This window comes from Xenopus laevis, chromosome 1L, assembly GCF_017654675.1.
Source record: "Xenopus laevis strain J_2021 chromosome 1L, Xenopus_laevis_v10.1, whole genome shotgun sequence".
In the NCBI taxonomy this organism is placed as follows: domain Eukaryota; kingdom Metazoa; phylum Chordata; class Amphibia; order Anura; family Pipidae; genus Xenopus; species Xenopus laevis.
Window position 1 is genome coordinate 75,636,580 of NC_054371.1, and position 135,674 is coordinate 75,772,253.

The 135,674-nt window shown below is 37.7% G+C and overlaps 2 protein-coding genes and 1 long non-coding RNA gene across 3 annotated transcripts in view; 1 reads left to right on the plus strand and 2 right to left on the minus strand.

Moving 5' to 3' along the window:
- Positions 1 to 7,747, minus strand: part of ndnf.L (neuron-derived neurotrophic factor L homeolog) — a 27,114-nt gene extending 19,367 nt beyond the window's left edge. The window contains 1 exon segment of the mRNA NM_001092432.1: positions 7,515 to 7,747. The gene's annotated coding sequence lies outside the window, so the exon portion shown is untranslated.
- Positions 7,748 to 19,481: 11,734 nt separating this feature from the next.
- Positions 19,482 to 20,796, plus strand: LOC121403065. The gene is made up of 2 exons (XR_005967021.1): positions 19,482 to 20,265; positions 20,463 to 20,796. It is a non-coding gene; the product is annotated as an uncharacterized LOC121403065 (long non-coding RNA).
- A 13,624-nt stretch (positions 20,797 to 34,420) lies between these two features.
- tnip3.L (TNFAIP3 interacting protein 3 L homeolog) lies at positions 34,421 to 85,240 on the minus strand. The gene is made up of 13 exons (XM_018251713.2): positions 85,214 to 85,240; positions 77,402 to 77,472; positions 74,889 to 75,021; positions 59,750 to 59,800; positions 56,598 to 56,681; positions 51,047 to 51,112; positions 49,102 to 49,197; positions 46,886 to 47,014; positions 44,176 to 44,292; positions 43,570 to 43,695; positions 40,680 to 40,850; positions 38,065 to 38,125; positions 34,421 to 34,898 (listed from the first exon to the last, which is right to left on the minus strand). The coding sequence occupies exons 1-13, from the start codon at positions 85,238 to 85,240 to the stop codon at positions 34,882 to 34,884; spliced, it is 1,149 nt and encodes a 382-aa protein (XP_018107202.2). The 3' UTR covers positions 34,421 to 34,881.
- Positions 85,241 to 135,674: the final 50,434 nt, after the last annotated feature.

Genomic DNA, 135,674 nt, shown 5'->3' on the forward strand with positions numbered 1-135,674 from the left:
CACTAAATGCAAGCTAACATGATAAATTACATTACTGTTGTTTTGTAATATTGTAGCACCTGCGCAGGGATCATTAGTTTTGTTGTATTAACTTAAAACACGCTGATTATACAGAATATAGAACTATGTCTGTGCTCCGATGCTTTCAGCAAAGATGAAGGAATGTGATCATACTTCATTTAATCTGTTCTTTTTGTTAAATAATCCTCTTCAAAAAAAAACCATCAATCCCTGACCCAATCGATGTTGGCATTCCTGGCATGCACTGAGCACCAGAAGCCAAGCCATGTATGCAATACACATGAATAAAGCAGATGAACCATAACGCAACCTACAACTTCTCCGCTAGCTCTTTTACTTCTACACCCAAGCACAGGAGGGACTGAAAAATGGAAAGAAAGAAAAAAAGAAATAGCTGTGAAAATAACTTGAATGTTGTTTTAAAAGCAATTTTGCACCTGTCCTGTTTCCCCTAAAGATACGTGTTTGTTGTGTAATTCCTTGGAATGCAAATGAATTTACTCATTATGTCTTCTGCTGCTGATAATAAATTATCCCTAATAAAAGCATTTTTAAGGTGCTGGAATTTGCAAATATAAAGAAAACAGGGACCATTCTATACACAATATTTGTGTCTATGTGTGGCTCTCTTGTTATAGTACAATTCTCAGCCCAGATGTACAGAGCAACACTTCCATCTCCTTATACGTACAATTAGCGATCCTTATCTGCAACTCAAAAGAGGGTTTTGTACAGAAAGAAACTTTCAAGTTTAAAGAATATTATTGAACTGGGTCATTATTTGCACTACAAGAAAAGCACGCATGCACACTTGCAAAAAATAATCCTGAAGCTCTTTAGTAGTTTTTCTGACACATCTTCAATAGACAGATCACATTGTTCTAAAAAAGCATGTCACAGCCTGATATTTTTTTTTTGCCTGAAATAAATGTGCATCAAAGTAGGTACAACCTTAGGTGGAAAAAAATGAAATATTACATTTTTTTAAATTAATACCATTGTTAACATCTTATGTTATTCAGGCTAAAATGGTACTGAACTAGTAATCTGGTTATTCTAGATTTTGTTATGAAACTCATAGTTACACATGCTAATTTTCTATCCATAACATAATCATCATCTTAAGGCTTTGTAGAATAGGTATGGGATCTGTTATCCAGAATGTTGGGGACCTGGTGTTTTCCAGATAAGAATTGTTTTACCCCCCAATGAGGATTCATTATATTTTAAATTGGATCAAGTACATGATACTGTTTTATTATTACAGAGAAACAAAAAATGTATATAACAAATTGTTTATTGGATTTAAATGAGAGTCTAGGTTGCCTTCCCGTAATTCAGATAAGGGAACTAGTTCCGGATAACTAGTTCCCAAGCATAGATATGAGGTTAGGTGGTTTAAGAGACATTAAAGTGAAACAACAAAAGCCTATTGTTATGAATGAAATCTACATTATTTCTACATATATTAACAATAATATATGATTCCATATGCTCTAGTGCAGTGATCCCCAACCAGTAGCTAGTGAGTAACATGTTGTTCTCCAACCCCTTGGATGTTGTTCCCAGCGTCCTCAAAGCAGGTGCTTATTTTTGAATTCCAGGCTTGGAGGCAAGTTTTAATTGCATAAAAACTAAGTCTAGTGGCCAAGTAGAGCCTCCTGTAGGCTGCCATTCCACATAGGGGCTACCACATAGTCAATCACAGCTCTTTTTTGGCACCCTAAGAACTTTCTTCATGCTTGTGTTGCTCCCCAACTCTTTTTATATTTGAAGGTGGCTCATGGGTAAAAAAAAGGTTGGGGACCCCTGCTCTAGTGAGGGTGTAGTTTAAAAAGTACTAATATCTGTTCTTCCATGTATTTTTCATTAAAGTCAGAAGGAGTCAGGTGGTGGCCACTGGCACTGGCTGATAAACACTACATGTGCCATCTGAGAATCTATTAAGAGAGTCATTTAAATTGCTATTCTTGCTATATGTCTATGTGCCCCTACTGCTTTTTCGTCATCCCCACCATCATGCTCCCCACAGGCAACAACTCCCTCAAAATTACCTTACCACAATAAAGCACCCCAGGTGTTTTAACTTTGCTTTCGTATTCTGCATTGTTTTGTTTGAACTACTGTTCATATAATAAACTTTATCTCCTCCAATAAGCATCGTATAAGTTACAAAAAGGCAGAGATGGGCATGGCTAATAGCAAAGGCCTAATTTTTCCTAAATCTCTTTTAATTTGAGCAAAAACAACCCATTTAACTTAGTCTACAGCACTGCCATAGAATATATCATTCATATTCCTTGTGCTGAGCATGTGTCCCTTTATATGCAGAGCTACGGCATGGACTTGCCGCAATGCACATGAAAATTATATAGTTAGTTATATATATTCCCAGGTTTTGGGTTTTGTCATTATATACAGAATGTGGCTTGGGGTCCAACCAGGTCAGTTGCTAAAAATGGAAGAATATACGAAGGAGGCAATTGTGGAATAATGCAGGTCAGTAGAAGAGATGATACAGTATAAGATGGCTAGACAAAAATAATGGTGTTTGTGTTGGTTAATGGTGCAAGTCAGAAGGATAAACTGAAACAGAGACACTTTGTTGGTGGGGATACACAATGCTATAGGGCAGGCAGACTAAAATGTGGGAGCAATGTAATATCAAACACAACAAAAGCAACCAATAAGATGTTTGTTTTTAAAGAGTTGAACAGTAACTGCTACCTGCCTATTGGCCTGTAAGGTTACTAGAAGGGGAGCACTTTCCTGAGTGGGTGGGAATGTGGGAGTTAGCTGGTAAAATGCAGATGGAGGTACTTTGAGTATATGGGCTAAATAGGACAAGGATGGAGAGGTAGCAGATGGGAGAATTAGTCCTCAGAGTATAGCAATGTATAGCATATGTAGAAGGAATGTTGCAAAATGGAAACCTTATATAGATACATAAAAAAGTGTAGCTCTGCATTTAAAAGAGAGATATACAGTACAGCACAGGTATGGAATGTGTATTATCTGGAATGCTTGTGACCAGGGGTTTTCGGGATACAGGATCCTTGAGTAATTTGGATCACCATACCTTATGATAAAAATCTTTTAAACATTAATTTAACCCAATAGGATTGTTTTGCCATCAATATGGAGTCATGCATCTTAGCTACCATAAAGCACAAGGTACTGTGTTGTTATTATTAAAGAGAAATGGAAAATCATTTCTAATAATTAAAATGATTTGCTTAAAATTGACTCTATGGAGATGACCTTCAGGTAATTCTGAGCTTTCAGGATACATAAAATGCATAGGAGGAATGTTGCAGTTCAACAGGAGATGCACCGAGATTGAGGGATAGAGCTTGAGAGTCAGGTAGGTTATATGGAAGTTTGTGAGCTTCATAATGCCTATGTACATGGTTTCCTTAGCTAATAACAATCTTAAAGATAGTGGAAACTTTTAGCGTACGATGAGTAATTTAGCCATAGTTGCAAGAATATCTATGAGAGCAAATAACATTTCGCCCCCAAATCTCACCCTAAATGACCTTCAAGCCTAGGCAGACCCTTAGGAAGAGTGCATTTATCAAGAACAGTAATACCACTTACTAACATTCTAAACCGTTCCCACTACAAGAGTAGCTTTCTTCAGGAATTTAATGTGTTCATTTCTAAAGGGCATGTCATCTTTCTTCATTCCTTCTAGTGTCCCTTGGATAAACAAGCTCTAGGGGAGGCTTAAAAGAAACATTTTTGCGTGCAGATCATCTCTAAACATTTTGAAAGGGAACACATATGACGCCGTTATCATGCAGAATGCCTTCTATTTGAGGATCACTGTGACATCATATTTTACGTCTGTCTAGTGGGCGCAATTTAAAAAATGCACCCAATGAACAATAAAACCTGAAATAAAACAAATACAAGAGACATCAGTCAAGCTTCTGCAAAAATTTAAGATTGCAGGAATGTAAGCTGTCTGGCTCTCTTACGCCAGTAATGTTTTCTCCTACATAGTTATATCTTTATTATGATATAATTAAGGATAATTCGATTTCTATTTTTTTTGTGATGGATGGCCGACAATAATGAATATCAGTATAGCCCTGAATGCCCCATGTGAAATTTGAATTTTGATTATCTCATTTATTACAGCCTAGACCCCCCCCCCCCCAAAAAAAGGCAAAACATTTGCAGAAAACAACATTCTACACCAATGGGAACAGCTATTATGGACTGACTTAGAACCATACGTCTAAAGAATTGGGGTTCTATGGAATATTGGGGAATAGGCGTTCAGTTTTAATAGTTAATGTCACACGGTGGGTAAACAAACATTCAGTGTAAAAGCTAGGCAGATAGAAAAAGTGGGATAGAAAGGAAAATACAGTCAGCAAAAAAATAAGCAAATTCAAAGTATTCTGCTTACTTTCCCTTTGTGATATGAGAATAAAAGTTATTTTTATCTACAGAAGTTAATTATACTTAAGCATATGGTTGCCATTTAATAAGTAAACACTCAATGTGTTTTACAGGATAAGCATTTGGGGGGAATCTCACTTTACAAAATGATACATTTGTTACTTTGTTCCAAAAAAATTTATGTAAAAATCAGTCAGTCTTTGAAGAATAAAAATTTGCTCCATGGTTTCCTCCTTTTAGAGAGTGTAAATTGGTGAATAACAGATGACTGCGCTGCAAAAAGCTTGGGGAAATAATTGAAGTTCTTCATAAAAACGCCACAAAACAGTTCAGGGTGATCCAAATAGGGATCCTCTATTTATAGCCATATAATTAACTCTAATGGGTTAAAAAAAGGGCAGAAGAATCATTTTCAATTACAATACATTGCAGTACTGCGTGGCAGTTTAACTGTTACTAAAAATAAACTGCATTCTTGTATGGATTAACTTTTTCCCCCCCAAAAAAAGTAGTTTGCAGAATCCTTTTCGGCATTCTTGTGGTTAAGTGATAATTATGGCCATTTGTTTTTGTATACAAAACTTGAGTGCAGCTCAGACCACATTATATCGGATAATCTGTTAAGCCTCGTATTAGAAGAAAAAAAAGATTCTACATATTGGTTAGATACAGTATTTTTTTTTTCTGTTGATCAATATAAAAATTCCTTATTTAGCTTTGTTTTCGTTTTACTAAACACTTTTAAACTGGATTAACATGTTAACTCTACCCTGCTCCTTTGCTTTCTCTGAGCCAGACCCTGAGATTGCAGGCATTTAGAAGAATGGTTTCCAAATGTTTCCCTAGAGTGACCCACAGTGGTAGCGCTCAACACAGCAGCCCCTGTATGGCACTACCAAAGGATTGATATGAATTCATCTATTAACTGGATTTCAGCATTACCTACAAGCTTGATTTAGGCTGTTTCAGTCACATACGGTACGGAGAGTACCCACCTTTTCTAAACAAGGCACAAGCCAACAATGACACCTAGATGCATGCAGTTATAATCACAAGAGATTGCAATATGCCCTGAAAAAACAATTACAGTGACTTGTGTATAATAACAGGCATCACAGCAGCCAACTTTAACCCTGTGTGCAACAATGCTTTTATACATTAAGCCTTAAATCCATTATCTGAAACAATATTTTCTGGTGCTTACCTTCATTGGCTTGCTCATATAAATTCCAATTTAACAATACTGTAGTGTATGATACGCAACATGTAATATATTGTACCGCTACTCAACATTTAATGTCTCAAAGAGATTTACTTATGCATAGTGAAGCAAATAAAATGTAACTGTGTGCAAGTGTATGCACGCATTTTATATGTAGATAGAACTTTCAGTATATTGAATTCCTACAAGCAAATTAATAAGACAATTATGGCTTATTAGCATTCATTTAAATGGCTGTTCACATTTAATCTTTAAAGGAATTGCCATGTCGAGTGCTTTTTTGTTTCCCAAATTTCCTAAAGTAAATTACAGACAATTTACCCTAATGGCTCAGGACTATTAGACACATATTACAAGGACATGGTGAATTTAATTGTGGCCCCGCTGCTATATAACTGTTTAGCAAGCAGGAGAGCAACGGAGGCAAGTCAGAAATTCTAAGGCAGTCATTAGAGTCCTGACTTTGTTTTTGTTTATTTAACTAACTTTGTTTATCTACAAAAGGCTCTTCCTCTCCCTAATTACCATTGCTAGGATATGATAAAAGAATTCCCCACCTGGAACCCTTGCATTATTTACCCATTCCTAAAAGCTGCAGAACACTGAAAAAAAAGTGTAAAACAAGGGAACTCGGTACAAAAAAGAAATGAGCTGCATCGAGCACAAGCATGGGTTAATTATCCAGATAAACTTTTGATGTCTGGAAGAATCTCCTTAATTCGGGAAAGCATGGGAAATGCTGTAGCAAACCAAATCTCCACGAGACATACGTTAGTTTTCTTGCTAGGGGCAAAGTCTGCTACATTGTGTCCTATAAGCGCCTCTGGCTCTTACACATATAGGACATTCAGCAGCTCCTACTGTACAAAAAAATTAATGAAAACACAATTTCGTATTGACAATGGAGAATGAGTATTTTCCTGTCTGTTTTGGGTTGATCTTTTTTTTTACTGCACCCTCATCTACATGGACAGTAGATAATAAAGTGTGACACAAGGCGAAACCCAACACAAAGGGGAAATCGGCACATTTAGGAGAGGTCACTGGATGGATTTTGTTCTGTTGAAGAGAGCAACTCCCTCTCTAAATACATAAGTGCCCCGCTGGAGGTTGTGTGCATTCCAAGCAGCCCCCCATCACCCCATGGAGCTAGATACTGATACATGTAATTCTAACCTGATTATGTTTCCTTATCATTTTACCAGTCAATGTTCTGAGTGTATTGATTGACCCTGGGGTTCCCACTGTGCCAGTGCATGAGCTCATACTTTTATGTAAGGGATCTGCCATATATACAGTCTGCTTCTCCAGATCCTGGGCATGATGGGAGAGCAGGGAGATTATTACAAGATTAACCCATCTCCTAGGATGGTGCCCTGACTTGTGCAACCAACGGATTCATCCTCACCAATAAATCTTCTTAGGCTGGTTTAGGCTCAGTGTTAAGCTGAGTTATTAAAGGAAACAAGTGCCCTAACTTACTATTAAAATGATGGACTATCCCTTTCTGCCAGTTCTGCAGAAATATCAGGCAGTTGGGGAAATGTTACCCCATGCAAAACAGTAAGATTCCTTCTCCAATTGCAAGTGTTGCCATAAAAGCCCCTGCGATTGTGCCTTGGCAGCGATATCAAAGCTGCGATTTCCTGGCTCTGCCCTGCTAGGAACTTTTATGTTATTTAAAGCCCTCTTGGAAGAGAGAGAAACCAATTAAGTCATTGAGCCGATTGCCAGACGCTCATTCCTGCTCTCACATCATCATTTCTCTACTCTCTGACTTTTGCCTGCGATTTGCAGCAAGATGAAATCGCAGGAGTGTTTCCCCCCATTCAGTTCCTATTATCCGGCACAGGCTTACCTTACAGCTGATTTCCCCCCTTCTATGCACTCTATGTAACCGATTTCCAGACTATGTTAATAGCCTTTCCTGCGAGAGAACGTTGGGTCGCTGATAGTCGCAGTCGGTAGAAGTTTGGGAGGAAGTTGCAAAAGTTGTCAAGTGATAAAAGCAAAAATCTTTCTGCGCCCGTGTTATCCAATATTCAGGCGATCGCTCGTAGAATGGATGCGCTGCTGCCGGGTATCCCGTGTCTCCGCTCCCTCAGTCTCTCACTGTGACACCGCGCAGAATTGGTGCTGAATGTCAATAGCAGAGCGCGCCGCTTCCCCTCCCCTGTGCATAAAGCCCTGACAGTGAACCCTCCAACCAGCGGCATAGGGCACCGACGCCTCAGCCAATCAGCGCCCACATTTTCTCGCACACTTTCTGAATGGTACCAAGCCCCGCCCACCTTCACTATAAAAACAATGGCAGTGGCACAGACAGCCACTACAGCCTGGGAGTGACAAAGGGGAATAAAAGTGATAGAGAGGGAACACAGGCAACAGGAAGTCAGGGGCCTGGAATAGATTAACAGTGTGCACCCTGCAAGCCTTATTTGTTTTGAAACCCTTTGCCATGAGGTCAATATTAATTCACCTGACAACAGGCAACTGCAATAAGAACATGGTTAGAATGTTATGTAACTCTGAGGGCAAAGCACTGTACAGCAAAACAATAAATCAGTAGTAACAAACAAGGGGTCACTGCATTAATAAGTAACAATAAGTGCATTATTAGACATACAATTCACACGCATACAGTAGAACCCCCATTTATACGTTTTTCAGGGGACCAGAAAAAAAAAAAACAATTAAAAATACAGGAAAATGTAAGATCAGGGAAATGTATTATGCATAATATATAGGTGGGACCACAGAACAACAATGTAAAACGAGGGGAAACTTAAAATCAGGGAAGGTATAAAATACAATTACAATACAGATTAAAGGAACAGTACCATCATAAAATTAAAGTGTTTGAGAGAAATAAAAATATAATGCAGTGTTGCCCTGCACTGGTAAGGGCAGAGACACATGCTCAGATTTGGGGAGATTAGTCAGGAGATAAATCGACTCTTCTTCGGGGCGACTAATCTCCCAGAACTTCCTCTCGCCGGCTAGAATGTTAACCGATGGCGGGATGGCAATCATTGTGCATTGTTTTTCCTCTCCTGAGGAAACTTTGGGCGACTTCAGAAAACGAAGTGCTCCGAGTGCCATCCCGCCGGCGATTTAGATTCTAGCCGGCAGGGGGCAGTTCAGGTAGATTAGTCGCCCCGACTTCCCAAACACTACTATTGTTTATATAAACATGCTGTGTGTAGCAATGGGGGCAGCCATTCAAGGGAGAAAAGTCTCAGGTTACACAGCAGATAGAAGATAAGCTCTGTAGAACATAATGGTGGTACCTGTTATCTACTATTTAACCTGTGCCATATAGCCTTTTTTGTTACACAGCAGCTTGTTTATATGAACTATAGTAGTTCAGTTTCTAATGTTCTAGTTCTGGTTTCTAAAGCAAACAGAACAGTTTTACCAGTGCAGGGCCAGTACATGACATTTTCATTACTTTAAAATACTTTCATTTTTTGGTGGTACTTTTCCTTTAAGTGCTCAGCAAAAGGATGGAGGACCCTACCCCGAAGAGCTTACAGACTAAGCCTTACCTCCAGCTTACCTACAGCTCCCAGCATCCCCTAATAGCTTCTATTGGGTGTGGGTTTTTTTACAAAAAAATAGGAGGTCAGCAGGGTGGGCTTAGTATAATATATCCTGATATAATACACAAAAGCCATGAAAATCTTGTAAATTATATCCTTATAAACAGTGAGTTCTGATGTCATCAGTTATAAACAGTGAGGTTTGATGTCATTTCTGTCACATGACTCACTGAAGTTTGTGTATTATAATAAATTAAGTACCCCCAGTTGTAAAATATGAGGATATTAGAAGTTACCTTGGAGTTCCATGACCTTTGGCCTCGTGTTTTTATATGGTCATGAAACTCCTCGGTAACTTATAATATCCTTATATTTAAAAGAGGGGATACTTTATTCACTATATAAAACTACAGCTCCCAACATCCCCTAATAACGTCTAGTGGGTGAGTTTTTCTTTTTTACAAAAAATGGTTGGAGGGCAGCAGGGTGGGCTTAGTATAATATATCCTGATAAAAAAAACTAGAGCTCCCAGCATCCCCTAATAGCTTCTAGTGGGTGTGTTTTTTTTTACAAAAACAATAGTTGGAAGGCTGCAGGGTGGGCCTAGTATAATGTATCCTACCTCTCACTCTTTAATAAAGGTCATATACTGTATGTAGTGTAATTCTTAGAATGGGGATGAAGTTATTCTTTCTGCTGTTTCAGCTGAACTTGCCCATCAGATGTAGATGAGAGAAGCCAGTGTATCCTCTCTGCAGTTTCATGATCCTAAATGTAGCTTTTTGTGAAAACAAGAGAGGGAGAGAGAGAGAAGTCACCGCAAACAGGGAGAGGAAAAGAAAACAAGTTTGTTATTTGAATAAACAGAGTGGTGAAATTTCCATCCAGCAGCCCAAATGCAAAAAAAAAAAAGCATTTCACAGATCGTCTGCAAGCGCCAACTCTGTGGTCACCATGTATTTACAAAAATATGCAGGCATGTCTAAAATGCACGCGGAAAATAATTCGACCAAAATCAAAAAAAGGATTTATCCCCAGCTTTATCTGGGATCATCTGGCTTTAGACTGTAAATTACAAGCATGTCTCCAGTGTCCCTCTGTGTGGTTGCCCGTGGCTGGCTTTTCTCTTGGTGCACAAGAGTTGTTGCTTCTCACTCAAACGCAAATTGCCAAGCTTGTTTTAACAGTGTAATTTATGGACTCCAGCGAGAGAACCTTAAGAAGGCTGACATTTTTCTTGATTTGAAATCATAAATTTTAAGCCACCCGCAATAGATTGTTTCAATTTGCCAAATCCGATTATGTTTATATAAAAGCAGATCAAAGGTATCTTGCTTTACTGTAAGGACTCCCCCAACCTTGCAAGCTGCATGTGCAGGATAATCAGAAACAGAATCACATTCAGAAAGGCTGCTCGCACAGGGCTGATCAATCACAAGCATCTCCAGGATTTTCACCCCCATGTAATGACTTACTGCCTAATAAACGCTGCTACCGACTTAGGGGCACATTTATTAAGGTTTATAAATAAAAAAAAAAAGCATTGACATACACCAAACATTATTGCCATGTAAAATTCTGCATATTTATAAAGCCGTGTACTCATTTCAACTGTACGGCCCAGGTTTAGCACTTAGAATTGTGAGTTATTTTGTCTGCAATAACCCACAATTCACTGAACTTTCTGTTGTTAAGGGTGGGGGAAGTTACCTCTAAAAATTCTAGCATCACTTTATTCACAAATCTTGAAATAACTGTGTTTTTTCAGTTGATATTAATTTAAAAAAATAACACCTGGTCAGACCTGGTATTACCCAGAAAATATTAGTTTTATTAAAAAGGGACCAAGTTATCACTGCGCCCACTTACATGCAATAGATATACATTTGTGTCTGTGCAATGGTGGGTTAGTATAATTAGCCCCTTTGTAATAAAACAATTTTTTCCATTCTAACTTTCAGTAATCATATCACCAAGCATTCCAGCAACTTTCATTTTTATTTCCAGTGATAATATTTATTTTATGATTAATAAGTGCTTGTCCAATATGAGCCAGCTTATATCACTGATACTACCATTACACTACTTCTTTACTGTATGTTTATCAGATCAAAGAGAGCTGGGAGAATAGAAAAGTGCAGATGAAAAATCATAAAAAAACATTCCATATGGAGCCCAGATTCATCTGTATCAAGTAAGGTTAATACAAGGCATAACATGGCTATTGTTATATGATAATAAAGTGCAATTAATAAACATAAAGTTATATACACTAGATGGCCAAATGTATTATTAGCAAAAAGTATCTCTTTACAATGACCTCTTCATTTGGAACTTTGCTGAATTCCAAACTATCAATGGAAGAAACTACTTATAGTGAGTGTGAGGTTAATATGAGTGATCACCATGTGCAAAGCTGAACTTCAGCAGAAGTGGTGTAAAGGTCATCACCATTGGACCCTAAAGTGATAACTACATTTCATCATCTCTTTGTCTGATGGAAAAGTCTGCAGGGTTGATTTAAGAATGCTCAAGCCTTCTGCATACCCTCACTAATGTTCTTGTGTTTCAATGGAAGCAAATACCACCAACAATGTTCCAGACCTAATGTCAAGCTTTCTTAGAAGAGTAGAGGTGATTGATTATACACTGTAGCAGCAATGCGAGGACCATCAAAGGAAGGAATAACTTCATATTAATATTCTTGGTTCTGTAACAAGATTTTGAACTGGCAGGTGACCACATACTTTTGGCCACATAGCATGTGGGTGAGCTCCAAAAGGCAATATCCAAAGCAACCCTTTAAATAGCAAATATACAGGGCCGATACCATACCATGTCATTTTTTTTTATATATTTGTAGATACTGTTAACTAGAGCTATGCTGTTTAAAAGGACCAGATGCCAAAATTTTCAGTTATCAGAATGTTTAATTGAAGCTAGGCAGATCTGTAATGTTATTATGGGATAGATCTACATAGGGCCCTGCTTCATATGATAGCTGGATTATGTACAGAGTAAGGCTAGCAGATCATATGTACATTTTCTAGAATATGTAGAAATTCCAGCTACAAGGGCTGCTCTGACTGTATTAGACTGAAACACAATCAGCATCTAATCAGTGCAGAACATTTGCATGTATTTGAAGTTAATTCCCCCAATTTAAAAGTGGTCTGAGCAGTAAGCATCCTACCTGTATATCTAGGGGGAGATTTACCTAGGGTCGAATATTGAGGGTTAATTAACCCTCGATATTCGACTGCCGAATTGAAATCCTTCGACTTCGGATATCGAAGTCGAAGGATTTAGCGCTATTCCTACGATCAAAGGAATAATCGTTCGATCGAATGATTAAATCCTTCGAATCGAACGATTCGAAGGATTGTAATCCATTGATCGAAGGATTTTCCTTCATTCAGAAAATTGTTAGGTAGCCTATGGGGACCTTCCCCATAGGCTAACATTGGCCTCGGTAGGTTTTAGCTGGTGAACTAGGGGGTCGAAGTATTTTTTAAAGAGACAGTACTTTGAATGGTCGAATAGTCGAACGATTTTTACTTCGAATCATTCGATTCGAAGTTGAAGTCGTAGTCGAAGGTCGAAGTAGCCTATTCGATGGTCGAAGTAGCCATATTTGACCATTCGAAATTCGAAGTATTGTTTCTTCTAATCCTTCACTTGAGCTAAGTAAATGGGCCCCCTAGTGTGTGTATCTCATTTAATAAATTGTATTGCAGTGTATGATGTGTGCCTACCATCTAGGGGGTCTACAACCCCATTGCAGGAGTGTGGATTGTAGGTTGCACAGTTGCATATACTCGGGTTGTCACTTCTGGCTCACCAATGCCTGTAGTGTCTATTATCTGATAGACTTGTCTCAAGTCTTTAGCAGCTATTGTCGCAAGCCTCTACTTGAGCTCTGAAACCACCGCCACATCAAAACTGGGGTGATTCCAGGGTTCCCTTGTGTCAATACGTGCACATGTGTGTCTATTGCTACTAGCTGAAAGTTGTATGTATAGCAAGATCCTTTGTGAATGGAGTTGAATTTGCTTTTTTTTTAGTTCTTTGTGCTAGGTGCTTCTTTCGCAAAATATCTTTGTAATTGTGATATTTTATCAGATTCTGACTGATAGCAACCAGCAGCCTAAAAGACACAGCCTGGTTTGGGCGCATGGGTTACCCAAGAGAAAGGTCAGTTCCTTAATTTGTTGGTATAATCTAATTTGTGGCAGTCTTCTGTGTGTAATTTTACTATATCAATTACTATATTTCTCTTACAGCAAATTCTGGGGGACCCCTAGCAATTTGTCACTTATAGCTGGACAAAATTATCATAATTACCCTTTATTTACTTAAATGGCGATTGCCTTGTTGCAGAAATTACCAACTGCCCTGGAAACAGGCAATTGCCATTCAAGAAAATGGAGGGGTGTTCCCTACAGTTTTGACCAGCTACATAACTCTTTAGGGACGAAACGCTCAGAATAACCCAGTCCAAAATTGCCCTTATACTGCCAGTGCTTGTGTTTAAGAGAGATGAATTAAGGTCAAGTGATTAATGATTTCCTTGACTAACTAAACAATTTGTAGGGAACCTAAACAAATAAACAGGGCTAAACACATTCTATTGTTATTATATGGTGACAACAGTTTCACAAACCACTTCTACTCTGGAGATGACAGATCCCATCCAGGGCATAACATAAAGCTTAGCAAACTGCTACACGCAGCAATCTATGTTTATTTTCATGTTCTGTTTATGTATGTTTAGCAGGAGATAAGGAACACTGCATTTATAATAACAACCTTCTTCTATTTATAAAATCTGCCCCACATGAAACAAATGACTATTCAGATTTCTATTAATTTGCTGGCAGGGGCATGCTGGTAGCTGCTGTTCTGTATTAGCTGGAGCGCTGCTGGTTTCCTTTCTCTCTATGACTTGAAGGAAAGGGTTAAAATACGAGTATATTTTATAGTGGTGAATCTGTCCTAGTATTCTGTTTTGAAAGCACTGAAGTAACAGTCATCCAAGAATATCTTTAATATTGCACCAGTAAACAAGACCTCAACCTGCTGAAAAACGATAACAGGAAAGAGGTGGAACAACAGCAAATATACTGTATGTTCAGCAGAGACATCAGCAGGCCACAAGCTTATATGTGCCAGGCTTATAGGATTGTCTGGAGCCTTCATTAACTCTACCATCCCTGGAAAGGATTTTGCGGAAAGCAGTTAAGAGGTTTATTGTCAGGGCTGTTTAAAGAATAATATAAATGCTAAATCATTAATGGATTTGGCACAAGTACTAGATGGAGTATCTAGAAGGTTATATATGTTTTACTATTTGTTAAAATTATGCAGATACCTTCCTGTTAAAATCTCATTCTGAAACACAGGGATTTAATAGTTGGTCCTTCCTTTGTTGTTACCAACAGATTGGTTGAGATTGAGATTTGTTCCAGATCAGCCCCAAGAGCATAAGTTAGGTCGACACTGATGTTGGGGATCAGGCCTACCTTGCACTCTGTTTTCCAATTCATCCCACAGGTGTTCAGTTAGGTTGATTTCTTTCACTCTAATCTCAGAAAAGCACGTAACCCCAGTGCTAGTTCTTGACAAATAATATTTTAGTAATATGAGTCTGTTTGACATGCTGGCTAGTTCTTTTACGCAAGGCACATGATTTCAAGGCAATGTATTTAAGGAAAAAACCTTTAGCCTGCAGCCCTCTAGTTTCAAGTAAACTGTAATTCCTTGCATGATCTTCTGATACAATTCCGTTGTCAAATGATACTAGGAGCTGCCGGTTACACAATACCATCTATAACCTTATACATTTTTGTTGCACAACTGCAAATTAGTATTATCTTCACGTAGATGAGAGCCACAAATAACTTATGAAATGGTGGTTATGGATGTTATCACTTGTACTTTTTTATGTCACATAATTCACAGAAACCTGTGTTTTACAATAAAAATTGTATTCTGTCTAACATAAAATATACTACTGGCGCAGGGTCACAAAAGCCCTAAAGTAGTGTGTTTGTTTCTTCCTGGATTTTACATTTTCCTGAATTTTATGTTGGTTCCTTGGAAAATTTAAAAAGCAGGGTTCTACTGTATTCAAACAACTTCCATTACTTCTACCCTCCAACCACATTACAAAACCAAAGAAATACAGAGGGTTGATTAATAGGATGCCGCTCATTCATTAAACATTATATAATATACAACAGCCATGAATATCCTGTAAATTATATCCTTATAAATTGTGTTTAGTGATGTCATTGGTTATAATATCTTTACTGATGTCATTTCTGTCACATGACTCACTGAAACTTGTGTATTATCATAAATAAAGTACCCCTGTTGCAAAATACGAAGATATGAGAAGTCACCTTGGAGTTCCATGACCTGTATAAAAGCACAAGGCCAATATAACTCCTCGGTCATGGAACTCCGCAATGTAATATCATTATATTTTAAATAGGGGATATTTTATTCACTATATTACAGTGGGCAGAGAAGGAATATAGTGTGTATGCCAAGGCCGGGGCTGGTATTACAAATTTACCGGCAATAAAGTTGCTGGTAAATTTGTAATACCCTTAACAAAACCCCTTGGCATGCCCCCAATCCACTGGAAACGTAACTGTTCTCCTCCTTGTGGGCATCGCCTTTACAAAACAACCTGCCCCTTTTTCATCACGGCCCACCCCTTTTGTTCCCACCCCCATCACCGGGCGGTAGAATTTTTTTGAAAAGGTTGCAACCCTACGCACACGTGGTACATGGGACCCAAATGTGTGTTTCTTGGGTGGCCAAGAAGTTAGGTTATGGAGCTGCCATGGTACTTAGAAACCTTATGACCATTTTTTTATTACAACCATCTATCAGAATGCTATTATTACCCATTTCCCAGCAATTATGCCTCATAACTGCTATGATATATATATATATATATATATATATATATATATATATATATATATATATATATATATACCTACCTACTGTACTTTAATGATGCTTTCCAAAATAAGTTAAAACCAGAACTGAAGTGGACAGTGCGCTGCTTGATCCATTATACAAAGAAGAATACCAGGTAACTATAAGCCCTAAAGGGGCCCAGTCAATTCTGACACACCAACCACCCTTACCCATTTACAATGCTTATTTGGCACCCCCTGTTACCAGTCAAACACTTTCTCTTCAATCTCATTGTTTTTAAGATATCAGGAGTCACTATGGAGTTCCATGACCTGTGTAATTCAGCTGGTCATGGCCATGAAACTCTCCAGTGACTTGCCATATGTGTATACGCTATCATTTCTTATATTGTTTTCTGCTGTGCTCTGTAGGCCAAATAAAAAAAAATATGAGGTTAAATAAATGCAAATGGTTCACCCACCCCTCTCTCTCTCTAGCTGAGAATCCATGGCTTATTATTGCACATCCCAGTCAGCTCTTTCCAGGACCCACACAGGAGCTGAGCTTGGTACAGTTACAAGTCGAAGTGCCACCCAGGTTGCAGGCAGATTAGAGCCTGTCTCATGTGGTTTCTAAAGCTCTCCCCTGGCTCTGTAGGTGTATAACCCTCTGTGTGTTTGATGTCTCTGATCAGAGCTGTGCTTCTCCAAACACTTGGTCATATTCCCCTCTGAGTTGATGTCAGTCAGTAAATAGAGGCAGTTCCCAAATGATGTGCTGGGACATGAGCTGCTAAAGATGGGAGCAGTCCTATGGAGGCTGACAGACCCTGCACAGCAGACACTAGCACCTAATCTCTGTTTTCTTTGCCACACGTGATGATTTTATGAGTTCTCCTGTAGGATACAGAAGGTTTCGTTTGTCACTATCTGTACTCCCTCTCTCTTTGAGACATTAACCTATTCCCCAGACGTTTTCCTTTTCTTTCTCATGGAGCTCAACACAGTGGCTTCTCAGTAACCGAGCAGATGACAGCTTGAAAACGTAGACAGGAGCTGTGAATGTTTAGAAGATAAAAGAAGAGCATTACCACTCCATCTAACGACATAAAAATAGCAGGGTAAATATTTATGTTATAAGCTCCTTTTCCTGGCTGCACTGATTGTTAATGCTGTATGGAAAAATATTGCCGGAGGGAGTTTCCATAGCTGGAAGTTTGTTCAGCACACACGTTTAGTTGGTGAAGCACCGTCACCACCTACTGGTTAAATAGAGAATGACAGAATTCACATGCTAAAATGTAAGGCTGGACATGGGTGCCTGCAATGTTCATTTATAACCCCCCGAACAATGTAGGTCTGTTCAAAAATATAATGAATTGTGGCTTAAAATGGCATATTTTATATAATGACCTTATTGCATGAGTTTAAAATGTCAGCTTCTCAATAGCTGCAATGGTCCAGGACTTCAAACTTCTCACATGGATTCATCATCTTGGAAAGTGTCTGCGACACTCACATGCTCAAGTGGGCTCTGAGCAGCTGTTGAGATACTGAACTTTGGGGCCGTCGCAAATTATCAAGCAGAAAATGAGGTCGGCCTGTAATATACACTGATGCTACAAGGCTGATTATTCTTGTTTTTTAGAGCAGCGCAACAATACACAGGACGAGGACCGGAAAAAGAGCCGCAACAAAGACAATACGGGGAGAACACAGTACCCAAAGAGGAATCGCAAGTAGAGCAGGTAAAGAACCTTGTGATTAATATTTCCTCTTTGGAACTGTCTAATGCAGAACTGAGCGTGCTGAATAAGGGTTTAAATTTTATCCCCTCCTATATCTCAGACTATACTGATTGGGAAATCCAGTTTCAAAGATTTTTGAGAGACTTAAAATTGAAAGCTTATTTTTCAACTAAAGCACCAAGTGAAAGCTTGAATATAGCTGCGCCCATGGACATATTTAAGAAACATAGTACTTTTGTACCTGACCTTGATAATGTCTCTCTCAATACATTTGAAAACGTAGTTTTACATGAAGTTCAAAAAGTCTGGGAGTCTTCTAAATATAAACGACCACAGGCAAACCTTTCATATATAGAGCGCAAGGCCTTAACTGCTTTAAAAAATAATAACACCATTGTTATACGTAAAGCTGATAAAGGGGGGGCTACAGTAGTGATGGATAAAAAAAGCTATATAACTGAAGCTTTTAACCAGCTAACTACCCCTGGCCACTATGAAAAAATAGCCTGTGACCCTACTGCCCAGATTAAGAAAGATATTGACCTAATGATAAATGAGGCATGGGTTAGTAACATAATATCCACAAATGTTAAAGAGTATTTAACTACTGAATTTCCAAGAATACCAGTACTATATTTACTCCCAAAAATTCACAAAAGTCTAACAAACCCCCCAGGTAGACCAATAGTATCAGGGCTGGGCTCAGTCTTGGAACCATTATCTAAGTTTGTAGATTCTTATTTGCAACCGTTGGTAAAGGGGATACCGGTTTGCCTTAAAGACACCACAGAATTACTTGTAAAAATGAATGAAATACAGAATCTACCATTGGATGTCCAGCTTGTAAGCATAGACATACAGAGCCTGTATACATCTATACCACAGAATGAGGGGTTAAGGGTGGTGGAAGAAGCCCTTTTAGAAACTAATCTCTCTCCACACCTCATATACTTTATACTTGATTCCCTTACAATGGTACTACAAAGAAATTACTTCAGGTTTGCTGGAGAGTTTTACTGGCAACGCCAGGGCACGTCCACGGGTGCTGCGGTAGCACCCTCTTTTGCCAATTTGTTTGTGTACCATTTAGAGAAAACATTATTCTTAGAAAGTCGCTTTAAGCGGTACATATACCAATATTATAGATATGTCGATGATGTCTTGATTCTGTGGAAAGGCCCCCTAGATATCTTCCATGAAATGGTAAATGAAGCAAACAAGGCACATAACACCATTAAATTTACATTGGAAGTAGGAGGTAAAACGCTGAATTTTTTGGATGTACACCTTGAAATTGTGGAGGGCCAAGTATGCACCAGCCTGTATCGTAAGGAGACTGACAGGAACAATGTCTTACATGCTAACAGCTTTCACGCACCAAATATAATTAAGGCTATCCCTAGAGGGCAGTTCCTACGGGCTCGTAGGATATCCTCAAACACAGGGAGCCTGATTAGTGCCACGGAAACACTGAGAGGAAGGTTTCTAGATAGAGGCTATAATCGCAAGCAAATACATAATTGTATACAAGAGACTAACAAAGTCGATAGAAAAGACCTTTTAATGTATAAAACCAAAAAAGAAGAGAAAACAAAAAGAAGAGAAAAAGAGTTTACCATTTGTTTCTACATATGGGTCACATAGTAAAGCCATAGAAAAAATTGTGTTAAAATATTGGCCCATTATCCAGCAGGATAGAACAATAGGGAAGTGTTACCCTAATAATCCTATGTTTAGCTATAAAAGGGGCGAGTGCATACGGGACATATTATGCCCATCTGAAATTGACCCCCCAAAGAGCAGCACACAAAGATTTTTGGGAAAACCTAAAAAGGGAACATTTGCTTGCCTTAATTGTGTGTGTTGCGCATCTATTATCAAGGGAGATAGGGTTAATCACCCCTTATATGGCACCCCCTTGTTTTTAAAAAATTATGCAACATGCGACACATGCAACGTAGTCTACCTACTTAAATGCCCGTGTGGAATGGCATACGTAGGGCAAACTGCTAGGCAAATAAAAATACGGATTAAGGAACATCGAGGGTATATCCGAAATTATAAAAAAGACACCTACACAGATACAGCAGTTGCGAGGCACTTCGCAGAAATGAAACACAATGTCAATCAGTTGAAATGGCTTGTACTAGAAGTAGTGCAAAACCCTCCTAGGGGAGGGGATGTGAAAACCAAATTGTTACAACGGGAAATGTACTGGATTAAGAAACTAAACACTATGAATCCAAAAGGCTTGAATGAGTCTTGGAGCGTAAAAAGTTTCTTATAAAAAGTTCTTTATAAACGGTCCTAATATGTGCATTACTCTTCTCTTCCAGATATTGATCAGTATTAATAGCCAAGATATGTTTGAAAACTTCTAATGGTAACGTATGGGCTCAATAAATTTGTTAAACATATATATAATAAACCAATGGCATTTAAGGCCTAGTAATTTCGTACTAATGGAACTCTGTTGTTAAGAATTTGTGATGAAAAGAGGGCTTGGTAGGCTTTTTTAGGCAGTACTAAACCTGGATAATAAATTGTTTTTTATTCCCTATGATATTTTTATCTTCACAGTCACTGTTTTTCCTACTTCCACCTTAAAGACTTATCGCAAAAAGTAAAGACACACAACAGACACCATTGAAACGCTTCAAAAGACTTTATTTGTACCAAACAAAAATCTGTATTGGACATTGTCACGCTTCAGTATGTTTTTCTAAATAATTTTTTCACTAATCTTTTAGGCAAGGGTTAATAATTGGAAAGTTCGTTTCCATTATATTGTGTCACTTCCTGTCTAACACCTTTTAAGTAATGATGCACTGATTGTCTCCACACTTGACAAAGAGCCTTCTATGGTTCGAAACATGTAGTGTTGGCAAATAAACACTGATGATTTAGCAGTTAATCCTGCCTCAGCGCCTATCTTCTTGTGTTCTATTTTTTGGTGGATTACTTATTTGCACCTACGGCGGAGGTGCCTCACAAGAAGACTGGGCAATACTATTTAAAGACTTTTCGGTATCCAGTCAACCTTGATTGCTGCAAGGCTGATTATTAAATTATGGTGCTAGTTGTACTTGTTTATGTGCTCCCAGGTAGTAATTATCTGTATTAATTACTAATCAGCCTTATACTGTGACATTTATATTCTATGTATAATGTATATACTGTGAGTGGGTCCCTAAGCTCAGTAAGTGACAGCAGCACAGAGCATGAAAAGATGGGGAGCTACTGGTGCACCTTTGGAGACACAGATCTTTACTGCTAAAGGGATGTAGTTGTTTTGGGCTGGTACAGAAGCTCAAAACATAATGTACTGTACAGCATTTCTAGCTACTTCTTTAGTTAAGCTTTACTTCTCCTTTAATGAATAGCAGCAATAAAAACATTGTTTGCATCCATTTAAGTGTTACTGCACTTGCATCTGCATTTGTTAATAACTCTTAAGCAGGGCCGGATTTATGCGAGCGGCGCCCCGAGGCCAGCACCGGATCCTTTGCGTACCCAAAGTAAGCCCCTCCTGTACGCAAACGCACTTTTGATTACAGGAGCACCCAGTGCCCCCCAGGACGCTGCAGGGCGGCTTGCGCCCCTAAAATTTTGCCGCCCTAGGCCCGGGCCTTTGTGGCCTTGATACAAATCCAGGCGTGCCCTTAATGCTGGAACTACATGGTGCGCGTCCTTCTGATCCGACGCGATGAGAGGAAGCACAGGCATCATGTTGGATGTGCTGAATCTAATGTAAGTAATACAAATGGCACATCTACAAACTGATTGCATCTGACATGACACTGCTGAAGACGCAACATGCAGCGTTCGCATCTGACAGTCGTGTCTTATGCAATCAGTTTGTAGATGCGACATTTGTATTACATTCGATTCGTCATCCAACTGTGCTTCCTCTCATTGCGTCGGATCGGAAGGATGCAAGCCTTATAGGTTTAATATACAAATCAGCATTATTACACAGTTTAAAATATTTTATTTGATTTTTCACAATAAGCCATAAAGACAATATGACAACAAGTAGAATGCAGAAAAAGAAAATGTGCTGAAATTAGTATAATGACACAATATTTAGAACTTACAATGAAGTAAAATATAAAAGAAATTAACAAGAACTAACTAAAACAAATTATACCAGTGGATGCAAAGACAATCATAAAAGAAAAGAAAGAAAAAAGTCCATTTCCTCGGAAGTGTCAACTATCCAAACTTGCAATCTATTTACAATTGAAGGAACTGAGATATTTGACTTCTAGTGCTGGAGTCACAGATCCCAAAGTAAGGAGACCATATAAGTCTAAAAGACTCTTTGGAATTATTTCCTTTTTTTTACTAATAAAGCGTCCTGCCAACAAAGCTGGTTCATATAAGAAATTATGTCTGACAATAAGGGGGGCTCCTTTTGTAGCCAGAAATTAAATAATGCCTTCCTGGAGGCTGCTAAAAATAAATTTATCAATATTTTATTCTCTTGTGACATAAATTCTATATTAAAAATTGAAGAAAGCCTATTTTCATCTAGATGCAACAAAGCAAAAACTGGAGAAAATTTTATTTTTATTTTCAGACTTATGTTCAGAAAACTGGTGACTTCCCTCCAAAACATTCTAATCTTTGGACAAGTGGAAAAGGGACACATTGGTCTCATCACACTTGGGACAATATGATACAGACTAGAAGAGGTAGTTTAAGTAACGGGTGTGGGTCTGACCCATAATCGTTCCAAAATTTTTTAGATAAAGAGTTAATAGAAATTGAAGAAGGAATCTGCAAATACTCTCCCAAAACTTCAGCTAGCCTGTGGTCAGACAAAACAAAGTTTCTATTATTATGTAACAGAGAAAGGCCACATTGACAAGCTAGGTAATAATATCAGATTCAGGAAGCCTGTGCTCTTTTTGAGTCTTGACCAAGATAACAGAGCCCTATTGAGTGGATCTAATAAATCTTTTACTAAGACTAGTAATTTTCTCTTACAATAAAATAAAAACGTTTGAAAATCTGGGGGTTTGAGTAAGAACTTAGCCGGTATAAAAGGAGTTTGTGTATAACTATAGTTTTGTCGAGAGAATAAATGTTTCCACACAAAAATAGAGTCTCGGAAAAGAGGATTCTTCTTAAAATCACTAGGAATACGACTCCATGTACTATGTAGAACAGATACAATATCAAAGTAAGGTTCTTGGAAAACTTCAATCTCAGGATTTGTAAATGTATTACTGTACCTTGAGAGATCCACTCAATGAGCTATCTGGTAAGGGCTGATAGATTGAAAGCTCTGAAATTGGGGAGATTTAAGCCTCCTAGTTTAACTGGAGCTCGTAATTTATGGAGAGCAATCTTTGCTTTTTTCCCATTCCATATAAACTTGATTAGAGCTGAATCAAGTTTCTTGATATCAGAATGTTTTATAAGCTAAGGGAGATTAAATAATGGGTATATCAGCATGGGAAATATCAAAGATTTAAAAAATTATCACTCATCCCTGAAGAAGCATTAGTACACAAATGCTGAGTGGTTTTAGAATTGGCTGAGTAGAGTTTGCAAAGGTATTGTCTACTTTTATATATTAATGAAAAACGAGACAGCAAATCCTATTTCCCTCAGAATTTCCTCCATAAATGCTGCTTGGCAACTTCATTAGTAGCAATTTGGTTCTGATGTGAATACTCCCCTCACTGAGGGCTTCTGGGTTCAATCATTAAATAGGCATGTCGTTTTTGGAAAAATATGGAAAATCAAAACCTTAACATTACCACACAACTATCCTGCATTTTACAGGTATGGAGTCTGTTATCCGTAAAAACCATTTTCCAGAAAGATCCAAATTAAAGGAAGGTCACAGACTCATTTTAATTAAATAATTCCCATTTTTAAAAATGATTTCCTTTTTCTCAGTAATGATAAAACAATACCTTGTACTTGATCACAACTAAGATATAACGAATCCTTATTTGAGGCAAAATAATCCTATTGGGTTTATTTATGTTTTAAATTATTTTTAGTAGACTTAAGGTATGGAGATCTAAATTATGGTAAGATCACTTATCTGGAAAAACTCCAGGTCCTGAACAGTCAGGTGCCATACCTGTTCATTGTCATTTATACAATACTAAATCCATTCAAATATCAGAGACAGAAGCAATTTTCATTAATTCCTGCAAAAGTTTACTTCTACTCCTCAATCAGTCTGTGATACTGGAGAGAGGCAATAGAAAAGCAATACAAACCACAACAAATAAAAAGAAGACCAACTGCAAATTATCAGCTTAGTAAAAATACCATTTTATTTGCTTCAAGATTTCCTGTAGGAGTCAGTCATATATAGCAATCTATTAATGACCACTAGGTGGACAGATGTGTGTGTACAATCTCAAGTCAAATCAAACAGGTCATTTTATTTTGTTTTAAAAGAACAGGGAAGTATGAAGGCGTATGGGTCTGTGTAATTAAGTGTAGTTCTTGTAACCCATAGCAACCTATCAACAAAGTAACACAACTGCTGAGCGAGGTCAATAGAAACCATTTATTTAAATATTTAATGGCAAACTAAATGGTTATGGTATATACATAATATTGTGTATGCAATAGGATTTAAGTCCAGAATTAAAGCCAAGCAAGTCAGATGTTTGCTTTATTTTGGTACATTTTATCAGGCTGACATAAAATGATATACAATGTTTGTTGTACACAAACTATCTAGACCACACAAGTCCGCGTTTCAGTTCTTCACATGATTGCCAGTGCTTGGCCCTTTGGTTTACAAAAGCAGAGGAAGGTAATAAATCTGCTAATAAGATGACAATGTTACTATGCGTCAATAAATCTTCCCTTTAAAACAAAAAACAAACTTGTAAAGGAATTCTGTAAATTCTCTGGAACTCTGATTATAATGCTCAATAAAATGACAAGTTACTTACACTTCTCGTGCCCAAAAAGTAATAAAATTGACAAACTTTGCACATTCGTTTGCAAGCCCCCCACTTCAAACGATGATTTTTGCACTTAGCTGGCCTTCGATAACAGTAAATCTGAGACTGAGATTAGAATAGGGAATAAGAATGGGAACTGGGGTCGATGTGAAAGGGCAGAAAAGGAACTGCTAATCACTGTCTGGAACATAAAAATATATGGGACGTATATAAAGAATTATTCTCTTTTATGTACAGTGTAGTATTTTAATGACTATGATGGATGGAAATGGCTTTAAATAAGGATACATTTTACTTCTGCTGGTTTTCAAATTACACAGCACTTGTTTGAAGTAATTAAGGAGCAATATGTTTGCATTCAGGTTGTAGATTTCAGCACTGCCTCCACAAGTATATTATATGTGGAATGTATAAATCTGTCCTGCTGACATACACAAGTAAATAGTGCAGAGCTGAAATCCAAAAAAAGCAGGGGACTGGCTTATTCATTTCGATTTATTCAAATCTTCCACAGTTTATTATTTAATAACATTTTCTGGGTATGAGATAGGAGGCTGACATTTTTTTTTTTGTGGAATGGTGGAATAGTGAACATTACTTTTGGCCATAAGTCCAGAAATGAACTGTTATAGAATTTCAAAACTATAAAGGGGGCCTGTCACCTTAAGAAATATTTCCAAGGGGCAAATTCACTAAAGTGCGAATGGCCGGCAGCGAATGCTTCGACACACTTCACGCCACTTCGCCAGGCGCAAATTCGTTACCACTACGCTAATTGACTAGAATGCAAAGTCTTTTCGGTAGCGTTATATTGGCAGTGCGAGCATTTTATAGCGATTTCGCCAGCGTTCGTTTCTGCCTAGCGAAACTTTGCTAGTCCTCTTATGCTTAGGTATAATTTGAATAGTGCAGGTACATTAAAGTTGTATGGTCGTCTTTATTAGTGATGTTGCTGAAAATTCTTAAAGTGGCCACTTTTTATTACTTATGTCCAAGGAACCAGAATAAAGACAAAAAAGATCCTCTAATGCCCTACACATGAGCCCACCCTAAAACAAATGTGGCATGCCCCTCAAATGTCTGGGGGAAATGTTAACACAAAAAACTTTAATAATTAGGACCATTGAAGGCAATCCCACTTTAAAAAAGTAAAAGTCGCCATAGTTTTTTTAGAACTTTAATTCATTTCCGGCATGCAGGATATGATGTCACTGATATAAGACTGAGGAAGTTGTAGCTTCTTTTTAGCAGTTTGCCTGGTCTAAGGTGGACAAGTAAACATTGGCTATGTACCCGTGGATGGGATTTCTGGGGAATGGATGCTAGCCTTGGCCAGTTAGCCCTTTAGTGAATCTGCCCCCAAATCCTTTTCTATGGTGTTAGTTAAACCAAGTAAACTTTAATGACACTAGGGGGCAAATTCACTAACCTGCGGAAATTCGCCAGCGACAGCTCCGCTCACATCGCCATACTTAGCCAGGCGAAAATCTGCCAGGACAACGTTAATTCACTAAAATGTGAAGTTGCATCTAGGGCGCCGAATGATGGCGAAGTTTCGCTATCGTTAATTCGGCAAGCAAACCGAAATTTCAATGGAAGTATATGTCGCTACTGAATTTACACCAGCGCCCGTTAGTAAATCTGAAAAGTCGCAAAATGACGTCACGCTGGCGAATTTTCGCCAGCGTGACGTCATTTTGCCCTTTAGGAAATTTGCCCCTATATAAATATTTAATATTGTTTCCTTCAGTTTTGGAATTCACAGTCACATAGCGTTGCCACCTTTCCCAGCGTATAAGTCTGGGCGGGGGCAGGATGATGATGTCACGGGATGGGGTGCTGACGTCTAGGTGATGTTGCAGAGGCAGAGTAATGATGTCATTGGGCAGAGCTATGACATGGCATCTGCAATTGGCCAATCTAAGGGAGTCCCGCCTGGTTTTCCTAATTTGGAAAGTTTTGACCCGGGCAGCCCTTTTGAAAACCAGGCTGTCCAAAACTGGACAGGTGGCAACCCTACAGTCTCAGCAAGCAGGCAGCTACCATTTTGTGGGCACTGCTATTAAATCAAACTTTCAATCTTCCCAAAATCTTGTGTATGTGCTAGAATGGGTGTCGTCATGCTCTTCTCTGGAAAGGCCACTGATTTATTTGTGCAATAATTACTGCAGTCAGTTAATTTATTTACTTTATTATTATTATTATTAGAGTTTGAGTGTAACAGCATACAAATGTTTCAAGGGTTCTGACATTCTTTCTTATTGCACTGCCCTACAGTTTGCACATAAACTGGGGGCAGTGCAATAAATGTATTTCGTAATGTTTTGTTATTAGTAAAGCTGAACATGATTTAGGACCGGGAGAAGTAGAAGTCACTCATTAAAACGTATGTACCTGCAGTCTGCATTTGCCATTGCATTTTAATAGCGCCTGCTAAGCTTCACTTCGGTGCCTACAGAGCTGCCCTTTAGAGCCACAGTTTGCACATTCCTGCACATATGGAAATCATGATCTGGTGGTGACAGACGTGTGCTTGGGCTGAAGGAAAGCAGAAATATTCCTGATCATAGTAGGTACAGCCTTTTTTCACATTCTGGCCTGACTTATGTAATAGCTGTATGAAATGTTTGCAGTATGCATACAAACAACACTGTTAAGACAATGTATGACTGCTTTATTATTTCACTACATTAATCAGCTATGTCACTGTCAGCTTTGCTTCTGAAACATGGGATTCCAACATCTGCCCAAGCTCGGATCAGAAGAAAGCAAGAAGCATCCCGACCTCCATTCCTAAGTCCTTTTCAACCAGTAAGCGCCTATACCAGGGCTGCTCTCTGAAATCTTATGTATGGCAGAATCTTTTATGGAAGTTTAGTATTCAGTTGAATCCAATATGATGTGTTGGGTGTAACCCTAATACATGTAGTACAAGGGTGTATTTCTTCTAAATTAAAAGCCACATATACTTACAAATAATTTCTGTAAAATTTACATAAATGTACATATAAGGGGATCTGTGCTTTACACATGTCTCGCCACTTCATCAGAAGCATAGTTCCCCTTGTCATATACGTACATTTTGGAACGTTTTTAAATGGACTATTAAAAGTGATATTTTACCACCAATTCCTGATGCTCCGTGTTTTACACATTTTATGCTATTTACCAAAATATTGTAGGACCTGTAGAAAGTGTTTCACTTCTGGGAATTCAGCTCCAACTACCAAATGAAAGGGGTTGTAAACCCAACTGTAATGCTGTCCAACAGCAGACTCTGGTTTTGAGTAGAAGTTGCTGAAAAACGTAATTATAGATTCAAGAAAATTTACCAACAAGAATTTGAATGATCAAAACTTCACTATCAATGCAAAAGAATTGACTAACGAGAATGCTGATTCCCAGCACTAGGTCAGGCATCTTGATGTTATCTTACATGTAGAAACTATTTTTGTCTTCATTATAAGACACTGGAATCAGACATGGGGATAGATTTGTTTAACGCTGGAAAAAGATTTGGGGAAAAGTTTTGGAAAGGTTTTAATGTGTAATATTGCTTTAAGAATACAACCCTGATGTTGCTGGACTACAGTTCCCAGCATACCTCAACCATCACTATATCTTACATTATTCTGGGATTTGTAGTCCAGCAACTACTGAGTAAAGTTTGGTTGAGCAGTGCAGTGAACCCGGGTTTACTACCCCTTTAAGCTATACCAGTATCAGACAGGTCTAAGAACCTGAGATTGATGGCTCACTCTCACAACAATGAAATGTAGACAGCGCTAAATTTAATTGATGGCTTGTAGACTTATGGTGGGAGTAGGAAAGGGCTGCTGGGAATTGTCTTTAGCTGGAGGACACTAGGGCTGGGGCTGATCATATCGTACTTTAACAAGTCAGTTCAAATATAATTGCTACCACTGACAAACAAAAAGTGAACCTTCCACCAAGTAACTCTACTAGCATATTGTTTTGATACTAATGGCAATTATGGAGGTGGTGAAGTGGCATTAGGCTTGTTAGTGGTGCCATCAGTGAGTGAATATGGGGTAGGGGACCACTCTCTACTCATTTTACTTATTCAGCACATTTGTTTCCATTTCTGAATATTGGAACAGCTGCACAAACTTACCTTCAAATCTTACATTAAAATATCTGAATGCCCTTTATACCAGAAAATAAGTTTAAAGTGTTAATTTCCATTTAATTGACGTTGCTTTCACTTCTTTTATCATATATCGTCTCTAAATAATACATTTATGGGACCTGTTACCCAGAATGCTAAGGGGGTTTTCCAGATATGGGTATTTCTGTAACTGGGAACATCTGCTAAAATTAATTTAAACATTAAGGCGGTTGTTTACTAAAATCCAAATGTATCTCTCAAAACCAGACATTTTTCCACAAATTGATTGAATTATTGGAGTTTTTGCTGAAACCCCAGAAAAAGTTGGATTTTCAATCTAAACCCAGAGCAGACCATGACAACATGAAATTGAGATTCAGTAATAGCCTCTCCCGTTGTCTTATACAGGACCTCGACAGGTCTGATATGGCGTATTTTTCGATTCAAGCTTTTTGCAGCATTGGGGTATAATAACTTTAGGAAAATTTAAATTTTTTGACATTTTAACATTCGGATTTTAATAAATAGAATTGTTTTTCCACCAACAAGGATTAATTATATTATATATACTAATATCCAAATTTATCTCATATTTTATAAAAAAAAACCATGACCAAACTCCCATGCCTGATTTTTGTTAATAAAAAAACACTTTTTAATCAGATCATGGAAAAATTTTATAAAAACGAGAGAAAAACTGAATCACTAATTTTACAGGCTTTTTCTCTGAATTACCCCTGAAAAAGTTGGATTTCCAGGCTAAATCCAGTGCAGACCACAAAAACTTCAAATTAAGATCCTACTTATACATGACCTCAACAGGTCTAAGATGGCAGATTTTTGGATTTGGGCTTTTTGCAGCATTGAGTATAATAAATCTCGAAAAATTCATGTTTTTTTCCCCTCTGAAAATTCAAGCTTTCCAGTGAGAAAAAAAAATCAAATTTTTCGTGATTTTAACATTCAGATTTTAATAAATAACCCCTTTAATATAGATTCATTACATTTTATTATTACAGAAGAAAAGAAAATACATTTTAAAATTTTGAATTACTAATTAAAATGGAGTCTATGGAAAACAACCTTCCTGTAATTCAGAGCTTACTGGATCATTGGTTTCCAAACAATGGATCCTATACCTGTAGCGTTTCAGTTGGCAGAGTCACTGCAATATAAAAATGACCAGTTTCCTTTCAAATGTAAGATGCAAAGGTTTAGAAAAAGCAGCAATCTGTAGCCATAGACAGAATTCAGTCCGTGTGACAACTATATAAAAAGTTGTTAGAGCTGAACTTGTCAACAATGTGTTCAAAGACATAAGAATTCTGTGTGAAACTCTAATGGGAAGTTATAATAATTCACCATCTGCAATTTAGGTAATTCTTTCCTTTCAGTGTGATATATATTTTTATATTCTCCCACCCTTCCCCCTTTCTCTCTAATTTCCAAGCTCTTCTGTGGATCGCAAAAACTGTGAACTTTGTAAAGAAATAGGATCTTTTTTTACAGAGTCTAGACAGAAGGGATGTGCAATTAGGATACACCCTTTCTCAGTAGGTGTGGCAAGAAAAATATCGGGTAATCACTGAACTTGTCACAAAAGCTTTTGAAAAGGCCCGCAAAGTGTTCTCACTACGGCTAGTTACATTGCATATATTATTGATTTAAAAGCAAGAACTGTGTTACTCTTTATTCTATGACTCAAAGGAAATTATGAATTATTACCCAACTAGTAAAGTTTGTCCTATAGTTACCAGGGCTTATTAAGGGGCCTATTTATCAAGCAGTGTAATATTATTTGTGCAGGAAAAATTACGAAGAAAGTAATTGAAAATAAACTGCAAATTTATAAAGGTGTGTGTTTTCCTTTATGATCCATGTATTTAATTTTGTAATATTACACCTTTATTTTTACATTATTTTATAGTTTTGTGCCAGTCTACCACTGAAATCTACATGTCTAACATTGCCTCCCCAAGCTGAAGGTCTGGGACTTGAGCCACTGGACCCCCTGTTAGTATTGGTAAGTTTACCTTACTACCTATATTTTTTTGTTACATTGTATCTTCCCTCTTTTTTTTTCTCCCGCTTACTATCCCTGTAAATGAGGTGCAGTAATTACTAGCCTAAGAATTCAGGTTTTGACATAAAAAGTAATTTGGCTAGTAATTACTGCACCGCTTTTTATGCCAAACCCTGAATTCTTAGGCTAGTAATTACTGCACCGCTTGATAAATATTCAATGTTTTACATGTTTATGCCTGGTGATCTGGTAGGGATGTTTTTTGCATTGGATTGCTGTTTTTTTTAGATTATTGTAACCTGTCTGTTGTGAAGCTCAGCAATGAAACAGTTACAGTGAGGGACTACCTGAGCGTTGTAAATAATGCATATCTTGTGGGGAGCAGCAGGAGCCTGGACAAAATAGTGTTACACTCTTCAAAGTCCCAGTGTCTCATCATTACAAATTTAATGCAGCTAATTATATATTTTTTCTTAGAAGTCAGAGAAGCAGCCCAGACCTTCACAACTACCGCTTTATACCGATAGCAATGTGCGTATATTGTCTCTAAATAGAAGCATTAGCTGTGATAGTGATATCAAGAAGCCTCGGCCTATGATCTGGGATGTGAGAATAAACGCGGCTATGGAAGCATTAGCTCTGCTGGCAGTTGTGCACATTCTGTTTCTCAGACGTTGCTTGATGCTGTTATTATTGAAGGTTGCCATAGCACAGAAGAGATACAAGAACCTGCGAGATTATTGCCGTTATCCTCCTGAGCTTTCCCAGGCTCCTCTGTTGATGCGCTGACATTACAGATGCTTCCTCTCATGGGAATTCTGGGGGAGCATGTTACATCAGTAAATTTGCACTGCCACACCAAATAACTGTCTGTATTCAATATTTGGATGAAAGTATGAGATGTGTGTCTTTATGTGCACTAATAAATATATCTGTTTATGTTTAATACTGTTCAATGAATACTTTCTTCCTAAAAAAAAAAAAAAAAACACTATTGCGTTGGAAAACAATGTTCAAATAAATGATTATTATGGTGCTGCTGGATGTAGTTTCTTTTTTTTTTATGGCTATTATTACTAATTTACCTGCCTACTTTGACATCTGTGGAATTTCCCCAACAGCTTTCATAATTTTGCTAATATAATACTTCCTGTAGAGTAACATTATGCTAATGATTTATGGATTCTGGGGTAACAATAGAGGTACTAGACCCAGCGATCAGGGGGGTCCAGGGTACAGTAGTGTCTGCTTCTTCTATAGCTGTAAGAAATCTCCCCTCACTCACTGCAATCTTACCTACCCAATGTGAGCGATCGGGGAGCAATAGACACAAACGGCTGATCAGGAGGGCGGATGCGGATGAAGTTTGGAACGAGTAGGTTCACATCCTGTAACACATATGGTGTCCCATCCTGTAACATATATCGAGGAATGTGGGAGTAGGGAGGGGGAAACCCTTGTGTGTAGGCCTACTTCCTTTTTATTTGTAACCCTATGTAAAATGATAATTCTATATGGCATTCAATTATGTTTGTTGATATGTTTTAGCTGGTGCAAATAAAGACATTATAAAAAAAAGAAGAGACTTTCGGTGTCTAGCTTGGAAAGGCTATTGTTCAGTTATGTTGTAACAGCTAAACTCCTTTAGAAAAATCCTTGACAAAAGCAATATTCTGCATGATATTGGCTCAACACATTATACAGTATCAGCATAGACCTTCTGATAAGTAAATGCAGCAAGACCATAAGTGCTCCATGGAGCATGAAGGCTAATAGTGTGTTTATTGAGAATGAGAAGGAACTATCAATTAGGAATATGGTATTTTGGGTGAATCTGAGGTATTAAGCCTGTTGTGTGATTGGCACCAAAATTCCTTTAAAATTAACCCAAGTCACCCCTGCCTCCTTGTGTCAAACAAATATACTTCAAAGTGACCTCTGCACTGACTCCACTATTTGGGATTCTGACAATTTCCCGAAACCTTTGTGAAAGATTTGCCTGAATACCGAACTGACTTCTAATTTGCATGTGCAAATTTCTTCCTTGTTTTGTGATGAAACGTCACATGATTTCCCTTCCCGACCCTAATTTGCATATGCAAATTAGGATTCGGTTCGGCCAGGCACAAGGATTTGGCTGAATCCTGCTGAAAAAGGCCAAATCCCGAAGTGAATCCTGGATTTGGTTCATCCCTAGTTATTACCTGTGCTGCCATTCAATTTCTTTCCCATGATCTATTGTCATGACAGGGTATTCATTTGGCACATTTCTTTGTCTTTTGGTCCATTGTTTATTCTTTTTATGAACATAAGACCTTAAAGAACCATATCCAATTGCTAATAATGCCATTTTCATCTGCCAAGGAGTGTGTGTGGGGTATGCTCCCTAGTAGGAAACACTGCCCATGATAGAGGTGTGGGCCAGCCAGTATGTAGGACAGCAGTGCAAGAGTCTCAGGTGGCAGAATAACTAAACTCTGAAAGAGAACAGACAGTCTGTGTACTTTCACAAATTGAATGCTCAGAGATTTGAAGCTCCAAAATAACATTGCTTCATACTAAAAATACAGTGTGTTTTCTTCCATCTGGGATTTTGTTTTTCAGACGCCCCAGATATATTTTCTTTACCCTTTGGCTATTTTGAGATTACGAGAACTAATGCTTATTTATTTATTGAAAACAATTGTCTAAGTGGGACAGCTTGCTCTGCTTGTTATTAAATCTCAATACTGTTTCAATACCATTAAATAAGTTGTATATGAGTTTGTCTAAAAATGTATTTGATTACTTTAGAAAAGATTCAAAATGCATTATAAGCATGAAGAATATACACTCTGTATAAATAATTCCACCATGCAGAAACCAACTTCAGCAATTACATAATGGTTGAAATGCAAAAAAAACATAATATGGATAATAAGAGGCAATTAGCTTATTTTCTCCCAAAATATAGATATAGATGTTTTCATTTAACATCAGTCGGAAAATGCGCTTTACAACAGTGGCATATTGAGTTAAAAGGATCTGAGCTGCAGGATTCAGCAGATGGTGATCTGCATGGGGCGAGTGTGATGTAAGGACTAAGTCTTGGAAAGGAATATAGACTATATCTCCTACATGTAACTGTGCTTGAATAAACTAGTCTTGAGCAAAAGTGCAATTCACATAAACCATTTGTTTGAATTGGCAACAGTTAAGTCTTTGAACTTTACAAATAATATACTGTCTCACTCTGTACAAACGGTCAATAGGAATATACAATATATTGCTTGTTGCACATATTGGGGCAGATTTATTAAGCTTCGAGTTGAGTTTTCCATGAAAATTTAGGTTTTCGAGTATTTTTTTTTTTTTTGGGTCAAAACTCACATTTTTGGGTTTGAGATTTATTATACCACAAACTTGGAAATAGCTCAAATCTGAAAATACACCATCTAAAACCTGTCGAAGTCATGTAGGATTCAATGGCAGAGGACCCTTGAACCATTTGAAGATGTTAAAGGCCTTCATGATGTTCGAGTTTTTTTTCTGAGGGCTTAGCCCGAAAACTGCAATGATTCAAGAGATTCAAGTTTTTTCCCACCGAAAACTTGATCAATTCGAGTTTTCAGGTTGTTCACCCTGAACTCGCTGAATTGAGTTTTTCCCATGTGAGTTTTTTCTTAAATTAGAATCCATTCGAGTTGTGAGTGCATTTGAGTTAATTCGAAGTATAAAAAAACCTCTAAAATTCAACCTCTGATAAATAACCCCCATATCACTGGTACTGAGGTAACAAATTATATCAAAGGCAATCTCAGCAGAGCCAACAAGGTCCCACCAATCTCAAATGCTTTTTTTTACTTCCACGTATGGTATGATTAAAGGCAAGGGCGTTCCAAAGCAAGGTCTTCAATTATTTCAGTAGAGTTTCGCTTCTGAAAGGAATAAAACAAAAACCACATTTCTTTATCATATTTAACATTTTATAGAAAATGGAACATTTTTCTTATAAATTGATGATTGATTTGTTTGTTTTCATGCTATAATAGTTCAAGGTTCCTTATACTTCAGCTTGCAGATTACATAAATACGAGGAGAGTGTCCTAGAGCAGATCTTTGCAAAATATATGGGTTGAGATAAACGTGTCCCTTACACATGTAACAGTAATGAATTAATGATGAGGGATTTGTACAACAGGACATTAGGATCTTATTATTTTAAGCCATGTTTTTGGGTTAGTTTGTCATATTTTACTTTTCCAAGTTTATCCTAAATCCCATGCAAAATACCCAAATCAAGGAAGTTAAAGGGGCAGTAAATAGGCAATTTCTTCCCCATTCTTTCTATCACTCTAACCTCTTTTATGTTCTGCTGACCTTGCCCCTTCCCTCTCTTTTGTTACTATGATATGTGCTGCCTTCCACTTTTGGCTTAATGGGCAGTTAGAGGCGACTGAAATGCTGCATTTGCAATAGCCTTAAACAGGGCTTACTTAGAGCTCTATCATGCTATACATATGTTTTACTATACAACTGAAGTGCATAGCTTTTGCATACAAACAGCATTTCCTTCTCTAATATTTCTATTTCTTCCAAATGCTCCAGTGCTGTCTTGTAATAGTTTCTTAGAAAGTTGATTTTGGTGAACAAAAACAGCAAAATAGCTGTGTTTTATTACCATTTGGGTCAGTGATGGAGAATCTTTCGATAGAGTTAAGCAACACGGCAGCTTTTACTCAGGTCTATTAATGCAAATAAATTATGCTAAACAGAATCATGAGAAAATGGTAAGCTATGCCTCCATGCCTTTACCCACTGTCTATATTTAATGCATTATTCCAATGCTTATCTTTCAAGATCATCAGTGCTGTGCTGCATACATAAGTGGCACTATAAAATAAAAATATACAGGTATGGGATCCGTTATCTGGAAACCCGTTATCCAGAAAGCTCTGAATTACTGAAAGGCCATCTCCCATCTCCATTATAATAAAATAATCAAACTTTTTAACAAGTGATTTCCGTTTTCTCTGTAATAATAAAACAGTACCTTGTTTTGATCCCAACTAAGATATAATTAATCCTTATTGGAAGTAAAACCAGCCTATTGGGTTTATTTAATGTTTACATGATTTTCTAGTAGACTTAAGGTATGAAGATACAAATTACGGAAAGATCCATTATCCGGAAAACCCGAGCATTCTGGATAACAGGTCCCATACCTATACATACAGGTACATAACAAGGAAAGTGGTCAATACGACTGTTGCCCTGCACCAGTAACCCATAGCAAACAATGGGGAATATTCACTAAAGGGCGAAGTGGCTAACGCTAGCGACTTTTTGCCAGCATTAGCATCCGCAAGGACATCAACGATTCACTAACAGGTGCAGGTACCAATTCGCTAGCGTAAGAGACTGTCGCTAGCTTTCGTTTGCACTCTATGGGCAGGCAACTTTTCGCTCGGGCAAAAGGTCCTTACTCCGCAAATTCAGTAAAGTGCGGATTTTACTGAACGTTACCTTTTTCACTAGAGTTGACTTCGCCACCTCAGACCAGGGGAAGTGCTAAAAAGAAGCTAGATCTTCCTCAATCTTCTGTCACTTACATCATATCTTGTGTGCTAAATGCATTAAAGTTCCAAAAACGCTGGCGACTTTTCCTTTTTTGAAGCATCCTAACTTTTTTTGGGTAACTGGTATTCTACAGATATTTCATAACATATGGAACATTCATTTTACAGTGGGCTCATGTGTAGGGCATTATATTAACTCTCTTGTCTTTATTAAGGTTCCCTGGACATTTGTTATAAAAAGTGGTAACTTCAAGCATTTGCACCAATATTTATAATAAAGACCTTTATACAACTTTAAATTACCCATTTTATGCAATTGACCTAAGTGCAAGATCACTGGCGAATTTTCGCTAGACACAAAGGAAATGCTAGCCAATCTTCGCTTTGAAATGCTCGCACTTCCAAAGTAACACAAGCGAAAAGTTACCAGCGTTTGGGGCCTAGGACGTAAATCAGCGTAGTCATAGCGAATTTGCATCTGGCCAAGTGGTGCGAGGTGTGCAAAGCTGACACTGCCAAAAATTCACATGTTAGTGAATCTGCCCAATGTACGTAATGCTTGCTTTCATTACACTAACTCGAGTAGGGGCAATCCATGTCAGCTGTCGTTGCAATATGCCATTGCTATTATATAATTGTTTTGTACTTTAAAGTGGACCCGTCACCCAAAAAAATTATTCAAAATCCTATTTTATCACATTAGTCAAGCAAAATGAACTTTATTTACACTATATAAATTATTTGAAACTTGTTTCCTTCAGTCTGGGAATTCATAATTATAACAAGCAGGCAGGAGCCATTTTGTGGACACTGTTATTAAGGCAAACCTTGCATCATCTCAAAATCTTGTTTGTGCACCAGAATAGGGGACCTGATGTCCATCCCCATGCCCTGGTTACACAATTAAACGGTGAAGAGAACGGGAGAATGTGGGGAGAGCAGTGACATCTAGGAAGTGCTGAATGGAAAGTGAAAGCAATTGTCTGCCCCGCCTCTATGCCTAGGCATAGAGGCGGGGCAGACAATATTTGATTGACAGCTGAGATTTTTAAATGAGTTTACAACAGTTATGAATGCTTTAATAAAAAGTTGAAATTGGATTTCATGTTTAATTTGAAAAGGACTTTTATTATACAGATTTTTGTGTCTGGGTGACGGGTCCACTTTAAGCAATACTTGTTTGATTGCACTTGTAAGAATTAAAGAGAAAGAACCGTGAACTTTTAAATTCCAAGAATGTAATATAACCAAAATTATATCGACGTTATAAGCTCCTGGCCTCTAATTCTTAAATTAGAATGCATAGGAAACGTTTGAAGCAATTTAATAGGAGTTGCAAATGTGTCTATTCTGTGACAATCAAGCTCAAAGACAATGCAATGCATATGGCTCACGTCAACACAACAAAACAACAACAATATAATCCTAGTGCAGTTTGTGGCTTACTATATGAATCTTCCTAAAAAAAAGTCTTTATCAAAGCATGCAAAGTTGAAAAGGGTGTCTAGCACAGCTGCTTTCTTACCATTCTCCTTCTGCTGCACATCTGGAGGAAGCTGGTCTGGAACATACCACTGGTAATCTGGCTACACAAAATAATAAAACCTTATTACAACAATATGGACTTCATGAACACTTCAAACACAAACTCAGCAGCAAGCTTAAAATATAAACATACTAAGAGGCTTTTTTTTTTTTTTGCCGTACAGAAGTAATTTAGCTCAATCCTTCTTGGCTTGGTTTATCCACTGTTATAGCTCCTTGGGCCGTTTCCTTATTTTCCCATGGGACGTGCCTTGGCTGTGTGTACCCATCATAAACATTTTATATATACCACAAGTTACTATCCACAACACACATATTGGAACAATTAATTAACATTGTGGGAGTCACAGGAACAGTGAGAATGAGATGGACTTTCAAACAAAACACAGACATAGGAATGGAGGAGAAAAAACATAGAAAAAGGATAATGGCAATAATGTTAATGGCACTAAAAAGATCATACTACAGATTAAATATATACTGTACATGTCTCTATGTTTATGTGGATACATGATGGTAGCACCAAAATGTGCCTAAGCTCTGTTCATAAACTGCCTGACAAAACCGGTTGCCTGACACCTCTAAAATAACCAGGCTTTATAGCCTAGATATCCGTGACTTCCTTCTTTATAATAAAACTCACTTGATTAATAAATTCTCCAAAGCCCCCGATTTTTTTTCGACCAATTGAATACCATAAATCAATTTGTAATAAAACTGTTGAGGACGTTCTGAGATCAACTATAATCCTTACCAATACTATTTTGCTTTCAGTAAGCAATATTATTTTATGACTGAGCTAACACAATTATTCAATATTTTTACTGTGTCACCCGGCATGAATGTTTGTAATGGATGAAAGGTAATCCTTTGTAATAACAGCAGTTTTGTCGCTTTGGCAGCATGACAGGAATGGTTAGAGCAGCCAGGCTGTAGAAAGTATGACCCCTTTAGTCTGTCGGGAGCTTAACAGCAATGAAGGCTTTTAGTTCCTTCCTATCTGAATATAGTTATACAATTGATTTTCTGTTGGTTTCAGCTGTGAAGGGATTCTGGGAGCTCCTGGGAATTGGTGATCAACAACAGCTGGGGGACAGTAGGTTGAAGATCCCTGCAATGACTCTCAGTAGGCTGAAAGGCTGAAACTATGGTAAATATTCCAGATATTAAAGTGTTCTAAGTATACGTTATTTATATAATAAATAGCCATGCTTGTGTCATTTCAAGTTTTAATAACTTAAAGGGCACCCGTCAACCAAAAAAATCATTCCAAATCCTATTTTATCATGTCAGTCAAGCAAAATTAACTTTAATTACTTATTTGAATTTTGTTTTCTTCCGTCTTGTAATTCATAATTCTAGCAAGCAGGCAGGAGCCATTTTGTGGACACTGTTATTAAGGCAAGCCTTGTATCATCTCAGAATCTTGTTTGTGCACCAGAATAGGGGACTCAATGTCCATCCCCATGCACTGGCTACACAATTAAATGATGAAGAAAACATGGGGAATGTGGCGAGAGCAGTGACTTCTAGTAAGTGCTGAATGGAAAGTGAAAGTAATTGTCTGCCCCGCCCTTATGCATAAGCCATAGAGGAGGGGCAGGCAATATTTGATTGACAGCTGAGATTTTTAAATGAGTTTACAACGGCTATGAATGCTTAAATAAAAAAAAAAATAATTTGGGTTTCCTGTTTAATTTGAAAAGGACACTTATATAGCTTTTTATGTCTGGATGACAGGTCCACTTTAAAAAACACATTCAAAATGGACCTGTTATAAAAAGGGCAACATGCAAAGGGCAAATGTCGCACTGCCAGGAGATTGTACAGACTGTATCATCAGGGCTGGCATTAGGCCCAATAAATCTATTTGACCCAGTGAAATGAGGCCCAAGCCTATGTGTAAGTGCCCACCTAGGCACAAAATGCATGACCTAATAAATTACTTGGGCTATTGCTTCACTAGTAGTGGGTCTCTTCCCAATTTGAAATTTTCTTATACTTCTTTAAATGATTGGGAACCCTTGGACTGGGGATGAGACCACTGTATAACTTTCATCTGTAAATTTGACCCATGATTTTTGCTTAAAGATCAGAGCCACACACTTGTTTAATTATTTAATTACCTGCACCAAGATTGCCACCCCTATTTTTCAACAAACAAGGAACACCCTGCAGAAAAGAATGGGGTAGGGGTAAAGAAAAAAAATCGATATATCCAGAAACAGAAGTTCAGTGCTTTCCTATCTGCCACCATCAGCACTGTAGAAAAAGATCACTTTTGGTCATCGGGTTGATAGCGTCAGAGCTTGGTGGATCCAAATCCTTTTAACTCATAAACATAGCAAAAGGTCAGGAATCCTTCTCGAAATATTCCATAATGGGTTTCCTTGCTTAGGAATGCCCTGAACTGAACCCACATTTATACTAAGAAAAGTGGGTTACAATATGGAACCATTATTACTGATAATACATGGGCTGTTGGCTGTTTGGAAGGCGTGGGGAAAAGGGATGTTGGTCTGTTTGAAACTGAGCAGGGAAAACATAGACATATTTCAGATGTACCTATCCTTTAGAGAAAACAAGTCTACTTACAACATGTGTTTTGTGGTGAAGGTTATTCCTTTTGTGGGGCTCATGGTAAGGTCTGTTTACACAGTCTTTATTCTGTGCCAAGTGCTCAAGGTTTCCATATTTCCCAGTTGGTGAACAACATAACTGAGACTGGGCATGCTGTCTTTGGTTATTATGTGTCATTTCTTTTTTCTGGAAAGAGAGGAGAAATTTAACCATGTCAAATATTTTACAATGTCACATACATTAATCATAGTGTTCTGACTAAATATATACATGTTCTTCATTTTAATAAGTCCAAATTATAGCTGGGTTTTAGTGTTGAAGGGTATGATGTCACTGATGTTTCTGTAGCAACAAAATTATATGAACAATTTACTGTATATGTATTTATTTTCTATAATACTTCTGCACTCAAATGAAACTGCAGAAATGCTTCCTAAATTTTATGTAACAGTGAATACTGTTTTTCTGTAACATATAACAGTATAAGGCACATTAACCAAATCGGTTAAAAAAATAAAGAAATAAGTTAAGAAAAAAAACCAATTGCCATACAAGTGAATAGGGGTTGTTTTGCATTGACCAAAGGTTTGACCTCTATAGGGAGCTTGCACTGAGAAAATCCAACAAGCATTGTGCTAAGGACTTATGAAGAGTTATTAGTCCTCATATAGATTGCTTCACCACCCAGACATCAAATTAAAATGTAAGCTCTTGAGATCAAAGACTCATTTTGTCTCTAAACAATGTACAGTATGTTGTATGATAATCAGCATTTTATAAGCAAAGTAGATATGATATATTGTTCAGTAAATATTATATAATAAAAAATACACATATACATATATATATAAACAGTATACTGTATATTGAAAGAGAGAAACAGGATGCTTTGGAAACTCTCTGCTTGGCCTGCCCAAATAAATTGAATAATGTGGTGATTTATTATCATTCCAATCAGTTGAAGGTAAAGGTCCTCATTAAATGTCAAAGAGTTGTGTGTGCATATGAAAGAAATCAGTTCGGTAACAAGCTCAGCCCTATTTTTATCATCCTGGGAAGCTGTAAGGAATGTTTGGCATGCGTTCATCCCATCATTGTAAGGGATGCTGTTGTATAGTCCATTGTGAATTGCGGTGCATTGGGTGGAAGTTGTTCAGTGTTGGTGAGTTTATTTAGGAAGTCATTTCTCACAGGCCCGTTACTCCATAAAGAACCTTGCTATAATGATTCTCAAAGGGAATTTTTAAAGCAGCCAGGAAAGGAAGCCATTGGAATTCAAGACAATAATGCTAATGAACACAAAAGACCAAGGACTTAATGTGGATCTTGGAATTGTGAATTGCTGCCAGAAATTTCTATAAGCAGAGATTTATTTTACAGTCTGGATTATTGTGTCTTAATTACAACCCACCATTCCATATTTATTGCTATTTTTTAAAGCCTGAGTCTGTTTATTGACCACTATGCCCACCCAACTGCTCCCCCTCCACACACTCACAAACGCACATTTACTCACAACACATGCATATTACTGATTGTATCTCAGGTCTAAACTGGATTAAAGTCCAAAAGCTACAATGGTTTTAGGCCTTCTACTTCACAAGAAGTACTATTATTTATTTTATTTGTTAGTTCATTACGTGTACAATAGATTGACAAACAATAACATATAGTGTCTTAGATGCATTTATAATACTGGGGGTTATGTAAAAACACATTTTCTCTAGTCCAGTAACAATTGGGGGCAGAGTCCCTAAAGGGGGCGAAGTGGCTAACGCTAGAGTCAATTCACTAGCGTTACCGCCCGCAGGGACTTTGCCGATTTCCTTAACGGCGCAGGAGTCGCTTTGCTAGCGAAGGAGATAGACGTTAGCATTACTTCGCACTCTAACGCCAGGCGAAATTTCGATCTGGCGAATGGAGTAACTCCACAAATTCACTAAGATGCGGATTTTATTGAACGTTACCTCATTCGCCAGACTTACCTTCGCCAGCGCAGACCAGACTAAGTGCATTGGAGTGCATAGACTTCATCAATTTTTAGTGCAAAAATTATCTAAGTCCCAAAAAATGCTGGCGTCTTTTCCTCTTCTCAGAGTTATAGCCTGTTAAGGTCGGTAAAATTTTATTTCGGTAACTGGGTTCCCCCCTCCATTTTCTAACATATGGAACATAAACCATACAGTGGGCTCATGTGTAGGGCATTATAACAACTCTATTTTATTTATTAAGGTTCCCAGGACTTGTGTAATGTAAAGTATTTGCTGCAAGATATACGTCCATGTAACTTTATAATTTCCCGCAGTATGCAAATTAGGCAACGCTATCGTATTCGCTGTGATTGTCGAAGTGACAGTAGCGAAAATTCACCAGCGTTCGGCGCCCTAGACGCAACTTCGCACTTTAGTGAATTAGTGTTTTCCTAGCGAATTTACGCCCGGCTGCAAAGCCATCGATGGTGAATTTTCCCCGGTTAGGGAATTTACCCCATAGTGAGCAGTCATTGTTTATCTTATGGTTTAATTCAGACAAGCTGGGCACAAAGAGGCAGATTCCTTAGAATTCTGTGCTAAAGCTGGCCATACACATGTAGTCCACATGTTTGCTGAAGTCTCCAAACGAGCAGATCTTTCACCAGTATGGCCACCTTGAAGTGGACAATATTGGACTGATCTGATCGTTTGGCCCTCTGTGGTCTTTAATCTGCTTTAATCTGCCTGATTTATGACCAGATATCAGACATTCAGGCCCATCTGGTGGCTCCATACCTTGGCCAATAAACGACTGACTCTGTCCACCAACTTCTATCACCTTAAGTCTGGCTTCATGCTTGGATGGCCATATTGCTCTGTTCTATTATTGTCTGCTGCGGTATATGCTCTGGCTGGTTTTTTTTTCTCCATACCTCAGTGCTTATCTTGCTGAATTGGGACAGTAACTGCTGATTTAGTTGCTGTAGTTCCCCTTTCTCTTCACTTATTCTTTCTCTGTCAGCTCTTTCTCGTTTAAAGTCTTCTTCATATATTTTAATCTAGAAAAGATAAAAAGTAGGCCACATGTTGAATGTATTTCAAGGGCTATACCTAATCTGTAATTTTACAGTAAAGGCACACATGAATTCCCATACATCAAACTAAACATCAGTAGTACTGAATCTTTTACAACTTGAAAACCGAAACACCAACTAGGATCTATTGTACAGTGCTGGGGAATATGTCTGTGCTTATAAATGCATGTTATTTATAATAATAGTAATAATACCACTAAATGATATTCATTGTTAAAATGATTTATGCCATGAATATACTGCTCTCTGGAACATTTTTCAAACTGATGTGTGCCAGATAAGGTCAAATGGAACTGAATCACATATGTTGGAGGGGGGCACTTAACCTCCTCTACTGATACATTTTTTTGCATGGAAAACAAGACAAGAAAAAATGCCATCAGGGGGATATAGTTACTTACTCATTATCTTATTTTATATTTTATTTATTTGATATTATTTTACCTGCTCCTTGAGAATCTCATTCTGAGTCAATAGTTCTTCATAATCTATGTTGACGTTTGTTGGCTCTAAACATGCCTGGCACCTTTGTAAACTGCCTTTCTGTGTAGCTTCAAGAACCTGAATCATGATATATGCAGAAAATGTTATTTTAAAATGGTAAAATATGATTATATAGACAAAGGTTTTATACATTTTTTTGTGTACTTCAACTATGGAATAGCTGAATATATATATATATATATATATATATATATATATATATATATATATATATATATATATATATGTTTGAATAGTCAAATTTGACAATTAGAATTTTGAAATTTATCATGTACTGTCTCTTTAAAAATTTCACTTCTAAAAACTTCTAAAGGGCATGTAAAGTCTAAAATAAAACAAGTCTGGAAATGCTGTATTTTGTAAACTAAATATAAACATAAACTTACTGCACCACAAGCCTAATCAAACAAATAATTTATGCTTTCAAAGTTGGCTACAGGGGGTCACCATCTTGTAACTTTGTTAAACATCTTTGCAAGACTAAGACTGTGCACATGCTCAGTGTGGTCTGGGCTGCTTAGGGATCGTCATAAACAAAGCTGCTTGAGTTCTGCATGGCTGGGAAGTCGGGGGCTCCCTCTGCTGTTCATAAGTATGATTGTTTCCCTGCTCAGCAGTTAGGGACCATCTGAAAATTCCTATCCACAGCAGTAAATGAAGGGAGAATTTCACTGCATACAGTCAGGTTTCTTATAAAAACGGTACACATTTTTTTGTTAAAGTATATTGATAGGTTTCTTTTTCATTAAAGAAAGTAAAAATGGGATTTTATTTTTTTGCCTTTACATGCCCTTTAAAGCAGAGATCTGCGAGCTATAGAAAGACGCCATAGCCAGAATCCCCCAGATCCCAAACATTCCAAATATATTTCTATAGACAGACACATTCAATTATAAACAGAGACAGCCTGGGAATTCATGCCAGTAATAAGTGACTGCCGCCTAAACCTCACCAACAGGGTTTTACACGGAAAAATCAAAACAACAATGAAATAAATGTATTATGCAATAAAAAATGTTTTTTTCAGTATGTAAAATAGTGTGAGTGTGGTTTCCCTTTTGTTTTTCAAAGATGACATGAAGGGAAGACTAAATGTTTCCATTTCTTCTGATTATATGTCATTTTAGACTGGGTATGGATTGTTGCCTAGTGCAAGAGCAACGTGTTTCCTGAGGAAGTCTTTGTGGTTTACTGATACATTTTGCTTGGCAGCACATTCAGCGACTTCTCTGTAACTTCACATAAATTGCATGTGCGTTTGTCAAATGATCTGTTGTGCACTAAATAAATACATTCACAGAAATTCATTGGTGTGAACTACGTATTTTTAGTTTATAAGCATCTATAAAGAGCTTGAAAAGTTACATGTTTTAATTCTCTAGGAGCTACGGAACTAGCCTTGAACACTAGGTGCATCATTGGACTCAATTAATTAAAAACAATATTGCATCTGTCTCTTCTTCCTGCTCCATAACAGGGTAAAAGGACACCAAAACAACTCTTTTGCATTTATATTTGTAATCTTTTCTTGTAATAGACACATTTTTTATATTCCTGTCACAGAGCTATCCGCAACTTTATTTTAGGAGATAATTATATTGATTAAGGGTATATTCTTTCTTGTTTACCAGGATCATCATTATCAATACTGCCATATTAGTCACCTTGAACTAGCCCCACATCATTATGTACATGAGCATAAATAGTAAATATAAACAAAAGTTGTAGGGCCAATAAATCCCAAGGTACTTGGATCAACCAGGTGGTAGTTCCAGGGTTCCCACAGAAGGCTACATCAGAGGGGTAACTACAGAGGGAGCAGACCCTGCAGCTGCAGGGGGGGCAGGAGATAAAGGGGGCCCCATGTCATGAGCCCAAATAAAGAGCAATTTCAACATATATTGGAAAACAGGACAACCTCTGAATATGTTGGGAGCCCTAAAATGAATTTGCTGTGGGGCCCAGTAACTTCTAGGGTGTTATTTACTAAATTCCGAATGCAAAAATCACAAGAAATTCAGGATTTAGAAAAAAATCACGAATTTTTCGGGATTTATTAAACCCCAAGCATAAAAAAGTCCAAATCTGAAAATCTCATACCTGTCAAGGTTGCATATAAGTCAATGGGAGTAGTCCCAATGATTTTTTGATGTGAGCTGGGTTTCGTGCAATACCCCAAAGTTTTCTGAGTTTTTGGGTGAAAATTCCAAAAAATCTTGAAAATCGGATGGAAAAAACCCGAAAATTTTTTGAAAATCTGACTTTTTCCGGCAAAGCAAATTTTCGGGAAAATGTAATAATAAATAAGCATAAAAGACCCGAGCGGATTTGATCTGTTTGTAGCAGAAAATATTGAGATAAATTCAGACTTTGATAAATAACCCCCCTAGTTACTCCACTGGGCTGGATCAATCACTGCAGGGCAGTTGCACTGAAACTGTCACATCACTTTTACCCTAATGTGACACCAACAAGACTAAAACCGGACAAAGTGCAAGCACAACTGCGTCCGCTGCAATTGCATGCGGCGCAACTCCCTCCCAGGCAATGGAATTGTTTATGTTTTAGTGTATAATGCTACAGTATCACTAGTATCACCGATACCCTCTTAACACAGTTTTGTGCTGCTATCTAAGAAGTTATTAGTCACCTGATTAAGGCGATGAATTTCATGCTTATATTGCTCCCTTTTCCTGCTGTACAAAGCATTTTGTTTCCTCAGCCGCTGATTTTCTTCTTTCATTTTAAGCAGCTCCGCATTATGAGTATCTTGTATTTTCTATAAGAAAAGTACATTTATTAAATAATAAATCTGCATATATTTAAGTGTAAAAGTAAGCTTTAGGACTATACAGTTGGTAATGTTTCACGGTAAGGTTCTCCAATATAACATTATAGAATTACATGTACTGAAGTTGAAAGTATCGATATACTAACTAACTATGCTGTCAAAGATCAATCTGGGGATAAGTACTGGGGACCCTTTGTGTCTAACAACCCTGTTTCCTGTGCCTTAAATGACAGGGACAATTGAACTGTTTGCGCTCTATTCTTTCAGTTTATGGACAATTAAGGTTTTCACTTTTTCTGAAAATAAAAAATCTGACTTCTGACTTGTGTAATTTTTCTCCATATTCAGGTGTGGGATCCGTTATTTGGAAACCCGTTATTCAGAAAGCTCTAAATTACAGAAAGGCCATCTCCCATAGACTCCATTTTATCCAAATAATCCAATTTGTTTTAAATGATGTTCTTTTTCTCTGTAATTAAACAGTACCTTGTACGTGATGCCAATTAAGATATAATTAATCCTTATTGGAGGCAAATGTTTACATGATTTTCTTGTAGACTTAAGGTATGAAGATCCAAATTACAGAAAGATCTGTTATCTGGCATATATATATAGGCATAAATCCTACAGAGGCAATAGGCATAAATCCTACAGGGGGAATGTACAAAAAACACATCTTATATTGTATATATATGGTATTTTAAAAAGGGCATAGAAAAAAATATTGGGAAATTACAGCACTTTTCCTCCAATCATATAAGTGACCAGACAAAAAATAATGAAGCAACTCATCAGATAAAAAAGTTCCCCCTTTCTTAAGTGTCCTTACAATACCCTTCCAAACAACACTGTGTAAAAACCAAACTAGCAGCCATTATCAAGTAGTAATTCTGAGTGAATTTAGAAAGGGTGATCCATATCTGTATTACCTAAATGTAATTTGGTTTTGGTGCCAAGTCAAGCGTATATTCTGTGGTTCTGTTTTTCTGCAGAAATTCCCATGAGTCAAGATTCACTTCAATACAAATGTTGTTTCAGTAGATATTTTAGCAATTCACTTACCGCATATTTATACTGTATATGTATTTGTTGCTCCCTATAATTTGCCTAACCATCCATTGGTTTTGCATTCTACGGCAGGGCACAGGAGAGCCAAATAAATTGTATGCACAGATGATTGCTAGCTCTGCTGCCTGAAGAGACTTTTCATACAGTTTAAAGATTTGCTGACTCAGGTACAGGCTCTATATTTACCTGTTAGTTGGTGTACACTAAAGTTCTGAAGACTGACTGCATTGCAACCTACCCATCTACATGGGGCAGATTTATCAAGGGTCGAATTTATAGTTCATAAACTCCCATGAATCTCGAAATTCGAGTTAAAAACGACCAATCAAAATTTATCAAAAAAGTAGAATTTTTTAAACTCAGGTGAATGGGATTGACCCGCAAACATGAATCAAATTCAATTCAAGTTTTTTCTGCGAAAAAAAACAAGATTTTCAGGAAGGCTGCAAACAACTCCAGGACGTCCCCCATAGGCTAAAACAGCAATTTGGCAGGTTTAAGGTGGCGAATAGTTGAATTTGAATTCTTAAAAAAGCGATTTTACTTCAATGTGTAAAGACTTAGAAAATGGTCTAGAAGGTCCCCATAGGCTAACATAGCACTTCGGCAGGTTTAATTTGGCGAACTATTGAAGTCAACGTTTTTTTAAAGCGACAGTACTTCGATTATCGAATATTCAAATATTCGAACTATTTTACTTCAAATCTAATTCGAAGTAAATATGAAGTCGTAGTATCCTATTTGATGGTTGAATTAAAAATTACTTCGAATTTAAAAATTTTTACTTCGAAAATTCCCTCGAATTCACTTCGACCGTTGATAAATCTGCCCTTGAGTGTATTCATAGGATCTTTATAGGCAATTAAACAACATACATAGCTTAACCCGTTTATCACTCATTTTGATGAATAATACAACTTTATATTTACTAGAATTGTTAGAAATAGAAAGTGTTATAAATAAGTTGAAATCAGATCCATACATAAAGGATAAATAAATTGACTTACCAACTGTGGAATAAGTTTGTCTTTCTCTAATGGCGTGCCTTCTTTAAATAGGTCTTGTTCTTGACATGAAGATAATTTGATTTGCAGTTCTGAGACCTGAGTATAATTGTATTTGAGTAAAGAGGTAAACGCAAAATGTAATTTATTTCAGACTCTACTGCCATTGCCAATAATATAAAGGATCCAAACTAGCAACAAATCAGTCCAAGCCATGGTTTATTTATTTAAAATATCTTCCTGACCTGCGGCTGTCAGCACTTGTGTAGTCCCTGCCCTGGCAATAGAGTGGCATTTTTTTTTGTGAAATGAAATAAACTGTAATTCTAAGAACCTTTGTTATATACATGAATTAAAAATGTTCAGTAGTATTAAGGTTTTGTGTAAATGTAATTGCTATTGAAAGCTGTTTCTGTCTTGCTACAGTATGTACAGTATACTCTCTGAACTAGTTCTGACTCCTGAAACAGACTCCCTATGTGCCATAGCGTTTACAGCCTTTAATTATTTAGCACATCTTTACTGTTTGTAAAATGTACGATATATATGTATTATCTGTAGATCCATTGAACACAATAGACCAGGTGGGGCTTTCTTTAGACAAGAGATAAAAGATGGTTGAACACAGCAGATCTGATAACAAACATGCTGCCTTTGATCCATTTTCTTCTTCTAATCTTGTTTTTCATATGGCCCCTTCCTGTGTTTCTTCCTTTTAAATTATCTTCTATCCATCTGAAACCTTCTGTCTCCTTACCCAATCTCTCTTGCTCTTCTATATATCTGTCTCTATCATCCATTCTTTTTTTTGCCTTTCATGCAGTAATTCTGTACTCCCTCCAACTGTGCAAACACAATTATTTCCTATACACAATTTTCTTTATTATTCCCTTTCCCCTTCCTATTTTCTATTAATGTTAGTTAGTTTGAATTTGCAGCAAGTTTCTGTCTCATATTTTGATTCTGAATCTGTCTTGATTAGATGTTTATCAATGACCATGCTCAGGGAGAAACTACAGGGGAAGCAGACCGTGAGGCTGCAGGAGGTCCAGGAGGTATAGGGGGACCCTGGTTGCCCAAATAATTAGCCATTTCAACTTTTATTGGTAAAACAAGGCACTCTCTGGATATGTGGGTGTAGGGTTGCCACTTGGCCAGTTTTACACCAGATTGGCCGGTAAAAATGATGCTTGATGCCAGGCCCGGACTGGCAATCTGTGGGTTCTGGCAAATGCCAGAGGGGCTGCTATAAGATGCCATAGAAAGTCAGTATTTAGTGGGCTGGTGGAGGCTGTTTGGGCCTATATGTGAGCTGATTGGGCCTCTGTGTACCTGAAATGCCAGGGCCTATTCTAATTCTCAGTCCGGACCTGCTTGATGCCAATGCAGATTTTTTTTTCCAGAAAAGATGGCAACCCTAGTGGGGATTCGGTTCGGAATTCGGCCAGGATTCAGCCTTTTTCAACAGGATTCGAATTCGGCCGAATCCTTCTGCCCGGCCGAATCCGAATCCTAACTTGCATATGCAAATTAGGGGTGGGGAGGGAAATTTAGTAACTTTTTGTCACAAAACAAGGAAGTAAAAGATGTTTTCCCCTTCCCACCCCTAATTTGCATATGCAAATTAGGATTCAGATTCGGTTCGGTATTCGGCCGAATCCAAATTAGTGGATTCGGTGCATCCCTACCTAAAATGAATTTGCTGTGGGGCCCAGTAACATCTACTTAAACCACTGACCATGCTGTTTAAAAATGCTACTTCAGTATGAAACAGACAGGGAATGGTAAATTTTCCATGGGGGTGCGAATGTTACTAAAAGCTGCAGAAGGAGAAAAATGGTGGCATAATACAGTGCCTGAAAAAAGCAGCTTAGGGTACTGAATTCACATTTTCTTGCCCTTTAACAATGAAATTTAACACTAAAGGGAAAGACAAAGAAGTGATTACCGTTGTTTCATAAAACAGTTTCATTTTTCGAAATTGTTGATCCCACTGCTTGTTCACCTGCAGCAACTGCAATAATAATAATGCAATATTTTCATTTTTATAATACAATATGTTATAGGCGTTTTATATGATTATTTACATGAATAACACCTAAATAATAATTTAATATACTTTAATTCCTTAACTATAAAATACCTGCATTTGACTGTAACTCCTAAACCTGCTCTGCTTTTTAGGTTCATTGATTACAGCCAATACAGTATAAAAAGCAAGATTGCTATTGCTTTCCAAAGGGAACAAGGTATAAGTCACAATGTTGAAATTGTTTTTTTGTCCTGTTTAATCTAGGACTTTTTTTTTTCTCTTGGAGGAAAAGAAGTGATAATATCCGATCAGATGAGCTGGGAAGATCCCTTTAGTATACATGAATGCTCACAAATGGCTTTACTGTCCCTCTTTACTTCCTGGTACCACTTTAAAAGGGGTTTACCATATCAATGTAAGTGCATCATTAAAAATATTGTGGCTTGCAAAATTTTCCGATATTACCAAAATTGTACACCTCGTATCTGCGATCATTGACCTGACGAATGACCCAATTTTGCTAAAGCTGTTTAGCACTCTGAAACTGGTTCTGTTTTAAAATATACTTAGAGGTCTATTTATCATACTGTGTAAAAAGTGTGAAACATTACCGGTGATGTTGCTCATAGCAACCAATCAGAACTTTGCTTTTGTTTTCTAACTGATGAAATCTAATTGCTGATTGGTTGCTGTGGGCAACATCATCAGTAATGCTTCACTCCACTTTTGACCAGTATACAAAAACGTGAGCACAACACTGGTTTTTAAGGATGACTGGAGTTTGTTACAATAAATATGTGCGGCCCAGTTACAAAGCAGAAGAAAGGTTTATGGTGAGACACCAAGATAGAGCTTCTTTACCAGAGCTCAAATCAGTAAAATCATAAATCTATGGCACAAATATAAAACCCCATACCATTTAAAACACCATAACACTGTACAGTGAAGTATGGCAGTGGTAAGATCATACTGAGGGGCTGATTTCATTCCAAATCCAACCCATTCTCCACAAAAACTATGGCTACCTTTGGTAAACTCTGCTCCTTCTTGGGCCAGTCTAAACTGGAGCCATTGGGTGATATTCATTGATCCAATTAGAGACAGAATTTTAGTATATACATCCATATTGTAGGATTTGTTATTCAGAAAATTGGACATTTCGGTGAACACTTTTGCAAGGCAGCCGATCTTTACAGCCCAAAGACTTACAATTAGTGTTGATTACATCTTTGCACTTGATACAGGTTTATGGTAAATAAAAATGACTAAAAAAATTAAAAATGTCACAAATCTGCACTAGAATTTAGTATAGTTTCTAGTGTTTTCTGGTATTAGAGTATGCTATGACAAAATGCATTTTTGCAGTAGAAAAATGCCAGAAAAACATCAATAGCATTAGAAGTTTCCATGCAATTTTTGTCGCCAAAAAAAAAAAGCTGGGACAAAATTTAGCAAAAATGCAAATAGACTCCAAGACATTTGATGGAAAAAAAAAATACAAGGAAAACATGCCAACTGAATGCATTTACCGTGAGAAAAAATGTGGAGTAAAAGCCCCCATTGGCTCCAATGCATTTAGTGACATTTTAGTGAAAATGGGACACTTGTTCAAAACCACTGAAAACTGGTGAAAACCAAGCCAGAATTCCACAAGCCTCAATATAACTGAAAAAGTGTGATGATAATACTTGTATGCAGATCAAAATAGGGACACTTTTAATTAATGCAACTTGCTGGGCTGCCCTGGGTGCAAACTAATCTACTTGTAAAGGTGGCCATAGACGTAACAATTACGATCTTTCTTGGAAAAGATCTTTCCAAGAAAGATCGTTCGTTTCAATACACACGTGTAGAGCTGAATTGGCAGATATACAGGTAGATATACGGGAAGAAACAATAGAATTCTACCTGTATCTGACGATTCAGCACTAACAATGGGCGATGTTTGGGTCCCTTCAAAGGCACCCGATCAAAATTTTCCGTCCAGCCCGATCGACGAGCCGACCGATATCCAAGTCTTCTGCCGATATTGGTCGGCTCTTTTTCCACCATACACGCAACGAATATCGGACGAAAATTCGTTTCGTACGATATTATCTGTGTGTCTATGGCCACCTTAACTGGATTTTTTTTTAAATGTGTCCCCAATCTGGTAACCAGGAGAAGTGACATAATTTTATATCTATCTGCCATTAAAGGGATACTGTCATGGGAAAAAAAATGAATCAGTTAATAGTGCTGCTCCAGCAGAATTCTGCACTGAAATCCATTTCTCAAAAGAGCAAACAGATTTTTTTATATTCAATTTTGAAATCTGACATGGGGCTAGACATTTTGTCAATTTCCCAGCTGCCCCATGTCATGTGACTTGTGCTCTGATAAACTTCAATCACTCTTTACTGCTGTACTGCAAGTTAGAGTAATATCACCCCCTCCCTTTCCCCCCCCAGCAGCCAAACAAAAGAACAATGGGAAGGTAACTAGATTGCAGCTCCCTAACACAAGATAACAGCTGCCTGGTAGATCTAAGAATAACACTCAATAGTAAAAACCCATGTCCCACTGGGACACATTCAGTTACATTGAGAAGGAAAAACAGCAGCCTGCCAGAAAGCATTTCTCTCCTGAAGTGCAGGCACAAGTCACATGACATGGGGCAGCTGGGAAATGGACAAAATGTCTAGCCCCATGTCAGATTTCAAAATTGAATATAAAAAAATCTGTTTGCTCTTTTGAGAAATGGATTTCAATGCAGAATTCTGCTGGAGCAGCACTATTAACTGATTCATTTTGAAAAAAATTTTTTTTCCCATGACAGTATCCCTTTAATTATTTTGGTAATAATGCTATAAGTAATATGACTCTTTACTTTACTTATAGAGCATATTAATATGACCAAGATCATACAGAGACAAATGTGGTAGACATAATGCAAATTAAATTGGCTTTGTATGCCATGGCTTACAGTCTATTAGTAAAGAATAAAAACACACATTAGAAAACTCTAAGATGCAGGACCCCTTTATAAAGTATTTGTGGGACGTCTAATTTGTTATTAAGTTGGATGTTACTCTTCAATTCTAATGGTAGAGTAGCTGTTCTTTAAAAATGCACAATGTTTGTGATTAATCACCATTGTTACTTGAGAAATCTGCAGTCAATATCTAGGAATGGAGGCCTGGTGACTCTGAGGGGGTTATTTATCAAAGTCCGAATTTATCTCAATATTTTCTGAAAAAACTCAGACCAAATACGCACAGGTTTTTTTTGGCTTATTTATTTTTACACTTTGCCAAAAATATTGTTTGCGGGAAAAAATCATGAAAAATCAGATCACGATTTTCTGGATTTTCACGATTTTCTCGGCTTTTTCACCATGATTTCTTATATTTTTCTTATATTTTTTGCCCGAATACTTCGGGGTATTGCCCGAAATTCAGCGCACATCGAAAAATTATTGGGACTTCCCCCATTGACTTATATGCAGCTTTGACAGGTCTGAGATACTGGATTTTTTTTTTTATATTACAAAATAGGGATCCCCCGAATCCGAACCGAATCCGAACCGAATCCGAATCCTAATTTGAATATGCAAATTAGGGGTGGGAAGGGGAAAACATTTTTTACTTCCTTGTTTTGTGACAAAAAGTCATGCAATCCCTCCCTGCCCCTAATTTACATATGCCAATTCGGTTCGGCTGGGCAGAAGGATTCGACTGAATCCGAATCCTGGCCGAATCCCAAACCGAATCCTGGATTCGATGCATCCCTACTAAAAAAACACAAATTTTTCGGGTTTTTGGCATTCGGAGTTTAGAAAATAACCCCCTGAGTGTCCTAGGTAAAATAGCAGTGGCTTATTCCACATATCTGTAAAGTTGCACTCTGTGCTCACTTATAAATATTTATTGGACCAGATCTTTAGAATTTGCAATTGTTTTACAGCCTATAATTTTAAAGCAGATGTTTCATTGGTTCATCTACCCCTAAAAAACATTGATGGTATCAGGTGTATCCATACTGCTGCCATTAATCTTTCTACTACACGCATTTCAAAAAGCATTTCAAATTCTTATGTCTTGCATACACATCTGTAAATGATTCCAGCATTCTTATTTCTCTGCACTTCACCTTAAAAATGTCACTCAGTGTCCTGTCTGCCTAAGCCAAGATATCGTTTTCTTTCAGCACCTTTCCCACTTCAATATTTAGGCCCGTTCCCATGTTTTACATAATAACTGGAATGTTCTATCTCATCCCAGCATGCTTTTCACCAACCATCTGGTGTCTTTTATTGTTGCATTTCATGGTGAGACTTATCAGAACACTCATGTGTAGTTCATTTAAAGGGGGCCTGTCAATCAGACATAAAAAGCTGTATATTAATAAAAGTCCTTTTCAAATTAAAAATCTTTCTTTTATTAAAGCATTTATACCTACCTAAGCTGTCAATCATGTATTGCCCGCCCCTCCTCTATGCCTTAGGCATAGAGTCGGGGCATCTAATTACTTTCACTTTCAATTCAGCACTTTCTAGATGTCACTGTACTCCTTACATCCCCCTCCCTCCTCCCCATCTAACTGTGTAATCAGTGCATGGGCATCAGGTGCCCAATTCTGGAGCATAAACAAAACTTTGGAATGATGCAAAGCTTGCTTTAATAACAGTTACCACAAAATGGCACCAGCCTGCTTGCAGTGATTAGGAATTCCAAGACTAAAAAAATTTATGTAGTGAAGGGGAAATCTATTTTGCTGGACTAACATCGTAAAATAGGATTTGGAATAATTTTTTAAGGTGACAGGTCCCCTTTAACTATTAATATTTAAGACAAAAAATTGCATATTGCACACATTTTGTATGTTTTTAGTTGAAAAAAAACTTTTTTATTATGTATAATAATAATTATACATATATTTTATTATGTATAATATAATAAAATACCTGATTACAATTTCTGATGACAATTAACCATATAATATACATTAAGGGGCAGATTTACATAGGGTCGAATATTGAGGGTTAATTAACCCTCAATATTCGACTGTCGAAGTTAAATCCTTTGACTTCGAATATCAAAGGATATCAAAGGATTTTTACCACAAGAAATCTGCAATAACCATGGATAACAAAAATCTTCCGATATACCTTCACACTTGGAACAACGAAGATCTCCACTGGTAAAACACATTAGCCATATAGTCATGTAGACTTTACTTGATGTGTTTTACTCACAGTAATCTTCATTGTTCCCAAGTATTTCAGGTGATTTTTTTTACCTGCAGGTAGAACAGATTTCCCATGGGTGACAAATCACCTTGTGTGCCATCACCCCAAAGCTCAGTGTTATCTTTAGCTGTTACAAAAAGTTTGGTATACTGATAAGGGACTTTATTGAGCTAAAATGTGAGTATTTATGTGCTTTATTAAAACAAATCAGATAGTACAAATGGAAAGTGTATTTACCTCTGCCTTCTGTTTTTCTAACATATAGATTTTGTGTTGATAAGCCTCGAAAGTCATACCGTTCTTCCGTGTTTGCCTAAGGCACTAAAATGAAAACAAAATGATCTACAGGTTAAATATGAATTGACTGTTACAAGTAAAAAGGCTTTTTATTTCCCAATAAAGAAGTTCAGTTGTATGAAATGTATAGTTCTGAAGTCTTCCTTGAATATGCTTTACAAACTATAGGTCAGAAGAGCAACATTTCATATATATTACAGGTATGGGATCCGTTATCCGGAAACCTGTTTTGCAGAAAGCTCCGAATTATGGAAAGGCTGTCTCCCATAGCCTTTATTTTAAAATTGTCCAAAACTATCCCATTTTCTCTGTAATGATAAAACAGTAGCTTCTACTTAATCCTAAATACGATATCATTAATCGTTATTGAAAGCAAAACCAGTCTATTGGGTATATATAAGGTCTAAAGTCTTCTAGTAGACTTAAGGTATGAAAATCCCAATTACAGAAAGATCCATTATTTGGAAAACCCCAGGACCTCAGCATTCTGGATAACAGGTCCCATACCTGTACATGTAATAAATAAAAACAGGTATGAGATTCATTATCTGGAAACCCATTTTACAGAAAGCTCCAAATAGACTCCATTTTAACCAAATAATCCAAATTTGTTAAAATGATTTCCTTTTTCTTTGTAATAATAAAACAGTGCCTTGTACTTGATCTAAACTAAGATATAATTAATCCTTATTGGAAGGAAAATCAGCCTTTTGGGTTTAACTAATATTTACATGATATTCTAGTAGACTTAAAGTATGAAGATCCAAATTATGGAAAGATCAGTTATCTGAAAACTCCCTAAGATCCTAAGCATTCTGGATAACAGGTCCCATACCTGTATAGGAATACTAGACATTACCTTGGGGAGTTCCATGACCTATAAAACTCCCAGGCAATCCAAATTTCCTTATATCTGACAGAGGTAGTTGGCAAACTATTGAGCAGAAAATTCAGTATCCAATACACTTAACCCTTGCATCTGGCACTGATGCAGAGAAGCTGCTCCCTGAGCCCTTGTGCCAATTGCACCATTAACTAGTGGTAAATAGAGGACGCACTGGTACAGGGAACTCTGGGTTAACAATTCTAGAGAATATTATGTGGCCAAATAAAAAATTGCACATGCTATAAATTTAGAGCACTGCTTCCCACCGCAGAACACATTAGCAATCTTAGATTCTCAGCTTTAGAAGAACATATGTTTATTTGCTGTTTTTCACCTAGAATTCTTGGTGTAGCAGTTCCCATGATGTCACCCCCTGTGTAGCACTATCTTCAAGGGTGAGCAGTACCCACACACATCAGACCCATGCAGAACAAATGTCTCCAGTGAAGTTTAACCCTTAATGACACAACCTGGGCAACATTTAGAGCCTCACAGGCATGGGGAAGGTGAGTGAATGAAGAGCAAGGTAGGGTCATGTATTCCATAACTTTGGTATACCATTGTGGCAGGCTCAACTTTACGAAATACAGAGATTCTATTCCAGTACTACAAAAGAGTTACAAACACCAGGGACAATATCCCTTTAAATGTTCTATGTGACAGAGGATCAGGGAGCTGAGGAGCAGCAATGCAAACAAAAATCAAATACAGCCACAAGGGTGCACTCACTACTAGTACTACCTGTTTTCATTCTATGATTACATGAATATTGTGATGTAAGGGATATTTTTTGCAATGTACATTGATTTATATGGTCACTTAGGCAATCTGTACTATGAGATTCTCCAGTACACAACAACTTAAATTTCCCAAATGATTGGGTAAGTGACCTATAAGCAATTATTGTGTTAAAATGGATACAATGCAAGCTCTGGATACTTAATGAAGCAGTGGGATGTTATAAGTGATAATACAGTCAGGAAATTAATAATTTAATTTTGTAATGAAAGCAAGGTTATACATGTCCAATATACATTAATTACAAATTTCCCACAATACAATTATATGTAAATCTAATTGCTATTAGAAGCAACATTTGTCTGTCCTTTGTTATTTTCTGCATTGCTGGTGCTGACTGCTGTGCATCCACCTTTGAAACGATGTTGCAGTAGTCAGCTCTTCTCCAGCCAAGACTCCATTTCACAAAAAGTTTCGCACACTGCTGGCGTTCTTTTTCCTTGTTAATCACTGAATATGCAAGGCATTGTGGGAATTAGAGTTTAGACTGAGGGCAGCAGCGAGGAATTATGGGAATTGGAGTCTTGGCTGGTGGAGAGCAGACTCACGCTTCATTGTTTCAGTGGTACATTTAGTCAGAACCAGCAGCGCAGAGAATTGTAGGGGGCACACAGCTACTGCTGGGAGAATAAAATTAGGTTCTGACTTGTAAATTTGAATAACTGTGCCCTTTATTAAACTTGGCACACAAGTGATCAGCTATGAGCAAAGTGCAACATGCTAAACACAAAATGTGGGTACAAATTAATGCAGAATTCCAGCATCATAGCAGTTGGCCATTAAGTAGTCCCACAGAAACCTGCATCTTCTATACATGAACAGTGTGACTTCCAGCACATTGTGTCAAAAACAAGGTGTTAAAGCTTGATCACAGCAGAGTGCCCTCCTCAATCACTGCTTTAAAAGTGTTAAAACCCCCTTTAGTGTCCATGGTATTACCACCTGGTTGCAGTTCATCAGAGCATGCTAAGTAGGTGCATTGACATTAGCCATAAATTTGTTTTTGTAAATAGAATAAATGCACACGCTTAACACTTTGCACTTGTGCTTGTGTTATGAAATTAGCCATATTAACCTCCACAAAATATGCCAATGTAAGCTTGCAACAGTGCTGCATAATTATATAAAATATAATTTAACCTAACTCTAGCCTTCATATTGTGCCAATGGTTCCTTACTCCAAAGATGACAGTATAAAATACAGGAAATGTATTGGAGTTTAGATGCATTCTGTATGGAAACATTATATTCCAAATAACCAAGTATATCTGCCTTAGACACCAGATTTTGTTATTAATAAATGTTGCAATTAAGTAACTACAATACTGCTTGCGTTTTGTGGAGCAATAGTGTAAATAAATAAATATACTGCTTTTATATTTATGGTATAATGGAACGTGGCACTTACCTGAGTTTCTGGCACCTGGAGATCACAGCAAGGATCTGTCTTCTTTAAAATCTTAAAAAAAGATAAGATAAAAAATATAAAGTACAACAACTATAGACTGTACAAGGGATGACAAGCATATGAAAGAGGATTCTTTTTTCTAAGCCCTTAAAGGCTAAGTATTATCAAAGCTGGGACTTCCCAGGATGTCACCATGATGCTTTCTGTGACTAATACAAAGGCTGCATTGGGCCATAATGTGCTCATTGCAGTGTATGTAAATTGCATTTTTGTTTCTTACTGGCATTATTTACATAAGGAAGAGAAAGGTGAAAAGGAAGAGGAAGCAAGATGGTGGGTTCTTAAATACACTTAAATAACAAAATGCTGGAACACATACTATGTGTTAAGCTGGCCATAGATGCAAAGATCCGATCGTACGAATCGAGGACTCGTACGATTTTCGGACCGTGTGTGGAGAGTCCTGACATTTTTCGTCCGGTGGAGATCGGTCGTTTGGTCGATCGGACAGGTTAGAAAATTTCTGTCGGCTGCGGGTAGTGATGGGCGAATTTGCGCCGTTTCGCTTCGCCGAAAAATTCGCGAAATGGCGAAAATTTCGCGAAACGGCGCCGGCGTCTCGTTTTTGACGCCGGCGCCCGTTTTTGACGCCGGCGCCCGTTTTTCCGACGCCGGCGCCCGTTTTTGACGCCGGCGCCCGTTTTCGAAAAAAAAATTTTGACGCCGGCGAATTTTTTTCCGCGAATTTTCCCGGGAGTTTTGCGAATTTATTCGCTGGCGGCGAATCACGCAAATTCGCCGCGAATTCGCGCCTGGCGAATAAATTCGCCCATCACTAGCTGCGGGTAATATCTCTGAGTGTATTGCCGATCGTACGATTTTCAGAGGGAGACTGTCACTAGCTTTTAACTATCGTATGATTGCTGTCAGGGGCAGAACATCGGCTGATCTGTTCTTATTTGATCTGAATGGTAAGACTTTGATCTTTATGGTTAGTGGCAGGTCGGGACATGGGAAAGTCCGATCGTACGTTGATTCATACGATCGGATCTTTGCATCTGTGGCCAGCTTTAGTTATTATACTGCCTTTATGAAGTTGTTACAGTGGCAAAATACATTATTTTGGATTATGTAATTAATAATAAACCTTTGGTATGACATCCCTTTGTACACTCCCTACCTTGCACTTCAGTCACTGCCTTTCCTTGTGCTTGTAAGCACTGCCCTCTGAATATTGCTCAGGTTGTATTATTAAAGATCCCTTTACAAATACAAAATAACGTATTTAGGTTCTAGCCAATCAAGTGCACCTCGTGTGTACATGAAGTTGTACTAGTGGTAAAGGGAGTTCTTTTTTATTCACTTACATGATTATAATAATAGTATCAAGTGGCCCAATCATTGCAGCATACACAAGCTGTATTCCATATTCTTAAGAGGGGGTCATAAACCTTTTTTTTAACTGTAACAGTCGGATGTAAAAAGAATTGGGGGCAAAAATGTTCAAATCAGGGTTGTGATTGGCTATGTGGTAGCCCCTATAAGGACTGGCAGCCTAAATAAGGTTCTGTTTTACAGTACACCTAGTTTTCATTTATGGATGTACCGAATTCACTATTTTGGATTTGGCCGAACCCATGAATCCTTCGCAAAAGATTCGTCTGAATATTGAACTGAATCTGAATCCTAATTTGCATATGCAAATTAGTGATGGGAAGGGGAAAACATTTTTTACTTCCTTGTTTTGTGAGAAAAAGTCACGTGATTGCCCTCCCTGCCCCTAATTTGCATATGTAAGGATCCGGATTCGGTTGAGCCGGGCAGTAGGATTCGGCAGAATACAAATCATGCTGAAAAAGACAGAATCCTGTCCGAATCCCGAACCGAATCCTGGATTCGGTGCATCCCTATTTTTATGCAAACAAAACTTGCCTCCAATCCAGGAATTAAAAAATAAGCACCTGCTTTGAGGCCACTGGGAGCAACATCCAAAGGGTTGGTGAGTTAAATGTTGCTCATGAGCCACTGGTTGGGGATTACTGTTCTAAATGAACCCATAAACAGGCTTGAAGGGATACAAAACCTAGCTTATTTGATAAAACAAGTTACTGTAAGACCCTTTTCATTATCTTAAATGGAAATAGTTGCCCCGTAATTTAGCAGTGAATATTATGGGCTCCACTGATGTCCATGGGATATAATCTGTGGTGAGATTTTGAGTGGCACTAAAATTGGCAATGCTCAAAACCCACATGTCAATGCCGTAACCCCCGTGGCACATAAAGTGTATTCACCTGTGGGATTTTTTAGTGCCAGGCAGATTCCATTACATGGTAGGGGTTGCAAGGTTGCTTCCCTTCTGGCATTATAGTTTTTTTTAAAAAAAAAACAGAATAAAGGGAAAATGCACAATCCCTGATGTAGGGTGTATAGAAAAACTGATAGTTAGTGGTCAAGGTGGTGGTCCCCTTATTGTTACTACAGCTTTGCCTCTAGTTAGCTCTCTGATGTCGTATGCTGCAGTTTTTAATAGTTATTAGCACAGATACACAGTATGTACTGTTTTTTAAGCAGCGATGCTGCTTAAAAAGTCCTGCAGTGAGTATTAAACACAAACAAGTTCTACAACATGTGGATTTCATACTGTACCTGATGGGCAGATCTTTGCCTGTCCTTTGTTAGTTTGCTTATGTGTACTCATATAAGGGTTTAAATACCTTCAGCACATAGGAGGATGGGAACATTAATCACAAGGGTCGGGAGAGCTCTTTCTGTGATTTTGATACAAATGATAGATACATGTACTTGTGCAAAGTGCCCATACACATATTACCAAATCACAGAGTTTCCAATTGCTCAGTGAGTGAGAAAGGTCCATCTGTTTCAGAAATAGGCAAAGGTTTGATAGTTATTTGCCAGTAAATGAAAGGGAAGCATGAGCTTTATTCAAGTACATTATGTCCCTCTGTTTCAGAATGGAAGTTATTAAATATAAAAAAAGAATAGGGACTTCCTTGATCATCATCTCATGTAATTACAAAGTACACTGCACAGGACATTCTCTACCACTTCCTACAGTGTGGCTCGTGATTATATTATGCCTTACAGCTCATTAAAAAGCTTTAAAAGTTCACACTGAATTTATATTTGTATTTTGTACTCAGAAGAACATGAACTTTCTGTGCCTTTTTTATCCTTTTTACATTTGTATTGTATTCTTGCTCTCTTCAACATGGTTTTTAAAATTGATTGTTAAGCTTTTTTTTTGATTGCTTGCCTTTTAAATCAGGTCTTCTATGATTCATCTTTCAGTCTGGCATTCACATCTACAAAAATACATGTTTTATGTACTAAATATGGGCCAAATTTGGTCTGATTCTGTAGCCAATAGCAAGCCATATACGAGCCGATAAGATGCCGACTCGGTCTGTTGCCAGCTTATTGGCCCGTGTGTGGGGCACTCTATGTAAAGGAAGTAGAGCCAGGCACTCGCAGATCAACTGCAAATAGTTTTATTAGTACAACATGTTTCAGGCAAGGCCCTTTATCAAGTGTGGGGCCGTCTGATGGGCTTCCCCAATCAATATCTGGCAGGTTAAAAAATCCCTTCGGATCGCGGCCTCATCTGTCAGTTGATAAGGTCCTGCGGTCCGACCAACGGTATGGACTGCATTGTGATCCAATCGTTGGGCCCTAGGGTCCACGATTGGATCAGCCTATCGCCCAACCTCAATGTGGGCATATTGGGGAGAGACCCGCTCGTTTGGTGACATTGCCAAACAAGCGGATCTCCCTGTGAATGGCAGTATGGATCCCTATATAATATATAGGGATCCATTTAACATAGACTATACCATCAATTTTACGATGACGAGGGGCCATGAAATGCACTTAACCAACGTGAAAACTGAGTTGGCTGCTACCATTGAATGGAACATTTATGGGTTCATTGGCCAACTCAAAACTGAATATGACTTCACATCAATGTTGTCACCCCCTCCCCCCAGCAGCAAATTAAATAACTGTCCAGATCAATGCTATTTAAAGGGATTCTGTCATGATTTTTTTTTGGTGTCATTTTTATTTCTAAATTACATGGTTTTGCTTCACTGAAAATTTGCAAAACTGCCAAAAAGTTCTCAAAAAGGTGAAAAATTCAAAGTCAATAGTTGACAAATTTTTATTTACTATATACAACTTTTTCCAAATGCATTTTCCAAATGCATTAAAGTCAATGGATTTTTCTTTCTTGCGGTGGCTTTTTTGGTTTGGCGACTTATCTTCTCACTTCTCACACAAAATGCATTAAGGTCGGTGGGCATTTTTTTCTTGCAGCGACTTTTTCGCAGCAAATTTCACAATGCTTGGTGAAATCATTTGCTTAGTACTAGTTTAGAATGCAAAAAATTCGCTCTACCATATATAATTTTATTCTTGAACCATCGACTTTTGGTTAAGCCGAAATATTGGTGTGTAGGCAGCCATCTCTGGTAATTTTGCCTGGTCTTGTGCTTTCAGAAAGAGCCAACACTTTAGGATGGAACTGCTTTCAGTTAGGTGATTGTTTCTCCTACACAATGTAACTGAAGTAGTCGCAATGGGACTATCGAGTGCTATTCTCCTATGTACCAGGGAGCGGTTATCTTGTTTTTTGAAGATAACATTGCTACTATTTTAGTGACTACTGCTTTTTGTGAGAGTATGGTATTGGTTTTGTAACATGAGAGAAATAATTACTTGTAATTATTGTGCAAGTCAGAAGGATTAATCATACTGTACTGCTGTGGGAAATATATTCTTTGCAGAAGAAGAGGAGGAATCCAATTTAAATTGGATTGTGAAAGCTTCTGTGAAAATATTATGAAAAATGGTATTACATAAACAGTTTAGCCATAGGACAAATTTAAACGTGTGTTTTTTAAGCTCTGTTCTTTCACAAATTCTTTTATAACTTTTTTTGATTTGTAAACAAATTAAGATTTAATTTACTAAATACATATTATGTATGGATTAAACAGAACCTACAACTTCAAAGATTACCGGGACACTTTTATCTCTAACACGGAAGTAGTGATGCAGGGGGACAAACATTTTCCAACTTGTGCCTGTCCCAGCTACACTTCAGTTTCCCATCACAATCACAGAAGTGAAGAACAACTCAATCTTAAAGAATTTTAAAAGTATCATCAATATTTTGTCAGAGCTCAGCTTTTCGGGTTTCCACAAAATCAGTAACATTTGCTACTTTCAGTTTGTAGTACAATACTACAATAATGTATAATCAAACACGTGTAATCCCACTGAAAAGCTATCATTTAATGCTCTGAAAGCGTGTTTCCTGGCTGAAAGAATTTTTGACCACTGAACAGTGTTTATGACTAAAGAATGAAGCTTAGAAACTGCTATGCATAAAATACAAGCCAGGAAAACCACAGCTTGCTCATAATGGGAACATGAGCAAAAAAGACTGTAATGAAGGCTTCATAAAAATGTCACTTATAATTTTTGATGATTTTAGCAAAAGTGGTAGAAGTGTGATGTTGCACATAAACTATATAACTGTTAAAGTTTCAATGTGTTAAAACCTTGTAGAATGTTGAGTTAACTATACTAGCTTGTAAAACAAATGTACATTAAAAAATGTACTTTATCAGCAGAGACTTATTTACTGATGATCCCGCCAGCAAATAAATAAGCGAAACCGCTGCGAAAATTCGCCAGCGAAAATACCCCGGTGTCCAAAAAAAATTGGATGCCAGCATCCGTTTTTTTTTTGCCGGCGAATTAATGCGAATTTATTCGCCGGCGGCAATTCGCCATTCACTAATGATCATAAGTAAATAAAGTAAATAAATGGGCGAATTTGGGCCATTTCGCTTCACCGAAAAATTTGCGAATTTCCTTCTAAATTCGCAAAACAGTTGCACAAATTCACGAAATGGCGGCTGCGTCACATTTTTGACGGACACTGGCTCCATTTCGCAAATTTTTTGCCGTTTCGGCGAAACGCCCCAAATTTGCCCATCACTAATGATCATGGGCCTTTCTCACAGAGATTCAGAAAGACTAGTAGGACATGACCAGCAATAACATTTACAAGTGAAATGATTTCCATTAATTCTGCTGTTCAATTACATATTTAAAAATTAAGAAAACAATCCCACATTCCCTTTCACAGCTATTAATGCATGCCAGCTGAAATTTGTATTAATATTAAAGGGGCTGTTCACCTTTAAAATAACTGTTAATATGATGTAGACCGTGATATTCTGAGACATTTTACAATTACCCTCCATTTTTTGTATTTTTTAAATTATTCAGCAACTCTGCCGTTTTGAATTTCAGCAGTAGTCTGGTTGCTAGGGTCCAATTTACTCTAGCAACAGGCAGTGGTGTGAATGAGAGACTGGAAGATGATCGAAGAGGGCATGAATGGAAACCAATAAAAAATAACAATAAAAATAACATTGTACCTTCACAGGCCAATAGTTTTTTAGCTGCAGGGGTTAGTGACCCCAATTTAAAGAATGAAGAAGAAGAAAACAAATAATTCCAAACAATAACATATAAAGACCAAATGAATTATATAACATACTAAAAGATAACTAAAAGGTGAACGACCATCGACCCCTTCAAGCAGAGATTGCATGCCTAAAAATTTTCTTGAACAACATTGTCTATCATTCACCAAGGACATCATAACTGTAGCTATTATTAAGGGTAGAGGCAGACGAGGCTACTGGGGGAGCTTAGTCGCCCAGCGACAAATTGCCTCTTCTTAGGGCGACTAATCTCCCCTAAATGCCTAGAATCTAGATCGCTGACGGGATGGCACTCTGAATACTTTGTTTTCCGAAGTCACCCAAAGTTGCCTCAAGAGGAAACTTCGGGCGTCTTTGGAAAGGTGAAGCAAGTGCCATCCCACCGGCGATTTACATTCTAGTCAACAGGAAGGCATTTAGGGGAGATTAGTCGCCCGAAGAAGAGGCGATTTGTCGCTGGGCAACATCTCCCCCAGTAGCCTCGTTTGCCACCACCCTAAAAGGGTTCAGGTGCATATTACTTATATTAAAAGACAGAGGATGCAGGCAGTGTGAGACTGGGCTGCTGGGACACTGAGAAAAACCCGATGGGCCCCAGCCTTTAAGGGCCCCAGTGACCCACCTCGCTCACCTGCTCAGAACTTAGCCTCTCCCCCACTCTGACCTGGTTGCGGCAAATGAGGGAGAAGGTTAGCTGAGAGGGCATGTGTGTGGGTGGGGCTAGGGTGGAGGGCCCTTCAGTCACAGTCCTAGTGGGGTCCGGACGACCCATTCCAACCCTGGGCGCAAGAAAATGTAATTCTGTACATAACTATATGTTGGTGATAAGAAGAGGAAGCCTTGTGTCTGTGGGTTTCTTCATACACCCCGTCTGTTACTTATTTCTACAATTAATTCTAATGTTACATAATTATACAACCTACAAATATGCCTAATACCATATCGATCTACAGTAACCCCCATTTAAATTTTTTTAAGGGACCAAATAAATTGTGTAAAATCCAGGAAATTTTAAAATTAGGGAAATGTATTATGCATAATAAACATGTATAAGGGGTTGTAATGGGAAAAAAAACAATGTAATATGAGGGAAAACAGCATCAGGGGATGCATTTATAACTTTATAATACACAAAAGCCATGAATATCCTGTAAATTATATCCTTATAAACGGTGAGTTCTGATGTCATCAGTTATAAACGGTGAGTTCTGATGTCATTTCTGTCACATGACTCACTAAAACTTGTGTATTATAATAAATAAAGTACCCCCAGTTGTAAAATATGAGGATATTAGAAGTTACCTCGGAGTTCCATGACCTGTATAAAAACACTCGGCCTTCGGCCTCGTGTTTTTATATGGTCATGAAACTCCTCGGTATCTTATAATATCCTTATATTTTACAAGAGGGGGTACTTTATTCACTATATAACTTTCTAACATGTTTTTGCAACAGATGAAAACTACAGGCAATGCAAAACTTTTAATTGTTTTGTATTATTTGAAATAACATTTCATAGCATAAACACATTTGTGCAATCTTTTTAAATAATTTCACTAATCTACTACCCAGTACAGGTATGGGATCCGTTATCCGGAAACCCATTATCCAGAAAGTGCCAAATTACGGAATATCCGACCTCCCACAGGCTTAATTTTAGCTAAATAATTCAAATATTTTAAAATTATTTCCTTTCTGACTAAAAACTAAGGTATAATTATTCCTTATTGGAGGCGAAACCATCCTATTCTATTTAATATTTAAATGATTTTATAGTAGACTTAAGGTATGAATATCGAAATTACACTAAGATCCATTATCTGGAAATCTCCAGGTCCTGAGTGTTCTGGATAACAGGTCCCATACCTGTATTATTCATTAGAGTTCAATGTACTTGTCCAAAATGTAATTGTTTAGTATATTCACTTATATAAATCAATTTTTTCCAATAATTTAATAGTTAGTAGAGGCCTTGGCCGTTAAAATAAAAATGTTAGATAATAAAGATACTTCAGTTGTTACGGATCCTATACAAATGGGGTCACAGTAATGCCAATCATGCAACATAAAAAGGGGAATTTATCCCTCATTTGGTCTCTTCTTATTGCGGTGGCTGCAAAGAATATACTTTATTACATTTCTGATTCTATAGGAATTACTTCCAATGGTCATTTGTGGTTAATCAGCAGAAAGAGCGCTGTCCATGAACTGAAGACAATTTGAAAAACTCTTGCCTGCTGGGAGGCAGATAATTAATAATACAGATGCTGCTGATGTACTAAAGTGCAAACCTAGAACTTAGATGTAGAAGGGTCTCACAACTGGACTTCTGCATAGATAAGGGATCAAACCACAAGAATCTTCAGGATAAGGCAAATAATAAAATCACCACATGTAGCATCTGATACATTTAAGATGTGGGACTAAATGAAATTCTGCTGAATTTTGGCCTACTGTGACCAGAATTATTGGAACAACCTGTCTGATTGGGTTTCAAAGTGCCATGGTTCTGGTATGTTATGCATGTCTATAGCTTGAATTGATATATTTTATATAGTGAATAAAGTACCCTCTAATGTAAAATATCAGGATAGTATAAGTCACCAAGGAGTTCTATGACCATATAAAAGCACAAGGCTGAAGGCCGATTGCATTCCTACAGGTCAAGGAACTCCTCAGTGACTTCAAGTATCCTTATATTTTTCAACAGGAGGTACTTTATTTATTATAATACACACCTTCAGTGAGTTAGAAAGATTACATCACTGAGCACTAATTATAACTGATGACATCACTAAGCACAGATTATAAGGATTATTATGTCTGTTGTGTATTATAAAGCTATTGCAGCTCGACTAGAAACCCACCTGGTTATGAAGATTTCTGATTTTTTGTAACGGCCTTTTTCATGGTGTTTTCTGCTCACATTGTATGTTATCCATTGGATAAACATTGAACAGCAACTAATGTTATTAAAAAATAATTGATTTTTATTATTAGAGCTTTTGTATATACAATACCAAATAAACAATGTCTAAATATACAAACAAGAGGATAGGCTTTGTGTCTGTATTGTGGCCAAAGAATTCACAATTGCGATTCACTGCCCTCCAGCTAATCTCTTTATTGTAACATGATATTACTTAGTACTCTATGTAAACAGTTAATTGCTGTTACTTAAGAAATGAAGAACACAATCATGTTTAAGGGTAAGGCCACACTGGGCGTTTTGGGGAGATTTGGTCGCCTGGCGACTAATCTCCTTGTCCTTGCGGCGACCAATCTCCCCAAATGCCTTCCCTCACTCTGCGCTGGCTAAAATGAAAAAAACGCTGGTGCTAATCACACACGGCGGTTAATTTTCAGAAGTCACCCGAAGTTGGCTCACGAGGAAACTTCGGGCGACTTCGCAAAACAAATCGCGGCTTGTGATAAGCGCCGGTGTTTTTTCATTTTAGCCAGCGCAGAGTGAGGGAAGGCGTTTGGGGAGATTGGTAACCGCAAAGACGAGGCGATTAGTCGCCAGGCGACCAAATCTCTCCAAAACGCCCAGTGTGGCCTTAACCTAAGTCTATATACACTACTATACTGATTTTATTAACATATTTTAGACCCAATGTCTTCTGATAAAAACAAGAGAAGACAAAAACACAGGAATAACTTGATACAAATCTGTCACTTGGTGGTTTTTAAATCAACACCAACTGCTTTAGATGAGTATTAATGATGATGGGAGGCCACTAACAAACATGTTTGGCAGTGGAGTAACTACACTGTGCTGGCCTCCCCCAGGAGGGGCCCAGCACATATACCTACCTACCAGCTGCTCCCCTCCAGCTCAAATGCATGCACCCGCTGCTGATAGTTTGCAAATTTTTCCAGGATAAGATATGCTATAGATTAAATGGACAACCTGCAACCCCCACAGGGGGGCCACTCCTCTATAGTTGCGTCACTGATGTTTGGTTAAACCATCAGTTTTCATCCTAGCAGGTTTCACTACTGTTTTCATCAAGGGTCAATATACCATTGTACATTGGTGAAATTATGACGTAATTTATTTATGTAGACGTCTCTTTAGTATCTTGGGTACCAGGTCTTAGTACTCTACTTGCTCCATCTACTTGCTTGTGGTGTAAGGGAAGTAAAAAGCCTAAGAAATCCTGATTGAGTGGATTCAAGAATGATTTTTATATCCAATTATTGTTTTTATTGCGTTTCTCATAAAAGTACATTCTAAGTAATCTGATTCCTCAGTAGTCTGGCACATAATTTCTGGTAAATGAGTATACATTCTGCTGTTGTGGTTATAAATCATCTGTCCAGTGGTTTCTTTTGGGAGTAAAACTGCTTGGAATGTATTTGGAATTGGAAGACTATTGTAACAAAATCTCAGTAGGGGCTTATTTAACAGTGCATCAACAGGCCTAATGCATTTCAGGCATACACAACACCTAATTATAGGCCTTTGAATAAGTGTAATATAGGCACAATACATGTTAGGCCTTTCTGTCACATTTTTTTTAGTATAGTCTTCTTACTTTCTTACACTTGGGCTGTGTGTTTTTCAGAATGCAAGCCCTGCTCAGTTTCTATAGCTTATTTATCAATACTTGATTCTGTGATGGACACAAAAACATCCTGAAGTTTAATGCCTTTAAAAATAACCATAATGTGATATGACTATGAAGATTTTCATTCATACAGGTCATGGTATATCTAGTATAGGTAAATCTAAACAACTGGACTTGCTCAGTTATCATTGAAGACGTTTCACTACTCATCCGAGAAACTTCTTCAATTCAACTGTCTGGTGTGGGAAGTTTTCGACATATTAGCCAATCACAATGGCACATTGTAACTCTTCAGAGAGGTGACATCTGAAATTCACAGAGGTGTAGCTTCTGTGTAGTTACTGTGATAGGATTATCCAATGTGTCATGCAACTCCTAGAAACAGGTGTTATGAATGGATGTGTGAAGTGTTCTAAAACCGTCCGGGGTACAGATGTGAGACCAGCATTGTATGTAGCAGAAAGGTGGTGTCGAAGGCCCCTGACTCTGTTTACGGATGGTTTCTCCACCTTGACATGAATCGCCTATTTCACGCCTTGTTCAAACTAGCAGTCTTCTTTATCCAAGATTTGGACCTTGCTCTCTTCAAAGGAGTGTCCCTTGTCTTTTAAGTGTAGAAAGACAGCTGAGTCTTGCCCTGCAGAGTTTGAACGAGGCATGAAAGAGGCGATTCATGTCAAGGTGGAGAAACCATCCCTGAACAGAGGCGGGGGCCTGTCTGCTACATACAATGCTGGTCTCACATCTGTTTCCCGGCGGTTTCAGAACACTTCACACATCCATTCATGCAACTCTATAACTCCTGTTTCTAGGAGTTGCATGACACATTGAATAATCCTATCACAGTAACTACACAGAATCAACACCTCTGTAAATTTCATATGACACCTCTCTGAAGAGTTACAATGTGCCATTGTGATTAGGGATGTAGCGAACTGTTCGCCGGTGAACTTGTTCGCGCGAACTTCGACCGTTCGCGTCCGCCGAATGTTCGCGAACGTCGCGCGACGTTCGCATTTTGAGTTCGCGTTCGATTCGAATACAAATCGTTCGACCATTCGACCATTCGAATTCCTTCGACCGCTAAAAATCGAACGATTTCCATTCGTTCGAACGATTGTAAGCATTCGATCGAATGAAAAGCATTCGATCGAATGCTTCGATCGTTCGATTCGAATGAAAATCGTTCGATCGAACGATTAAAATCCTTCGATCGTTCGAATCGAACGATTTTAGCGGGTGTTCGAAGTTCGCGAACTGTTCGCGAACGTTCGCATTTTTTGCCGGTGTTCGCGAACGGCGTTCGCGAACACCAAATCGGCAGTTCGCTACATCCCTAATTGTGATTGGATTAGTGGAAGAGTTTATATGCTAAAAAGGTCATAATCAGTTGAACTGAAGAAGCTGCTCGGATGAGTCGTGAAACATCTTCAATGATTGTTTTAGATTTACCTATGATAGATATATTAGTGATATACACCAATGTGAAGGTACTTTTGCATGAGGGGCAAAGGATTCCTGTATCGAATACTTGACTTGATAGCAGGGCACCCTTTTTGTGTTGCACTTGTTTTGCTATTTGAATTGCACACAATGAGCATCCATAAAACACTTCCATGCTACACATGTATCTCACAAGCACAAGTGTTACCCATTCAAGAGTAATGTACTAACTGGTACAAATCCTATGCTGGAATTCTATCAAAGAATGTTGTAGTTCAAGAATCATTAGCACCTTGACTTTCCCCTTGTACAGATATTTTGTAATGTATGGTAATCAAATGTATTACATCTTTCTGTTTTACCCCCGTTTTACTAACAATCATTCAGTGGTTGGCATTTTGTGGTAGAATAGAATAGACTCAGAAGCTATTATTTGTATGCAGCCAGGCATTACAAAGCTCAGTATGTATTTTACAGTCATCTCGTAGAGAGTGTATTATTAGAAGTCTATTTCAGTTAAAGCAATGCAAATAACTGTCTAAACATATAAAATCGGTGTTAATAATGATTGCATAACAATGGTCTGTATGTATATAAGTGCATGACCGTGAAAGAGCACTTTATAATGAGTCTTGCCAGTATACTGTACTTTGTCTTGAAGAGTGATTAGATGGTTGCAGACTTATTAACCCTATTTTCTGGAACACAGCGGCAACCAGCAAGAACCATCACCAAAAAGAACTTAATGAGTGCTATTTGGTATTTGTCTTCATGCTGCAGCTTGATATGACAGAGACATTTTATTGAGATTCAAGATTCACAACTGCTGCAGAAAAACATCCATAGACTTCAACGTAAAACTGCCAATTGGCTTCAACTGGTTGAAACACAACGTAAAGGGGCAAATGTACTTATGGTCGAATATTGAGGGTTAATTAACCCTCGATATTCGACTGTCGAAGTTAAATCCTTCGACTTCGAATATCGAAGTCGAAGGATTTAGCGATATTCGTTCGATTGAACGATGGTCCCCATAGGCTTAGCAATCTTTTTTTGGTCGAAGAAAAATCATTCAATCGATGGATTAAAATCCTTCGAATTGAACGATTCGAAGGATTTAATCGTTAGATCGAACGAATTGCGGTAAATACTTTGACTTCGATATTCAAAGTCGAAGGATTTAACTTCGACAGTCGAATATCGAGGGTTAATTAACCCTCGATATTCGACCATAAGTAAATTTGCCCCTATGTATCAGTTGGAGGACCAGCAGTTGGGTTCAGGATATATTGTATGATCAAAATTGGCCCTCACATCAAGAAAATAATCATAAAGTTGCTTAAGGGACCTTGTTGTCATGTATACGTACACAGTTTAGTGAGATTATTTATTATTATTTACCTGTTGTGTCTATTGCAATGGTCTCTGCAATCTGTGCACCTTGTACCCAATTAAAAATCCAGTATCTGAATAATTAGCAAGCTATGGGTCCACATACCACCCCATGCCCACCCCTTATGAATATGGCAAGGCCAAATGCATCTAGTACTGTAGTTATAGGAAAGGAGCAGGTCTTATTACTTCATTCTAAAGCACAATGATCCATGCCTAAGAAATCAACCCCAGGGTCAGGGTGCAAAGTGCAAAAACTATGGCACTTTACACTTTTTTGTGCTTTGCACCCCAAATGAGGCCCAGAATATTTACAACAATGTTAATAAATCTGGTAGTACAGGTATGGGATCCGTTGTCCGGAAACCCGTTATCCAGAAAGTTCTGAATTATGGAAAGGCTGTCTTCCATAGATTCCATTTTATTCAAATAATCCAAATGTTTAAAAATGAGTTCCTTTTTCTCTGTAATAATAAAACAGGACCTTATACTTGATCCAAAATAAAATACAGTTGGTACTTATTGGAGGCAAAATCAGCCTGTTGGGTTTATTTAATATTTACATGATTTTCTAGTGGACTTAAGGATATGAAGATCCAAATTAGAGCAAGATCTGGAAAACCCAGGGTCCAGAGCATTCTGGATAACAGGTCCGATACCTGTAATAGCCTTTGGGAGTCTTTCAACGTAAGAGAACATACATTCTTTCAGTAAAATAAGTCATACAATGTTTGAGTTTAACTTTCATTTACTATAGAGGGTTAAAGACAAGAAGAAATGTTTTTATTCCCAGTGTAGTGTAAGATACTACACAGTCAAACAGGATATTAATTATTATTATTATTAATACTTATTATTTAATTATTATTTAAATCTAGTTTCAAACCACAACATAGGTGACAATTGAAAAAGTGGCAGTTAAACATGGGTAACTAACCACTGGAAATCCAAAAAAAAACCCTAAGTTTATTATATAAAGGGAAAAATTCATGTGTTGCCATGTACTGTAGATTACCAACAATTTTTTGACACAAGTGGTAAAAATATGTTTTGTTCCTTATTGCAGTAGTAATGAAGGAAGTGGTGTGCAGGATGTACAAGTAAAATCTCTGTGTCAGTCCACTGTTTTGCTCTGGGTGACACAAAATTGCGACATAAGTGAAGTACTGTACTGTATAATATGCTCACCTTAAAGGAACATAAAGTACTGGAAAAACATGCTTGGTGTTTATAAACGGACAGACGATCTTCCCCTTTCTTCAACATATTGTTTCTCTGAATCTGCATACAGATATCTGTGTTCAGCTCCACGCTTTCACACCTGGTTACAGAAATATTGAAATATATTCTGAATTTAAACCAGAAATAAAAAACAAATTTAAAATGCAACAATTTTTATTTATTACAATGCTACTCTACTTATATACAATATGTTACTGAGAAACCCTATTCATTTTGATTAACCTTCATTTATGCAAAGAAAGTTAGTAAACCTGCTACGTGAAATTGGCACAACCTTAAAGGGGAAGAAAACCTAGTTGGCGCAAAAACCCTCACCCCCTCCCGTGTGTTGCCCACCCTCCCTCCTCCCCCCTGGCCTACCCGTCCCGCTGGGCAAATGCCCCTAACTTGATACTTACCCTTCTGCGCAGGTCCAGTCCAGGGAGTTCACAGACGACATCTTCTTCCACGGGATCTTCTTCCTGCTTTGAATGGCGCATGCGCATTAGGAGCATTTTGCCGGTACGATCTACTTCGCATGCGCCAAAAGTACTTTGTGACTTTTGGCTCACGCGCAGTAGATCCGTACCGGCAAAATGCTCCTAATGCGCATGCGCCAAAACGCCGTTCAAAGCAGGAAGAAGATCGCGTGGAAGAAGATGTCGTCTGTGAACTCCCTGGACTGGACCTGCACAGAAGGGTAAGTAACAAGTTAGGGGCATTTGCCCAGCGGGACGGGTAGGCCAGGGTGGAGGAGGGAGGGTGGGCAACACACGGGAGGGGGGAGGGTTTTTGCGCCAACTAGGTTTCATAGTTATATAGTTACATATTTACATAGTTAAATTGGGTTGAAAAAAGAAAAAGTCCATCAAGTTCAACCCCTCCAAATGAAAACCCAGCATCCATACACACACCCCTCCCTACTTTTAATTAAATTCTATATACCCATACCTATACTAACTATAGAGCTTAATATAACAATAGCCTTTGATATTATATCTGTCCAAGAAATCATTCAAGCCATTCTTAAAGGCATTAACAGAATCAGCCATCACAACATCACCCGGCAGTGCATTCCACAACCTCACTGTCCTCACTGTGAAGAACCCCCTATGTTGCTTCAAATGAAAGTTCTTTTCTTCTAGTCTGAAGGGGTGGCCTCTGGTATGGTGATCCACTTTATGGGTAAAAAGGTCCCCTGCTATTTGTCTATAATGTCCTCTAATGTACTTGTAAAGTAAGCGCCTTTTTTCCAGAGAAAACAACCCCAACCTTGACAGTCTACCCACATAATTTAAGTCTTCCATCCCTCTAACCAACTTAGTTGCACGTCTCTGCACTCTCTCTAGCTCATTTATATCCCTCTTAAGGACTGGAGTCCAAAACTGCACTGCATACTCCAGATGAGGCCTTACCAGGGACCTATAAAGAGGCATAATTATGTTTTCATCCCTTGAGTTAATGCCATTTTTTATGCAAGACAGAACCTTATTTGCTTTAGTAGTTTCCTTCCCCTTTAAACAGGTGTCTACTCTATTTGCAGAAGTCAATTTCAAAGAGCATTAAGCCCTCTTGTTCAGCTTGGGTTCAATGTATAGGACTTGTGCTGGACATCCTTTTTCTCTATTATTTAAGAAAAATCAATGGATTTTGTTAGATAAATACGATACAGCTCCTGCCCGTCACCCATTGTTGTGACAACATTTGCAGGGGTCTATTATTCAGGGGGTTATTTGTGCATTGGGAATCTAATTATCTACTTCACAAAAATAATAAACAACTTGGAGTAAAAAACTGGAGTAAATTACTATATCGCCAATGAAATGGACCCAATTGACAACTCTGTTGTTAGTCATGTATGGGAGTCAAGGTTCTGCGGTAAGTGAAAAAGAACCTGTCTACAGGCATGGGACCTGTTAATGCTCAGGATCTGGGGTTTTCTTTTCATTATCCATGCTATGTTTACTAAAAATCTACATACTGTGTTAAACCATAATCAAACTCAGTAGAATTATTTTGTTTCCAGTAAGGGTTAATTTATCTTAGTTGGGATCAAGTACAAGGTACTGTTTAATTATTAAAAAAAGGAAATTATTATTAAAAATATGAATTATTTGATTAAAATGGAGTCCGTGGGAGATGACCTTTCCATAGTTTGGAGCTTTCTGGATAACAGCTTTCCAGATTATGGATCCCATACCTGTATAAAGTGTTTTTCTCCAATAAATACTATTTTAGCAGTATTTACAGCCTGCCAGTGTACTGGTGACTTCTTGGAGAATGGAATATTTTTCACTAGACTATTGTAGGTTCCTCAAGCCCATGAAAAAAGCCCATGCTTACAAAACCTATACTTCTATAGCAGCAGACGTAGACCGATGGCTTTAGGTCTTTACAAGGTGTCCTGAATTAGCATCTGATTTAATAAATATTAAAATGAATATTTTGCAGGAAGACTGAGGGGCAGGGGTGCTTTGTACCTTTCAGTTTCTGTCTGATTGCCCAATGTTCGAACTGCATCATGGGATACATTTTGTTGCCCATCTAAAGCCTAGGAAAAAAATAAGACCAATATCAGCATGCTTCGAAATTTTACTCAACTTTTCACAGTGAAAGGCTAATAACTGTCGTATTAATAGAGAGCACATTAACAGTGCTCTCTATGCTCCATTATATCATCCCTTTAGTTTATTAAAGAGGTGGTTCACCTTTAAACAGCAAAAAGAGATATGGTGCAGCCAACCTATGTAAGCACTTCTAAAGTCAATACAATTTCAAAAATAAATAGGAGTTAGGAGGACATACTCACAGTTCACCCCAGTCCAAGGGTGCATATATATAGTAACTAAAATCAAGAATGTCAGTTCCTCCAAAAAACCCTAGATGTGTGAACATTTTTGTTTTGTACCAATAATTTTTCTTGATTTTCATATTATACATATACCACATATATATCTTATAATGCAGATAAGTACACATTTTTCTGAATATGTCAAACATTGTTTATATACGTTGCATACTATTGAGTCTATGCTGTAGAATCATGTAACACACTGTAAAGAATAACTGGAAATTACATAATTGCAATATCATTATCATATTCAGACCATAAAACACAGACTTGAATAAAATAACATGGTACAGGTATAGGATCCCTTATCCGGAAACCCGATATCCAGAAAGCTCCGAATTACGGAATGGCTGTCTCCCATAGACTCCATTTTATCCAAATAATCCAAATTTTTAAAAATGATTTCCTTTTTCTCCGTAATAATAAAACAGTAGCTTGTACTTGATCCAAACTAAGATGTCATTAATGCTTATTGGAACCAAAACCCGTCTATTGGGTTTATTTAATGTTTAAATGAATTTCTAGTAGACTTAAGGCATGAAGACCCAAATTACGGAAAGATCCATTATCCAGAAAACCCCAGGCCCGAGCATTCTGGATAACAGATCCTTTACCTGTATACATTAAAATAAAATACAAACTTATAATGCCTCTCTCTGTTATTTTGGTTCAGTTCTTTTTCCTATTACTCACTCTTTATAACAGCATTGTTAAGGCTGGATCCCCAACCTACACTCATAAGGATACAAGGTGTTGTATGGGGGGGGGTACCCTGATAACAATATTCAAACCATGGCTGCTAGAGAACATTTGTTTTTTTAGATGGGGTCAGTGACCCTCATTTAAAAGTTGGAAACAGAAGAAGGCAAATCATTCAAAAACTACAAAAAAAGATGAAAGAAAAGCTGCTTAGAATTAACATATTAAACGTTAAAGGGATACTGTCATGGGAAAAAAAAATTTTTTCAAAATGAATCAGTTAATAGTGCTGCTCCAGCAGAATTCTGCACTGAAATCCATTTCTCAAAAGAGCAAACAGATTTTTTTATATTCAATTTTGAAATCTGACATGGGGCTAGACATTTTGTCAATTTCCCAGCAGCCCCTGGTCATGTGACTTGTGCTCTGATAAACTTCAATCACTCTTTACTGCTGTACTGCAAGTTGGAGTGATATCACCCCCTCCCTTTTCCCCCCCAGCAGCCAAACAAAAGCACAATGGGAAGGTAACCAGATAACAGCTCCCTAACACAAGATAACAGCTGCCTGGTAGATCTAAGAACAACACTCAATAGTAAAAACCCATGTCCCACTGGGACACATTCAGTTACATTGAGAAGGAAAAACAGCAGCCTGCCAGAAAGCATTTCTCTCCTGAAGTGCAGGCACAAGTCACATGACATGGGGCAGCTGGGAAATTGACAAAATGTCTAGCCCCATGTCAGATTTCAAAATTGAATATAAAAAAATCTGTTTGCTCTTTTGAGAAATGGATTTCAGTGCAGAATTCTGCTGGAGCAGCACTATTAACTGATTCATTTTGAAAAAATTTTTTTTTCCCATGACAGTATCCCTTTAACTTCAAGGTGAACACCCCCTTTAATTTACTCATATTGAAATTACTGTTTTATTCCTTGATAAATGCAGTATGAATTACTGTATAATAAAGAGCCGCTAAAGAAATGCACTATTCTAAAACAAATGAGTATTTAAACGGTTTCAGATACAGTTGAACCCCCATTTTTCAGGGGAGCAGAAAGAAATGGTGTAAAATCCAAGAACATGTAAAACCAAGGAAATGTATTATGCATAATATATATATATGTGGGACCACAAAACAGCAATGTAAGATGAGAGAAAATTTAGGGGATGTAAAATTGAGGTTTCACTGTATTTTCTATTGAAAGTATTCTATTAAATATTTTTTTTTTCTTCATCTTATTGAAAGTGTAAAATGTTTCACCTTATGTCTTTCTAAAGCAGCTCTGGGGGTCACCAACTCTATAAACTGTTCCAAAATGATACATTAGTTGATACATTTCTTATCTTTGGCACCGATGAGCACAGTCTCTGAGTTTCATTGCAGGGGTTGTTCACCTTCGTGGTAACGTTTAGTATGATGTAGACAGTGATATTCCTGCAATTTCAGCAATCTGGTTACTAGAGACCAAATTACCCTAGCAACCATGCATTGATTTGAATAAGACTGGTATATAAATAGGCAAGGACCAGAATAGAAAGACGAGTAATAGAAAGTAGCAATAACAATAAAAATAGATATATTTGGAAAGCAATTGGAAAAAAGTATTTATAAATGGGGAACAATCTAAAAAAAACTGATCTGAAAAAGTGTTTTGAAGTTGACCAACCCCTTTAATTGGGAACAGTACCAGTATTTTGTATTGCTTATAACTGCCTACACTGTCGAGACACACACATATCCAGTTATTTTATTATTAACATGATGAATAATACAGTTGCTCGTTGCAGGCATAAGGAATTAGGGTTCCTAAAACCCAAAGATACAACCTTTATGTGTACTGTATATACGTGACTTCAGCGTTTCACAAATGCTACTTGGAGAGCTAAATTAAAAATGAAAACCAATTGCAAATTGTCTCAGAATATTGCTGGCTACGCTATACTAATGGGAATAGGCTAATAGAAATTGGGTAAATGAAACAATACATTTTTAGCATATGATTTGTGGTAAGTGCAAGTTTAGCTAAGGGAAGCTTTCAGCATGGAACCTTTTGCCTTAATGCTATTAATACTGATTTGCTGCCTGAGGGCCAATGAATTGTGTATTTTCCAAACAAAACCGGTCTGCCGGGTGCTTTTCAGCCTCTTCAGACAGGAAAGTTTCACATGTGAATTGCAAACACAAATGAAAACCCAGACAAAGAGAACCTCCCAAGACAATCAATTCATATGAGGAAAAAACTTAAATCTTGAAGCAATAGCAAGAACATACAGACACACACACAACAAAAACTGCAATGAAAACCTTTCTTGCATGGGTGATCCGTAACCAGCTTAAGCAATAACTTGTAGTTTTAGTTATATATGCTGTATACTTTGTCTGTATTGTTATTTACTAGGATCGTAGTTGTACGATATAGGCATATATGCAGCTATTGGAAATACACTTGGTAATAGCGGATGTGATGGATTTTGCTATTCATATTGTATTTAAATGAATGGGAGCACATTTTTGCAATATGCCTTATAGTGCATACTACCCAAGGAGAATACACAGGTACAGAATGTATGTAAAATAGAATTTCAAAATAACCCCCCCATGACAGCACCAGCCATATAACTGCATACTTGTGTGCAGAATAAGATTCTTTATATATGTAGCAGTCATAAATTCTGGATATAACAACTAACAAAGTAAATTATAATTTTGTTTAAAGCAAAATACTTTCCTAAGGTTAGACCATTGTACCTCTGTGTCTTGAACCTTATGTTTGCATATGCCTAATATAGCAATTGAGTATGGAGAGATAACAACCTTCCTGTTTTGGAGAATTGACATATCTATGAATGAGTGACTTGTTCCATTTTTCCATATTTCTTACTAGATCCCCCTATCCGTGTGTTTATAAGAACACAACAAGAGTTGGACTAACTAGCCAGGGGCTTAGTTACTGGGACTAACTAGCAAGGGGTTTAGTTACTGGGTACTCCAGATAAGATATTCTCACCAGCAGCAAGGCCAGCATAGCTGTTTCCCTCTATAATGCCTAATTATGCAAGGGGCAATGCCTGACTTATTTTATTAGTAACTTAGTGCCAGCTGAAGCAGCAGAATTCACCACATCATATGCTGTATAATTTGTTTAAAACCTGAAGTCACAGTAATCATACTATCAATATTAATTCATTGGATTGGCATAGCAGACATTTTCTATCACCAAAATCAAACATTTAAAATTTATGATGTTAAAAGTTGCCATTGTAACTATTTGGTGCAAAATATAAAAAGTATGAGGCGTTAGTATCACACTACTATACTACTAAGATATGTAAGCTCATTCTTATTGGGATACTAAATGATGCATTTAAAATCATTAGACCCCAGCAACAATGTGACTGAGCATTAAGACTATGTTGAGCTTGACCTTTATTTCAGAAGCACCAGTGACACCAGCCAGGAAACTTATAAGGCTTAGCTAATTTAAAGGATTCTGTCATGATTTTTATGGTTTTGTTTTTATGTCTAAATTACACTGTTTACACTGCAAATAATTCACGCTACCATGTAAAATTTAATTCCTAACCCACCAAGTGTATTTTTTTAGTTGTAATATTAGCATGTAGGCAGCCATCTCAGGTCATATTGCCTGGTCATGTGCTTTCAGAAAGAGCACTTTAGGATGGAACAGCTTTCAGGCAGGCTATTGTTTCTCCTACTCAATGTAACTGAAGAAATCACAGTGGGACTTGGATTTTTACTATTAAAGGCTGTTCTTTTATCTACCAGGGAGCTGTTATCTGGTTACCTTCTCATTGTTCTGCTGATCGGCTGCTGTGGGGAGACGAGAGGGGGTGATATCACTCCAACTTGCAGTACAGCAGTAAAGAGTGACTGAAGTTTATCAGAGCACACGTTACTGGGGCACCTGGGAAACTGACAATATGTCTAGACCCATGTCAGATTTCAAAATTAAATTAAAAAAAAATCTGTTTGCTCTTTTGAAAAACAGATTTCGGCACAGAAGTAGGAGCAGCACTATTAATTGATGCATTTTGAAAAAACATGTTTCCCATGACAGTATCCCTTTAAGATACACTTGTGAGAAATTTCCTATTTTAGAGGTTGAATGGCAACTAAAGGAAATAGTAGGCAGGGATGTATTTAGGTCTGGTGCCACCCTAAGCACTTCACTTTCAGGGATCACAAAAATAAGACCTGTACCCCTCTGGTGTATTTTTTTTTTAAAAAAAATTCTGTTATATAGGCATCCGACGGTCGCTCCCCCAAAAGTTTCCACCCCAGGAACAGCTATTGGATGCCTATATATATATGATCCTGATAATAGGCTTCAATTGGTACACAAACACAAAAAGAAATGAAATCCCTAGTGATCAGTCTAACCTACAATGTAATGTTGACCAGCATAAGCCATTACTCCAACATTCTGGAGTTGACCAACTGCAACAAATGATATACAACCATTTCACAAAAGAGAAAGAAAATGACTGCCTGCAAACAATTTTAGCATTGTAAATATATAGATAAACAATCGTTACACAACATGAGATTTTGGTACCACAAAATATGCCACATAAAGGCTCAAATTAACTAACATACACCTGGGTGTCATTCCTAAAGGCTGAGCTATCACACTTTTAGTAGAGGGTAAGTTCACATTAGTGTATATCGGTAGTGGTATATATTGATGTTTATCAGTAGTTGTACATGTATGGGATCTTTTATCCGGAAACCCGTTATCCAGAATGATCTGAATTAGGGGAAGGCCATCTCCCATAGACTCCTTTTTAATCAAATAATTCACATTTTTAGAAATGATTTCCTCTGTAATTATAAAACAGTACCTTGTACTTGATCTATGTCTATAAAGATTCTCATTTATCCAGGGGAATGGTATACAGTATCTAGTAGAATTAAATCAAAGGCAGCTGGACATTTAGAGGCACATTTATCAAGGGTTGAATTTTGAATTCATGTGAGTTTTTTAAAACTCCCATAAACTTCCATGAACTTGAAATACGACCAATTGCAATTTATTCTAAAAATCTAATTTTATAAACTCGGGTGAATTAAACTGACCCAAAAACTCAAATCGAATTTGATTCAAATTTTAAAAACTCGATTCTAGTTTTTTCTCCAAAAAAAACTTGAACGTCAGGAAGGCTGCAAACAACGCCAAATTGATCTCTGGATGTCTCCCTTTGACTTAAACAGCAATTCAGCAGGTTTTAGGTGGCGAATAGTCGAATTTGAGTTCTTAAAGGGCCAGAGTATGATAAATCTTGAAAATCAAATTACATTTTTTTTTTAAAAAACGCAAATCGAATTTGAATAACTCCCTATTCTAATTTGACAGTTTTGAACAAAAAAAACCTTGAAAATTAAAATTTCAAATTTGAATTTTCAATTCGACCCTTGATAAATCTGCCCCTTAGAGTTTTTCTTGAAAATGTTTCATCGATCATTCCACGTGGCTTTTTCAGTTGATCCTAACTTAAGATATAAATAATCCTTATTGGAGGCAAACCAGTCTTATTGGGTTTAATGAATGTTTAAATGATTATATAGTAGACTTCAAGTATGAAAAACAAATTACGGAAAGACCCCCTTATCTGGAAAACCCCAGAACTAAGCCTTCTGGATAACAACCTGTACATCAGTTGCAGGTGAAGCCCCACTGAAGGGGCCCTCCTTAGCTAATGAAATGAGTACAGATATAAGAAAATTCCTGTGTATCAGTCATTGAGCCACAGTTCCAAGAAAATCTAAAGGTGGCCATACACGGAGAGATCCGCTCGTTTGGCGACCTCTCCCCGATATGCCTACTTTGAGGTGAGCAATATCAGGCTGATCCGATAGTGGGCCCTAGGGCCCAACGATCGGATCCTAACGAATAGTAATGGGTGGTCGGATCGCGGGACCGCATCAACGAACAGATGCGGCCGCGATCCGACGGGATTTTTAGTCCCATCCGATTGAGATCTGGCCGACTTTCGGCCAGATCTCAATCGGGGAAGCCCGTTGGGGGGCCCCATACACGGGACAATAAGATGCCGACTCGGTCTGTTGGCAGCTTTTATCGGCCCGTGTATGGCCACCTTAAGACAGCAAATACATATTTGCCCCAGTCTTACCTTAACTGACCTTCAATTTGTTCTTTCAGCTGTATCTAGCAGAGCAAATGGCCATTCTTCCAAATTCTCGCCCTAACTGGTTTTCAGGCTGAGATCCCTGCCCCAAACCTGTCCAGGGGTACCATGCCCACAGTTTGGTAACCACTGATGTATATTGTTACTGGGGGACTAATAGTTTTATATGCACCATAGATTTAGTAAACCGATAGGTAGTGTTGAACTCACATACAATAAGGGGCCTTGATGTGGCATATTTATTTTACCACTAGACCTTAGGTTTACTAAAAATAAAAAAAACTTGAAATAAAGGCAATAATTTGGATTTAGCAGCTTAGTTACCATCAAGAACACATTACTGTTTTGATAAGGAAATCAGTTTTGCAAATTGTAATTATTTGCTTAAATGAACTATGGGAGACAGCCTTCAGAGCTTTCTGGATAACAGGTTTCTGTTAAGTGATGCTGCCCCATACCCTAACCTTACAATCTATTGAGATCCTGCAAAAAGGCTAAAATTAAGAATCAAATACAGCTGAATGAACTGCAAAATAAACTGTTTGGGATAAATAAGTAAACCTTTACTTACCATTACATCTTTATTGCAGAACTCCATGTTTCTTTTTTCAAATAAGGTGAATACATTTAGTAAACTACATAGTATTTTGTCAGCTTATATCATGAACTGATAATGAAGCAGTCCCTGCAAAGGCTTATGTTTAGAGGAGATTAAACCGCCCCCATAAAGAGAAAAACCCCTTTGAGGAAAAAAATGTGCCTATCTCAACTTTATCTCATGGCTGCCGCCCACATGAGTACAGAGTAGATTCATAGTAAATATTTGCACAAAGGATTCCCTTTTGCTCTTTATAGATGAGGGAAGACTTGTCGCCCACACACACAAAAAGGTAGTTCTAGAGGAAACCCTTAAACCTCTACAATGGAACAACTGCAACGATTCAAGGGGAATACACACAAATGTCAATTTCTACCAAAAGTAATTTACTGTAAAGGGATCAGGTACTTTATCTATTTCTAAGAACTCCCTGTACCGATAGCCTTGTATTTTCATAAGTGCAAATGCTAAAACATGTCATTTCATAAATGTTTCTTTTTTTAATGATATTTAGAGCAATTAAAATATGATGGGAGCTGACAGAAACTGTGTATCAAACTGATCTATCAAAGCAATTCAACACATTCTGATGACCTAAAAAAAATGCAGTTTTCATAAATGTGTTCACTAATTCTATCTTGACTTTCAGAAAATTTTTCCTGAGAGTGTTCCCCATAGTCTGGTATGTAGACAATGACAAGGACTTCCAGGTACAGGATCTTTTATCCAGAAATCTGTTATCCAGGAAGCTTCAAATAATGGGAAGACCTCTCCCATAGACTCCATTTTAGCCAAATTATTACAATTTGTAAAGATTATTTACATTTTCTCTGTAATAATAAAACAGTATACAGGTATGGGATGCGTTATCTGGAAAACTTTTGTCTAAAAATCTCCGAAATACGTAAAGGCCTTCTCCAATAGGCTTTAATTTATCGTCATAATCCAAATTTTTTAAAAAATATTTAGTTTTTCTCTGTAATAAAAAAAACAATGCATTGTACTTGATCCAAACTAAGATATAATTAATCCTTATGGCCGAACGATCGGATTACAACAAGGAACAATGGGCTCCGACGAGTCCGTCAGCGGAAAAATTAAACTTTCCCGATCTATATCGTGGCCAGATATCGAGCTGGAAGACCCGTCGGAAGCCCCCATACACGGGCAAATAAATTGCCAAATTGGTCTAAAGGACCGATATTGGCAGCTTTGTCTGCCCGTGTATGGCCTTTAAGGTATGAGGATCCAAATTACAGATCCGTTATCAAGAAAACCTCAGGTCAGGAGCATTTTGGATAACAGGTCCAATACCTGTATTGTACTTGATCCCAACTAAAATATAATTCATCCTTATTGGAGGCAAAACCAAGCCTGTTAGGTTTAATTCAAGTTCAAATGGTTTTTAAAAGAGCCACCACCACCACCTCTTACTTTCCAATTCTTTAACTATAAATACTGTGCTAAAAAGGGAAGCACACATACAAGTGGATGACATAAGGAGCTAATGACACATTTTTCATGTATGAATACAAATATAATTTCTATTATGCTTTAAATATATAGCACTCATATATTCTGCAGAGCTTTACATAGATGTCCCTCATTCCACCAGTCCATGTCCCAGGGAGCTTACAATCTAAGGTCCTTCTCATTTGCACACAGTATTAGCAGTTTTATCAGGGGCCAGTTAAGCTGCCTGTATGCTTTTGGAGTGTGGGAGGAAACTAGAGTGAACCCATGCAGACATATAAACCTGCAGATAGTGGTTTGCACTGTAAGGCAGCTGCGGTAACCACTGTGCCACCATCCTGCTTATCCCAAAATTAGCAGCCAGCTAGTCATATGGGTGAGGTACAGACATAACATGTTTTTTCCTACTCCTACTAAGGCAAGCACAAAAGGTTATAGCACTTTGAAAATGGAGAGTGGCTTTATTACATTTAGAGCTAGAGGTGCATGATTTGCAATAGTGAACTTCAATACTGAACAGAAACATAAATGTCAGACAAGAATTTTTGTTAACCTTTCCGTGACCTAGTACATCTAACAACAAACTATTGATATTCACAAATATTGCTTTGCTTGATTTTTAGACTTTATAATCTCAAGTACATCTTTCAGGATCTGACATCTTGTCACAAAAACATATTATTATGACAGTTATGCTGTTTATAGTATCTGTGCACCCACAATCTCACCCTAATTAACCTTCAGGCTGGGTTTCCAGTAAAACTAGCAAAAAGATGGCTGCAATTACATATGATAATCAGGTAGTTATATTGGATCAATACATAGTCAAGTCAGTGAAAGCACTTGATTTAATTGAACTTGTGGGTAAGCCCTTATTGTAGGAACCTACCAAAACATCAGATTGAACATTATGCAAATTATATCCTTACATTTTTTTCAATTAAACAAAGGGAAACTGTTTTCAAAATTGAGGAGCGGAGTAACCCACACCGTCCTTATTATGCAACCATAACAAAGAAAATGGTTTGTGGTGTTGGCCTTAAAACTCTGAAGGACTGAACAGATGGGTGGGATAGAAAGGCAAGACAGTTGTTGTTATTTTAAATAAACCTCATTATAACTACTAGAGACAAACTGTCTGCAGTGCCACTTTACACTAAGATATCTGTCCATGGTTACTACACATTTTAGGAGCTGAGAATTAGGATGTTTTTTGGTTTATATTGTAGCTCCTAAAACAAGAAGTGGTGTTCCACATTTCATGGTTTACCATTGAATGCATTAATGGTGGTGTTAAGGTTTTAAAAGACAACCCCAGTTTAAAATTCACTTTCAGTGGAATTTCTTTTTTTGTTTCTTTAATATATTCAGCAGCGATGTGCACATTGTCAGGCTGGAAGGACTGAGGCCAACCAGTTTTTCCATCACAAGGGTCCAAACTACCCGGGTCCCCACCCCCCCTTTTTCCATCACAAGGGTCCCCACCCCCCAGGGTCCCCACCCCCCCATTCATACCTGTTCTCTAGTTGTGGCCACGATCAGGGCCAGAATCAGGGTCTGAGAAGGTTCTGGGTCAGTGGGGCCCACTGAGTTTTTACCAGGTGTCCAACTGGCCCAGTCCAGCAAAAAATACATTACATTTGGTATTAAATTAAGATTAGCCTTTTTTGCGGCAGGTGCACCAGCAATGTCTGGCACAATACTCAGACGGCAGCGCCTCCTTGGTTGCCAGGGGCGGAAAAAATGCCGCTCCTGGTAACTAAGAGCCGAAATTCTGGTTTTGAACCCGAAAATTTGTCTCTTCTATTGCAGAGAGCGCAATTTTGCTATCCGCAATAAGCGTCGTGGACCACCCCTGCCCTCTCTGGCGCCGTAAAGGTTAGTGCCGTGGGGAGGGGTGGGGGCGGCATAAGAAGGCTGCCTCAGACGGCATAATGGCAAGAATCGCCCCTGGGCACAAGGCATTGTTAGACAGAGTACTTTGCTAGTAAGGAAATAAAAAATATATAAAATCTACAGAATGTGGCAGTCATTCGGTTCTTTGACAGCCCACGACATAGATTCTACAATCTATGGAAATCAAGCAATCTCATAGTTAGGGATTTCCCCATTAATGGATCTTGTCTGACAATTATTCCGTTTTTTTTGCCAAAACATGTTATATGTTATATATCAACCCACAACATATACGGTATTCTACAATCTATGGAAAGCAAGTAGTTAAACAGCAATCTCATAGTTTCTCATAGCATCTCCCATTAATGAATCTTGTCTGATAATGAATATGTTTTTTTGCCAAAACATTTGTTATCAATAAACATGTTTATTGATGATTATTATCTGCAATTATAGAACATTCCACACAGGCAAAATACTTAATTTTCTACAGACATATGATAATGGTTATAAAATGAAGTCTAAAAAACCTATGTGGCAGAATTCATCAAAGGCAAATCAGGATAAATATTAAAAAAAGCTAGTTCTCTTTATTTCTGTCAGTACCAGTGTTTCCTGTTTTAGTCTCAGGCTTAAAATTCATTATTACACTCCTGTGTTCGTTCAAAAGTATTTGGATGGCCCTGGACTGGCAACTCAAAACACTCTTTCCAAAGGGCCTCAATGAGAATTTTAGTTTAACATGTTTTCTTTAAATGGCATTATAAGGTGTATTATGCGGATTATGATTCCATTCTCCTTTCCTGTTTTTCCCGTTCTCCTTTCAGATGAGAAATACTTGGGGAATAAACAAAGAATTAGTCTGTAATTTAAAAACTTACCTACAGTGAGTAATAGTTTCTGATTATGTATAATTATTGTGTTGGTTATAAGGTTGATGTGTTTTTCTAATATTTTCTACAATTTTTCTAATGCATTTTTCTACAATTTTTCTACAATTTTTCTAATGCTTTTTTGTACTATTTATTATGAAATGCTGTTAAGGAACTATTGGATATGTGGACTTAAACTATACATTGTGAAAGACTTTTTCAATATAAAAGGACTTGCACTTTATTTAAAGGACTTGTGGAATTGATACCTCTAAGGGGTTAAAAAATCCTAGATGTAGTAAATAATGGATTGTGGGAAAAAGGGCGGAGTTTTGCACATATAGGTGTTTGTCACACTTGAGATTGTATCCTGATTAAGGGCGGTTAAACCCCCGAAACGTTGATCTTACTGGTGGTATAACAATAAAAAGAGGGGCCCGATTGCAGATAATAGCATGTGTGCAGATCCGTGTATTCACTACTGTTGCTAAGGGACCTGGCCAGGTCAGCGGAAGACCAGCACCACCATTGCAGTGAAGGAGAAACTGCAGGAGAGCAGTAGATATAACACAGAACTTAGCAGTGCATCTACAGTTATTATAGACTAACCACACATATCATCACTACATATTGCAAAGTATTAGTTTTATGTAAACTGCAATTAGTAGATGTATGATTTGCACATCATATATTACAGTCCAGTGGGTCAGATGTATTTAAATAAATATATATCAAGAAAACTGCATTTTAGAACTTAGTATCCTTATCTGTACATTGGGTATGAATAGGGCATGAAAATATCCACCTTTACCTGACTGTACACCTCTGATATTTTGGGCACCATTTCTTTCTTTCTTACCATATGACAAATGAGCCTGACCTAGATAACATAGATTAATCTAAATCAAGCAGTAAATAGAGTGTTGGCTGACTCTTCAACTATAAATGACTTGATAGAAAAAGGATGTCATCATTACCATTGTACAGGCTCACTTTGGACAAACGAGAATCCATCACATTATAAACAAAGATACTGAAATATGAAATCGACTCTCATTTGCTTTATTCAGTATACAATGGTCTCGGCTCCTTTCCATCAGCGTTATAAAACGATGACAAATATTTTTTTCCTTTCATAGCGTTTCATGGGGGAATTTTAAAGGAAATGAGGGGGAAGAAATAATATCTTTTGAAGGCAGTTTGAAGTGTTTGATCCTTAGTGAATTGTAAATGGGCCAATTGTATTCATGTGTATGAGGCGAGAAAGTCGAACATCACAAAACTAATGGGATGCACAGAAATCCAAATGTTTGCTGGATAAACTCTTAGACACAAAAAAATCATTTGAGGTGCACTTAATAAAATTTAATGAAAAGCTCTGGTTCACCATCTGGTCCTGAGATATAACTCCCAGCATCCTTAGCAAGTGCATTGCTAGCTATTGTAATTTAGCCACAGGTGGAGAATCAGACCTTAGAAATATTTTCTTTAATGGAACATGCTTATGTGATGAGCATCTGATTTTCGAAATGCCTTTATTTGCTGTTTTAAAGGGTTAGTCTATATAATTGTGAGGTTTATAAAGTGCACAGCAAATGGCTGAAGTATTTTATTTTTCAATTTGAAACCAGTTTTCTGCTAGAGATGTGCTCATAGGTGTATTATTTATTGGTAAATCAAATATGTGGATTAAATTAATTAGTTTTAGTTTTTACAAGTAAATAAAAATGCACTTAAGAATGTATCAAATTCTGCAATTCAATATAATATTCCTTGTAGATATTTGTCAGGTACAAGTTTATCATTTGACCTTTTTTTTGTATGGAATTGCCATGCAAACATTATTTCTTGTCAAGTATTGTGTTCTGTTTGCACGTTACACCAACATTCAGGGGGTTATTTACTAAACGTTGAATTTAACTGGTCAGGCTCTTTGGGGAAAAAAAACTCAAATTTTTCGTGAAAAAAAACCTTGAATTTTTTTGTGGAAAAAAAACTTGAATTTTTTTGAACTTTATTATACTGCTGCAAAAAGCCTGAATCTGAAAATTGTCAAGGGTGAGGCACCAATCTCAATTTGAAGTTATCGTGGTTTGAGTTTGGTTTAGCCTGAAAACCTGAAAAATTCAGGGTTTTCTGCCAAAAACCTGAAAAAAATCAGCGATTTTGGGAAAAAGACAGAAAAACCCAGACAATTTGGGTTTTCACTCAGGTTTTTTTCCCGATCCGGTTAATTCGGTCAAATCGGGCATGTTAGTTTAGTCGTGTTTTTTTTTTAAAAAAAATAATGAGATAAATTCGGAGATAGTAAATAACCCCCTCAGTGTAACTAGTAACAATTTTATTTGCAATATTCTATCTACCCACATTAACATTTAGGGGATTTATCAAGGGTCGAATTTCAAAGTGCAAAAAACTTCGATATTCGATGTCAAAGTTTTTTTTAATCGAATATGGCCATATTCGGTCGAAGTCAAATCGTTCGATCGTACAATGAAATCCTTCATCGATCAAACGATTCGATTCGAATCATTTAATCGATTGATCGAACGATTTTACTTTGACTTCTAAAAAGTTAGCCAAATGTTGGCTATAGGTTCTAGGAGATCCCCATAGGCTAACATAGCAATTCGGCAGGTTTAAGGTGGCGAAGTGTCGAAATCAAACTTTTTTAAAGAGACAGTACTTCGATTTTCGAATCGAAGTCGAATTTAGAAGTACCCAAAAATTAGTTCGAAATTCTAAGTTTTTGAATTCGAATATTCACTTTGAATTCATTTCGACCCTTAGTAAATGTGCCACTTAGAAGCTCAATTATAAAAAAAAGAATAGGATGAATATTGTGCATACCTCCCAACATTTTGCCCTTTAAGCTGTGAGTCTAACTTCTCCCAAGGGACCTGTCATCTAATATTGTTACAATTACTTATTTGTTCATCTCAAAATTGTTCAAAAGTACAAAAGTATCTTATCTGCAGCTGTGGCTGTTCTGGGCTCTCTGCCAAAAGCCAATTAAGTAAAAACATTGTTTCTTTTTCTGCCTGTTCAGTGCAGAGAAAATTGTGACTTTCAAGTACAAACGAGGGACTGAGGGTTGAGCTGTGAAAAGAGGGACTGTCCCTCTAGAAAGGGAGGGTATGTGGTATGATTGTGTAGGCATTACGGAGCCTTGCAAAGTACTAACCATGTGCATTATCAGTGGTGTCTTACGATAAGCAAGGAAGATGCAGGGGGGTTTTTGGGGCTGCTGTCTCCCCTCCCCCCAGCTGCTTTGTGCTACAACTTGGTTGAAGAAACTCAAAACAACTAGTGATGGGCGAATCAAACCTGTTTTGTAACACCGAAAATTTGCGAAACTGTGAAATTCGCAGTTTTTTTCATCCTTTGCAGTCTATGAGAGTTTTGTGGTGAAACTTGGAGAAAAATTTCACTCATCACTAAAAACGACCAATGAGCAGGTGTATTTACTGGTGTGCTATTTAAAAGCAAACTTTTTTGAGCCTGGGAAATAGAAAATAGTGAGTTCTTCTTAGCATGATATGTGCTGACAAACTATTAGCTTTGCCCATTCCTCAGACAAAATGGTCTCTTTTACTATCTTAATCATAAAATGGATTTTTAATATATTATATTTCAAAATAACTAGCACAAGATAGAAGGTTTTTAACTTAGCTAAACATCATTTAAATTAGCACTTTCCAGTTCTGTTTTTAGTTGTTTTTCAATAAACAGGGTTCTGAAGAGTCAGAGTAGTTTGTGGTATGAACCATTGACTGTGGGGCAGGATAATTTTGAAGTTAGTTCATGGGCTCAGTGGCTTGTCATATTCATTTAATCTAGTTAACCAAGGACTGCAGCCAAAGGAAATAAGTTTTTGTTGTCAAACCTATTAAAGGAATGAAATTGTAGTTGCAGTTAGTGAGGATGGTTTGAACATCTGACAGATTGTAAGGCAACTGTTATGATCAGACACTGCGGAGAATCAATCATATGTGAGTCTGTAAACTGGGTAATTCAGGACATACCTGTCAATGGCAGCACTGAACCATAAAGTCATGATAAGTAGTGCAAGTCTAATAGAGACAAAAACAGGAACATGAACTGGTGCAAGGTGACAAATATGAACAAATATACAGGATAGGAACAATCAGTAGGCAGTAGTGAAGTCTGGTAATTAAGCCAAGGTCGGGTCAGGCAGCAGGCAAACGAGTCCAAGAATAGGGAAAAGGTCAAACCCGGGAAATCCATAGAGGCAGGACAAAGAGGGGAAAAGAGCACAGGAACAAGGCCAGGGTCGGGTTGTATACTGGATATACTGGATGGACAAGAATAAGGAACAGCACCTGCTCTAAAAGCCTCCAGTGATTCAGTTGAAAAGTGCATGTACATTTCAAATTAATGTCCAGATTTCAATTCCTGCTCAATCCTGCAAATAAGATTCCAGGGCCAGGTACACATCCAGAAGTACTGCGCTTAGTCTCACAATCCCTCCCATCTGGTCTATAACCAATGAATTGAAAATTTATTTAATTCAGGCATTTAAAAATTGTTTTTGGACTCATCCTCATCCATGAAATCTGTGGTGGGATGATTATGTAAAATTTTTAAAAGAGATTACAAGAACACATAATAAGTAGTAATAATTGACCAAGGACCAAAACAAACATACAGTAAGTAGAAGGTTGGAGAGCTGTATTGCAGTTAATATGGTCTACTTCGATTATGCCAAGGTTACATAAAATTTCCTCTCTATACTACAGTCTGCTGGCCTTGGCAGTGCTATTTGTACATGGATAGAAATATTGCTGCAGAATCATGTACAGAGAGTAGAAGTCAATAATATGTTCTCTATGTTTTAGGAGTTGTGTTCTTCAGTGTTCTGTACCTTTATGTATTCTGTGTGTTAATGGCTTTGAGGAGCTAATTGAAACTCATTTATCTGTGACACAAAAGTATGCAGAACAACCCAATCCACCCAGTGTGTGTTATCAGATGTTGCAGATAAGATTTAATGGCCATGAATGTTATTGAGGTTATGCACTTGGGTTTTAAAAATGTGCAGTATATTTATAATCTTAATGGAACCGAGAAAGGCAAATTATTGATAGAGAAAGAGCTAGGGTTACTAGCTGTAGCAAATAATGCCAGTTAGCAATAACAGCAGCAATGGCCAGCAATATGTTGTCCTGTATTGAATGGAGTTTACTGTAGCTTAAAAGAAGGAGAGGGTATTGCTCAGCCTTAACAAAGGATTGGTAGGACTCCATCTAAAATATGGAGTCACTTTGGGTCCCCAGAAAAGAGCAACTTAGCTAATAAAACATTATGGAGCAAACATTGGACAAGTTGGGATTGTTGATGCTTGAGAAGAGGCCATTACATATAAAAATAAAAGGGGACATAAAATACATTCTCAGATACCTTATTAACTAGTATATTTTTCCAAAGGACACAAGAAATGAGGTTTCATATTAAAAGAGAAGGAAAGGCATTAAAACTTGGAGGGTTCCAATCTGTTAGATACCCCACCCCCAGTGTAAGGCGTAAGGTGGCCATAGACACACAGATCCTATCGTACGAATCGAGGATTCGTACGATTTTCGGATTGTGTGTGGCGTGTGCCGACATCTTTCGTCCGGCGGAGATCGGTCGTTTGGTTGATCAGTCAGGTTTGATTGTGACCCAACCGATCCCGCCGGAGCCCACGGCACATCGTAATCGGATCGTTCGGCCATACGGCCGAACAATCAGATTACCCCCGATATAGCCATGCCTGTTAATGGCATATCGGGGAAAGATCTGCTATTTTGGCGATTTGGCCAAACGAGTGGATCTTTGCATCTATGGCCACCTTAATGTTTCACAATGCTGATTCTTTGCAGGCTGAGCAATAAAATCATTTATTTCACAGACAATTAGCAATTTCTTATATACAGAAGACTTTAACATTCATCATTTCACATGCAGTAACTGGTTTGATTACTATAACTTGACAAAACCATGAAATTCTCTACACCTTTCTTATATTACTTTATCCATAATGTTTGAAAGTTCTGTCATTCGAATTAATACAGACATGAACAAATCTGCACATTTTATTGAAAACTTTTAGTCAAATATAAGACAGAAATGTTGAGTGTGAGAATTACCGGTACTAGTCTCGAGCATTTATAATAAAGGTATCTGCATTTTTATATACACTGTTCATATTAAGTTGCTTCCTGCTTAAAGTGAAAAGCCTATTTAAAGGAAACAACTCTTGATCTTAAGCTGAGATTTCCACCTTACCTGACCCTTTTTTTTTTAATAGGTATACATTCCATACGGTCATCTGATTGTTCCTAATAAAACTCAAGGCCTCAGAGTCCGTGTTACATCACTGGGGAACAGTCACAAAAACTATGTTGGAGCTGTAAAGATGTTGTTTAAACTATTTTACACCTTCCAATAGTGGGAAAGGAAAAGTAACTTGATATTCAACATCCAATATTTCCTTCCTGTGACAGACATGTTTAACTTTATTTATCCTTGGTTGTTTTTTTCTTTTCTTAGTGTATATTGGTCATCTTTCAGAAGATATAGAGGTGCACTATAGCTATATAGAATAACCTGCTCCGCTATAATACACAGCTTTAAAGAGAAACACCATAAAGAACTTCCTATATATTAAAAACTATACTGAGATAGATATTGAGAATATTTGGTATCTGCTCATTGAGTGGCATAGACATAGGGCTATAATGAGTTAAACTGAAGGGAACATATACCCCATCTATAACTTATGTTATAGTGCTCTTTTGTAGGTTAATAAATACTTTTGTATTACTATATTACTATACTAAATTCTCGCAAATTTAAAATTGGTTGCAGAATGGGAAAATTGTTCACATTGAACATATTTCTTTTGCTTACCACTTTTATTCCATTTTCCCTTGTAGCCCTAAAATAGGAAGGCTACGGATACCTATCCCATCCGCTGTATTACTCACTCTGAAGGGGTATTTACCATGTTCCTGGGGAATCGGGTTGTCCCCTTATTGACCTGGCCAGTAATTGTTATGGTATTAATAGGGAAGATAGATGATAATATAGTTGTCAGGAACTCCCTGGGTTTGAACTGGAGACCTGTGGTATTTCTTTCACTGCTCCTCCTGCTTGAACCAGTGTGGTGTCAGCATGACTATGACAAAGCCTTGTTCCTGATACCCTAACTCCACGGTTTGACCTTGGCCTGTTTCCTAATTCCGCAATTTCTCTGCCTGTCCTGAAATTTGGACTGTTTCAAGGACTTGTTTTCCTGCCTGCCCTCATGAGGTGCACATAAAGTTACAACCTTTCTTAGAACAAAATATTGGCAAGGGAATAGGGGAGGGCCGGGACAATAAAGGACAGAATTATGATGCAAAAGAGGCATGCTGATTATGCTGAAAAAGGGGGAAGTTTATGGTGTAGAATGGATGGCCCTGGACTGATGGGGCCAAGACAGCAGAAATTTGGTGAGATGAACAGAGGAGGTAGGTGCAGGAAATGAGGGCAGGCTGGTTGCGAAAAAACAGCAGGGTGTTATAAATTTACCAGCAAATACAGTGCCGGTAAATTTGTAATACCTTCAGGTTAGGAAGCCTGAGGTTAGGATCTTTTCCTAGAGTACAAGCTTATTGTAAAACTAACCTGTCCAAATAAACCCAAACACAATACAGGGAACAAGGAAAGTGAGGTCAGGGGCATGATTATCATTTAAAAGGCACCAGGGGTCCCCTTTATATTTTTAAGTCCCCAAACCACAAAGAAGTAATGTCGTTTTTAGAAAGGAAATTGTTCTGGGCAGTGCCTTTTATATACAATAATGCAGTCACCAATCTTACTTAGTGAATACAGTGCATCATTAAAGAACTGTTTTGCTACATAACAAAAAAGTATACACAAAATATTGGAAGAATGGTGCTACTTGTGCAGCTACTTAACCCAATGCAAAATATTGACATAAAAATAGTTGCAATAGTTTGGTTGAGATTCATAAGTAATTCCATTTTCTACATTTTTTCACATTTATTTACTGTGTGGTAAGATGCAGCTTGTAGCATGTAACCTCATTTATTAGTATGTTATAGAATGGCCAACGCTAAGCAACTTTTCAGTTGGTCTTTATTTTTCAATGGTTTTTTAATTATTTGCCTGCCTTTTCGGACTCTTTCCAGCTTTCAAATGTGGGTCACTGACCTCCATCTAAAAACCAATGCTCTGTAAGGCTACACATGTATTGGTATTGCTTATTTTGATTAGTCGTCTTTCAAGTCCACTTCAATTCATTTTCCAGTCTCTTATTAAAATCAATGCATGGTTGCTAGGGTAATTTGGGCTCTAGCAACCAGATTGCTGAAACTGTAAACTGGAGAGATGCTGAATAAAAAGCCAAATAACTCATAAACCACAAAAAATAAAAAATGAAATCCAATTGTCTCAGGATATCACTCTCTACATCATACCGAAAGTTTTTTTATGTGGAAAACAAAGAACAGAGGCCTAAGAATGAAAGGACAGATACAGAATCGAATTGTCCCCTGGGGTTGGGCAGCTGAATACACATGGGTCAGATACAGTTCTTTAACTGCTGATTAACTCTTCTATAATAAAGTAAGAAAACCTTTGCTCTTTATGTAGCCACCAAGGCCTGGAACACAGGAACAAATCTAACCTTTCTGCACTAATATTTTCCAATAACCTTTCCACATCTTGTAAATTAAACATCATATTGCACAACCGTACAGACCATTTTGGCAGATTAAATTAAAATTCATATTACGTCTATGAATCACATAAAGAAACCCCCCACTGCAGTACGAGGACAGCTACTTTTGGTAAATCATTTGCTGAGTAAAGTATATTGCATTAATAACTAGAAAACAGAAACTCCTCTTCACTGCGTAGGTGGCAGCTCTTGATTCTTGTGGGTCGCCCTGTGCGTAGGAGGAAGCAGAGGTTTAAACTCAGATTACAGAATCCCATGAAGCCTTTGGTCTCTGCTTTACTGCCACCACTATAGTATAATTAGTCATTTCAGAGGTACGATTCATTATTTACCAAAATCTATTATGCAAAAAGAAAAAGAAAATACAAACAGAGATATCTTTGGGTACTTTTCCCAAGCGATTTACATTGGTTTCATACAGTCACGTATAACCGTAAATAACAACATGTGGCAACATCAGCAGAAAGTATATACATGTAAAATGCTTGATGAGCAACCTGCAATGTTGTGCAATCTACAATGCTGATGGCACGTTCAAACCTTGAATAAAACATTATTTCTATAGCATTATACCAAAGTATACTTTATCTTCACAGGTCAGAGTAGTTATAGTTGAACTGCAACAGTCCAAACTGGATGCTTCAGGCATTTTTCATGTGTGGCTTGTACGAGTAAACTGACATGTTAATCGTTTGCACTTCCACAGATGGGAATCTTGCACTTTGCCCCCTGCCCCTTAGATTGACTCAAAGATAGAGTTTTTTACTTGAAGGGTGAAGGGGATGCTCATGGGCAACAGTGCTCCCTACAGAATTGTGAGGAAATTGTGATGGATTTTTAATCTGGCGCAAGGTGCAGAGTGCATACTGCATAGTAAATAAACCCAAAAATCTCTAGGCATAGAAAGAATGCCCAGGGGGGTGAGCCAGGAAATGGGAATCTACAGGGCCTACGAATTTGAAAACCGGATAAGATTTATATAGTGTAACCATTTCTTGGCACGAATATTCAGGGCCACACTGACAGAATAGATCACAAGCCTATGTGGGACATTTGTGGGGTTTGGATAAGATAAAACCAGATATTGGTGGCCATACAACTCCCTGGGAACTGCAGCAGGGTGTATAGGTAAAGGTCTCACCAACTCACCAAAAAGAAATAACTCGTGTGAGGCAGATCAAATGCATGGGAGCAGTCTGGAAGCTTTTATCCAACACTGAGCTTGGAATGCGGGTGTAGGAGAAGCTTCCTGAAATCTTGAGGAGATCCACTGCACGTGTCACGGAGGCTGATGGGTAATCCACAGTTCAGATCCAGTGTACACGATGGCAACTAGAGGGATTACTCCCCTAGCAATAGCTCAGGCCTGCTGCACTAGTCCAAATCACTATTATGGCTGAATGGGAAGGGTTAACTAATTCCCTGTTTCCCTGTTTCTGCCTTCTCCTACTTTGTGGTGCTCCTAGGGACTTAGAAAAAACATAACTAGTAATCTTGGGAGCAACTCCACCAACTATCTTTTTTCATAATTCCTCTCTTATCCTCAAGGAGCGGTTGGGTTAATTTGCAACTGAGTAGTACTGTTTTAAATCTACTCAATCAACTTTTTTATCAATAGCACCAGTCACTTTTTTATATTATTACCTCAAGTATTGCGATACAAATGACGTAAGAGGTTCTTTATCAATTATTGGAGCACAGGCACTTTATAAAGTATATTAATGAATTATAATTTTATTTCTAATATTAAATACTAGGAATTGTTAAATTAACCAATATTAGCGTTTATTAGAATTAACAATTGCTAAAATATACACAGAGTTGGTGTAGCGACAATTAATACTTTTAGTCGTATTTATTCAAGCAATGCACTTTACGTCTTTGGTATAAGTTGAGAAATTTATATATCCTCACTAACTGAATGGTGAATGAAAAAGTTGGCCGCTGAAAGAATAAATATATGGTATATAGAGGTGAGGGTTGGTTCTAATCGTTAAAGGCATTTTGCAGTCACGAAGCAAGGTTCTCTCTTCTTTCCGAGATCACAAGGTCAGCAGTAAATCCTTCCTGCTGATTGGCCAGGCTGTGGCTGAAAACTCTCGCACCGCAGTACAAGTAGCGGCCTTGTTTTTGGTTGTCCCAGATATAAAGTCACAGGTTCATGTATTAAGGGAAAGGGCAAGTAACACTTCCCTACAATAGGAATTAAGGGGGGGGGGTAGTTTGTGCAGCCTGTTAGGAGGGTTGGAGACAGGGCCGGCCTTAGGCCAATTGGACCAATTGGGCCCAATTGGGCCCCGCACCTCTGGGGGGCCCCGCACCACAGGGCAGCACAGATAATATTTCCCTCAGCACATGATGCTGCCTGGCCTGCCCCCAACTTTGAGAGTCCAGCCCATCCCCAAATCCATAGGTCTAGCCTGCCCCCAACTCTCATAGGCCCAGCTTTCCTCCAACCTTGATAGGCCCTGCCTGCCCCCAATCCAACCAAGCCTGCTCCCAAGCTGAATCGGCCCAGCCCCAAACTAATTGGCCCAGTCCACTCTCCTATTTCCTCCCTCTCTCTCTTACCCTGTGTGCCCCTATTATGTTACCTTGTCTGCCCCTTTCCTTTCTATTTTGTGCCTGTATGCCCTTATTTTCCTAAATACTTGGTGTGTCAGTAGCCAGCAACACTTTGTCTAGGGGCCCCGCCAACATGGTCCCAATTGGGCCCCACATTTGATAGGACCAGCCCTGGTTGGAGAGGTTGAATGAGGTTACCTTGAACAGTTCATGTCGGCCCTCCCTTGAGCAAGGGGTAGAGAATTAAGCAATGATATCATAGTAGAGTAGAGAGGAGGGGCTCCCCTGGGGGGCATTGATACGTTTATAAATAGGTTTTTTTGGAGGGCTGCCCGGGTAAAATATGCCTGCCTTCCAAATTAGGAATACTGGGGAGGATTTGCTATGATTAATGTGACATCATAGCCCTGTCCCTGATGCCACAGCCTACCCTGCCACATCACTGCCTCACCACCGTCGCGTCACTGCCCAGTCCCCTGCCCGGATTTCACCCAGCTAAAATGTGGCAACCATAGGTATAAATTGTAGGGTGGAGCAGGAGTCAGGCCTTGGGGCCAAAGTGGTGGAAGGAACCTGGTGGATAGGGCCTGAGTCATGGAAGAAAGCCGTGCCTAAGAATGAGAGCAAGCAGGATTTTGTACTCATTCTCTAATAGAAATAGGTATTTTGTATATTTTTTTCTGTGTAAATGGTCACAAATACTTATGCACCCTGAAAGACATTCATTCTGTGTACTAGGGATAGTTTTGTATACAGAATGTATTTTGGACAAAAGGCATCCCATAACCAACAACCCTGCTGTGCTACTTTGCAATTATCAACCAAGAAAAGTGTAGCTGCTGTGAGTTTAAACTTAGGGGTGGTTCACCTTCAGGTTAACATTTAGCAGCTTATAGAATGGCCTATTCTTAGTAACTTTTGAATTAGTCTTTTATTATAGTTTTTGAATTATTTGCCTTTCTCTTCTGACTCTTTCCAGAATTCAAATGGGGGTCACTGACCCCCATTTGACAAAAAAAAATGATTGCTTTCTAAGGCTACAATTTTATTGTTATTGTTACTTTTTATCATTTTATTTAGGCCCTCTTCTTTCTCTCTGTCAAACCACTGTCTGGTTGCTAAGTTAACGTGGTCCCTAGCAACCAGATAACTTCTGAAATTCCAAATGGAGGAACTCGTGCACAAAAAGCGTAATTTTTCCAAAACTGCAAATAATATAAAATGAAGACCAATTGCAAATTGTCTCAGAATAGCACTCTCTACATCATACTAATGCTTAATTTAAAGGTGAACAAATCCTTTAAATTTTCTCAGAGTGTTCCTCTGATCATTACATTTTATTATTAGTGGTCTAAAACTGCTATTGTTATTGCTACTTTTTTATCATTCTATTTAGGCCCTCCTCTGTTCAAATTTCTTTCTCTCTGTCAAACTACTTCCTGGTTGCTAAGTTAACGTGGACCCTAGCAACCAGATAACTGCTGAAATTCCAAACGGAAGAACTCGTGCACAAAAAGCTAATTTTTTAGAAAACTGCAAATAATATAAAATGAAGACCAATTGCAATTGTCTCAAAATAGCACTCTCTACAAGTGAACAAATCCTAAATTTTCTCAGAGCAGCAGCAAGCAGAATTGCCCCATATATCTTAGACCAGGGTTGCCACCTGTCCGGTTTTGGCCGGGACAGCCCGGTTTTTTGGTCAAAACTGCCTGCCCGGTTTTCTGACTCAGGGGCAAATTCACTAAGCGCCGAAGCGCCGAACGCTAGCGTTACTTCACTAGCGTTTGTCATTTTCGTTACTGCGCAAATTCACTAACTTGCGCAGTGTACTGAACGCTACCTTTTACGCTAGACTTCCTTTGCCACCTCAGACCTGGCGAAGCGCAATAGAGTAGATAGGGATTGTTTCAAAAAAAGTCAAAATTTTTTCTAAGTCCCAAAAAACGCTGGTGTGTTTTCTACATTATGGGTGATAGGCTGAAAAAGATCGAAAAAATTTTTGGGGCTCCCCTCCTTCCCCCCTACATTTCCTGACTCATGGCAACTTACCTAGACAGTGGGCACATGTGTAGGGCAAAATAAAATTTTTATTTAATGATTTGAAGGTTTTCTAGGCATTTGTAGTGCTGATACGTATTCCTCCATTGAAATTTGAATTTGGCGCCCTATGCAAATTAGCCTTCGCTAGCGTAACTTCGCTTTACATAGCGAATCAACGCTAGCGCAACTTCGCAACCTTACGCTACCCCTGAGCGCAACTTCGGATTTTAGTGAATTTGCGGAGCGCTGGCGAAACTACGCCTGGCGAAGTGCGGCGAAGTTCGACGAAGTTGCGCCTGGCGCAACTTCGAATCTTAGTGAATTTACCCCCAAGACTCTGTGTGCTACTGTGCTGCTCTCGAACCTCCACCGGAGGGCTCATGGGGGTGGTGGATGTGGGTTGTGGTGGAGCAGAGGGCTTGCTTACCCCCCCCAGTGAGTGGGCCCCTGATGCAGAAGACCCCCCCCCCCCCAGTTTGATGCTGTATTTAATGCACAAATAAAATATTCTGTAAGCCCTAAATTTAATTCTTCTTGCTATAAAAAATATGTGGGAGAGCTTCATTGTTCAAACATTATTTTTTAATATAGACAATTATGCATGGTTTTCAACCTGCTAGACTATTGCTAACCTGGCTCCTCCAGGTCCACATCTTTTTTGTTCCTTCTGTGTAATCTGGGTCAAAATTGCCAGATATTTACTGTGCAGGTTAGAAAATCCCATCAAGGATTATATGCCAAAAAAGGTAAAGATCCTTCCTATAGTGTTTTTGTTCATGATTTGGCTTCTCCAGGCACCTTTTATCAAGTTTGTGAATTGTCCCTGTATCACAGCAGTCCAGTCCTCACTGTCTCAATAAACAGTGCTGGGATCTGTAGCAACTGGGGCTCAATGCTGTTAAAAAAACACAAATACCCATTATATTTCAGTTCTATGGAATGACCACAAGGTGTCACTGAAATCTTTCTATTTGTGCTGAAGTTTTATGTGAAGTGTATTTTATTTTGTTGATGCTGGTTGAATAATACAGTAATACCAGGCATACTGTAAACACTGCAATCAAGAAAGCATAACAATATTAGAATTAAAAGAAAGCCTTCAGATTTCTCTTAATGTATTGACACCATCAATTGTGAGCAAAACCTTACATGAGCAAGGTGCTGGGCGCTAAAGGTTTATAAGACAAATCTTGCTGTACAATATTTTTACATTTGTGCCAAAATTCTTAATTTGCAATATACTATATGTTTATGTTTTGTAAGGAAACCAGTGAAATCCCATAGTTCACAGACCATAGTCACATTCAATAACAGATTCTTGCTTTTAACCATCTGTGTGTCTGCTGATTTCCCCCACAGTGCATGCCAAGCATATTTTAAAGATTTCGTACTTGTACAATTAGATTTATCTCTTTATGTATAGTAAAAAAAGCCACATTTTATAATGCAGGTATGGGATTCCTGTAATCCAGATGAATTACAGGAAGGCAATCTCCTATAGGCTCCATATTATCCAAATAATTTATCCAAACCTATTTCTTTTTTTTCTGTAAAAATAAAACAGTACCTTGCCCCTATTGGGTTTAATTCATGTTTCAATGATTTCTTAGTAGACTTAAGGTATGGAGATGGAAACTACAGAAAACCCCGGGTCATGAGCATTCTAAATAACAGGTCCCATACCTGTATAGAGAACTATAATGTAAGTATAGTAAATGCATTTCCTTGACAATACCAAATATCTATAGTTTTATGGAGACATGTAAAGATCAAAAAGTACAGAAGAGGATTTTCAATGCAACTGTAAGGTCAAAACAAGTGGTACATGTAAAAAATATACCTCCTCAAATAATGTTTTTAAAAGTAAGTATCCCACTGAATTCATTACAGTGCAACAAATTGCATTAAAAATAATTGTATTTTAACAGCACTTAAATTAACATATTATGCACTGGTGGGGGAGGGGGTTTCCACTGGACACCCATGTGCTACCCACCAACCATCCAAATCTTGTCTCCCTGCCCACTCATTGTATTTTAAATGGTTCAATGAAGCTGCACTTGTTTTACCAAGCGTGGATCATGTATAATCCCGATGGCTATTCATTGTGTTTGACTGACTGTTGCCGCTGCCAAAGTGGAGAAGCGGAATAGACCGGCCAGCGGATGTTCTTTGCTCTCTCTCCCCAACACACAGCGTTACCTTCTTTCCCACCAACCATCCAGCCTTGTATGCTGAGCAAGGGGCAGGATTTTTTGTACAATGTTCCAGGATCACAGGAAGATGCAACCAAAATTGTTGCATGCAAAGTGCTAACAGCTGCCCTGGATTACATGAGGCCAATTATCTAAATTATGATGACCATTTAAAAATAGACTTCCAAAAGAAGAATATATTTTAAGGTTTACTATTGCTTGGTATCTGGAAAGAGGCCACATACTATAGGGCCTATTTATTAAAAAGTTTTTAAAGGGGAAAACTTGAATTTTTAGGGGGAAAAAAATCTAATTTTTAGAGATTTATTATACCCCCAAAGCTGCTAAAAATCTGAATCTGAAAATACTCCATCTCAAACTTGTCAAGGTTATGTAAAAGTCAATAGCAGATGTCCCTGAAGATGTTTCCTGACATCATGATCTCTGCTGGTTTTCGTTCGTAATCTGATAAAGTCGAGTTGACGTGGCGAAAATTCGATAAAGTAGAGCTTTTGGAGAGTCAATTCGAAAAAAAAAACGCACCACTTGAATTGACGTACAATTTTGTCACAACGACTTTTTCGAGCTAATTTGATAAATTTGTTAGATTCATGGATGGGAGTTAGGTCGACTTTGTTTCAATAATAAAAAGAGAAAATTTTGAGTCACAATACTTGAATCCGTCTCTATACAGCAAAACATGCTCTAATAAGAGCATGAACAGACTGCTCTTGTTGCATCCGGCTTAGCCCTGACACTAGATACTTGAAGCCAAATGACTTGTATTGAGAAGAATGTACCACTGATGGCAGAAAGAAATCCATGTCTACAAATTAGATTTGTGTTAGCCCAACAAAATGACTCTTCCCTCATAGATACATTTGCTGCAAATTATGCTTTGAGTTTAGCCTTAATGCTGGAAATGAGTCAATCTTTTAAAAAAATGTTTGCTCCAGTCTTCAGCCAAGCAAATGAACCAGAAAGGAGATAAACAAAATAATATACTTGTCCTATATGTGTACCACTACTCATAGTGGAGTAGTTCATATCTATGATTTACTAATTTAAAAAAAAAATATTTCTTCTTCCAATAATGAAAAGCTATAAAATATGATCACTATAATAGGGACTACACATACTGTATGTTGCCATTGCAATTATTCTGTGACCATAGCACACTCATCTTTAATTATATAAATCCTGAAATGAATTATAATCATTTGAAATCAAAGAATCTTCCTTTTAGCTTTCTTGGGTTAAGTTTTGTGTTTACAATATCATTTATGTCCAGTTTATGATAAGATATATAGTTCCCTCTCCCCCTAACTGGAATTATTCTCAGAAATATGGTTAATAATAATGAGCGAAACTAGCAAGTTTCTCTTTGCTGAGGAAGTTGCAAAACCATGTATTGACTTTGCAATATCATATACAGTACATTGCCCTGCTTTGATAGAGAAGCTTCTTCCCACTATGCTACAACTGTTCCCACATTGCCAATTTCTTCCATAAACTGTGCCCCAACAGCTTCTTCTTAGATAAACAGGGACAAGGTTCCAAACTGATTAGTCGATGTGGAGGGCAAGGAGTGGATGATAATGAAGTCAATGTTTGTTTGTAGTGTACTTACTTCCATGGTAAGTGAACAGAAGGGATACCTCATACAAACTTGTTGGCGATTGTTATATACATATTTAGTATTTAGATGGCATTCCCCTGCCATCTCCCATGATCATAAGTATATCAGTTTACAATGCTCTGAGTATTATAATCAACTGCCATGAAGTTTAACTTAGTAAGCATCAGAATCCCCTTGACAAAGGCCTTGGTGCCGAAACGTTGGGGCCATTCTCATTTTTCTGGTAGGTGTATCCGCTCCCTTGCTGATTTCTTGCTTGCTGCATATAACTAATGGGTGGTTAATTTTCTATGCTACTTTTTTAACATTGTATAAATTGCGCCATGTGTTGTATGGCATTATCTATGTAAAATGTTTTTTGAACAATAGTAAAAATTATTTTTTCAAACCACCCTTATGTTCAATTGTTTTTGTTTTGAGTGTGCAAACATGTAGATTTAGTATTGACATTGGTTACCTTTGGTAGGGGTAACATTTGTTTTTGCACCTCTTGCCAATTTTTGAAAATTTTGGTGTGCCCTCCATCCATTATTAACTGTAAATGTTAAAAGTGTCACTGACCCTCTTAACGGACAGACCATGGACATATATTTGAACTTTTATGAAAGTGGTCCTACACCACCTATACACTAAGCATCACTGAATTGGGCAGTAAGCAACCCTAAGACAAACCTACACTACAGTACTGACCATTCACAAATGCACAATATGCTTCCTGCAGGAGGCTAGGGTTACAAGAGGAAGAAACACATGGCCATCCAATGCAAGTACTTATTGCTTTAAAGGAGAAGTAAAGCTTAACTAATGAAGTAGGATAGAAATGTTGTACATTATGTTTTAAACTTCTGTACCAGCCCAAGGCAACCACAGCCCATTAGCAGGGAAGATCTGTGTCTCCAAAGATGCCCAAGTATCTCCCCATCTTATTTCTGCTGATTCACTGCACATGCTTTGTGCTGCTGTCACTTACTGAGCTTAGGGACCCACTCTAAATATACTGTACATATAGAATATAAATGTCACAGTATAAAGCTGATTAGTAATTAATTCAGATAATTACAATGTGGCAGCACAGAAACCAGTGCAACTAGCATCAGAATTTAATAATCAGCCCTGTAGCATCAGCTTATATTACAGGTCAACCTCATTTTCTGCTTGATAATTTGTGACGGTCCCTATACAGCTGCTCAGAGCCCACTGAGCATGTGAGTGTCACAGACACTTTCCAAGATGGTGACCCCTGTGACAAGTTTGGAGTCCTGGATCATTGCTGCTATTGACAAGCTTAAACTTTAGACAGGTGTAATAAGTTCACCATATAAAATATGGCATTTTTGGCCATATTCATTTTTAGCGTTTTGTTCTCCTTTATGGAACAGATCTTTGCAAAAAATAAAATGAATAAATACTTTACATGTAAGACAACAAAAACTACTGTGGAGTAGGGATGTAGCGAACGGCGGAAAAAATGTTCGCGAACATATTCGCGAACTTGCGTCCAAAAATGCGAACGGTTCGCGAACGTCGCGAACCCCATAGACTTCAATGGGAAAGCGAATTTTAAAAGCAAGAAAAGACATTTCTGGCCAGAAAAATTATTTTAAAGTTGTTTAAAGGGTGCAACGACCTGGACAGTGGCATGCCAGAGGGGGATCAATTGCAAAAATGTATCTGAAAAATACATTGTTGACACAGCGCTGCGTTTTGTGCTGTAAAGGGCAGAAATCACACTACGTCACTCAGGTGATGTTTCTGGACACGGAATGTGAAAAAGCTCACACAGCGAGGTGGCACTTGGTTAAAGACTGGGCAAACAATGCCTGCAAGGGCAACGTATACAGTAGTGGATACGGAATATATTATTGCTGCTGTAAAAACATCACTCAGGTGATGTTTACGGACACGGAATTATTATTGTTATTTAGACAGAATGTGAAAAAGCTCACACAGCTAGGTGGCACTTGCATACCTCCCAACTGTCCCTCTTTTGACCACTCAACCCCCTGTCCCTCTTTTGTACTGGAAAGTCCCTCTTTTCTCTGCACTGAACAGCCAGAAAAAAACCAGTTTCTAACTTAATTAGCTTTTGGCAGAGAGCTCAGAACAGCTAACAGGTGCAAATAAGATACTTTGTAACAATTTTGACTCTGGTTGGTGCTGGTGGTGGTGAACTACTAGGAGGAGCAGCACACCAGTCCCTCTTTTCTCTACACTGAACAGCCAGAAAAAAAACAGTTTCTAACTTAATTAGCTTTTGGCAGAGAGCTCAGAACAGCTAACAGGTGCAAATAAGATACTTTGTAACAATTTTGACTCTGGTTGGTGCTGGTAGTGGTGAACTACTAGGAGGAGCAGCACACCAGTCCCACTCCCCAACACAGCTAGACTAATAGCACTGGGCTCTTACAGTAGCAAAGTAAAAAAAACAAAAAAGAAAATAAAAGCAGTCCTTACAAGGACTATTGGGTTACAGGCAGCAGTCAGCAGATGAGAGATCAGCAGCAGGACAGCTGCCCACAGCAGCTACATACAGAGCACTGCAGTAGAAGGTAGATTACTAGTCAGCAAAGCTAACTAACCTAAACTCACTGTCCCTCAAATCCCTGCAGAGTTCTGTCCCTACAATACAGAGCAGTATCAAGTAGATTACTAGCCAGCAAAGTTACTATCAACTGTCCCTCAAATCACTAAACAGCTCTCTCCCTACACTAGCTCTTCCAAGCACACACAGGCAGAATGAAAAAACGCTGCAGGGCTTCAGTTTATATATGGAAGGGGAGTGGTTCAGGGGGTGTGGGGGTGGTCCAGGAGGGAGAGCTTCCTGATTGGCTGCCATGTATCTGCTGGTCTGGGGTGAGAGGTCAAAAATAAGCGCCAGCTAAGGCGAACCCAAATTGGCCAACGTCGCGCGACGTTCGCGAACATTCGGCGGACGCGAACGGCCGATGTTCGCGAGGATTAGTTCGCGGGCGAACAGTCCGCGACATCCCTACTGTGGAGCAGGAAACAACAGTAATTTTAGGTATTTGGAATCATGCACCTTCTCTAGTCATATTACATATAGTTATTCCTATAACTAGATTTTATTTGATGATAGTTCAAGTTTTTTTCATTCATTTTATATGTTCAGATCCCTAGGACAGCAGCTCTTCTTAGTCTTCTAAAGTTTTATGGTTAGATAGTAATATACTGTCAAGGTTTTCTGACAAAGTGGCTAAATGCATTGCCTTGTCCTACTTCTGTTTTCTAATTGCTTTGCTTAGTTTAGCAGTTAGACAACTAATACCATGGACCCTAATTAGATATATTATATGTGAAATTCTTGACCTTTACCTATATCATTATATTATTTTCTACTGTGTATGTTACACAGAAGTGGTATCAGGGTTGCATACAGTATGTTACACACACATTTATTAATGTATAAGAGATCATGACCTATTTGACAAAAACATCAGAGATGAGTCAGAAATGTTTTTAAATATAACATATATAGACCAGCGGTTTTCAGGTCTTTATCAACCATTAACGAAACTCGACATAGACGGCACTTCTGGACAAAATTTAATATAGCAGGTTGCTTGACAAAACCTAATGTGTTTCGGGATCAAATCCCTTAATCATAGGTTGATCAACCAGGCCTCATCCATCCATCATTATCAGTAGCCAGCCTTTATCCATCTGAATGATCACATTCAGTATTACAGTTAGGTGTTAGAGGTGTCTGCTTATACATGTGTACACAGCCTCTATAGATTATAAATCATATTCAGAGCAATACCATATTTTGCAATATAGAAGCATCTGCTGCCATTTATGGGAAGAATAGAGGTAAAATTATCAAAGAGCGAAGTTAGAGATCTCCAAGTCCACAAAGCGAAACAACGCCTCTCTCCGTTCATTTTTATGGAATTTTTAAAGGCGTATTTATCAAAGGGTGATAGGGAAAGTTCACCATTTGATAAATACGCCTTTAAAAATCCCATAGAAATGAATGGAGAGAGGCGGTATGTCACTCTCTGCAGACTGTGGAGATCTCTAACTTCACTCTTTTAATAAATCTACCCCATAGAGTTCAAGCCACACCAGATTTGAGAGGAAGCAGGATGGTCTTTCTAATTTAAAAAGCAATATCTTGGACGAGTGTTCTGTTATTTATAGTGTATGTGTTTTATTAGGCAAAGATACTAGTAAAATGTGATAGTACCAGGGAGGTGGCGGGTACGCACCTGATGTCTGCTGCGTCGTCTTCTGCGCTGCTTCTGGGTTCATATGCCATTCGTGCATTTTCAGATATTTTCAGCACTCTGCGTCCGACTTCAAATTCAAATATTTAAAGGCAGTGGTTAAACTAGAGTGTGCTTAACTTGCTTACCACTTCCTCGCCGCTGGTAAGAGAGTGGCTAGGGAGAAGGGTTTTTTTTTAGCTATAGAGAAAGCAGACCTCACAGTCTGGGCCCCCTGCTACTCTGGGGTCTGCTTCCTCTATAGTTACGTCACTGTTTCAAGGGGCTGCAGCTAATTTCTCATTGTCCAAAGTAGGTCTAGTTCCTGTGTGTGTTTCAAGTTTGATATCATTTCTTTGACCCTTGCCTGTCCCTGACTACTGCTTGTTCGCTGCCTGTACCGCTGCTTGTACATTTGCCTGTTCCTGACCACTCATTCGGGTCCTGACTTTTTATTGCATTACTGATTGGTTTTGACCCTGGCCTGTGACCTTGACTATATCTCTTGCTCCTCATTCTGTACTGTACTGCCTAATTTGGTTTCAAACTCGGCCTGACACTTGACTGCGCTACCTGTTCTCCATCCTTCCTATACATGTTACGGTTCCCATGTCTGCCCAGAACTATCCCCTTGGTCCTCTCACATTAAGACAGACAGCATTAGAGTAGCGAAGAGCTCCTCCTGAAGCTAAAGGCGGTGGTTATAGTCAGAGGTGTGAGGTGTGGGTTTTGGGATACCATATGTTGCAGCGGGGTCGGCGGGGGGAGGGGTTGGCTCGGGGAGGGGTCGACAAGGGTCGGCAGAGGTTGGTGGGGAGGGGACGGGTCGGCGGGGGGGGGGGTAGGTGGGGGTCCGCAACAAATTTGGACGAGTCGGCATCCACATTTTTTCACACTGGACTCGGCTGCCCAGCTCGGGAGTGTCCACGGTCCGCTTCTGGGCCGCGGCCTGGTGGTTGGGGACGAAAAAGAGGGGTCACCTCGCACACACTGGCCGTCCGAATCTTGTGAAACCTGGTGCTCGATGGAGGAGGTATCGGCAGCCTCCACGACAGACAGAGAAGTAGAAAGTCACCGGCACAACAGGATATTTCTAGCAGGGAAACCCTTGCTCGTTTATTTGCATCCACTTCCCAGTGGATGGGGACCCCTGCTGTAAACTGTTCTAAATTGATACATTTAGTTGATACATTTCTTATGTTCTGCTGAGCAGAATCCTTGGGTTTCATTACAGGCAGACCCAATAGTTGCTAATACTCCAGAGATGCTGCTGAGAAATGTATCAACTAAATGTTGCAAATTGTAACAGTTCAGAATCTGCACCTGAATTACTGAGCTGCCAGACTCAAACACCAGAGACACAAACATTCAACTTTAATCTAAACCGTAAAAAACGGAAGGTAATTGAAAAAAGTCTTTATTTCTGGGGAACAATCTGAAAACAAATTAACTGAAAAAAGTGTTTGGAAGGTGAACAACCCTTTTAAGCACACGCTGACTGATGCAGACATAACAATTGTGAAGGTTAGTGTTAGTTGATCAGCAGCATTTATCTTATTCTGCAGTGTTCAGCATACAATACATCATTGTCTGGTGCCTGTCAGTGGGAAAGGCTTATGTATTATAGATGCAACTGCATCTGTTGTTCTATCCCTCATATTGCAATCATTCAGCCAGAAGGCAGTGTCAATTTGTAGTTACTTGACACAGCAACATAAAAATGAAGCATAAAAAAACCAAAACAACTCCATATATTATAATATACAACTGAAATGAGACAAGTAGTATACAAAAGCTTTTCTTTTGATTGTAAAATGATTCTGTAGGCATGCACTTGCTTATGTCTGACACCAATTTACTATTTTATCATTCACAGACGAGGCTAATCTCACATTAGAAATGTATTATGGCTATTAGTTACCACAAAGTTCATATAAATGTGCCACCATGAAAAAGTAGACCTTTGCTACTGATGTGATGCATGATACCTAAGCAGACGAAAGGGAACTCTGCTAGTACGTTATTTTAAAGTATACTCAACTTGAGTCCTTTCCTTGTAGCCATATCTAAATAACACCTTAATGGGACTGAGCAACATTTTTTTTCAGAGTGTTTAAATACAAATAATAGATCCCATATTTATTTACTCCCATCACATATACATTAGAGATATAGTACAGGTCCTTCATAGGTTAATCCAACCACAGTTATTTAGCCCCAGTCTACCAGATAATTACAGTGTTTGCATCCCTGGAAAAATAAACTAACCTATCACGTTCAAATTAGAATATTTGCTGTGATTTGTTTTTTGTTATACTTAAAGGCAGATTTATCAAAGGTCAAAGTAAAAATTTGAATAAAAAAAATAGAATTTCGAATTTTTGTGTACTTTGACTAGGGAATAGTCCACAAAAAATGTGAAAATTCGAATTTTGAAATTTTGTATCTTTAAAAATTTGACTTCGATCATTCGCCATCTAAAACCTGCGGAATTGCTGTTTTAGCCTATGGGGGACCTCCTAGAACCCTTTTTGTAGTCAATTGGTGGACTAAGTTTTTTTGGAGGAAAAATGCGCTATTACTTTGATTCATACAATTCGAATTCGATCGAAAACGGACCTATTAGGCCAAAAGAAACTTTGATTTAATTTCGAATTTCGAAGTTTTTCAAATTTGAAATTCGACCCTTGATAAATCTGCCCCTAAAAGTCCTGATTTCAAATAATTTCCATTTCCAAGTAATTTCCATTTTGTTAAGCACAAAAAATATGTATAACTCGAATATAAAACTTTGGCATCTAAAAGCTGCTGAGTTCATGTAGAATTCAATGGGGGAATATTTAAAAGTGTTTTTCAATGCAAATTTTTAAAAATTTTCAACCCAATGAAAATTAAAAGCAGCAATGCCAGTCAGATGATCAAGGTAGCGTCTTCAGATTCCACTATGGCAACCCCTGGAATGTATTCAAAGGGCAGAAGTTTGAATAGGCAGGAGTACCAAAACAGGTCAAGCAGCTGAAGTTTAGTAGTCAGGATACAAGTCGGGTCAGGCAGATTAGGTTCAGAAGTCGGGATATGGGCTGAGGTTGGGTCAGTTAGCTGAGGTTCAGAAATTCAGAAAGAAAAGAGAGCAGAAAGGATAATAATTAGAATTTTGATAAATAAGCCTCATTTCACTTAGAGGCTTACTCGGTTGGTTGTTGCCTGGGGTTTACTATTTTAATGCTGTCCCACTTTCGTTTATCATAGAACTACTCAGCTACTCTGACTATCCACTTTCCTCCTTGCTATGACAGGAGCAAGATTAACACTAACTAAAGCTCTCATTCACAGAGTTTCTTTCCATGAATTTCATACATTAACTTTCGCTGGTTTCCACCCCTTCCCCAGGAGTCTAAAGACACAGGGGGGGGGATTCTTCGCTTTTCTCTTTGGTTCTTGTAAGTAAGAGGGAAAATGTAGTTAATTAAATTACCAATCCACCATTTCAATACAGGTTCTCTGTATTATAAACTCATCCATATTTCAAATCCAGACAAAGGGATGGGGTTTATTTACAACTCATTGAAGCTCTTTAAAGGGGAACTATTACAACATTTTAAATTTAATCACACTGAAATAAGAAACTTTCTAAAAAAAAATCTGTAAAAATGCTGTATAGTTTCTGAAATAATCAAGTTTATTTTCGCTCTCCCTCTCTCAGCCTCTGTTTCTCTTCATTCTGTCTTAATGCAGGGGTTGGGTGTCAGATTTTCATTGACATTTAGATCCAATCTATTTTTTAGGGGGACTCCGTTTCCTAGCTGATGTATTAGAGCTCACTCAAATAACTAATTCCAGTACAATCAAAATCTAACAAAATAACTTTGGCACAAATTCTGCATGTAGAGAGACATGATTTATGGTGATATTAAAAGAGTTTTCTCTGATACATCAGCAAAATGAGCCCCCCAAAAAGACACATTGGATCTGACTGTCTTTCAAAATCAAAATCCCAACTCCTGCATGAAGAGAGATAAATGTTAAGAGGGAGAGTGAAGAATAGCTTGATTGTTTTAGAAACGACTCAGAATTTTTAATTGAATATATTTAGGAAATGTCTTTAGTATTATGAAGCTTTTATTACATTTTAATTTTCACGATAGTTACCCTTTAAAGAACAAAGGTGCAGTTGACGATATATAAAAAAAATGATGTAATCAAACTGTTTTGATCAAATCCATTGTTTGCTGATATCCCTTTGAAATATTCCAGGGCAGAACATGGAATGGTGGTGCCACACTGGCTATCTTTCTCCATTTTATACTTTTCGAATAAATGCATCACAGTAATCCTTATTATTCTCAGCCTGTGACTGCAGTGAAACTGTAGGTATTTTACATCATCACAACGTTTTATGCTAGGTTTTCAAATTGTCAAGGACTCATACAGTAATATTTCATGCTTTTCGACTCGTGACCATTTCTTTCAATTTTCCAACTGAAAAACTCAAGTTTCTTCAAAATACAATACATCTTTTGCGGTTATTCAGCAAGGGAAAAATTAGTTTTGCAGGCTGACTGGTTCAATGGCCATTATGACCTTAGTGGACTCTGTAGGACAACATATTTATTTTTAGAGTATATATTAGCCTAGTATTTTTAATGGCTGTTATTTTTTTTAAATATATATTCTCATTCAAACGTATAAGTCAAAAAAAACACACTACTGCTGCAGTAATAGGTCTGCCCCTTTATAGAGGAACATGGGAAATCGGCAAGGTAATGCAAAAACATTTATGGCAAAATTATAAAATGCATGCAAAGAGAATGTTATAATAGATGTAAAAAAGGGATAACTTTCTGGTGTCAGTATCCATTTAAATAATGAGTTAATCAGACACCTAAAGCTGGCCATAGACGCAAAGATCCGATCGTACGATCGGACTTTCCCATCTCCCGACCCTCCACTAACCATTCAGATCAAAGTCTTTACCATTCCGATCAAATAAGAACAGATCACCCAATGTTCTGCCCCTGACGGCAATCGTACGATACTTATGTCTGACAACACTAGTGACAATCTCCCTCTGAAAATCGTACGATCGGCAATACACTCAGAGATATTATCGGCAGCCAACAGAAATTTTCTAACCTGTCCAATCGACCAAACGACCGATCTCCGACGGACGAAAAATGTCGGGACTCTCCACACATGGTCCGAAAATCGTACGAATCCACGATTCGTACGATCGGATCTTTGCGTCTATGGCCAGCTTTAGAGGAAAGACTTATAACTTAATTCTGTATGTAATCCACTGAAGTCCAAAATACAGGTCCAGTTTCATCTCCAGTGTTAGCTTATTCCAATCACCCTCATGTGTTTGGCATGTCACACATTCAATACCCCACTATCTTAGATGACTTGGGCCTCCCTTATAATACTTACCAAAGTGAGGGGCCACTAGTCTCCTGACATCCTTATTCAGTATTGTTTGCCGGTGCTCCAATATTCTAGTATGTGATTTCCTAATAGTGATCATGTCTAGTGATGGGTGAATTTGCACCGTTTCGCTTCGCTGAAAAATTTGCGAATTCCGCGTGAAATTTGGGAAACTGCGAAAAATTTGCGAAACGGCGCCGGCGTCTCGTTTTTGACGCCGGTGCCCGTTTTTTGACGCCGGCGCCCGTTTTTGATGCCGGCATCCGTTTTTTTGAAAAAAATTTTGACGCCGGCGAATTTTTGCCGCGAATTTTCGCTGGCGTTTCGTGAATTTATTCGCTGGCGGCGAATCGCGCAAATTCGCGCCTGGCGAATAAATTCGCCCATCACTAATCATGTCCCAACGTAAAACTTGGGACATGGGCAACTCAAACCACATTCCCTTTGCAATTTATTAAATCTTGATGATATCTACAGTACTACAACTATCAGTAAACATCTTCATTGTATTCATAAAAGGGCAAAACTCACACCTTCCACAAGGAAAGCTTTCTCATATTGTTCCCAAATTCAGCCACGATTAAATCATTGTTGGTTCTGACCTGTATTTACTTTTGACTACCACTATTATTCAACTTAGGGGCTCTCCTTGCTAACAAGGAGAATTTGCAAATGAGTTTGCAAAAGTTTGAGAAAAATATTAACCACACTTGTCAGCTGCACACTTGCCTGATTGATATCCATTGGAGGCCGCAATCATGGACTGTAGACTGCTCCTTGACCAACTTTCTAGCATCAGTATGCTAAAGAGAACAGAGTTGGATGCTAGAAAAAGAATCTGAGACATGCAAAGTACATTAAATCACAGAATCGACATCAGACTCAATGTGGGAAGAGAGGTATGTTGTTTTGGAGGATTTTTAGGGATTTTAAAATAATAATTGATTCACTGAAGACTCGAGAAAGCATGGTGCTCATACTATACTAATGCACTATAAATGACTATATTTTATCTTTCTTCTTGCCTTTGAAAGCTATTCATTACCAAGAAATGAATGTATTACTTTGCATGTTTGTCTTCCTACAACATTTAGGTGGAGAAACATTGCTATGGATAGCTTATGTACAGTATTGATTACTTAGGCGCATAATTTATTAAATACCAACCACATACCACAACTCTTGTCCCTACAGAACTGAAAGGTGAGCTGTGTTTCAGAAGCATTAATAAAATCAGCTCCGTCTGTATAAAAGCTCTCAAGAAGTCTTCCTAATTATATATATTCATTTCTTGCTTAAGAATGAATACAGAAAAGATCAACTATACTTATAAAAAGGTTGCATTTCCCAATTACTGTAAATGAAAAAAAAAAGCTAAGAAACCTTGACACAAGCATAGCATTCCATACGTTTGCATTCCACCATCATCATTACGTTAATTGGAACGTTGTACTATGGAGATAAAGGGGCTCACATATCATACTGCTAAGGTATAATGAAGTTGATATAAAGAGATCATATTTAATTCTCATAACATTTCAGAATACATTCAACTTAATATTTTTAAAAGATTGTTTCCATCTATATTTCTGATTATGGATTAAAATGTCATTATTGTACCTAAGGGCCAGAGCCCAGCTCTGTTGTAACAATTCAGGAGCTTCCTAGTCTTTGTGTTTCTTAAAGACACTCATTTCAGATAAAAACCCCATTGGCACACATAGGGGCACATCTACTAAGCTCGAGTGAAGGATTCGAATATAAAAAAACTTTGAATTTTTAAGTTTTTTTTGGGTACTTCGACCATCGAATAGGCTACTATGACCTTCGACTTCGATTCGAACGATTCGAACTAAAAATCATTCGACTATTCGATAGTCGAAGTACTGTCTCTTTAAAAAAAACTTTGTAAAGGTGCAATGTTAGCCCATGGGGACCTTCCCCATCAATCGTTTCGATTCAAAGGATTTTATCGTTCTACTTCGTTCTTCGTTTTACTTCGATCGATCGATTGAAGTATTTGTGCAAAATCCTTCGAATTCGATATTCGAATACGAAGGATTTAACTTTGAGGGTCGAATTTGAGGGTCAATTAACCCTCGATATTCGACCCTTGATAAATGTGCCCCATACTGTATAATATTGTATATGAAATCTATTAACAACCTTGGACTAAGGCTGACAAATTGTGTTATATTTTAATGTACCACTGGGTGGTTAACTACACGTAGCTAAATTCTAGCCTATTAAATATATTCTGGTCTGGGAAATAAATAACCAGGCAATATATTGTGGTAAAATTGGGAATCTGTCAAAAAAAAGTGTAAAATAGTTTAATTTAATATAAAGTATACTTTCTTTTAACACTTTTCATTTTCTTTCTTTGAAATTATTTTTAAAATTTAGTTTTTTTAAAAATTAGTATTATTACAATTAGAAAAATGAAGCCTGTGGAAGATGGCCTTCCCATGCTTTGGAGCTTTCTGGATATTGTGTATTCTCTCAGAATAGCACTATTCTCTACCACTGGCTTCACAAAAAAAAAATCTGCTCATAGCACTGCCTGTTAAACTGCCTCAAATACTGTTTATATTTTCATAGCAGATGGCATAATAGCTATTCATAGATCTTCATTTGTTTCTGTATTGGATTTTTTTATATTCAAAAAAATATTTAAGGAAAATGTATTACACTAATTTTCTGTATAATAACAACACAAACTAAGAAGCAATACTTACAATTTATGGACCTTACTGGTGGAATATTCTCGGCCATGAACATTAGAAAAGAAATGTATTAAATCAACTAAAATCTGCATATTCATGTGTAAGGACATTTATGGAATATTATGCTTATGGGAATATGGCAGGAACAAAACCACCCACAGAAAAGCCTTCTTTTCAGATCCTGAGCTTGAATTCTTGTAGTGTAGGGCAGCAATGTTCCATTTCTTACATGAATCCCTATGCAATTATTCTGCCCCATGACCACAATAAACAAACACAGGAGAACTTGGAATACAATTTGGTGAACTATTGAAAGCAAATTCCTTAATTGACGCTTGGAGAGTTGAGCACCCTTATGCTCAACAATTGACATACTACTCACCTCCCCACCAATCATATTCCATCTTCACATCTTTGTACTATGAAACACGCAACCTCTATTCTGGCCCCCACCTAAATTGATCTGTATCCCCTTGTCCCACCAAAGTGGACCAATGTATGGAGATTAAATTGATTTTTCTGAAATCCTCTGACCATAGGGAACGATTAAGGGACTATTTACAAGAATATTTCTCACTCAATGAACATTCTGTTCAGTCCCAAGGTACACATTGAGAGGCCCATAAGACTGTTATTAGGGGTCATTGCATAGCCCTAAGCACCAAGCTAAATAAAGCCACACAACAAAAAAACATGAAACAGAGGGTGCATTAAAGCAGATAGAACAAACTCACTTAACAGGCCCTACATTACAGTCATTGACCAGAGTGTTAAAATTACAGAATAGGCTCAAAGATTTGAAAATACAACATGGTCAGAAAACTCTGGCAAGGAATAAAAAAAAATATTACGAAAAAGCCAATTGTGTACATATCATGCTAGCCCACAAACGTAGACAATGCAAAGCGATAAACACTCCACAGATTATTAACACTCCTGCCGGTCCAACATGACCTATTAAGATCAGTTTGCACATTTTTATCAACTCTTGTTTACTGCCAAAGCATATACCAATAACACACAGTCCAAGAGGGATACTAAAAATACCTAAAAGATCTAAATTTCTCAACTATATACTCAGAAGACCTCAAACTGTTAAATGCAGAGACAACAGAGGATGAGATCCTGAGTCCCTAACCAGAAAAACCCTGGATCAGATGATCACCTGTACACCTACTAGAAAACCTATAAAGATGTTCTTATCCCACACTCAAACTGTATAATGGCTTCCTCGAATGGCAGCATATTCTGCCTACTGTTTTGGAATCAAAGGATCTTAAAAGATGGCATACGTACCAACTATCATAGTTTGGGCACATAGCCTCAACTAATTTTCTGCCCCATCTTCTCTGTCTGTTTAACATTTTTCCAGTTCTAGTCCACAGACTTAAACTTAAGAAATACTAAACCTAATCTTGGTATATAAATGGCACAGAGTTAGCGTAGCAGTCCCAGATGTGTACCGCTACTAAAGTGTTTACGGTAACTGCACAGCTAAAACACATATTGGAATGGCTCCGAATCCACTAACTAAATGAGCAGAAATTAAAATAAATTACACTGCCAAACCAACTTCAGCTTACAGTTTCTGGTCACCGAACCTGCAATACTTAGGCACAAGATATCTTTGCTAGTGATGAGCGAATCTGTCCCATCTGTCTCATTCAAAAGTTGATCAATCAGCCCTATACAGTATAGGTATATATCACTCTTATCTTATTTGAAAGGTAGGATTAGTGCCTCAATGTCTTTCAGTTAATAGGGTTCTTTAACACCGGAGAAGGAAGACTGAATGAAAAACATGACAATTTTATGCATGTGTCTACAAGTAAAATCCCCATAGTACATATAAAATAACCACATTTTCTACCAGTTTAGGTAAGGTAAGTGCCACTATAGATCCCAATTTCCATATATATTCTTATATTCTTTCTTAGGTTCCCCAAAACCCTCAGGGTGGGCAGGGTTGGACTGGGTCAGCAGGACACTAGGAAAAAACCCAACCCTCATGGGCCCCGCTGGCCCAGACCCACTCCCCATGGATGCTTAACTATACACTACTTCCTGACCTCCCCACACCCCAATTGTGGCTGCATGAAGAGATAAGAAGGCACAAGCTATTAGGGGGAGGTGGTTTTGAGGCTGAGGTAGGGGGCCTGTGGGATTGGTGGAGGAGCCCGGACCCCCCCAGTCCAATGCTGCATGTTCCCAAGATTGGGACCACCATGAACTCATAGTCCAGAAGTGAGTTCTACCAATACCTTAGAGCTTTAGCTGTCTTAGTTGGGATAAGTAAGTCTTACCTAGTTGGGATAAGTAAGTGTTACCATGATAGCAGGATTTACTTGGTATTGCAAAGTTAAATTTTTCCAGGGTGTGTACATAATGAACAAAAATATTATACAATCAATCTTTCTTTAGTAGTAAGGAAAATCTAATCCAAGTGCAGCTTTATATTGAAATTATTGGCTTGTAAGCACAATATTTTATTTGTTTCTTGTATGAAGAGCAAAGTAGATGTGCAAATAGTAGTTGAATAAATATAGTAAATTAAGCAAACCTTTTGATATGAGAATGTGAAAAATGACTAATTTACCTAATTTAGTAGCCCTGGCATCTACTTAGCCTATATCACATAGACACTAGGGCATGCTGTGTTTTTTCTCGGTATCCGATGGTGTAGGAAATAGAGATACAAGTACTGATATTATTCTTAATAATATTATTAATTCACTAAGAATTCTTAATGTGTTGAGAAAATTAATATATAAACAGACAAGAAACAGAAAACATTCTTAATGCAAAAAAGGCATGTAAATGAATATGAAACAAACCCACTGACAACTGTTCAACGGTTTTATCTTTAATTTCACTTTTCCATTTGGATGACTTCTATATTACTGGTTCTTTGCCATGAACCACCTACACAGTGCTAAACAGTTCTACACTCCCTGTGGGAAGCAAAGGCAGTTCTATTGCTCCTGCTGGACTGAATATTGATGTTTCATACAATTCAAACAGTGAAACCCATTAAGCATTTGAAGACCTTGTGTGCCTTTATTAAGAGGCAGAATGCAGAAAGAGATGCAAATTATGTAATTCAGAACTACTTTGCTAAAAAAAAAGTCTCAGAATTTTAACCTAATTCAGCCTCTTAATAACTGTTCTGCAAAATAACATCAAAATCTGAGAGAACAAGCCAGTTAATTAAATCCACACTTCATAATATTTGAATGGAGCTAAAGTCATGCACTTCTGTTTCTCAGAGCACATGTAGGTCCACAAGTGCAGTTGGGATCCTAGCAATTTCTCCATGCAGTTAGTTGTGTGTAAAACCACTCTCATAAAATGCACTTGCTTTCAAATGTGCTCTTTGCACTTCTTTATAGTTATGCTTGGCCCCAATTAGTCCTTCCTGCCTTCCGTTCTGAATCAAGTGCTGCTGTGGCTGTTGATGAAGTAGAATACTGGAGCTACTGTAACTTCATGACTAGGCAGCAACTCCAGGGTTCCCTTCCAGCCAGTGTTGTCCAATATTTTCTATGCAATGGCCCAAATCTCCACTATTTCACATGGTTGAGAGACACATTATTATAAAGCAATAAATTCTTACAAAAATAAAGATATTGGGAGAGATATTGGGCATTTTGGAACAATAAAAAATCTTGGAAAGCCACATCCATCTCATGGGCCACAAAGTGGACAGCGCTGATATAAACCAAATAGCCATACAAAAAAAACATGAAATACTAAGTAAATGTTTATGATCCCTTATATGGAACATAAACATGATGGCAGTTCTGCATAACAGTTTTGAAGAAAATATAAATCTAATAGTATGTAATATGTACTGTATATATGACACACATGTAGCATAGAACTAGTCAATTGATCTAATGTCATACTTGGTGTTTTCCCTAACAGTGCAAAAATGTTGGGGAAGAAAACAGGAATCCAACTGTTACACTGGGTACACTGGGCAGTTTTCAACCTGAAAATACTTGAGTTGCATTTGAGCTGTGTGCCTTCTTACCTGTTTCTCTATGCTCTCCTCCCTAGGTGCCATTCATCCCATCATTTGCTATGTATCAATTTTATCTACTTTGCGTATTTACTCTATCTGACCTAGGAGGCATTCTGAGCACAGATTCAAAGGGGAAGATATTAGGGATAACATTTAGAACATATCAAGAAAGAAGAAGCATATAAAAGGAAGTACATGAAAGTGGATTGTCAAGATGTCCTCCCTAAATGCAGCAATGGGTAATGTGACAGAGGCTATGGCATTTGGAAAGCACAGCTGGGAAAAAAACAGAGGGAGATCACAATAGTCTAGGGATAGATTCCACAGCCATCAGATGGCCTTCAAAATTCCTAGAAGATTCCATAAATAGAGTTCTTATAAGCATATTACCTTTATGGACTTGTAAGTACTTAAACTTAAGAGTTTGTACTATGTGCCACGATAGTTGCTCTGTGTTTAATGGCCCCACAGGATACAGAAGAATAGCAAATGCTCCTCTACACACTAAGGGGCATATTCATCTAAATGTGCATTCATCAAGCCATGTAATAAATGTAACGCTAAGGAGCATATTTATCAAAGAGTGAAATTTATTACCTTTCTCTATTTATTTGTATGAAATACTTATCTGAGGGTGAAAGCAAGATTTTCCTGAATATGGCAGTTTTGTACACTGTGGAGTTAAATTGTCATTTCAGAATGCCACTTTTAGAACCAAATTGCTCCATTGAAATCCGCAGTTCAACACCATGGAGACAAAAAAAAATTGTGTCATATATTATTAAGTGTGGATTTAATTAACTGGCTTGTCATTTGGTGGTTTTCTGGAGGAAATTAACACTTTACTCCAATTTACACAAAATTCATCTTAAGGCCACTTTTGTGGCTATTCCCCATGGTGATGAATGATGTTCCATCATCATATTCTTATCATGAGTGATAAGAATAACACAGCTTGATAAATAGCCCTATTATTTTACACCACATTTTACACAGCTCGATAAATATGCCTCTTTCACAGCCTGATAACTATGCCTCTAACTACTGAGATCAAGATTCAAGGGTAAAAAAAAATTGCAGTAATGTGATATTTGTGGGATAAGGTGGTGAGTGGAGATTCATTTTAACAGAATAACAGCACGGTTGTTTAAAGGCTTGAACTGGTAAGCACATGGATACACTGGTACTCATATAGTGTATATATATATATATATATATATATATATATAGATATAGATATATATATAGATATAGATATATATATATATATATATATATATATATATATATATATATATATATATATATATATATATATATATATATATATATATATATATATATATATATATATATTGTGACAAGCCATCTGCCTGCACATGCACTTTATGGGGGAGTTAGGCAGGTAAGCATAGGATTTTGAGCTTAGAGACAGGGACACCATGGCTGTGGAAAAAAACCCAGAAAACAGTTCAGCAACTTCAATGGAAAACGTTCAGGGTTTTTCACCCTCTGGGCTCTCATCATCCAGTGAAACATTCACCCTCTGGAACTTCAGAGCATTCACTCAGCCTTGTTGGCTTCCCTTCCTGGGATTTAGACTCGCTAGCCTCTGCCAGTCCCTTCTCCCCTCCAGGGATTCAAGGTCACCAACCTCTGCAATAATCCTGCTGACAGCAAGACCCCTTCTGCAAGGCACTGTCTCTCCCAGCAGCACCACACTTCCCTCCGCTCTATGGGGTATATTTATGAAAAAGTGAAGTTAGAGATCGCCACAGTCCTCTAGAGTGAAATTCTGCTACTCTTCATTAATTTCCTTGAGATTTTTAAAAGTGTATTTATCAATGGGTAAAAGTAAAAGTTCATCCTTTGATAAATACGCCTTTCAAAATCCCATAGAAATGAATGCAGAGTGGCGGAATTTCACTCTAGAGGACTGTGGCGATCTCTAACTTCACTCTGATAAATATACCCCTAGGAGGTGTCTGGAGAACTCTAAGGTGTGGTAACACTGGCCTTTTATCGTTCCTAATTAGCTCCTCTCTCAGCTGCCACTTAATTACTTGGCCTTCGAGGGAATATTAACCCTACCTGTGCTGGGTATCCCTCTGCAAACCATGTCATGCAACTTAAATGCACTCTTTTTAAGACAGTGGTGTTTCCCAAACTTATATATATATATATATATATATATATATATATATATATATATAGGGAATTCAGCTCGCTGCTTGGGGGTCATCTTCGACCAGTCTCTGTCCTTCTCTAATTATATTAATACTACTGCCAAAACCTGGCATTTTTTCCTTCACAATATAGCCAAGATATGCCCCTTTCTTTCACAAACAACAGCCAAAACATTAATCCATGCCCTTATCCTATCCCATTTAGACTATTGCAGTTTCCTACTAACCGGTCTTCCTGACTCCCACCTCTCTCCCCTCCAATCACTCTTCGGGGAATATTTATCAAGGGTCGAATAAACTACTGTCTCCTAAGAGGGAACTTGTTCAACCCCAACTAAAATCTGAGCATGGCTGCCTATTAAGCAAAGTATAGCATATAATATCCTTCTGCTAACATTCAAAGCCCTTCACTCCTCTGCTCCTCACTACATTTCCTCACTTATCTCACTGTAAGTTCCTGGCTGTCTCCTCTGCTCCTGTCAGAGCCACTGTCTTTTCACACCATCCACATTCACTGCCACCCCTATCATCTTAAAACTTTCTATCTTGCTGCTCCTTACCTCTGGCATTTCATCTATGGATTCCTCCGTAAGGAGTGCTTTCTCAATCTTTTCAAGAAAAAAAGAGTGTACCTTTTGGAGAACTAGAACATTAGTCTAATTCAGGCACCTATTGGACAATGCCTTTACCCTGTGTATTTTTCCCCTCCAGTTTCTGCCTGTATCTTAGCCACCCACTCAGACTGTACAGTGCAGGGACTTCCTTCTTACTGTGTTTCTTACCACATAGCACTTAAGCTCTGTGTCCTTATATAAGATCTGTGTACTGTGTATATTTATTGTATTTTTAACAATAAAAAACACAGATCAGTGTCCAACCCACAATGATGTGATTAGCCAATCAGAATACTTCCATAGTGAATTCAAACATGCTGGACATCAAATATAAATTATTTGAATCACAATAATAATAATCCACTTCTATATACAAAAAAATCATACTCATTTAAATACTGTAACAATAAATATTGGAACAATAGTGTAACATTAAATAAGGCACTAGGACATCATACAAAATGTGCAATATATAATTTAGTGTCACCAGTCCATTTAAAATCCATTCTTTTAAAAATCCACCAGCACAAATCCCAATCCTATCTATCTATATGTCTGTCTGTCTGTCTGTCTGTCTGTCTGTCTGTCTATATAATAATAATAAGAATCTAAAAAGCGCTACTATGGCAACTGAGTACTATGGAAATTTTGTACAAGGTTTGCTAGCTGCTTTCTTTCTCAGTGTCAGAGTATAATAAATACAAATAGATATGTGTTTTGCTGATAGCAAAGTATATTAAATAGATTAGTTTGCTATAGAAAACCTATATTACTTTTAATTATCACTATCATCCACTTAATGGCACTCTGTAATAATGTACAATTACTAGTGTTGCTGAGCGAGATGATAATGCAGTTAAATGAAAAGACTAACTACAAGAATTAAGTAGCAAGCCTACATTTGTTTTTTTCCAGTGCAGAGACCATTGCCAAACAAACAGTAACCTTTTCTATACACCTAGCTTTTAAATCCCCGATGCCAAAAAGCAACTGTATAAACCATTTCAAAGAAAGAAACACTGTTCCTGTACTTGCATATGAAAAGTCAATATCAACCCTCTACGTTCTACGTTTTGTGAATACAATGCTCCACAAGTGCCACAGAACTTAGACTTGTATTTGTTGTGCAGCTCTTCCTTGTTTGGGAGCGGAGAATCGGCTTGTAAAGCCGCGCCTCCACTCACCGCCCCTAGGCAACAAGCAGCAGTGGGGAATGAGTGGGCCTTTATGAAATTTCATAAAAACGGCTCAGTTTAACATGGCCTTGCAGTTTGGTAGTTTGCCGTAGAAATACATGTTTACCCATTTTAGTTGGAATGTGTACTTTTGAAAAATATATTGTTTTCTGGGGTTGACTTACTAATTTGCTGCTTTTTTCCCACATTACGTAGGTAATATTTATTTTGTTAGTAGGAATATATGCTATGGGGTGTCTAAACGCCAGATACTGTACTTTGGTAATACAATGCATCAAGGGCATCAAACTGTTTAGTGGACCCCTGGCAGTTATATTTAGGATGTTTTTTTCTTGTTACTTTATGCTATGTGATTTACTGGGGTAAACCTACTGTTCCAGGATTTTTGGCTTTAGAATCTAAAGTATGCCGTATTCTGCTGCAGTGCTTTGAAAATTCGGTAATTTTTTGCTGGGAGTTTTTGATCTATAGAAGTCAAAAATCTCCATAAAACTATACATATCTGGTATTGGGACATTCAAGAGACACGAGGATTTTCAAAATCAGTTGAATTTTTTTGCATAAAATAAAAAATGTTCTGGTATAAATCGCTATATAATGAAAAATAGTATTTTTTGAAAAAAATCTTTGGTATTTAGAACTCTAAATCTTGCTCCAGAAGTGGAAATACACAAAAATGCCAGATTTAGAAATATATGCTATGGGGTGTCTATATATATATATATATTCAACTACATACTGGTGCACCCAAAAATTCTCAGGTAGTCACTGTCTGGGTGCTGGTTAAATGTGTCATATAGAAATTCAAAAAAGAAACGCACTCTCAGGACTTGATCAAAGTGTAGAAAATAATATATGTTTATTTCAATGTTCCGGCTCCAAACTCAAGCTGTCTTCAGCCGACTTCCTGAAGACGTCTTGAGTTTGGAGCCGAAACGTTGAAATAAACATATATTATTTTCTACACTTTGATCAAGTCCTGAGAGTGCGGTTCTTTTTTGAATTTCTATATATAGAAATTATGATGGTCCAGTAAAGGACTTCTAACAACCTTTATGCTGTGAGTGCTTCCTTTTATTTTTGGACTTTATATTGAATTGGGTTAGCAAATGATCGAATGGCGGGAGTGAGTGCCGGCAACCAATGGCTTTATATATATATATATATATATATATTTGGGGATTTTCTTCAAAATGGATGCCATTAACAACAAAATACAATTTAAACCTATAAGATAAAAGTGTACTTGGACTAAATGTGGTGATAAATGATCATTCCATTTGTATAAAAGAAACTTACATGAGAATGGTTTACTTTTTGAAATATGCAGCAATGATTTGGAGCCAGTGTTTCCTCACACCATGTTTCAAACAAGTCTGAAGAAAATCACTTATCTCACAAAAATTGTTATGGCCTTATGTGGACTCCTTTGCTTTAATTACAAAGATGAAGTTTAAAATGCAAAAGGTGGCTTAATGTGAAATTTTATATTTTCATTTAATTACAGTAACTGAATTTCTGAGTTTATTTCAAAGTATGGATGGATAATTGTAAATCTAAAGCAGCAATTGGTGTTATGACCCCTTGATTAACTTGAACAATCAGTTTGTGCCAGCAAATATTATGAGGCATTCCAAACTTCCAGGCACATAATTACTGCTTAAGCTGTTCATGACCTGAAATAATGCTAGCCTGTACTGTTATTAGCATGGCAGCCATAACATTTGCTGTGGTTATTCTGGAATATGAATATGAAAATACCAAGATTTTTTGTATGTTTTTCAGTATTGCAGATTAGAAGAGAGCAAAAGAAAATAGGGCAATAATAGTTGAAAAAAGAAGTGAGGTGAAAGAAAGATGACACTAAGGGGCTTATTTATTAAGTCTAGAATTTTTCTGGTCGAGTTTCTAAATGTGAATTTTTAGAGATTTATTATACCCCAAAGCTGCTAAAAATCCGAATCCAAAAATACTCCATACTGGTTTTCGTCCGTTAAATTTGAGTAATCATGGGAACAGTTCAATAAAGTTGCGTTTTTGGAGCGTCAATTAGAAAAAGTCGTATGATTCGAATTGACACACAGATTTGTTGCAATGTGTTTTCGAGAAGAATTATTGATAAATTAGTTCAGTTCGTAGATTGTAGTTAGGTCAACTGTGTTTTAATAAAAACATTAGATAAATTGTGTAGGTCAGCTTTTCTATTTTTCAAAAAGCCTAGTGTTGGAGGCTCTACAACTTTCCAGGTCATCAGAATTGCTTTTTTGGCATAACGTAGAAGCTGTAGAAAACATAGTCTATCACTGGAGTTTGTGGGTTTATTATGTAATAAAGAAAGTATAACTAATAAATATTATTGTGGTAGAATCTGGAATAAAAATCATCATATAAACCCTAAAATGTGTACTTCCCATGACCCATCTTCCAGATCCCAGTACTTGGTTTAGTGAATGAAGATGACAACTGTGCAATCTGATTGTCTTTTTGTCCAACTCTTTACACAACCCTTGTACTACTAGGTAAAGAATACACCTCACTCAAGGGTATAAAGGAATCAATTACCCTACTGAGCAGGCAGTCAAATCTGACACGTGGGCACAAGGGCAGTCTGGTACCAGAAGTTGTGCAGAATAGAGAGCTGTGGGCGAAGTGGTCAGTGTAGGGAGGCAGGGATGGTCTGGTGCAGGAAAAAAAGACTGCAACAAAGTGGTTGGATGTACTGGAATGACCAGTGGGTAGAGCACTGGGGCTTAATGCAGCTGCAACTGAATGCTGAATGGATATGAAGGGAGAGAGATAAACATGGAGGAAGGAGTTGGTGTAAAATAGCTTGGATGCGTATAGACCAGAACGAGAAACTGTGCATGGAGTAGGTGGAAGAGGGTGATTGCATACTGCACAGAGGTGGGATTTTATTTATTGAAGAGAAGTAGAATGTAGTTGGCATGAACCGGGTAATATCATCTGCCATTAGGAAGCTATTGGTATATATGACAGGATCAGGTTGACTCTTATAATGAATCTTTCTTTTGTCTCTGTAAGATAGATATATTAGAAAATTAATTCTGCATATTCGTTTCTGAGGTACTACTGAGGATTTTCTTTTATATTTTTCCTGAGGCTCGATAAACTAGTTAATGTCTCATCTTGCAGTTCTAGTGAGACAAAGAAAAAACAGGCACTTTGTAATGTTTTTGCATCAAAATCCTAAAAATGATCTACTACTTCCCAAACCTAAAATGTAGCATATTTTTCATTTCAAGTATTTATCATAAGCCTGTCTGCACATTGTTCTGATTACATAATAATGTCATCCTTTTTGATTGCTATTTTGCAGCCATCGTCGTATTCATAATGATTATTGTGAAGTTGAAATGACAGCTGGCCTGCTTATGGGTTTTCTTCATCATCCTTCCAGTCAACATATGAGAAGTTTTGATGGATGTTTTTTTTCAAACTCTCAGTAGGCATCTATTGGCAGCTGAATTTGGGTAGACTTACAGGTAACAATAGCTAATATGAGACATATATTTTCAGTGTTGCAGAATAACCAGCTTAAATAATAGTTGCAGGACAGGACACAGTAAGCAAGGTGTTCCAGCAAGTTGCTGTTATGCTGGTCACCACACTAGAGAGAGCTAGCAGCTTACTGGTCCATGTATAGGGCCAAAATGAAGGCCTCTCTAATATCTGAGCACAACTTGGTTAAATATTAATTAAGCTGGTTGGTAAATCTCCTAAATCAAGATCATGAATGCAGTACTCTCTTATGGTGCACAGGATACCTATGTGAGCGTGAGCTGATTGTTGGCCCAGGGGTTAGATGATGATCTCAATTTGTCCCATCAGCTGAATGGCTACATTAGCGACAGAGGTCAACAAAGGACAGATCATCCTGTGTGTGGATAGATTTAATCAGTATAAGCATGCCAATAAATTAGCAGTTGTGGGCACCTTTGAAATCAAATATTATTAAAATGTTATTTGTTTTTTTCTTTCCGAGCTCCTGGAAATAGATAAGGAACCTGCACTGTAGCATATTAATAAACATAGAAGAATAATGGGAAGCCAGTTATTATTTTAATTGACATTCAAATCCTTCACTTTTGTGTGTATATAGGATAACATAGTTAATAATAGAAATCATTTTACATCTTACTTTAAAATCTAGCTCTAAGAATGTGCTGGTTAAATATTTACTATGTATCCTTTAATGAAAAGCCTGGCTATTAACAGATAACAATTTCCTATTACAAATGTCCTTCTCCAGTAAGGAGTTTATTCTAGTGTGTAACATATGAGTAAGCCAATAATGTAAACTTAATTTTTCTATTATAATAACTCAAAAATAATACATGGCTTTGTAATGGTGTTGCATAGGCTCTAAATGCATGATCCCAAGATGTACTTACTAGATCTTTAGACACCAGTAATTTTAACTCAATTTCTCTTTTTATTCATTTTTAACAATAGGGGGCCCATTCACTAAGCTCGAGTGAAGGAATAGAGGAAAATAGAGGAAAAATAGTTCGAATTTCGAATGGTTTTTTTGGCTACTTCGACCATCGAATTGGCTACTTCGACCTTCGACTACGACCTTCGACTTCGAAACGAACGTTTCGAACTAAAAATCGTTCAAATATTCGACCATTCGATAATCGAAGTACTGTCTCTTTAAAAAAAAAAACCTACCTAAAACCTGCCGAGGCCAATGTTAGCCTATGGGGAAAGTCCCCATAGGCTTTACAAGGTTTTTCTGATCGAAGGATAATCCTTCAATCGATGGATAAAACTAACAATTATTCCTTCGATCGTTCGAACGAACGAATTGCGCTAAATCCTTCGACTTCGTTATTCGAAGTTGAAGGATTTCAATTCGGCAGTAGAATATCAAGGGTTAAATAACCCTCGATATTCGACCCTAGGTAAATGTGCCTCCAAACGTTAAATTTTAGCTTTACCTGTTAGACTGCCAGTGGAGATCACAACCTATTCAATGGAGATCACAACCTATTCAAGTGACGATTTAAATAAGACATGACACAACACTTTGTTTTATATTTTCACTTTATTCAATTTTAGTTTTTTCTTTTTGGCACCTAAATATATATCAAGTATGGTATTTAATTTGACACACAATTAATAATTTAAGTGATGTGGTCACAATAAAAGTGTTGCTCACGCATATTTCACTAAAGACTTCCCTTTGATTCACTCAAATACAAAATTTATTTTCTCCATACTTACCTGAGTCCTTTAAGGATTGGAGTTCCTTTCTTGGGATATACAATTTTGTCACAGAAAAGCTCAATGAGGGGGCATGGCTAACTACAAAGCCAACACCACACACTTTTTCTGGTTCTAACAACTAAGAGCCCCTTTGATAGAACCCCTGTTGGTGGGCCAGAGTTACAAAAAAAAGAAATAGGCTTGTAGCCTATGATTAAGTGTCCCTGGATGACACCAAACGCGTAAGGCTTTATCTTTTAGACATAATGTAGAATAAAGAAACTTTTTATTTTTATATTTAAACTTTGGCTCTTGGATTCTACTATTTGTATGATTGGTGTTCCGGAGTGGTGCCTGCCTGTTATTGAATTACTGTAAAATATCCAAGGCTATTGTGGTCTTAAGATCTACATTCAGTTTATATTGTGGGAATTTATATATACATATAAGAAAGTTTGCTGTGCAGGTACAGGCCATTGACTATGGATATGTATTCAAAATGGCAAGAATATATAACGCCATATGTGCATCTTCAGCTATCTCTCATGACTAGGGATGCACCGAATCCACTATTTTGGATTCGGCCGAACCCCCGAATCCTTTGCGAAAGATTCGTCCGAATACTGAACCGAATCCGAACCATAATTTGCATATGCAAATTAGGATTCGCATTCGGTTTGGCCAGGCACAAGAATTCGGCCACATCCTGCTGAAAAATTCTGGATTCGGTGCATCCCTACTCATTACTCACCCCTTCTCCAACATATTCCTGTGGCCTTAATGAAGACGGAATATTAGGGTTTAAGGAGGTGAAATACATATTAAAATAGGAATTATCTTTTCATCATTGCATCATGTAATTTACATTTTGCCAAGTTAATGTGGAGTTGTCTTTATGGTTTAAAAATCTGATTAAATAAAAAGCTTGACCAAACTCCCCATGCATGATTTTTCCTTATTAATTATTAAAATAACTCAAATTAATCGGATCGGGGAAAAAACTATAAAATCGGGCAAAAACCCGAATTGTAACTTTTTTTCTGACTTTTTTCCCGAACAGCTAAATTTTTTTGGGGTTTGCCCAAAAATCCTGAATTTATTGGATTATTAATTAAACACAATGCAAACCATTTTATCTTCAAGTTGGGAAAGGGACATCTCCAATTGGCTTATACATGACCTTGACTGGTCTTTTTGCAGCATCAGTGTATAATAAATCTCAAAAAATTCTAGGGTTTTTTTCCAGGAAAAATTTGAGTTTTTGTCCCAAAAAGCCAAACCAGATTTAGTAAATAACCCCTAAATGTCAGGGCCTATTTTTGTAGATCCCATGAAAGACTGCCATGGTTACAAAATGCAATATTGCATAAAGCAGGAACATTGTCAGTTGTTGCTTTCATATGCCTGGTGATTTGTTTTAATCCTTAATATCAAACACGCCAGCATGTCAATGCGTGGTAATAAAATACCTTTAAGTCTTATGAATATACAGTCTATTTAAAATAAATCTCGTAATTAGAAGACACTTGTGAACCATTCAACCTCTTTCTAGATCTCTCAACTCTTTAATTATGAATACATAGCTTATGTACAAAATTAATATTCAGCAAATAGTTTATTCTAGTAATATATTCTGGCACTGGCTTAAAAAAGAAAAAAACGCTACAGCACTGGGACAAATCAGCAACATGTTTTGATATTACAGATATATAATGAGAGTTGCTTCTATATATACTGTGTACTTCCTCAGAATATGACTTTTTAATGCTTTTCCAGTACTGCTAATTTCCATGCTTCTTAGAAATTTCTTAAGATTCCCACCAATCTCTGTATTTTTATCTATGTCTGTATATCTATTTATCTTTATTAGTATCTCTGTTGGTAAAATTGTAATCAGTTTTACAAATATTCTGTAAAAAGTTTTTCCAGACAATGATAAATGATAAACATGTTGTGAATAAACTTGCGCAGTTTGGGAACCTGTCTCTTCCACGCCTGTGATAACTTCACAGTTTTTAAATTGTAGAAAATACATATTCACCACAGTTATGGGCACAGATTTACTGTCCTAGTGCACAATGTGTTCCAGGTTAAACAAACTTTTCAGTAAAAGTATATTAGGCATACAAAGCTCCCTGTAAATGGAGGCTGCAGATGAACCCACTAAGTTATTTTACCACTATAGGTCACATGGACTTTGCAACATCTTCTGAATGAAGCATTTACAGCTCCCATAGGTCTTCAGCAATATAAAGAAAGACTCAGGTGGTGGTAAGCCAGTTGGAACTTTTTCAGCTTTTCTTTGGACTCTATTTTCCTTTCAGTAGTGGGTCCTGGATTCAAAAGTCTTTCTTTTCAGAGAATGAAACTATGATTTATCAGGAGAAAGTGAGGACCAAGTATCTAACCATAGCTCTTTTTCAAATGTCTTTATATTCCTTTTTCAGCATTTAAGCTTCCCACACAAGCATGTATCAAACCATTATTTCCAGATTGATATTTATTTAAAGGAGAAGGAAAGGCTAAAATTAAGTAAGCTTTATCAGAAAGGTCTATACAAATATACCAGTAAACCCTTAAAGTAATGCTGCTCTGAGTCCTATGTCAAAAGAAACACAGCATTTCTTTCCTTTTATTGTATACACATGGGCTTCTGTATCAGACTTCCTGTTTTCAGCATAAACCTCCAGGACAGGGCTTGAGCATGCTCAGTTTGCTCCACTCCCCCTCCCTCCTCCCATCCCTGCTGTAATCTGAGTTCAGAGCTGTAAGTGAGCAGGGAGAGACTCAGGCAGGAAGTGATGTCACACCAAGCTTATGTGGCTGCTTCTATCCTAAACAAACAGAGAGTGTCTAGAGCTGTTTACTCAGGTATGGTAAAGCATTCTGCAGAATAAATATAGCGTTCTAGCTTGCACTATTGTGGCTAATCTGTTGGCAATAAACTGTCTTGGAGCTTTTTACTTCTCCTTTAAGGAGTGTTTTCCTCCCTGTTCGTACTTTTGCAGTACTATAAAAAAGTAGCACTACAGAAATAGCAATACAGACAGACATCTACACAATGACAGCTTGTATTTATTTCCTGCAGATGGAATGCAGAGTGCAAGGGTTATCCTTACTTCAAAGCAAGGCATGCATTCTTCTTAGGATTGTAATTATCCCACTGCAGGGGATTACTGAAGATTGAAGAGGGATCAATTAAAAATTGCATATACAATTAGCATATCTAGTAATGTAGTACTCATGAGAGGGAATACAAATGAGGGCATATTTATGATATTGGGAATTATGTGAACTACTGAGTGACCCGGATCATCTGCACTAGTGATTATGAATAAACCATTTTAATGAGTCCCGAAGCAGGGCTTTCCCATGTAAAG

Bases quoted from the DNA above. Each gene is read 5' to 3' on its own strand.
- tnip3.L (XM_018251713.2), bottom strand. From the start codon at position 85,240: ATGGAGTTCTGCAATAAAGATGTAATG. The intron at 77,473-85,213 runs GTAAGTAAAGGT...TTTTTTTCCTAG, and splicing joins TCTGCAATAAAGATGTAATG to GCTTTAGATGGGCAACAAAA. The intron at 38,126-40,679 runs GTAAGTAGACTT...TATTTTGTGTAG, and splicing joins TTCACCACAAAACACATGTT to CCAGATTACCAGTGGTATGT.